This window comes from Aotus nancymaae, unplaced genomic scaffold (genome assembly GCF_030222135.1).
Source record: "Aotus nancymaae isolate 86718 unplaced genomic scaffold, 86718_ANA_hifiasm-v0.15.2.pri h1tg000003l, whole genome shotgun sequence".
In the NCBI taxonomy this organism is placed as follows: Eukaryota; Metazoa; Chordata; class Mammalia; order Primates; family Aotidae; genus Aotus; species Aotus nancymaae.
In genome coordinates this window covers 76,534,992-76,648,227 of record NW_026988414.1, presented here as the reverse complement: position 1 = coordinate 76,648,227, position 113,236 = coordinate 76,534,992, and the positions used below count along the sequence as shown (strand labels likewise).

At 49.1% G+C, this 113,236-nt stretch overlaps 3 protein-coding genes across 5 annotated transcripts; 1 reads left to right on the top strand and 2 right to left on the bottom strand.

Moving 5' to 3' along the window:
• Positions 1-14,498: 14,498 nt before the first annotated feature.
• On the bottom strand, positions 14,499-22,187 carry CRABP1 (cellular retinoic acid binding protein 1). The gene is made up of 4 exons (XM_012457620.2): positions 22,108-22,187; positions 21,207-21,385; positions 18,800-18,913; positions 14,499-14,800 (listed from the first exon to the last, which is right to left on the bottom strand). Exons 1-4 carry the CDS (start codon positions 22,175-22,177, stop codon positions 14,750-14,752), a joined length of 414 nt encoding a protein of 137 aa, XP_012313043.1. The 5' UTR covers positions 22,178-22,187; the 3' UTR covers positions 14,499-14,749.
• A 12,497-nt stretch (positions 22,188-34,684) lies between these two features.
• On the top strand, positions 34,685-90,907 carry SKIC8 (SKI8 subunit of superkiller complex). 3 transcript variants are annotated; one of them, XM_021668240.2, is made up of 11 exons: positions 34,685-34,872; positions 75,508-75,558; positions 76,494-76,521; positions 78,079-78,184; positions 78,538-78,710; positions 81,504-81,652; positions 81,890-81,983; positions 83,174-83,267; positions 85,422-85,514; positions 86,230-86,308; positions 90,625-90,907. In XM_021668240.2, the coding sequence occupies exons 2-11, from the start codon at positions 75,547-75,549 to the stop codon at positions 90,712-90,714; spliced, it is 918 nt and encodes a 305-aa protein (XP_021523915.1). In that variant the 5' UTR covers positions 34,685-34,872; positions 75,508-75,546; the 3' UTR covers positions 90,715-90,907. The 3 variants fall into 3 exon arrangements, with proteins under 3 accessions (XP_021523915.1, XP_021523914.2, XP_064239075.1); XM_021668239.2 differs by lacking the exon at positions 34,685-34,872 and adding an exon at positions 71,187-71,236; XM_064383005.1 differs by lacking the exon at positions 34,685-34,872 and adding an exon at positions 71,826-71,843.
• An 845-nt stretch (positions 90,908-91,752) lies between these two features.
• DNAJA4 (DnaJ heat shock protein family (Hsp40) member A4) lies at positions 91,753-108,891 on the bottom strand. The gene is made up of 8 exons (XM_012457721.3): positions 108,661-108,891; positions 108,290-108,428; positions 102,490-102,670; positions 100,344-100,448; positions 99,208-99,435; positions 97,930-98,160; positions 93,876-93,976; positions 91,753-93,777 (listed from the first exon to the last, which is right to left on the bottom strand). Exons 1-8 carry the CDS (start codon positions 108,738-108,740, stop codon positions 93,562-93,564), a joined length of 1,281 nt encoding a protein of 426 aa, XP_012313144.2. The 5' UTR covers positions 108,741-108,891; the 3' UTR covers positions 91,753-93,561.
• Positions 108,892-113,236: the final 4,345 nt, after the last annotated feature.

The window sequence follows — 113,236 nt, the reverse complement described above, 5'->3', positions numbered from 1 at the left end:
GGAGAAAGTCATTCATTCCTTTGGGAGGGTCTGGGTGGTGACTCACAGAGTCCACTGCAGGCTTCCACTGCAGAATTATTGTAGCTAAATTCCTGAATGCAGTCCAAAGTCTGTCATTTTTAAAGTTCTGTCAATGATTCGGATGGTCTGCCTGGTTTGGAAGCCCTTGATTCCAGGTAGTCAGAGCTCAAGGGGGCTCTGAGATCACGGAGTCTGAGGGACTTGGTTCAAGGCTATTCCACTGGTCAGTGGCAGAGCCAGGAGTGTGCTGACCTGACCTTAGCCATAGCCTCTCTCAACTTTTAACTTTCATTCAACGATATTTATTGAGAATCTGCCACCACCACGTGAGGCACTGAGGATGCACTAGTGAGCAAAAGAGACACAGTCCCTGTCCCCCACAATTCTCTCAGCTGGGCCTGCATCTGCTCAAACATTGCTCACGGGACTGGTGTTGGCAATTTCTATCAACATCATAAATGTGCCTACTCAGCATTTCCACTTCTAGGTATTTATCCTACAGCTAAACATGAAGTGACATACATATAAGGATATTCACATATTCACCAGAAATTCTTCATAATAGCAAAACTGGAAACCACCTAGAAGTTGATCAATGAGGTTCTGGTTGAATAAATCATAGATACAAAGGAATCCTGGGTAAACATTAAAAATAAAAGAAGCACCTTTCTATATACTGACATGAAAAAAAACAAACTCTGAAGGCGTATCGGTGAGCAAAAAAAGGAAGATACAGATAATACCAGTTATAACATGCCACCATTTGGGTGAAAAATAAGGAAAGACAGATGTGAATTTATTAGGGTTTTCAGTGAACCAAGAGCTTTAACAGAGATGGAAACAGTCAGTCCAAATAGAAAAACAGAACCACTCAAGGTTTTTCACACAGAGATCATTTAATTCAGGAACTTGGTTCAGCAAGTGATACAAGAGCTGAGAAATTAAATACACCTATCAGCTGACCCAGGGCCTTGGGAAATAACAGTCCCAGGGCTTAGCCTCCCAGGATACAGAGAACAGAAGAAGAGGGTTAGGCGTGAATTGCAGGCCAGCATAATGGTGTCCAGGATAATACTTTTAATAAATGCATGGAGTATGTCCCAGAGGCCACGTAAGAGATAGCCATGGTGCTTGTCTCCAGGAGTTAGAGGCCGGGAAGGATACCCAGTTTATATGGGATGCCCTTTGGTTTACTTTGAAATTTTGTAGCATGAGTGTATGTTGCCTTTTTGAAACAAGACATACTTGCCTGACATTCATATTTAGCATATTGGTAAGGGCAAAGCCATTATATTTTATCATTGGAAAACATCCTCCTGGAAATGAAATGCCGGCAAAATCTCCCCACTCATCTCCTGTAATTATAACCCTGGAAGACAGTACAGCAATTTTTTCTGTGCATGCTTTTCACAAGTGTCCTCTTCAAACCCTCCTGGGACTGCTTTGTCCTGGAGAGGAGGAAGCGCAGCCCAGAGAGAAGGCAGAAGCCACAGGAGTGGGGAGGATGCTTTCCTCTCGTCAGCAGCTGGCTTGCTGCGTGATTTCACACCACATCTGTGGCCACTTAGGAAGCTGCCGGCCGGAAGGGCTCAGCTGGCAGCCCAGAGCCGTGGTGCCTGCCAGCGCACGCCCGAAGGGGCTGCTTCACCCTCAGGGGAACAGCACACGCTGGCTGCCACTCGCCAAAGCCCTGGGTGCCACAAGGGAGGAAGATGTAGGCTCCCGGGCTCTGCCTTCAACTGGCAAGTTCCAGAACACCATAAAGAAGGTGAACTGTATGAGGCACGGGAAGTATAACCAACTTGCCCAAGGTCACACCGCCTGCAATGACAGAGGTGGGATTCAGCCCAGATCTGGGTGAGATTATGAGTCCAGCCCTCTCACTGTGCAGACAGGGATACTCCGCCACTGAGGGTCACAGGGGCACCAGCCCGAGGGGCTCTGGCCTTCCATGTCGCCTCCCTTGTCCCTTTGGGGGTCTCAACTCAGCCTACCCCAGCTCTTCTCCAACTCTCAGAGTGTGTCTTCTCTGCTATCAAGCAGGACTTTACGACATATCTAAAAGGTTGTTATGAGGTTTAAATCTGTCAGTGACTATCAAGCATTTAGCACTTAGTGGGCTCAAGAAATGCGAGTTCATTTCTTCCTTCTCTTTTAGTATCTTAATTCCTGCTCCTCGTACTGAAGCCTCGCAGCATTACTAGAGGCTCGGACAAGAACACTGACCAAAAGCCTCGGGCTGTCCCAGAGTCCCACAGTCAGGCTGGGGGTGCATCTGCGGATCCTTCTGCCCTGAAATCCAGATACATGCTTGATTGGCATGCCGCCTTCCCTCCTCACTCATGGCACAGAATTCAAGCTGGGTTAACTTTCCGTGCTATTAACATTTCCATGAACGCTTCCCCAGCTATTTTCATCAATTCGGAACAATCTGTTTAAGAAGAAAGGGAAACGCCCTCTCAGCTTCAGCCTCCTGCTCCTCCGGGTTCTCTGGCAAATGAAATTCCATTTGCACATCTGGGACTCTGCTCAGCTCCCTAGTTCCTGTCCTCCCAGAACAACGTGCTCTCAGTAAGTGGCCAGATCCGATACCCAGGGGTGCAGGTTGCACCTCTGTTTCTAAGATGAGTCTCCCAGGCAAGTGTCCCAGGCCTGTCTCCTGGCCTCAGCGCTCTTCTCTCTGCCTGGTGGAGGCCGTTTGGTCCTCGTGTGCGCTCAGTCCCTCTCTATTTCCCCAGGGCTTCGTAGTCTATCTGGGCGATAGGCACGTAGTGAGGTGATCGCAGCCCAGTGTGGCCAGGGCTCTGCGGGAGCAATGCAGGAGGAACTCAGGGGGAAAACAAATAAAGGAAGAAGCACTGAATTTTCCAAGATGAGACGAGTCAAGGACAGCATTTTCGTTATCTCTTGCTGCAAAACATAGTGGCATAAAACGACCAGCTGTGCGTCCAGATTCCACGACTCAGGAATCTGGATAGGACACTGCAGGGTGTGTCTTCCCTGCTCTGTGATGCATGGGCCTCAGCTGCGGTGACTCTAGTGGCTGGAGGTGACTTGAAGATTTGGGCGTCTGGGCTGGGTTGGCTGAAGAGTGGGTTCAGCTGGGACTGTCGACCAAAGTGCTGAACTGTGGCCTCTCCAGCCTGGTGATCTCAGGACCGCTGGACTTTTTACATGGTATCGGGGGTTCGAGCGTGAGTGTTCCCAAAGAACAAGGCAGAAGTTGCTTGGCCTTGTATGACTTAGCATACCTCCAACATACTCTATTGGGCACAGCCGTCGCAAGACCAACCAGATTCAAGGGACAGGGACACAGAATTCATCTCTTGAGGCAAAAATCCTGTAGCCATGTTTTAAAACTGCCACAGAAGTTTCCCCAGAAGAGGTAACCCTTGAGCTGGATTTTGAAGGCAGACCAGAAGTTTGTTAGACAGACAACATGACGAGGGCGTCCAAGCTGAGGGGTCAGGATAGGCAAAGACCAGGGCACAAGAGTGGACTGCATGACATACGGTAAGTCCCACCAGACTTCCCAGGAGCTCAGCACACAGACCCATCCTGCCAACTCAGACAGCTGTTGCCGGCTGGTCCTTCCCTGAGTGCTAAGAGCCTGCCCCAGAGCTCATACCCCTCCCTGTCAGCCGAGGGCTCACCCAGATCAGAGGTTGAGTGTCAAATCCACATCCCAGTGGCCTGGCCTTACCTGGCTCCTGAGGCTGTGGGGAGCACGCAGGGAGATGCCGCCTGGGAACGGCTTTGAACGAGGTTTAGTCAGACTCCAGGCCTGTGTTGTCAACTCCAGCTCTTGATGTAGAAACCCCTGAGGCCCAGCCAGAGCTTTCTTGGTTTGGTTTTTCCAGGCACTCCATGTCCATTGGCTTGAATCCCAGCAGTCCCTTCCATAACGCTTAGTCCTTTTCAGTGGAGGCATAAGAACTCAGACTAGATTAAGGAAAAAAGGTAAACTATTCATTCTCGTAACTGGAATATTCCAGGAGCAAATCCTGGAGTTTAAACAGTATTACATTTCTCTTTCTCTGTTTCTCATCTGTCCATTTTTTTGTGTTGGCTTTATTTTCAGGCAGAGTCTCCCGCAAAGTACCGATGATGACCCCACAGTTCTAGGCTTAACTAATGCCCACAGCCAGCAAACTCGGACGAAAGAGAGCACCTTCTCCTAAATGCTCCAGCTGCAGTCCCAGAGAGGGCTCTGATGGGCTTAGCTTGGATCACGTGTCTGTCCCAGAACTGATCACCATGGCCATGAAGTTATAGTACTGTAATTGGTTATGATTGAGTCAAGGGCTGACCCCGGTAGACTTATGGGTTAGCTCCATAGTAACCATATAGAATCACTTCATTTAAAGAAATAGGAGCTCTGTAACCTGAAGAGGGAGGGAAAATGGAAAAGGCAGATGAAATTTAGTGGTCACAGCCTCAGGGTCACTAGTATAGTTTCACAATGTAAGTATTGCATAAAGCAAGGATAGAGTACCTTCCTTGTCTGCCCAGAAAATGTCTCTTCTTATTCACACAAAGACAGCTCCATGAACACATGCCCTGCTTTGCAGAGTCTACCCCACTGTCCTTTCCCCAGTGCTCCAGCACTGCTTGTAAACACCACCTGCTTCCTTCAAGTCCCAGTTCCAGTGCCCGCTGCTCCATGAACTGGCCGGGATGAATCTCAAGTTCCCCATGCGCCCACAGAGTTACAACATCTGCCTCGGTCATGGTTGTCCAGTTGTGGTTCCTCGTCTGTCTCCCTGTCTGGCCTAAGACAGGTTCCACAAGGACAAGGAGGTGTATCCAAGCCAGGGAGTATATCGAGGCCCTCCCAGGCCAGGTGGAGATGCACACATAGGGGCTGCTTGGTGGGTGGGAAGAGAACAGAATTGTTCTCATTGTTGCTCCAGACTCTTTCCCGACTGTTCCCTGCACATCTGCAATGAGAGGCTACCGGCCTGATCCATGCACCTCCTGTCTCACTTCTGCCAGCCACTGGAGACAAAGCTGAAAGGAAGAGGTCTTGAATGATGCCCCCACAGGGCCACCATCCAAAGCTGGGCTCCAGAGATCAACAGCCCTTCTTCAGGAGGCCTCAGGGGAAGAGGAGGTGGCTGGGCTCCATCTGGCCTCACTGAGGCTACTGCGCAATTACTCTAGGGCTCAGCTCTAGCTCCTGATGAAAACCAGATCTGGGAGCTTGGAGCCTTTGGTGAAACTGGATACCTGTTAACGTAGGCAAAGGAAATAGATTGTGGGAGGGAGGCTGGGCTGGGTAGTAAGGCTGAGCTTTCCTTCTGAAAGGCCCCAGGAGCCCTTGCCATGTGGGGCGATGACAGCCCTAGGAAACGGGAGCCTCATGGAGACTGGAGGAGCACACCCACCTCTCCGTCACCTTCTCCCTCCTCCCTTCTCTGTTTCATGTATTCAGATGGAAGACCTGGATTCAGTCCCAGTACTAACTTTTATTCACTTCGGGTGAATTACTTAACCTTTCTCTCTGAACCTCAGTTTGATCATCTGTAAAGTGGGAGTGAAAACAGCAGCTACCCAGCTGGGTTGCTGTAGGATTAAAGGTGAAAATGCATGACAAATGCTCAGCACAAGGCCTGGAACATAGTAAGCCCTTACTAAATGTCAGTGAGTGTTATGCTTTCTCCCTCCCTCCTTTGATACCATAAACACGACACTTGATGATCATAGTAAGGAAAATATTTTGTGTCCCTAATGGCCGATGGGATGGCAAGAGCACTGGCCCTGGGGTCAGACATCCTGAGGTTGCAATCCCAGCTCTGCCATTTGCAAACTGGGTCATTTACTCAAAGGACTTAACTTCTTTGAACCTCAGTAAAACGGGGACAGTCCTGATACCTGGCCTCCTTATGTCCCCAGGTTTCTGTGTGTCACACATGGGATACATTTGTAAAGGGGCACCAGAAACCAGGCAGAACCATACACCCTGGTAATGATTACTTATGCTTCCAATGTGCGCTCCTTCTTGCTGTCTCCTTTTGTTCGGTTCTTCTTTTCTTTTTCCAGTCATGAGTGAAATAAACTTTGTGGGGTCCTAGAGTGTTCAAACTGGAAAGGACTTCTGTGACCGGCGGTTCAGCGGTCCTATTAGAAATCACCTGGCGAATGCAAAGAAATTAAGGTTCCTGGGCTCCAACCCAAACACGGAAAATCAGAATCTCTTTTTAAATGAAAAGTTGTTTTAAATTACAAAGGTCATACGTGCTCGTTATAAACGAATCCCAACCATACAGAAATATTGAGAGTTAAAACGGCCTCTCAGAGGTAACCACTCAATGGTTTGGTGTGACTCCTGTAGGGTTTCAGGGTATTTTCCTTTCCTCTGAAAAGAGCTAAGCATGTAGCTTTTATTTTTTCCATTAAATTAGATCACCACTCACTTAAAAAAAAAACAAAACCTAATATAGCTTAGACATCTTTCCACATCTGAACACATGTGTCTGCCTCACTCTGGTCTACAGCTGCAGAGAATTCCACGGTGTGGCTTGTGGTGGTTGACTTAACCATTCCCCTGTTGATGGACATTAGGGCTGTCCCCGGTGATTCACATGCCACCCACCCAGTCCCTGCCCACGTTTGACAACTTCTGCTTTGTACAGATGGACAACTGGAGGCCCAGGGAGCGTACAAGAGCAGGAAGGTTCACAGAGCGTTAGTGGCAGAGCCAGGATTTACAACCCTGGTCTCCCGGCACGTCTTTACATGGAACTATACTACCACATTCATCAAAAACAAAAAACAGCAACAGTTTTTTTAAAATGGTAATAAAGGGAACTTAATAACATTTTTCCAAACCTATTCCTAATAGTAGGAAAGAGAAAAAAAAAATCCTCAATTTTATTCCACGTATTCTGAGGCTTGGATGTTTTCACTTTTCGTTATGTTCTTTGTAAGTGTTTGTAACTCAGTAATTTTTTCCTACACATTGTTTCTGAAGCCAATTTTTTTTTTTTTACGTTAGTATCTCCAAATCCCACTTCCCTGGAGTATGGCTATTCTGAAAGGCCTTGGTCAAATTCCACAGTATGAACTCAACCCCCCTCTTCACTCACCATAATTGATGAGTTTTCCTGGCTTGTGAAAACAAATGGATTTATAAAATTGTGACTGTCATCTATTTTTTTATTGTTAATTCCTCCAAGTCCTGAAGATAATTTTCCCAGAAAGATGAATTACCCAGTTGTAGCAAATATAACATGTAATGTTTGCAGAATCCTTGTGAGAATTTGCTCTTTGCCCAGAAATTATGCTTAATCTTCCTCCTACAGAATGGAATGTTAATCCTGCCTCCAGTGAGCTAATGGAGATGTGATTGGAAGGGACCACTGCCTATCGGGTCCCGGTGTCTTTGAAGCAGTCGTCCTCACAGCCTGATGCTGAGTTACAGACAAATGCTTCCAAGTCTACTGCCCCCACCTCCATCTCCTGCCGCAAAGGGATTGGTCAAAAACCACTCAGGTTTCTGAGTAAAAAGGAAGAGACGTCATCCTCAGATAGCTGAACACGTTGCTGGCAACATCTGAATACTGTTTAGCATTGTGTTGGGTAGAAGATAATGGGAGCAAAGGGGTACAGAGTAAGTGTTTTGTTTTGTTTTGTTTTGTTTCTGAGTTGGGGTCTTACAGTGTCGCCTAGGCTGGAGTGCAGTGGTCCAGTCACAGCTCACTGTAGCCTCCACCTCCCAGGCTCAAGTGATCCTCTTGCCTCAGTCTCCCAAGTAGTTGGAACCACAGGTACATGCCACCACACCCAGCTAATTTTTTAAATTATTTCTAGAGATGAGGTCTTGCTACGTTGCCCAGGCTGGTCTCGAACTCATGGGGTTAAGTAATCCATCCGCATCGGCCTCCCAGAGTGTTGGGATTACAGGCGTGAGCCACAGCATCCAGCCCAGAGTAACTTCTTTGTCTGTGACCTGCCTCTTGGGACCTAAAACTCTGGCTTCTATCTTAGAATCAAAAGTACACCCATCTCTTGGCCCCTAGATTGTGGTTTCTAAAGGCCATTGTCTCCTGAAATAACGGGGCTCCTCGGAAAGAAGGCTGATTCCAGGTCTGGAACAGGAAATGAGCCGGAGTATCTTATTAGAACAAATGGCAGAGAAGTTATCAAAGAACTAGGGTCCTAACAAAAGTCTCAAGAGCCAATATAAAGAGGCCCCCAGTGGCCAAAGATGAATCGCTTTTAGCATCAATGAGGATAATAACGACATTGAATTGAAACGTATCGAATATGTTTCAAATTACAAAAGTCATACGTGCTCATTATAAATGAATGTCAACAATACAGAAATAATGACAGTAAAAGAGTCTCAGAAGTAACCACTCTTAATGGTTGGGTCTGTGTCCTCTAGGGTTTGGGGTTTTTTTCTTTTCCCTGGAAAGAGCTAAGCATACAGCTTTAATTTTTCCCATTAAACATATCACATATATTTCAATCCATAAATACGTAATGATATTAAAACAGGAAACAATGGCTGGGCAGTGTCTCATGCCTGTAATCCCAGCACTTTGGGAGGCTGAGGCAGGAGGATTGCTTGAGCTCAGAAGTTTGAGATGAGCCTGCACAACATCGCAAGATCCCATTTCTAAAAAAAATCGCATCCGTTTCTAAAAAAAAAAAAATTATTTTAAATGAGTTAGGCATGGTGGTGTGTGCCTGTAGTCCCAAGCTACTCAGGAGGCTGAGGCGGGAGGATTGCATGAACCCAGGAGGACAAGCCAACAGTGAGCCATGATTATACCACTACAATCCAGCCTGGGCAACAGAGTGAGACCTTGTCTTAAAAAGGAAGAAAATGAAAAACAGAAAAATGCATTGGTCACTTTTGAAAGATGCCAGGAAAACCAATTCATTGCTCTAAAAACCAATTCATTGCTCTGTAAATACAGGGAAAGAATCAAATATTTATTCTGTCTTCCCTATGCATACTGTACCTCAGGATAACCACGTGGTAGATGAGGGCAAGTTTTTTTTTGTGATGGAGTCTCACTCTGTTGCCCAGGCTGGAGTGCAGTGGCTTGATCTTGGCTCACTGCAACCTCCACCTCCCAGGTTCAAGCAATTCTCTGCCTCAGCCTCCGGAGTACCTGGGATTACAGGCGCCCACCCAACACCCAGCTAATTTTTTGTATTTTTAGTTGAGACAGGGTCTCACCATGTTGGCCAGGCTAGTATTGAACTTCTGACCTCATGATCCACCCTCCTTGGGCTCCCAAAGTACTGGGATTGCAGGTGTGAGCCACCACGCCCGCCCAAGTATCTTTTTATGGAAGCATTCCAGCTCATAAATGAAGGAGGTATAATTAGAACATCCCCGTGTTTCAACCTCTAATGAAAACTATAAATGTAGCCAATGATCAGCAATGACTGTTAACGTCATAGAAAGAGAGAAAACCAGAGGTTCTGAGTCTTCCTAACGGGAACACAGCACATCACCTATGAGGTATTCTTGCCAAAACATCAGCCTTGAGTCTGCCTGAGCTTCTAGAGCTACCAATGTACAAAACAAACAAATAAATAAATAAATAATACAGGAAACAGAGAACATGCTACATAATGCCACGGAAATATAATCATTCGAATCCAGATTGTGTGAAGCTCTACGCAGGGCAAACAACCAGTTTATCCACAAAATACAATACAAAAAATGAAATGGGGCGGAGGGAAATTTATAGATTCAAAGAGATTTATAGTTATTTCCATCCTGATTTGAACAAGGAGGTAAAAAAGAATCATAACACAATCAGGAAAATCTGACCACTGATAGGATCTTTGATGATATGAGGACTTATTGTTAATTTTAAGGTGTGATAATGTTATTTTTATTTTTTAAGGGAATTATTAACATTTAGCCATATCATAGGTAATTTTCTTTCTTTTTGAGACAGAGTCTGTCAACCAGGCTGGAGTGCAGTGGTGCCATCTCAGCTCGCTGTAACTTCCACCTCCTGGGCTCAGGCTGTCCTCCCACCTCAGCCTCCTGAGTAGCCGGGACTACAGACCTGCGCCACCACACCTGGCTAGTTTTTTTGTTTTGTTTTGTTTTGTTTTTTTGGTAGAGATGGGTTTCACCCTGTTGCCCAGGCTGGTCTCAAACTCCTGGGCTCAAGTGATCCTCCCACCGCAGCCTCCCAGAGTGCTGAGATTACAGGCACAAGCCACCACGCTGGCCATCCTCTTGATGCACCTAAAATGATGGTCTTGGTCAAGTCACTTCCTGTTTCTGGGTTCCACCTCCTAGCAGCTGGAGTTGCTTAAAAGAGGAGAGGCTCTGATGGGTTGGTTTAAGCACAATGGCCCACCCAATGCAAGGGTTTGTAATTTCAAACCTACTCTGAGATGCATTTATTTGACTCTTTGGGGACTTTGTGAAGATTAATTTTTCACCCAGTGACATCTCACATTTATTTTATAGGACAGTCTGCTGGATGTTCTGGAGGGCAGATATAGATGCAAGTGATGTCTTTGACAAGATGTGGGGCCTTTCCTGACACTAATGGACAGTTACAGAAAAGTGCTGGAAGGAGGGAAGATCCCTGGAGGGTGCTCCCAGAGGAGGGGGTGCCTCTGAAAGGAGTGGATGGGGTCGGGTTGGAGTGTGAAGGCTGCATCTGTAGACTTGCTGCCCCATATTTTCACTGATAACATCCTTGCTGTGTACTATGAAACTCTGGCTGTTATGGCGATAAGAAGAGACTGAAGAGGGGTTTGAGAGAGGTGTTTAGGAACGGGGTCTTACCATCCATAAAATATGTTACCTTCATTGTGTCCTTTGAGCAAAGGGCACATTGCCTAGTTCCATGGCACTGGCAGTCATCATCAAGACAGATGACTGGAACTCTGCCAGCTAGACAAGACTACAAACCTCTGTCCTCCTTTAGGCTACCTTGGTGTATCAGTTAGAAATACTTTTAGATGCAAGTACAGATGCCACTGAATAACCAGCTTGAAGAAACAGCGGCTCCCTGCCCTCCTCCTCTCCCTTCTGCTCCTTTTTTAAAAAAATTATTTTGGGCCGGGCGTGGTGGCTCACATGTAATCTCAGCACTTTGGGAGGCCGTGGCTGGTGGATCACGAGGTCAAGAGATCGAGACCATCCTGGTCAACATAGTGAAACCCCGTCTCTACTAAAAATACAAAAAATTAGCTGGGCACGGTGGCGCGTGCCTGTAATCCCAGCTACTCAGGAGGCTGAGGCAGGAGAATTGCCTGAACCCAGGCGGCGGAGGTTGCGGTGAGCCGAGATTGCGCCATTGCCCTCCAGCCTGGGTAACAAGAGCGAAACTCCGTCTCAAAAAAAAAAAAAATTATTTTATTTCAGTAGTTTTGGGGAAACAGGTAGTTTCTGGTTACACGGATAAGTTTTTTGTTTTGTTTTATTTTTGTTTTTTGAGATGGAGTCTCACTCTGTCACCAGGCTGGAGTGCAGTGGCACAGTCTCCGCTCACTGCAACCTCCGCCTCCTGGGTTCAAGTGATTCTCCTGCCTCGGCCTCCTGAGTAACTGGGACACACACCACCATGCCTAATTTTTGTACTTTTTGTAGAGATGGTGTTTCACCATGTTGGCCAGGCTGTTCTCCAACTCTTGACCTCAAATGATCTGCCCACCTCAGCCTCCCAAAGTGCTGAGATTATAGGCATGAGCCACTGCACATGGCCTGTGGATAAATACTTTAGTGGTAATTTCTGAGATTTTGGTGCCCTCGTCATGTGAGCAGTGTATGTTTGGGCCAGACACAGTGGTTCACACCTGTGATCTCAGTACCTTGGAAAGCTGAGTCACGAGGAGGCCAGGGCTTTGAGACCAGCCTGGGCAACATAGTGAGACCCAGTCTCTACAAAAAATACAAAAATTAGCCAGGCATGGTGGCACACACCTGTGGTCCTTGCTACTTGGGAGGCTGAGGCAGGAGGATTGCTTGAACCCAGGAGTTCAAGGCTGCAGTGAGCCATGATCACACCATGATTACTCCACTGCACTCCAGCCTGGGCAACAGAGCAAGACCCTGTCTCAAAAAATAAAAACAAAAATGCCCTCCCTCTTCTGGGGATAGGGACAGCAGAGAAGGTGCCCTAACGGAGGGTGCTGGCCTTGAACATGTAAAGATCAGAGAGGTCCAGAGAAGTGGGTTCAGGGTTTGGACCCATGGGGCTGGAGTGCCAGGTTTAGGTAGAAACTCCCAGCACTTCACATACCTTAACTCACTTAATCCCCACATCGGCTAGGCCAGGCAAGGCTCAGAGTGGTAACATGAGTTACCCAAGGTCTTCCAGCCAGCCCGGTGGATGGTGGTGACCACAGTTCACACCCACCCAGTTTGTTTCCCGCTATTCCCCTTCATCTGCTTCCCAGGCTCAACATCTGGCTGGGGTTGTGGGGGGTGGGAGGAATCACATGACCCAGGCCTGGCCAATCATTGTACTATATTCTTCCCTAATTGTGATTGGTCCAGGGGTTATCATAAGGAACCCCTCAAACCAGCTACATAAGGAAATCAAGATGGAGTGAGACACAGATGGAGACGGGAATTTCAGCGGCCTCTGGGTTCAGATTTTTGGCTCCAAAGCTCAGTTCTTGCAGTTCTTCCTTCAGTCCTGAGAGCTTCCCCAACATTCCTCACAACCAGGAAAGTCAATAGTTTTTTTTTTTTTTTTTTTTGAGATGGAGTCTAGCTCTGTCACCCAGGGCTGGATGAGGTGCAGCGGTGCGATCCTGTTTCACTGCAACCTCCGCCTCCCAGGTTCAAGTGATTCTCCCGCCTCAGCCTCCGAGTAGCTGAGACGACAGTCACGCGCCACCTCGCCGGGCTAATTTTTTTGTATTTTTAGTAGAGACGGTGTTTCACCATGTTGGCCAGGCTGATCTCCAACTCCTGGACTTCAGTGATCTGCCTGCCTAGGCCCCCCAAAGTGTTGGGATTACAGGGGTGAGCCATTGCTCCCAGCCTAATACATTTCTTTAAAAAAATAAAAAGAATTGGGGTGGGGGGCCAGTCGCAGTGACTCAAGCTTGTAATCCCAGCACTTTGGGAGGCCAAGGTGGGTGGATCACGAGGTCAGGAGTTTGAGACCAGCCTGACCAACATGGTGAAACCCCGTCTCTACTAAAAATACAAAAATTAGCTGGGCATGGTGGTGGGCACCTGTAATCCCAGCTACTCTGGACGCTGAGGCAGGAGAATTACTTGAACCTGGGAGGCAGAAGTTGCAGTGAGCTGAGATCAAGCCACTGCACTCCAGCCTGGGTGAACTCTCAAGAAAAAAAAATTGCTGTATTTCTTTTTATTTTCTTTTTCGTTCTTACAGGGTCTTACTCCATCACCCAGGCTGGAGTGCAGCGGTGTGACCATAGCTCATTACAGTCTCTACCCAGGCTCAAGTGATTCTCCCGCCTCAGCCTCCCAAGTAGCTAGAACAGGTGGTAGCCGCTGGGCCTTGGATGTCTGCCCTGCCAGCGTGTGAGCTCTTCGAGGGTCTCCTGGCCTCACGGCCGTCTCTGACCCAGCTTTGCTGAGAACCCTTGTGCTTAGGATGGCAGGGACAGAAGCCAGACAGGGAATGTAAATGAGGCAGGGGCAAGGATGGGGTCTAAGGGGAAGCAGAGGGCATGAGTTCCATTTGAAAAGGGGAAGCTGTCCGGCCAGTTGTTGCCCTGTGGAAATGTAGGTCTGGAGATACCAGATTTTCCCAATTTTTCATTTAAGGAAATAGTCAGATTATGTGACATCTACTGCTTTTCAAATTTAAAAGTTGGCAGCTGTGTGGGTTGTTGTCTGTGTGCACATTCAGATCCGTTCTCCCCCTGGCCACACCTGGGAGGGTGACACCTGTGAACAGCACCCTCTTCCCTGCCCTCCCCATTCCACTGGATTTGGCCAATGAACAGAATAGGTAGAGATTGAAAGGCGGGAGGTTAGGATACTTATCCCCCTTGTTCCAAGCCGAGCTTCCCCTGACCCCATAAACACTGGGACCATGGCTTTGGCGGTGGCCCCTCTCCTGGGTTATAGCTCTCATGGTCTGGTGACCCCTCTTTCTCTTCTGATTTCAGGCCTGGGGGTGGCTCCCTCCACTGCTAGTCTTTGGATGCCTCCCCATCCTTTGCTGGCTCTATTCATCCTTCCAGTATAAACAGTCCCTTCATTATGAGCTCTCTCCAGTTAAATGTGCCCTTTTCTTCTGGGAACTACTGATACCAAGTAATTCAATTAAACAGCCACGCTGGGAGGTGGATTCACACCTGGATCTGTGGTGTGGCTCTAGCCAGTCTGCGGGAGCCCAGCTTGCAAGTGCTGACGTACGCTCAAAGCCCCACACCGAGGCCAGCAGGCGGAGGCTGACAGCACCTCACAGACTGACAGTGCTGAGGACAGCAGGCACATGGTAACTCCCATGCTGAAACTGAAGAGGCAAACCAAAAAAGGGAGGAGCCTCGACACATGTCCAATGAGTTTAATGACTTCTGAAACCATGCAAATGCCAAACTATGGAGCAGCAGGGATACAAGGGGCAGCAAGGCCTGGGGGCGGGGGGGGGGCGGGGGCGCGCACTACAACATGGTCATAGGGAAAACGGGATCATCTAATATTGATACGGGGGAAGGGCGGACCACCGGCAGCTCAGAACTACGACATATTCCTCAGGGGAACCTGCATCCCTTCCTGAAAGTAGGAGCAAGCCAGCTGCCTTCACTCTCGGACATAAATTCTGGTGCAGACCACGTCATCGGCGCCGAACGTCTGCAGAGAAGAAGAAAAGGAAAACCAATCAGTGAAGATGCCTGTGCAAAAATGTTTAAAGCGTATCACTAATAAGGCCACTTATTGCCCTGTTAAAACTCTTTGTGACGGACATTCAATTTCCTGTGTGTGTGCTCATGCTAAGTGTTAAGGGATTTTTTCCCCCCTTAAGCTCTATTGGCAGAGAGGTAACCAGGGTATAGAATTATGTTATATACCATTTTTCTTTGCTTCTGGAACCTGTAAAATGCTGACATAAGCAATGTCAGAAGTTTTGATTTTAAAATTAAACCCAAAGGGGAAGAATGTCATAATGGACATTTCTGAAGTGGCTCTGTCTCTTTTCAAATGACTTTGAGATAGAAAGAAGCTCGAGCAGCTGGGGCCACGGGGTCCAGCACTCACAGCCAGTTCTATTCTCTGCCTTGGAGATGGAATAGAGCTGCTTTCCAGGAAGCAGCCGTCTGACCTGGGAGACAGGCTGAGATGCTGTGTATGTAATACTCCAGTCACCTGCAAGCCAGAACATTGGTCTCGGCTGGAAAAGCACAGCGCCGGCGTCCAAACCGAGCCCTGCCACTCACGGCTGGCTAACCTTGGGCAAATGTCTTCCTCTCTTGACTTCTTTGGGAAAGGGGCTGGCAGGGGGTGGTATTGAGGAGAGGGGTGGAATTGACAAGATGATCATCCCAAAGGCTCTTCCAGCTAAAATTCTATGGCTCTTTCTTTGCTGTAGGGAGGACACAAATCATTACATAGACGGAGGAGAACGTTTTTCTGCTGGCCCCTGAAATGATATTGCCCATAAGTAAACTGTCTCAACTTTTTCCAAAAACTAGCAATGATTCACAGGCCTGGTCTCCTGGGCCTCTCACAGGCAGTTAGAACAGGGAAAGCAATACATGTGTCAAAAAACAAAACAAAACCAAGAAACAGAAATTCCCCTCTGTAGACCTGACATATGTTTGTTTGCAAATGTACATTTATCTGCCAGAAGGTCCTTATCTTTCAGATTCTCAAAGCGGCCTGAAATTAAAGAGACATTAAAACCACTGAGCGAAGCATTTAGCTCTCCTGGGATCTTTATATTCTTGCCCTGACCTCTTAGTTGGTCATGAGATGCTGTCAGGGAACATATGCTAAACATTATCCCGACACGTGTGCTTCAGTGAAACACTTCTAGTACTTAGAGACGAAGGAAGCAGATGCCCATGACGAGCTTCTTTTCTTTTTGAGACAGAGTCTCACTCTGTTGTCCAGGCTGGAGTACAGTGGCGTGATCTCGGCTCACTGCAACCTCTGCCTCCCAGGTTCAAGCGATTCTCCTGCCTCAGCCTTCCGAGTAGCTTAGATTACAGGAACATGCCACCATGTGCAGCTAATTTCTGGGTACTTTTAGTAGCGATGGAGTTTCAACATATTGGTCAGGCTGGTCTCAAACTCCTGACTTCAAGTGATCCACCTACCTCAGCCTCCCAAAGTGTTGGGATTACAGGCGTGAGCCACCACACTCAGCCACTAGCTTCTTTTCATGCTAGGGATCTCCTGACCAGACTGGCAGTTATATCTACTTCTGGACACCTTTGTCCTAGCCTCTTCTCTATTAGGAAGAAATGCAGGTGATTCTGTATGTTAGGTGGCATGGGGCATGGCGTTCCCACCTTAAGTCTGCCTCTCAGACATCTGGATGCTCAGAACTATGTACGTTTTCCATAATTCTTTGAGTCCTACAGCCATGGACTGTCAAATAGAATGCCAGCGTTTGGGGATTTGATGCTGTACCCTGGAGAAACCGTTCTTGCTAGCTGACAGCTTTCCCAAGCTAACAAATGGCTTCATGATACGAGAAGAAATTGCCACATTTCCAACCACATTTGAAGTGGCCTTCTCAGCCTGCAAACTATGCTTAGAGGTTCCCGACAGAAACTCTCTGTAGAATATTCCAGAGTGGTTTGAGGGAGTATGCTCAGTTTTCAAAGGAATGCAACTTATAGCCTGGGGGCAATTTACTGTTGGCACTGGGAGAGCTTATTTCAACTTAACTAGAATAATCGCCTCTTGTTATACAGAGACTGCATCTCCCTGCATTTTAGATTTATTAATGATAATAACCCTTGAAACAAAAGCCCGCATTTCAGATCCCAAATGCCAAGAGTTAATGCTCCCTTTCCCTTTGAGGCTTGTATATATGTTTGCTGTGCCCGGGAAGGATGCAGGGTTAGAACTGTAGTTGGGGGAAGGGAGGATTTGAGAGTGATGGGGTCCCCGCAGCAGAATTTGGCCTGTAATTCTGGCTGCATGTATACTATACAAGTTAATAAAATCACGCTTCATCAGAGCAAACCGAGCCTCCCGAACCCTCAGCTACACTCAAAAACTCTAAAATCATCTCCCTCTTGGCTGTCTCTGGTACCAGTAAACCATATGTGCCTTTTCTCCTAAATTTCCACGTCTCAGCCTCAAATTGCTCCCCCAAGCCCAGCAAGTATCCCTTCCCTGGAAACAATATTAACCAGGTTGCCAATTAAGCCAGTCCTTTCTCTGTGAATGGAGAAAGCATGTTAAATCATCCCAGGGAAGGACAAGAGGAGAGAGAGAGAAAGACCAAGCAGTCTCAGTTCAAGTAATAGAGAGCTCAATTTAGGGTCTTCTTGCAGAATAAACATGCCATTTCAAGGCTGAGCAGGACCTCAGGGATCAGGCTGGAGCTCAACCCCTCATTGTATAGCAGGGGAAAGAGCTTGGGAAGGGAAGGGCCATGCCCAGGTCACACTGCAAGTCCCTTCCTAGCACCCGTCAGCAGGCAGCATTTCATTCAGGGTGACATTCACTAAGTTGGAGCAGAGGTTAACAAAGTACCTGATGGAGAACAAAGGCTATAATTTCCTGTTTACCCAAAACAGCTGTTCCCTTTTCTACTCTGGAAGAAAAGGGTGGTTGTAAAAATCTTGATTAGTTCTTTTTTTTTTTTTTTTTTTTTTTAATTTTGAGACATGGTCTCAGCTCTGTTGCCCAGGCTGGAGTGCAGTGGCACGATCACAGTTCACTGTAGCCTCAAACTCCCAGGCTCAAGTGATCCTCCCACTTCAGCCTCTACCCAGCTAATTTGTTTTTTGTTTGTTTGTTTGTTTTTGAGATAGAGTTTCGCTCTTGTTACCCAGGCTGGAGTGCAATGGCGTGATCTCGGCTCACTGCAACCTCTGCATCCTGGGTTCAGGCAATTCTCCTGCCCCAGCCTCCTGAGTAGCTGGGACTACAAGTACATGCCACCATGCCTGGCTAATTTCTGTATTTTGGTAAAGATGGCTTTTCACCATGTTGGCCAGACTGGTCTCGAACTCCTGACCTCAAGTGATCTGCCTGTCTCAGCCTCCCAAAGTGCTAGGATTACAGGCAACCGTGCCCTGCCAGTCTGAATACTTTTAAGGACAAGCCTACCTTTTCTAATTCTAAAGGGGCTCATCTCTCCACAGTGTGTTACACTCAGACACTTCCCAAATTAGTATTCATTGCCTGGCTCCCAAAGGCCACTGGAGTCTGCAAATCACAGGTAAAAATGTTCCCTAAGGTTCTGAGGGCTGATGTGATAAAAATTACTGAAACCTTTCCCAGCCAGCGAAAAGAGAATGAAAAAAAAAACCCCTTCTGCCGTGTGAGCACGGGGATTTCACAGAGCCCAGGCACTCCAGCCCGATGAGAGGGGAGCTTGGCTTAAAGCACACCACCACCCCTGGGCTGTGTCAGTGTGGGTAAGGGCAGGCACTCTAGCCCATCTCTGGCCCCTGTTCCACCCTCTGAGCCACTCCTCTTTCCTGCCAATCATTTAACAATGATTTCCTCTGACCTCAACTGTCATCTCGGGTTTTCTGCTCTAATTTTAATCCAGGGCAAATGGTGTCTTTCTCTGAATGGCCGAGTGAGGAGGACATATTTGTGGGGCCCATCTCAGGCACCATCTGGAGGAAATTCACGATTATTTGGGGGTCAAGGGGCCCCTACCAGGATAAGTTCATCGTTGGCCAGCTCACGGGTCCAGTAGGTTTTGGGGCCGTCCCCTTCAAGAAGAGTTTGCGTGCAGTGGATCTTGTTCTCATTCTCCCAAGTGGCTAAACTCTGCGGGCGGGAAAACCATTAGTGACATTAATTACAGTCTCAGCAGCGGGAGCAGGGACAACAATGAGCATTGAAAAATAATTGCTGTGCAGAGAGATCAACACATGGTCCCTGTCAGCAGGCCACGGATTCTGCTCTGCCAAGCCTTATAAAGTCCAAATTCAGAGTGCTGGTCACGGATTTTAAGGGGTATAAATACACCTTGTATCTCTCACACACACACACACACACACACACACACACAGTCTCTCTTACTGAAGTAGCAAGGTCTTAGGTATGCTTTACATCTACAGGAATAAAATTTAGAGCATGAAATGATTCATTTATATAAAAATTAACTACCCCTTCAAACAATTTGGGCTATTTTTATTTTTATTTATTTATTTTTTGAGATGGAGTCTCACTCTGTTGCCCAGGCTGGAGTGCAGTGGCACAATCTCTGCTCACTGCAACCTCCACCTCCCAGGTTCAAGCATTTCTCCTGCCTCAGCCTCCTGAGTAGCTGGGATTACAGGTGCCTGCCACCACGCCCAGCTAATTTTTTTGTATATTTAGTAGAGCTGGGGTTTCAACATGTTGGTCAGGCTGGTATCGAACTGCTGACCTCAGGATTTTAAAAGCAAGAATCTTCACATTAAAACCACAACATTTTACAACAGTTAAGACACGAATTTTGTAACCACATCTGTCATCAGCAGATCAGGAGCCTGATTCTCTGAATGGATTTTGGGACAGGAACGTCCTTTCTGTCCACTCCTTGTCAGATGTAGTGCACCTCTACGCTGATAAACCTGGGTGTCTTTGGCTCTGAGGGTTAAAATGCTTCCACTTTCCAGGTTACATCCTTTTAGAAAACTTTTAAAAAGCAAATCAATCTGAAGGGGCTTCATGCTTTGGAGGTGGGAGGCGAAAGAAGGGATTTCCTGAAGTTTTCCCCAGTGTCTGCACAAAGCCAAGTGTGGTACAGCTGGGCTGGAGGGTGGGCCAGAGCTGAATGTGCACATAATCAGTTTTTAACTAACACATGGGAGACATTCATTAGGCAAGGTGTGGGGGATGGGGCTGCAGAAAGCTCCACTCTCCAGGCTGTTGTGTGAACCTTTAATTTTTTAAAACTCAGAATTACCCTCCCTGACAGCAGCCATCATTGGATGTCCCCAAACTGAGCCCTGCCTATCGCCAAGCCTCCTCCCTTAGACTCCCAGCCCTTCACTCTGTGCTGTCCTGATCTTTGTTTCTGCAGCAGAGTTTGGGCTTCAGATCCCACCCCCTGCAAGCCTGGACATCATTTTCAGGCCGTGACAATTCTGGGAGCCACAGATTGCCTCCTGGATCAGCCGGTTTCTGGGGGGCTTTGTTTCTTTGTCCTTCCAAGCCCAGTGCCCAGAGAGTCCCATTCTGAGATCAGACCAGGCACTGCTCAGGAAAGATAAAAGAAACAATTTCCCACTCTCTGGAATGTTATGACTTTTTTCTTTTCTAAAAAAAAAAAAATTGGAGATAGGGAGGGAGACATTCTGTCACTTTTTAAATAAGTGGTACCACCAGCGATTATTTTTCCATCTGGTTAAGCAAATGCAATTTTTGCCCATGCAAAAAAGGAATGTAGGACCCCTTGCTTCAGTCCAGCGGTTCATCCCCGGGCCGACGTAAGGAGAAATTAAGAAAAACTCTTGCCCTTGAGGACTAAGAAAGGACAACTAGTCCATTTTCCCAGCCAGAACCTGCCTTGCTTTTGGAAAGAGTCCGCCGTTCCTTTAAGGAACCAGGCTGAGGGCGGGTGGGGAGAGGTGCCGGTGTCCTCGGGACTGCTGAAACTGAATCCAGAGCGTTCCCAGGCGGCCTAGGGACCCTGGCGGGCGCGGGGGATACGGTGGGAGGGGAATGCAAGAGCTGCCGCTTCACCTGCGACAGGAAACGTGGCAGCAGCGCGGCCCGAGAACCTGGTGGCCCCTGCAACCGTTCCTTCTCCTGCGCCGCCCGCGCTCGGCGCCGCAAACCGCTGCAAAAGCCACAGCTGCGAACGCGGAGCAAGCCAGAGCCCGCTCCCTAAGCGCGGCTGTCAGCACCTCAGGAGGCGGCTTAGGGATGGGGTTGAGATGCAATGAAGGTAACACTTTCTCTCGAGCCAGGGGCAACTGGGACGCACAAACCCCTCTGCAAACAGCCAGAGCACACACCCTGCAGGGAAGGCGCGCCACAGGCTGCAAAGGGGGACGTGGGCTCCTCCAGCCGCGGTGGGCCGTGCACGGAGCGGAGACCCGGGAACGCGGCGCCGGCTCTGGGGCCTCACCCTGCACTTGCGTCCGTCCACGGTCTCCTCCTCAAAGCCTTCTCCGACCTTGAAGTTGATCTCAGTGGTGCGCACCGTGGTGGACGTCTTGATGTAGAACTGATCCCCGTCCTGGCGGATCTCCACATGAGGCTTGGACGCAGCCGCTACGGCCACCTTCCTCAGCATGGCGTTCACACCTGTGCAGGGTGCGCCACAGGCTCGGGTCACAGAGCCTCGCGGCCGGTCTCGGGACCGGTCTGGCCCTGCTCGTACCCTCTTAACTTTAGAAAGGGGCCTTAAAATTGATCCACTCGTTTCCCTGCCCTCGCCCTTGTTTTCGAGATGAGAAACTGAAGCACAGAGAGGGTAAGTGACTTGCCTCGAGTTGCACAGTGAATTCGTGGCAGAGCCTGGTCTCAAATCTGAGTCTCCAAATTTAAGTCCCTGACCCTCCTTGCTCTCTAGTAATCTCTCCTCGCTATGATGGAGCACGGGATAAAGTCCGCACCGTCGAGGAGGGCGCCAAACATCCCCCAAACGTTCGCTGAACGCGTGGGTTCCGGGCTCTCTACTAGCTGCTCCGAGACCCGGTGCGCCCGGGAGACAAGGCGTCGTATCGCCCCGTGGACTCCCTCCTGCCTGGGCTCCCCAACGCCCACGCGCTCCGGGACCGGGCACCCCCTCCGGGACCAGGGCACCCCCTCCGGGACTGGGCACCCCCTCCGGGACCAAGGCACCCCCTCCGTGACCAGGGCACCCCCTCCGGGACCTGGCATCCCTCCGGGACCAGGGCACCCCCTCCGGGACCCGGCACCCCTCCGGGACCAGGGCACCCCCTCCGGGACCGGGCACCCCCTCCAGGACCAGGGCACCTCCCGGCCTCCTCTCCCCGTCGGGGCGCGCCCTCTGCGGCGCTTACCCAGTGCCTTGAGCAGCTCGTCGAAATTCTCGCTGCTGCGCATCTTCCAGGTGCCGGCGAAGTTGGGCATGGCGGCGGTGGCGGCGGCGGGTACGGACAGCGGCGGCGCAGCAGGCACGCTCCGAGCTTGCAAGGCGGAGACTGGAGCTGTGCGCCCAGCGCGGCGCGCCTTGAGTCGCTAGGAGAGCGCCCCCCGCCCCGCCGCGCTCCTGGCCCCGCCCCGCCGGCCCCTACCCGGTGTGAGCTCAACTCCCTGCCCAGCTGTGCCCCAGGGGTGCAGGCACCCGCCCTCCAACTGGGGGCGTCTCCACCTCCCTCAGGACGCTCACATCTCGCTTGAAAACGAGTGGTGGGAGAGGGTTAGCTGAAAACGAGGTTGGCTTGGAGGGGATAACTGCTGAAGCTGGGCGGTGCGGGCTTGCGTTATCATTGTACTCTTCTCTCTACTTTGAATATGTTTGGAAATATCCATAATATAAACCTAAAGTGGGTGGTGGGGCCATCAGGGGATGGGAGCCACTCTTTTCACCTCCGGTCGTACCTACCGGGTGTGCCCAGACGGTCCCCCTTCCCTCCCAGTCCGGGATCCTATTCTGCAACCCTCCCCCCTAGCATCCCCACCCCCCAACAGGACGCCTGGGGAGTGAGTGGCGGGAAACCCCAAGCCCCATCAACACCAGCCTGGGCACAGCGGCGCGAATCCACGGACTGCGGATCCTTCGCGTTCCCGGTGCACGAGGGGGCCAGACCTTTGTCAGGGCTCAGGACAAACCGTGGGTCGAGAGGCGTGGACTGAATGAGCTCCAGAATCCGGACTGGTGCGGCCTGTTTTGCAAAATCGTGAGGCTTTGCACTCTTCGGGCAGGCTGTGAGGGCTGGGAGGAAGGCTTCTCCCTTCTCCCTTTGCTCCCAAATAACCTAAACACTTCACGGTTGCCCTCGTAGTTCTCTGTAGACCCCACATTTTCCTTCCAGCCTTTTCCCACTATTTCACCATCTGCACAGCTCAGGATTCTACAGCGTGCTGTGCATTTTCTTATCTCTAAGCTTTTGCCCATGCGGTGACATCTTCCTTCAATGTCCCTTTCCTCATCGGGTTAATCAAATCTTGCCCTTTCACCAAAGCCCATCTTTATGCTGTCTTTTTTGTGAAAGTCAGTTTCCTAATAAACTGTGATTCTTTTTCTCTGAATTGACAGAATCCTTGCCTGGTCCTGCTCTTGTTCAAGTCTTAGTTCTGCTACACATTGAATGCCCGGAGGGCAGTGATTGTTTATCCACTTGTCCTCCATCCTAAGGCTCAGCCAGGTGGGGCTCAATAACTGTGCATTGATTTGAGAAGGATGTGAGTGGTGGCCCGGGGTGAAGACTGACCTGGGGGGAATCTGTGCTGAGTGCCTGCTGAACAGGGCCCAGGACTTCTCGAAGTGGCTGGGGCTGTGCTCCTGCCAGGAGGCCCCGAGAAGCTGTCTAAGAAAGCAGCTGAGGACAGGAGAGGGGAGAGGGGCTATCACCAGCTGGAAAGGGGCATGGGCAGGGCCAGCATTCTGGATGTGCAGTCACACAGGGCCATGCACTTAGAAGGTCCTGGTGGTAAGATTGGAAAATGGAAAAGCAGGAATGCTCTGCTATTGCCAGCTTGAACATCATAATACTTTTTGAAAGAGGAGTCCTGCATTTTTATTTTGCCCTGGAGTCTGCAAATTAAGTAGCAGGTCCTGGATGTGGGAGGCAAAGGATGGAGGTGCCGTAAAATCAAACCCACTTCACAGAAGGTCGAGTGTCTCTCCAGTGAAGGGGCAAAACAGGAATGCCACCCAGCTAATGCAGGCCTCTGCCCCCCACTGACACTCCTCCCTAACAAGGCTTCGGCCATCTTAGGGGCAGGAGGCTGGAGAAGGGCAGCGAGGCTGGAGTAGCATCCCAGTTTACTGCCCAAAGAGAGCTTTGAGGATCGTCAGAGGGCCGCGGATGAGGCACAGAGGCGACAGGGAGGTCTTGCAGCAAAGGCACTGGGTGGACAAAGAGGAAAGAGGGAAAGAAGAAGGTGGGGGAGGGAGTAAGAGAGAGAATGGAGCAAGAGGGGCCAGGTGAAGATTGGCGATGCCGGGACAGGATAGTGGCACAAAACGAGGGCGGGGCAGGGTCCGGGAGCGAGGAGGGCACAGCCAGTTCAGCAGTAGAGGGGGAGGTGGTCCTGGAGTCCTTGCAAGCCCACTCTCCTTGTTTTTGTTCGTTTTGGTTTTTAAGACGGGGCCTGGCTCTGTCGCCCATGCTGGAGTGCCCTGGTGCCATCTTGGGTTACTGTAACCTCACCTCCTGGACTCAAGTGATCCTCCTGCCTCAGCCTCCCAAGCAGCTGGGATTACAGGCATGCACCACCGTGCCTGGCTAATTTTTGTGTTTTTAATAGAGACAGGGTTTTGCCATGTTGCCCAGGATGGTCTTGAAATCCTGAGCTCAACCAATCTGCCCACCTCGGCCTCCCAAAGTGCTAGGATTACAGGCATGAGCCAGCACCCTGCCTGCTGTCCTTGTTAATGAAAGTTTAGAGGTGGCCAGAGCAGACAGGAGGGGCCCCAAATCTTAATCAGGTGGCACACGGAAGGGGAGGGCAGGCTTCTATCACTTTCCTGGCTGTCGGAGGAATTCAGATTCCTTGGCTGTAACCCAGGAGATTTGGATCCTGTAAGTCATGTACAGGGCCCAGGAAACTGTGTTTGGTAGGCTTTCCAGGTGATTCTCCTTGCACAGCCATACTGACTTTACAATATGTCATGACTGGTAGGGGTGAGGGAATTGGTAACGAGAAGCCAGAATGACCCCTAGACACCACCATTGCACCCAGGAACAGTGGCTCACACCTGTAATCCCAGCACTTTGGGAGGCTGAGGCGGGTGGATCACCTGAGGTCAGAAGTTCAAGACCAGCCTGGCCAACATGGTGAAACCCCATCTCTACTAAAAATACAAAGTTAGTCAGACGTGGTGGTGCGCGCCTGTAGTCCCAGCTACTCAGGAGGCTGAGTGAGGATGATCACTTGAACCCAGGAGTCAGAGGTTGCACTGAGCTGAGATCACACCTCTGCACTCCAGCCTGAGCAACAGAGTGAGACTCTGTCTCAAAAAACAAAGAAAAAAAAAACAACACCATCATTGTGATATTTCTGTGGGTCCAGAGCAGGACCCTGCTGGACAGACCTAGCTCCTGGCCTGGGCCTCAAAACAGATGAGCAGAAGCATCTGAGATGCCCTGACTCCTCTGTGATCTCTTCTTTTACCCTTCCATTCACTAACCTTTGCTGACCACCTCTGTGAGCTAGGAACTGGGTGCACCTCTGAGGATTGTGAGCACTCAAGGTCCTGTCTTGAAGGTTCACCGTTTACACTGGAGGAAAGAAAACGAGAAACTCTGTGATCACCATGTGGGCTGATAGTGCCTGAGTGGCAGGCGTTGATCCTAGCCTGGGTGGAAGCTTCGGAGTGGATCCAGAGGGGCTGTGAGAGTGAGGGAGCACGGTCAGAAGAACAACACTCACAGGAACAGGAAGTGTAGACACGAGCAGGGGCAGGGGTGTGTGTTTAGGAACCACATGTCTTTTGGCCTGACTGGAGCACACCTTGAAGGGAGCAAGGTAGGAGGTAAGACAAGAGAGGTGCTGAAGGCACTCCCCTAAAGACGAAGGGCCACAAATGCGGTGTTCCCAGGGGGTCACACAGAAGGGACTTAAGTAGAGGTGAGCCATGGTCCTATTGCATGTTTGGAAAGTTGCCACCACCACAGTGTGGAGAAGGAATCAGAGGAGACAAGCATGTTATCAGGAGCGCAGGGAGGAGGCTTTTGCCCTGAACTAGGAAACCAGCAGTGATGTGGCAGTGGATTAGACCGCAGTGGTTCCCTAAGGCCAGCCTGTGATTTGAGCCAGGCATTACAGCAGCCTGGGGAGCTTTCTAGAAATTCAGATTCCTCGGCCCCAGCCCAGGAGATTTGGATTCTGCAAGTTGCGGGTAGGGCCCAGGAAACTGTGTTTGGTAAGTTTTCCAGATGATTCTCCTTGTACAGCCAGATTGGCTTTCTAATATGTCAATTGGTAGGGTTGAGGGAAGTGGGAGCAAGAGGCCAGAATGACTCCTAGATTTCTGGGTGGTCACTTGGTGGTCTCATGTGCTGCTGTATGTAACACACAGATGGCAGATGAGTTTTATTTGGGAAGTGTTGGGTTTGAGTTGTCTGGGTATCCAGGATCCAGTGGGAAGTGTGGTCTTGGAGTTCAAGAAAGAAGTCTTAGCTGAAGACAGGGATGGGGGCTCACCTGTTTACAGCAAGTACTTGAAGATGTGAGTATGGATGAGATGTGCAGAGACAGGACACAGAAAGAGAAGAGCAAAAGCCCAAGGAGAATCTCAGCATTTAGGTGTCAGATAGATCAGGTGAACGCCGAAGGAAGCAGGAGGGGAGAAGGAAGAAAACCAGAGGGTGATGTCCTCCTAGCCAAGGGGCACAGCATTTTTTAAAACGAGGGATTGGCTGGGTGGGAGGCCAAGGTGGGCGGATCACCTGAGGTCAGGAGTTTAAGACCAGCCTGGCCAACATGGTGAAATCCTGTGTCTACTAAAAGTAGAAAAATTAGCCAGGCATGGTGGCATGCACCTGTAATCCCAGCTACTTGGGAGACTAGGGAGGAGAATCCCTTAAGCCCAGGAGGTGGAAGTTGCAGTGAGCCAAGATTGTGCCATAGGGCCGGGCGTGGTGACTCACGCCTGTAATCCAAGCACTTTGGAGGCCAAGGCGGGCGGATCACCTGAGGTCAGGAGTTCAAGACCAGCCTGACCAAGATGGTGAAACCCTGTCTTTAAAAAAGAAAAACAAAAAAATTAAATAAGATTGTGCCATTGCACTCCAGCCTAGGTGACAGAGTAAGACTCTGTCTAAAAAAAAAAAAAAAGCTCACTCCTGTAATCCCAGCACTTTGGGAGGCTGAGGCGGGTGGATCACAAGGTCAAGAGATCGAGACCATCCTGGTCAACATGGTGAAAACCCATCTCTACTAAAAATACAAAAAATTAGCTGGGCATGGTGGTGCGTGCCTGTAATCCCAGCCACTCAGGAGGCTGAGGCAGGAGAATTGCCTGAATCCAGGAGGCGGAGGTTGCGGTGAGCCAAGATCACGCCATTGCACTCCAGCCCGGGTAACAGGAGCGAAACTCCGTCTCAAAAAAAAAAAAAAAAAAAAAGGGATGGACCAACAGTAACAACTGCTACACAGAGGTTTATGGAGGCAAGGGCCACCAAGTGTCCCCTGGATGAGCAGCAGGGCGGTCTTGGTGACTGTGGCCAGAGCAGTTTTAGGAGGTGGTGGGATCTGAAGGCAGGCTGCAACAGGTCAAGTTTGGAAAGGAAAGCATGAAATTGGAATCAGAAAATGTAGACAACGCTTTTGAAAAGCATGACTCTGGGGGAGGGGAGAGATGAATTGGAAGTTGTGAGACGAGGTAGGAACAAAGGACTGTTCAGAGTTTTGTTGTTTGCATTTCACATGGAAGGGATTTGAACATTCGTGTAAGGTGAAGGCAGGGACTAAAGAAAGGACAGAAGGTGCAGGAGAAATAGGAGAGGGACACAAGTTGTAGAGGTGAGAGAGGAGACCCAGAGGGCGAGTGGAGGCGTCCGCCTTGCAGGTAAAGGAACCAGAAGTTAGGGTGTTCCTGTCTGTGTCCTTTCCTTTCTCTGTGAAGTAAGAGAGGAGTCTTCCGCAAAGAACAAAGGGAAGGTTGCAAGATGGGGCTCCTGGCGAAAGCTTGGAAGAGCCCCTTCTGAAAATAGGGGAGGTGACTCAGGATGCACAGAAATGATGCTCCCACCTCCCTCACTAGGCAGGGCTCCAGGAAGGCTGGCAAGTAGGACAGAGGCCGGCTCCAGATCTCACAGTGGAATGTGCTTTTCTCCAGGAGATCTGGGACTCCAGCATATCGGAGGTGGAATAGTGGGCCTGTGAACTGACAGAGAGATAGAAGAGCAGAGCAAGTGAGAGTGATGGCAAGAAGGGTTGAGGTGTAGGAGCAGGTGGTCTGGGCAGAAGAGGGATGGAAGCCGAGCCAGGACAGGGCTTAGTAGGCAGGGAGAAAATGGAGAAACTCAAAGGCGTGGAAGTCTTGTGAGGCTGAAGGACTGGCGTGCTGGGGCAGGAAGGTGGGCGTGCTCAGAGATCAACACAGTGCAGTTTAGGATAATGATGATGCCGTCTTCGTCTTTAAGATGCGAATGTACCTTATTAATCTTGAAGAGAGGCATTTGGTGTGCAGCATTTCCTAAACATATTGAGTCTTACATCTGGAGAATCTTGCAGGACTGGTGTTTCATAGAACCCACTTCAGTCAATTCCTTTGAAAGGTAATGGGAGCTGCCAGGCACAGTGGCTCACACCTGTAATCCCAGCACTGGGAGGCCAAGGTGGGTGGATCGCTTGAGGCCAGGGGTTTGAGACCAGCCTGGCCAACATGGCAAAACCCTGTTTCTACTAAAAATATAAAAATTACCCGGTGTGGAGGTGCATGCCTGTAGTCCCAGCTACTCGGGAGGCTGAGGCGCGACAATTGCTTGAACTCGGGAGGCAGAGTATGCGGTGAGCCGAGATCGCACCACTGCACTCCAGCTTGGGAAATAGAGTGCGATTCTGTCCCCCTCCCCCTAAAAAAAAGAAAGAAAGAAAGATAATGAGAGCCACAGAAGGTTTTTAAGGAGGAAATGACTTGGTCAGATTGCATCTTAGACAGATCTCTCTGGTGGCCTGTATGGAGGATAAATTGGAGGAGAGTGAAAGCTGATACACGGAAATGCATGTAAAGTCTACTGCAGCGGTCCAGGCAAGAAGTAAAGAAGGTTAAAGCTTGGCTGGGCATGGTGGCTTACTCCTGTAATCCTAGCACTTTGGAAGGCCGAGCGGGTGGATCGCCTGAGCTCAGGAGTTCAAGACCAGCCTGGGCAACATGATGAAACCCCGTCTCTACTAAAATACAAAAAATTAGCCAGGCATAGCCATGTGTGCCTGTAGTCCCAGCTACTGGGGAGGCTGAGGCAGGAGAATTCCAAGAACCCGGGAGGTGGAGGTTGTAGTGAGCCGAGATTGCACCACTGCACTGCAGCCTGGGCATCAGAACAAGACTCCATCTCAAAAAAAAAAAAAAAAGAAGATTAAAGCTTGAGGAGAGATTAGATCTGATCTGAGAAATATTTAGAAAGTAAAATATTTCTTTCTAGAAATATTTTTTTTAACTTTTTTTTTTTTATAAAGATGGGGTTTCACCATCATGGCCAGGCTGGTCTTGAACTCCTGACCTCAAGCGATCCACCCACCTTGGCCTCCCAAAGTGCTAGGATTACAGGCGTGAGCCACGGCGCCCAGCCTCTTTCTAGAAATATTTAAAGTAGGACAGATTAGACATGAGGAGAAATAGGCACTGAGTTTCTAGCTGGGATTTGACATGGAAGGTGAGACCAACCCCAATAGTGGCAGACGATTTTATAAGGAGGAAGCTGAGTGCCAGTTTGGATATAACAGCTTTGAGGTTCCTGGGGACAAACAGATGGAACCGTTCAGAGCATAAACTTCAGTGAAGCAACAGGAGGGAGTGTTCTGGAAGGCCTCGAGGATGAGGGAGTCAGTTTGCCACAGGATAGGAACCCTAGAGAGAAGACTCATGGGAGGAAATTGTGGGGAATTATGAATCACCACAACATTTGAATTTGGGAATACCGTGGCTTCAGAGTAGAGCACTGATAGCAGAGTGGAAGCCTGGTGACCAGAGCGTGGAGTGTCAAATGGAATTCTGGTGGTACTTGGTCTGGGAGCTGGCGGTGCCTGCCTGCACAGCTAAGGACAGGCCTCAGACCTTGGGACCTTACTGCTCAGCCCAAGGAGGCTTGACTGGCACTGGCCAGTAGGCAAAGGTGACTTCTTGACTGAACACAGCTATGCAACTGTCAGGTAATTCCATGACTGCGGGATTCTAGCACACTGCAGGGCGTCCTGTGTATATGGCGCATGCTCAGGCACACATGTGCTTACATTCGGGATCCCCTTATTGTTTTGGCTGGAAAAGCTGGTCTTTGAATCTCTGGAACTTGAGGCCAGGGGTTTGAGACCAGCCTGGAAAACATGATGAAACCCCATCTCTACTAAAAATACAAAAATTAGTCAGGTGTGGTGGCACACGCCTGTAGTCCCAGCTACTTGGGAGACTGAGGCACGAGAATTGCTTGAAATCAGGAGGCAGAAAAAACTTATTATTTTTAGGACGGAGTTTCACTCTTGTTGCCCAGGCTGGAGTGCAGTGGTGTGATCTCAGCTCGCTGTAACCTCCACGTCCCGGGTTCAAGTGATTCTCTTGCCTCAGCCTCCCAAGTAGCTGGGACTACAGGCACACGCCACCACACCCAGCTAATTCTGTATTTATAGTAGAGACGGGGTTTCACCATTTGGCCAGGCTGGTCTCAAACTCCTGACCTCAGGTGATCCACCTGCCTTGGCCTCCCAAAGTGCTGGGATTACAGGCATGAGCCACCACGCCCAGCAAGACTTTTTTGAATGAAGGTCTGTGAGTAGATGCATGTACCCACCCAGTCACCATGTTGGAGGGAATACTATGTGTCAGTCATGGGGTTTAGAGGCGAAAGGACATGACCCAAGAATGGGAACTCACAGGCCGGTAGGGAAGACAGATGGGACAATGTGGTAGTTGCCACAAAGGGGGAAGGGGAGGCAATTTGGGAACTCAGGAGAGGGCATCTAACCCTGGCAAGTTTGGACTTCCCAGAGAATATGACATTAAGCCTAAGCGGGGCTTTGAAGGATGAACAAGAGTTTAACAGGCAGACAAAGGGGAAGGGCATTCTGAGCAGAGGAACCAGCAGGGGCTCAGAAGGGAAGCCGAGCTGGGCCCGAGGCCTCCTGCAGCTCCAGTGGGAGACAGTCTGCAAAGAGCCTTCTGGAGAAGGGACTCCCCTGGCAATCAGGTAACCGCACCCAGGATCAAGGGAGCTCAGTCCGGACCACTCCGTCTCCCCCACCACTGGCCCAAAAGGGTCTTCTCAGCTGGCTGCAGCTGCCTGTGGTGCGTGGCCAGTTGCTGGTATTTCCTCTCCCCATATGGATTTCTCAAGGGCAGGAGCTCAGACCTGGGTCCTCTCTCCAAGACCCCTTTGTTCTGTGGCTGGCAGCCTGGAGTCTGGCTCTTGCATTTGCAGACCCCATGTTGCCAGCCCCTCCCAGGCCAATGTCTTGCGTCCCTGCCTGGGACATTTCTGCTGAGCGTAGCTACTTTTGCCTGGAGGCACGCCAGAGCCTCAGCTCCCCCAGGGGCCCACTGGCCCGGGACCCCATGCCCTTAGGCAGGCTGAATTCATGCTGGAAGAATGGGGGTCAGAGTTCAGTCCCTGAAAGCTGGGGGCTCTGAAGAAGGTCCCAGTGGGGGTCTTCAGGGCAGCTCTTTATAGTGGGGGCTGGGGCCACTATGCCCAGGACAATCTGGGAGTCGGCAAAACAGGACAAAGAAGAGCAGGATTCCTGGGGAAGAACGGCATTGGGCTGCACTGGCGCTGCTAGGTGGGTTTCCTTTAGGTTAATGGGGTGGAAGGAGCACTGGACTGGGAGTCAGAGGACCGGCAGCACCAGGATTGCAGGAGTCCGGTGGATCATGAAGTGCCCTAGCAGAATAAAAACAAATAGCCAACATGTAATGAGCTTTCCGTTTGTGCCAGGCACTGTGGCAAGTGCTTCATGAATATTCATCTATTTGTTCTTTACCACTGTCCTATGAGGTGGCTATTCATTTCTAGATGAGGGGACTGATGCATAAGAGACGAGGTGTCATGCCAAGGTCACTCAGCTGGTGGGGGCCAGAGCTGGGAGGCAGGCCCAGGTGGGCTGGCCCCAGATTTACGCTCTGTTAGTGTATTGTACAGAAGGGGACCTGGAGGCCCAGAGAAGGGGGTGCCTAGGCTCAGGTCACACAGTGGAGCAGGGGGTGTCCCTCATCCCCTGCCCACCAGCCCCAGGCATCTTGTGCTCACGGGCAGTCTCCAGGGCCTGGGGCATCTTCGAAAGGTAAAATGAATTAATAAATGTGAGAACAAAGGACCAAAGAGTTGCTTATAAGATTCTAGGCTCAGCTCACTCCTGGCCTGCCCATTTACCCTTAAATGGGAGCTCTGGCTTCTCCTTGAAGTGACTGTTAATGCTCATTCATCAAACATTTATTGAGCACCTACCATGTTCCAGGCCCTGTAATCAAATAACTCGATGGCTTTTGTTATTATATCCATTTGATAGACTTGGAAAATGAGGGCCAGAGACTAACTGACCTACCCAGGGTCACAGAGGAGTAATAGAGCCAGGATCCGATGGAGGGAGCCTGGAGCCTAGGGTGCAGTGGGGCAAGCGGGGTGCTGGGAGCTGACCTGGAGGGCAGCAAGGAGGAACCCAGGGAGGCTGCCTCACCTGCCCAAGGGTACTGCAGCCTGGCACAGGGCATTACTGCTGCAGGGCAGGAAAGGCGGGCAGCCCAGGTGCAGACTTTGAGTACGAAAAAATGTTGTGAGGCCCACACAGTGTTTCTCTAACATGGTACACCCCACCAAGGTTGAAAATCAGATTTCGTGTCAATCCGGAGTTCTGGCTCCTCTTGAAAACCAAATGATCTGTTAACTTGGGCTGACCTCCTCCATCACAACCTGTTATGAACTGAATGGTGTCCCCCGGCACATTCACATGTCGGAGTCCTTAATCCCCGGGACCTCAGAATGGGACCTTGTTTGGAGATAGAGTCTCTAGAGAGGACATCAAGTCAAAATGAGGTCATCGGGGTAGACCCTCGTCCAATATGACTGCCATCCCTATAAGGGGAAATCTGGACGCAGCGACTCTTGGAAAAAAGATGATATGAAAAGATGCAGGGAGAAGACGGCCATCTGCAAGCCAAGGAGAGAGGCCTGGAACAGAGCCTTCCGACACAGCCCTCAGAAGGCATCAATCCTGCTGACACCTTGACTCTGAAGATCTGGCCTCCAGAACTGTGAGACAAGAATTTTCTGTTGTTTGAGCTGCCCAGGTTGTGGTGATTTGATACACAGCCCTAGCAAACCAATACACAACCCCTGGCAAGCCAGGAGGGAATGCCAGTGGAGGGTGCCCTCCCTTAGGCTTCCTCCCCACTCCTCCTCCAAGTTCCCCTTGCCCCTGCCCCATGTACCACCCTTGCCTGTGGTCTGCTTCCCCCTTGGGCCATGGAGGTAGAGCCTCTGCTGTTTCACTCTGCCTGTCTGTCTTACTGTGAGGGGCTCTGGGGTTACCCCAGCATAACCTGGTTCACTCCAACTGCAGAAAGAATGGAAGAACCCATGTGAGTCTGTTTGGTGGGCTGGCAGCTGGCCATTCATCTTGCTGGGGAGGTTTGAACCCAGGAGAAGCAGTCAGTCCTTGGGAGGAACTGGAGGGTCTGAGCTGGAAGGGACTTCCTGACTTACTGGGCCCTGTGGTCTGTGGACCAGCAGCATCAGAATCACCTGCGAGCTTGTTAAAAATGCAGAACCCCAGGCCCCAGGCTGACTTGCTAAATCAGAATCTAGATGTTAACAAGGCCCCCAGGTGATTCATACTATATTCAAGTTTGAAATGTAAGGGTTCTTAAACTGGAGTCACCTGGGGATTCCAAGCGACCGCTAATGCCTGGGTACCTTCCCCAGAGACAATGATGTAATTATTCTAGGGTGGGGCTTGGACATCACATTTTCAAAAGCTTCCCAGGTGATTGTAATGCACAGCCACATCCGGGGACTGCTGGTCTACTGTGGGTATTTACACCAGTTCCCCTCCCCATCAGAAAACTTTCTTTTTGAGACGGAGTTTCGCTCTTGTTACCCAGGCTGGAGTGCAATGGCGCTATCTCGGCTCACTGCAACCTCCGCCTCCTGGGTTCAGGCAATTCTCCTGCCTCAGCCTCCTGAGTAGCTGGGATTACAGGCACACGCCACCATGCCCAGCTAATTTTTTGTATTAGTAGAGACAGGGTTTCACCATGTTGACCAGGATGGTTTCGATCTCTTGACCTCGTGATCCACCCGCCTTGGCCTCCCAAAGTGCTTGGATTACAGGCTTGAGCCACCGCGCCTGGCCCAGAAAACTTTTATAACAGCAAAACTAGAGCTAGCAGGCGCAGAAAGAACCGCCCACATCCACTGTGCCCCACCCCAGATGACTCAGGCTGTCTGGGGAAGGGCCTGTGCAGATGACCCTGACCAGTGAAAGGCATGGTCAGAGCCCTGTTTGGGTGATTAAGAAAGCTTACAGTCCTTAGTGGTATTTAAGTATTTAAGTTCTTAAGTGTTCTTTCAGTTCTGGGAGGGACTTGGAATCGTACCCAGTGCTCAAAGATGTTAAGGGGCTTACTCAAGGTCCCATGGTTCTTGGCAGAGCTGGGACTTGCGAGTGGGCGTTTGAGTCCCACTTTGGAGCACTTTGTTGATCAAAGCCAGGGGCATCATCTGTCCCTTGCGGTACGTGTCCTCATGTGTCATGAAAGGAGTCATGGCCTGAAAGCACTGGGCTGACTTTGAGTCCCTATTGTGAAATTCAAGATGTACCCAATTCTGGTGAACTTTAGAAGCGGAGACAGGCTGCCGCTGACTCTGAGGCCCAGGTGGTTCTAATGAAGGCGAAAGGGTAACTATTCCTTCTTGGAAACCAGGAATGGACTAGCAGAGGAAACAGAGGTAGGACCCTGCTTCCAGATGGAAGAACCCTCCCCCTGCACTGGGGTCGCTAGTCACTGATGACTAGCTGGTGCTTTCCGGAGTTCAACCTCAGCTTGACGTTGCCTTCTGGGTACTTCCATCTTTTTTGAGAGAGTATGGAGTAAGGGAGTGCAGAGGAGGGAACGCCCTGAAGTCCCGTAGACCAAGGTTTGGGACGCAGCTCCGTGTTAACTAGTTGTGTGACCTTGGATTCGACATTCAGCTTCTCCGAGCCTCAGTTCCACATCTGTGAACTCAGGGGAATTTTTTTCTTTTTTTGAGACAGAGTCTCGCTCTGTCGCCAGGCTAGAGTGTAGTGGTGCGGCTCACTGCAACCTCTGCCTCCCGGGTTCAAGCAATTCTCCTGCCTCAGCCTCCCAAGTAGCTGGGATTATAGGCGTGAGCCACCACACCCAGATAATTTTTGTATTTTTAGTAGAGACAGGGTTTCGCCATGTTGGCAGGATGGTCTCCATCTCTTGACTTTGTGATCCACCTGCCTCAGTCTCCCAAAGCGCTGGGATTACAGGTGTGAGCCCTTTTGAGACAGGGTCTTACTCTGTCGCCCAGGCCGGAGTGCAGCAGCACAATCTCAGCTCACTTAAAACCTCCACCTCCCTGGGTTCAAGCAATTCTCCCACCTCAGCCTTCCAAGTAGCTGGGACTACAGACACACACCACCACGCCCGGCTAATTTTGGTATTTTTAGTAGAAATGGGGTTTCACCATGTTGGCCAGGCTGGTCTCGAACTCCTGACCTCAACTGATCCTATCATCTTGGCCTCCCAAAATGCTGAAATTACAGGTGTTACCCACCGCGCCCTGCCTATGTTGGAGGAAATATTAACACCCATTGGCCTACTATGAATCTGGAAGGATAGCATGAGATAATGTATGTTGAAGTATACTGGGTTTTTTGTTTGTTTGTTTGTTTGAGATGGAGTTTCACTCTTGTTGCCCAGGCTGGAGTGCAATGGTGCGATCTTGGCTCATTGCAGCCTCCGCCCTCTGCCTCCTGGGTTCAAGCCATTCTCCTGTCTCAGCCTCCCGGGTAGCTGGCATGCGCCACCATGCCTGGCTAATCTTTTGTATTTTAATTAGAAACGGGGTTTCGCCATGTTAGCCAGGCCTGGTCTCGACCTCCTGACCTCAGGTGATCCACTCGCCACGGCCTCCCAAAGTGTTGGGATTGCAGGCATGAGCCACAGTGCCCAGTCTGAAGTATACTGTGAAGGGCCATGCCTAGGTGCACAGATGTTCCTGCTTTGTGGACTGTGGAGGGCGCTGCCTGTGTTATACTGTGCATGCGTGCACAAGCAACTACGTATTATCTACCCGAATGCAAATGTGTCCACGTACTCACAGGTCCACAGTTCCTTATTCAAATCCTTTGGGGCCAGATGTGTTTCAGAATTCTGAGGTTTGCAGATTTTCTTTTTTGGAGACCAGGTGTAGCTCTGTCACCCAGGCTGAAGTGCAGTGGTGCCATCTAAGCTCACTGCAACCTCCGCCTCTTGGGTTCAAGTGATCCTCCCACCTCGGCCTCCTAAGTAGCTAGGACTATAGGTGTGTGCCACCATGCCTGGCTAATTTTTGCATTTTGAGCAGAAACAGGGTTTTGCCATGTTCACTAGGCTGATCTTGAACTCCTGACCTCAAGTGATCTGACCGTCTTGGCCTCCCAGGCTGGGATTACAGGTGTGAGCCACTGAGCCCAGCCTGGTTTGATTTTCAAAACTAATGTGATACTCCATAATCAAACACCTTACTATTCTCTCAGAGAAACATACGAATTGTCATATGAAATTGGATTAAAAAGAAATGGCCTCATGTCAGTTCTCCTCTGGTTTTGCCCCCTAATAAGAAGAAACGTTTTGTTTTCAGAATGTTCAAGATTTCAGAATTTCAGAAAAGGGTTGTAGGCCTGTGTCTTATTGGCTCTAGTGCCTTGAGCGTGATGTCCTGTGTGCCTGGCGTCATGCCTGGTGCTTCCCACATTTAACTCAGTCTCCTCCATGGCTCTGTGAAATGGAAGGTGTTGTCAGCTTCACGGGAGTGAGCTGTTCAGGACATTCCCCTGCGGACATGACTGTGAATAGTGACATTAACCAGCAGAGCTGAGCTGGAGAATGTACCCTTGCTAGAGGACATCTGGGTTGTGGGGGCCCTGCCAGGGTGCCCCGTGCCCTTGCCACGGTCTGCTGGCTCCCATTCCTCCACTTCCCCGAGTGTCTTTAACATCTAAACAAGGACCACATCCCATGAGCCCACGGATTCAAAGCCTGCTTTGATCCTTTCTAAAACTGACTTGCCCTTTCTTCCTTTTAGTGGTTTGCATTTTGGCGTTTCTTTTGCTCTGTAGATGTGTGTGTGACGGGCTTTGTGTGTCTGTGTCTGGGGATGTGCGTGTGAGCTTGGGCTCTGGAGTGGAATGCAGTGGGTGTGTCCGCCTGCCTTGTGTCAGTGCCTCTGCTCTGTGTGTTCCTCGGTGTGTCTGCCCAGGTGTCTAAGGCCTCAGACGCATGGACAGCGTGCCCTAGCCAGGGCTGAGTGACGAAGAGGGTTATCCTGGCCTATGATGGTGACTGCATTTGTGCTGCTAACATTGTGTGCACAGAGGCCTGGGTGTTGGTGCTGTTTGCGTGGCTGTGTGTCTCTGGGTTAGGGTGGCCAACTGTCCTAGTTTGCCTGGGACTGAGAAGTGTTCCCAGGACATGGGACTTTTTGGTGGTGAAATGAGAGACGGGGACTACTTGGTCCCGCTCTTCCCAGGATAGTCACGCTCTGTGGCTCTCTTTGTGTGCGCCTCCTCTGTGTTTTCTTGTGTGTGTCTGCAAACCGCAGGCATGTGCTCTGCGTGCATTTCCTCGGTGTGTGTCTACGCGCATCAGCTTTGCACTTCGCTCGTGGCCGCCCCGCGTGTCTCTCTGTAGCCTCCTCCGTGTTGTGTCTCTGTATGCCTACGTGTGTCCGTCTTCACGTGTTTGTCTCTGCATGCTCTGGAAGGATTCAAGTGTCTCTGTGTCTGTCCATGAATCCCTCTGCCTGTGAGCTTATATCTAAGGCGCACGTGCTCTCTGGAACAGACACTGGGCCTCTCTGCGTGGCCGTGTCTGGTTCAGTGTCTGCTCTGCTGTGGTCAAGCTGGCCTTTCTGTGGCTCAGCCGCCGTCTCCTCTCCATCCTAGTGCCCATGGATGCTTCTTTCTGAATCCAGCCCCTCTCTACCCTCAGGCCCAGCCCCAGCCGGAATCATTGCAGTAGAGGAGTCCATCCTCCCTGTAGTTACTGCAATGTGGTTGGAAACTCCCGCCTGCACCAGCTGCTGTATCTCAGGGCTCTGCGTGGCAGGCACGCCATGGCTCCTCCCTACTTCCCAGCTCTTCCCTCTCAGCACTCTCCATCCTCCATGCATTCTTTCTCAGTCTCTCTGCCTTTCCCAGTATCCCTGTCTCTCCCCAGCACCCCTCACTTTTTGCTAATTCTTGAAGACTCCCATCAGCATCACCTGCTCTGGGAAGTTGTCCCCCTTCTACCCCAGGCAGAGTGAGCATTTCTGCCTCTCCCCTCCTACAGCCCTAGTGGCTTATCTCCACAGTGGGGTTGTGAGGGGGGCATCCCTAGGCCAGGACTCTCTATTTATTGAGCCCCTTCCAGAAGGTGCCAAGCACTGGGCTGCATTGACGTTTAATCTTTCCAGCCATCCAGTGAGAGAGGTGTCTTCATGGTTGCTTTTTGGACGCGGGAACTAAAGCTCAGAGAGGTTGAGGCACTGGCCCAAGGTCACACAGCTAGGAGGTAGTGCAGCTGGTTCCAAAGTCCAGACTCCTGGTACAAGGCTACCTCACTACATGCTTTTGTGGGGGTCTGGCCGGTGTGTGCCTCTGGCTGTCCCCACTGTCCTTCGAGCGTTTTCATTCTGAAAGTAGGATTGATTTGTCTCCGTGTGCCCAGCACTCGGCACAGGCCCGGTACCTAGCAGGCACTCCATAAAGGTTTACTGAGTTAGTGCCTGCTCTCGAAAATGACAACATCAGCTTTCATTAGTCTGATTTATACATGTGCCAGGATCTTCTGGGCTGCAAGGCTGGGGAATGGGCGGCTATGATTTATCAGAAAACGTGGCAGTTGTTCCAGCTTCTCCTTCAGTGCAAAAGGAGAAAGTAAATTGATGGCCAACAGCCCTGTACCGGGAAGGGTCCGCGATGGTGGATACCCCGATTCTTGCTGACAGCTCAGGACACATGACTGGGAGGCCCTCCAACTGTCCCCCACGTGGGCTCTCCTATCCACCTGCTGCCTGGAGGTGGCCACAGGGGGGTCAGCTGCCTCTCATCGATCGTCCTGCTCAGGATGCCAAATGGTGCCTTTGAACGTCCATAAAGAAAGAGACACTCGTTCCTCCCTGATCAGTCACCTCTTGCTGCCCCCTGTGCAGCACGTGCAGGGCACAGCACAATGCGGCTCGTCACGGGTGCTCAATCACCATTTCGGGATTAATGGTTTTTCAGAAATCACGCCCACCTCCTTCCCCCGCATCCCCAGGCCAGCATCTCCAGGACAATGCTGCAGTGGCCAGAGAAGCCCCCCAGCTCCCCGAGGTCTTCCTTAATCGAGATTGACGGATGTGGGGCGTGTGGTCCATAGAAGCCCCGGGCTCCTCCTGGGGATGGATGGGCAGGACAGCTGCCTCAGCCTTCCCAGATGTCCAGGGGAACCCATTCAATGTGGCAGCTGGGTGAGCCCCAAGAGCCCCACCTGAGGGGCCCCGAGCCTCAGGCCTCCACCAGGCTGGGTTGTCAGGACAAATGGCCTCAGCTCAGGAACGCCTTTGAGCTTGAGAGCTGGGGACATGAGCTTGCTTCTCCCTCTGCCCCCCAGTGACAAGCTCCGTGCCCCTCTTTTCCTCCTGAGGCTGCTTCAGCCTGGGCTGTGAGTGATGAACAGGGTTATCCCGGTCTATGACGGTGATTGCATTTGTGCGGATAACTTGAAAATTAATCATCATAATAAGGCCTGCCAGGCTGCTGAATGAGACGGATGGTCGCCCCGCATTCCAGCAGCACCAGGCTTCCTGCTGAGCTGCGATCATGTCCTCATCTTCATGGCTCCCCGAGGCCTGCAGGATGTGAATATTTAATTAGCGGCCCTCTCCTGCTCTCTGGGGTGTTTGTAAATATGATTCATGGGCTGTATTGTTACCTCAGCTGAGCACTCCCTGCCCCCCTCTGCCTGCCAGCATCTCGGGCAGAGTCAGCTGCCTGGCAGCTTAACCCCTGAGTCCCACCCAGCGTGCACATCCAGGACTGGCATTAGGCCTGGACGCAGCTCACTTCCCTCCTACAGCACCCGGGGTGGAAATCGAGCCACGCTCTCACCTTGCATTTGGACTGCAGGCTGGCAGTTACTTAACAGGCCTTTGAGGAAGGGCCCCCAAGACAAGAGGCCTGATTCAGGTCAGTTGTTCACAGGGAGTAGGAAACCCTCACTCAGGTCAATACACACGAGCAAACCAGACAGTCACTGAGCACCTTCCCACAGCGCGAACCACTGGCCTGCCTTGGCTCTGAGGGAGATGCCTGGGGCCAGGCAGCCAGAGCCTGGGATCTTGGTCTGGTCGCTGCTGCCAGCATGCTTCCTGACCTTGGGTAGCCATCAGGCCTCAGTTTTAACACCTACACATTGGCCTGATCGCACCTGTTCTCTTAGGCTCACAGGGTGATGGGGGTGCTGGGGAAGCCACAGAGTTCTATGTACATTTAAGAAACGGAGCTACTCAGGAGGCTGAGGCGGGAGGATCGCCTGAGCCTGGAGATGTCGGCGCTGCAGTGAGCTGTGATTGTGCCACTGCACTCCAGCCTGGCGACAGGATGCCATCTCATGAAAAAATAAAGAAAAGAAAAAAGAAATGGGACTCAGGGCTGGGAGGACTTAAGTCTCTCATGCACAGATGGGGAAACCAAGGCCCCAAGAGGGAAAGGGATTGTCTAGGAGTGCAGTCAGAGCAGGGCGGACTGCAGGCCTGCTGATGGCCAGCCAGGGGATCTTTCTGCAACAGAATTTGGAAACACAATTATTTTATTCTTCCAGCTATGTTCCTGCATTTGCTTGGTGGTTATTACTACGGGGAATGAAGGGAGGGCACTTCTCCCTAAGACACAGTGCAGGCCGGGAATGTTGTGGGTTTCCCTCGTGGTACCGCAGCTGTGGTTGGAGTTCTCGTGGCGGGGGACAAAGGCAATGGGGCTGTCTGGGCACGCCCTCGGTCTCGGAGATCTACCGTGGAGGGCTGTCTCAAGCTGTCTCTGCACCTCCCTCCGCACCCCGGGAGGGCTGATCGTGTGGGGCACCCACGCAGCGCACTTAGACAGCCCTGAGGCCACTGCAGGGGTTGGGCCTTCGCTGTCCTCACGGGACTCACACCTCCCCTTCGTCCCCTCAGCCGCTGCGGCTCTCCAGGCCATCTCCGCAGACCTCCTCACCCCTGCTTCCTGCACCAGTCTACAGCCTTTTCAGCCGCAAACCCTTCTGCTGTGGCCCCAGCTGCAGACTTGAGTCTTCCTCCTGGCCTCAAAGACCTTCGGGTCCCTCCATCCCACTGCCTCGTTCCCTCCCTCCCACCCCTATTTGCCCCCCGGAAACCACATGCCCTTGTACACTTCTTTGGCTTTGCACTGCCCTCCCCTCTGTCTGCCTGGCAAAGATTCCCTCTCACAATTCAAAAGCCAGCTCACTTCCTCAGCTCTGGGAACATGGCTGATGCCCCAGGCCTCGCCTCTCCCCGGCCCCCACCCCGTCATACTCTCCTCCGAGTGCTAAACCTGTCTCCCTCCAGCGTGACAGCGGCACTGAGGCAGAGACCCAGTCCTGCTCCTCTCTGTGCCCAGGGCCTAGCCCACGGCATGGCACCGAGTGGGCATCAGTGATGTCAGTGAGCAAAAGGGTTTTCCAGGCAGGTTCTCTGTACACGTGGTCTCAGGCTCACAAGCGCGTTGTCCACACGGCAGCTGGTCTGGGGGCCGTGCTCTTCCCTCCATCCCCGGGCCTTTGTCTACTCATCCAGGCCGGGAGCCAGGGGCCCTAGCAGATGGAGTAGAAGGACTGGGGAGGAGAAGGGCGTGGTGATGGCTGGAGGTGCTATGCCTGTGAGCCTGGTCCCCCTCTGTGCAGCTTCTCAGCGTCCGGGTGGGAAGCCCTGGGATCTGAGTAGCTTAGCAGGTTCCTTATCCATGCTCTTCCACTGTGGGTGATGCAGTGCCTTTGTCTCAGGCCTTTGATCAGACTCTGTGTCCTACCTTCCTGCTGGTGGAGAAAAGCGCAAATAAGATCCCAGGAAGCAGCTGTCTCTGCAAGGTGTTGAGGGTAGAGTCCCTGCCTTCCCCCAAACAGGGGACTCTTCTGGTCCCAGGTGACCTCGTACCCAGCCCGAGGCCTTTGCCTGCCTCCTGCCCCTTCTCCAGCTTGAAATGCCGCGATGATTGATGCTGCCTTTCACCTATTCCTGATGCAGCCTTTGCTCCTACCTGACCTGGGTGCCTCAGGGATGGGGAGAGTGGGTCTTCTAAGGGCAGTGGGGGTGTCCCTGCCACCGTCATTTTGGGGGGCACAAATGAAGAATAGCAGTGTTTGGGGTGCCTGTCTTCGGGGATGCCTGGCCCAGCGGTCATTAGAGCCGTCCGCCCCCAGCCCACGAAGGCGGTCAGACTCCCTAACTCATTAGCGACAGGCGCATCCATCTTGTGTGTCTGCGCTGACACAGCCGTCGCCCCGACAGCTGACACGGCTGTCCTGGGGGCATTGCCCTCCATGTGGGGTGAGGGGTGGGCTTGGCTGATGGAGAAGGAAAAGTCTGTTTGGGAAATGTCCTTATCGTTTCAACCACTTTGAAGCCACACTGTGTGCCCGTGTGGAGGGAAGTCTATGGGGGATCTGTGTGGACACGCCTGGGTCTGGTGTGGGCTGCATCATTCCCCTGCCATGTAGCTTTGGGCAAGTCCCTTCCCCTCTCTCGAATCCTCAGTACCCCGCTCTGTACAGTGGAGAGACCAATCCGTCCCTTGATCCATTAAGAGACAATGGATGGGGACGGTCGGCACTGTCCGCCTTCAAGACACCAAGATTCTTAACCTGAACACGGCCGCCTCCCTGCTATGCACACACTGGGCTCACTTTTAAAAGCAGGCCAGGCTAGCCTGATCTGACAGGTTCACTAGGCCACGAGTCCCCATGTATGATTTGTGAAGGGCCCTTGGAAGCCAAATCTAGGCATTGCCAACTTTCTGGACAGGGACAGAAGAGGTCAGTCCCTGGGGGGTGTGTCCTATTGCCCAGTTGCCTGCGGTCTGCCGAGATGGGACTTTGCTTGCTCTTGGGTAGATGTGGCTGTGGGTTGTCGAGCTGTTTTCTGAGTTGATCTGTCCTGGACCTCTTCTCCTCTACCCCACAGCAGTGCTCATGAGAGACCCTCTAATGGTCAAGCCCACTCCCAAGTAGCAAGTCAGGTGGGGGCAGAGGAGTTTCTCAGCTCAGTGTCTGGAGAGAGTCACAGGTTCCCAAGCTGGACTGGACCTGGGCACCTAGGGGAGCCCCTCCCATCATGCACCCATTCTGCCCGCACCCCCAGGGATGCCCCAGGCAACCCAAGCCACTGCAGGCTGGGGTCTCAGTCTGTGAGGAAGCCCCTCCTCAACTGCCTTCTCTGCTCGACTCTGCCTTTGGAGTCTTCTGACCTGGACCCAGGGTTCCAACACAGAAATCATCAGAGCGAAACTATCAGTGTTCCATGCCGCCCCCTCCCCAAGCTTCCTGCCTCTGGGGCCTCTAGCCTCTCCTTATGGGACACATTTGAGCTCCTTCCTCACGCTGGTCTCCCTTTGGGGAATGTTCAGATTAACCAATGGCCCTCTCTTTAAAGATGGATATGTTTTAAAAATTAAACTATCGTGTAGAAAACGGAGCGAATAAACAAATCCACTGTTTGCGTATTTCCTTTCAATTTCCTCCACATCTGTTAAGGGGGGATCACGCAGCATACAATTATGAACTGCATTATTTTGTCTTGCTTGGTTTTATAGCCCAAGCCATTTCCATTCTGCTATTTGATATTCATTTTTTTAATGTTTGAAACTATGCAATGGAATGAGTCAATATCATAAAGTTTTACATTCACCCCCAAAATACTCTATAAAATTCAAGGCCAAGCGAAATACTAACACGATTTTTCATATTTGACAGGTTGGCTCTAAAATTTATGTGGATGAATAAATACATAAGGATAACCAAGACAGTTATGAAAAGGAAGAGTAAAGAGGAGGAAGTTTTTCCACCAGATATAAAAATTATCCTAAATCTTTAGTGTTTAAAACCGTGGAAATCGGCATAGGAGTAAACACACAGACTGATAGAACAGAATTAAGAGTCCAGGAACACATTATCTGTGCATATGTAGAAATGCAGCCTGTAAAAAGGGGGCACTTCAAATGTGATGCTGTGTATAATATTCAGATATTCCAGAATTCCTCCTCCCCTTTCCAGGCAGCTTCAGGTCTTCAGCGTGGACCGTCGCATCATATGGATATACACCAATTTACTCAACACAGTTCTTTTCTAGTGGACATTTAGGATTAGCCCATTTTTTGTTTAAACAATCTGAGGGGCACTGCAATGAGCATCTGTGTCTCTGAAGGTGTTTTTCTTTGTTTTTAGATTCTTTGCCTAAGGAACTGCTCTAGGAGTGGAATTGCTGAAGCAGAGGGTAGGGTATGCCCACATTGCTTTCCCAAAGAGCTGCTGTGGGTCAGGGAGAAGAAGTCTAGGGTGCATAGTTATCTCCCTCCCTCCCTCCCTCCCTCCCTTCCCTGAGCTCCTATGCTGAGCTGGAGTCAAGACTGGGGGACCCAGGTCAGGCACGGAATGTATGATTTACAGAAGGAGAGACATGGAAACAGGGATCTTCAAAATCAGGAGAGTGAAGTCACCAAGCATGGCAGTACTCGGAGCAGCATGCTGTGAGCGTCCAGAGGAGGGCTCCCCAGGGCGCTGACATTTAGCCTGGGCTGCCTTCTGGAGATGGGTGTGAGAAGGGGCAGAGGCAGATCACAGAGGGCCTCAGATGGCAGGTTGAGGAGTTGGGACTGTGCCCTGTGGCCATGGGGAGCCACAGAAGGTTGTAAGCTGCGGAGTGACGTGCTCACCTGCATCGTAGGAGGCTCGCTGGGGCAACTCGGCGCAGCTTCTCCCAGTGCGGCCTCTGCTTCACACTCTGCTGTGCTGCCGGCCCTGCCCGACCCTCTGAAGTAACAAAGTCCCCTACATCCAGAGGCCTCCCGGCCTCGGGTTCTACCCCGAAACGTCCAGGAATGGGCAAGAGTCCCATTTGGCCCTTTCTTGCCCTCAGGAAACTGTACGTTGTCTCAGAGTCACTGAGGGTGTGTTTAGTGGGATCTGCACCAAATAGGGCGGTGGTGACTATGGGATTTCATCACATCGGTTCTCGTCCTGTCCCCGCTGCCGATTCCTGAAGTGACCTTGGGCGAGTCCTTGCTGAGGTTCCCCACAGTAGAGTGAGGAGTTGGAATCAGCTCATCTGGGAGCGCTGCCAGCCTGTTATTTACACAATGCAAATGGAGCCCTGGCCCCTGAGACCGAGCATCAGCTTTTATAGGGGAAACACTGGCCTCTGTCAAGCGGAAACCACAGCTGCCTCCCGTGGCTTTCTGGACTCCCTCCTGACCGCCTGCCTCGTCTCAGCTGTCTCTGGTTAAGCCTGTTTGCTCTGGTTCTGTCTGAAGAGATAGGCGCAGGCTGTTTTCCACCCAACACCAGCCCAAGGTCCGTTCCAGACCCCCGATGTCCCCCAGGCAGCAGAGGCCTAGCGACAGGCCTCATCCATCTTCCCATGGAGTCCAGAGACAAAGGGCCTAATGTGTGTGCAGATGGGCCTGCCCTCCGTCATCCCTCACAAGCAGGGGCCGGTAATGTGCCTCCAATGAGTCCCCCGTGGCCACCCTCTGACCACGGGTGGCTGGGCAATGACACAGGCAAACACAGGGACTGGACGACAAAGCAAGCCTTGAGGGGGCAGGGCGGGGGCGGGGCGCATGGTCACAGCCCCACGGAGAATCCCATAACTCATTCCTGACGTGGATACATTACACCTTTCAAAGACCACTTGGCCCTGAACACTGAGCTGCGAAATTAATTGACAGGGGACCTTTAGAGACAGCTCCTAGAGAGCAGGAACCCCTGTCCCCAGAGGCCTGGCCCAAGAAGCTGTCATTTTCTGAATGAAAGAACTGTACCCTGTCTGGCCAGAGCTCAGTGCTCTCCTAGGCTGATTGAGACCCTGGCCACTGCAGAGGGCCCCATGTATGTGTGATCAAGGAAACGGGGTCCCAGAGAGAGCTGTGACGCGCTCTCAGAGCACAGCACGTGGGTGGGAGAGCTAAGGCTGGACCCCAGGCTACTCTGAAGGTCTTTCCTGAATACTCTGCCAAGCCCTTTCCCTCCCTCTTGTGGCCAAGCCCCTGAGTGCTGCAGGGGTGCTGACTGCCTCCTCGTGGGTCCTCCCCACCCTTGTTGTGGGGGTTGTAGGGGTGGAGGGAGAATCCTCAGCCCCTGTTCTCTCACAGCGCCTGAGCCTGGCCCTGATGCAAACACTGATAACCCCTTCTTCCTTTTTTTTTTTTTTTTTTTTTAGAAACAGGGTCTCGCTTTGTCATCCAGGCTGGAGTGCATTGGTGAAATCATGGCTCACTGCAGCCTCAAACTCCGGCTGTAGCCTCCCAAGTAGCTGGGACCACAGGTGCATACCACCACACCCGGCTAATTTTCTTATTTTTTGTAGAGACGGGATCTTGCTATGTTGCCCAGGCTGGTGTTGAACTCTTGACCTCAAGCAATCCTTCTACCTCAGTCTCCCAAAGTGCTGGGATTACAGGGGCGAGCCACCAAGCCAGCCTAAAGCCCCCTTTAAAATGCAGACACAGAGGAGGAAGAGTGGCAGAAAGGATGGAGGGAGTGCCAGCAGCCAGGAAGCCAGAGCTGGCCGCTCAAGGAAAGGCTGAGCACAGACATAGAGACGCAGAAGGCTGAGGATGGGGAAGGGCGTCTGGGAACGCGGCTCACATCTCCACTCTGCCCTGGACCTCTGAGGGATCTTAGGTCGGCCATGTCTTTCCCTTAGACCTTCCCTTTCAGCAGAATGAAAGACTCAAAACCAGAAGCAATGATCCTATCACTCTTTGCTCCCGTTTATGAAGCACTCTCTGTGAGCCAAGCACTGTGCTAAGTGTTGCTGAGTCCTCATCTTATTAATCCTCGTAACAGCCCAAAGAAGAAATTGTCTTTGTTTTACAGGTGAGGCTGGGTGCCTGGCTCACACCTATAACCCCAGCACTTTGGGAGGCTGAGGTAGGGGGATCACTTGAGGCCAGGAGTCAGATCAGCCTGGGCAACACACTGCGATCCCATCTCTACAAAATAAATTTTAAAAAAAATATATATATATATATATATATTTTTTTTTTAATCACAAACTTTATTTCTCAACACAAATTTTATCAAGTTCCAAACACACTGAGAACACACAAATGATACTGGCCATTTAGTTCATCCCTAAAGAACTGAGAGTCCCAGGAATTTAGCCATGTTGGTGCAGTCTTTTTCACATTACGAACTGAAGAAAAATGGGGGCCCTTTACATATTTTTTAAACATTAGGAAACAAAAAGAAGGCAGAAGGAGCCAAATTAGGATTGCAGGGTAGCTGCCTAATGATTTCCCATCAAAACCTTTGCAAAATTTCCCTTATTTGATGGGATTAATGAGCAAGAGCATTGCCAAGGTGGAGAAGGAATCTTTGGTGAGATTTTCACGATGTTCTTCTGCTGAAGCTTCAGCTAACTTTCTCAAAACACTCTCCTAATAAGCACATGTCACCATTCTTTAGCCCTCGAGCAAAATACCTTGAGCATCCCCAAAAAACTGTTGCCATGACCTCTACTCCTGAGCAGTCTGCTTTTGGTTTGACTGGCCCACTTCTATTTCTTGGTAGCTGTTGTTTTTCGTTGTTGTTGTTGTTTTTAAGACGGGGTTTCACCATGTTGGTCTGGCTGGTCTTGAACTCCCAACCTCAGGTGATCCGCCCACCTTGGCCTCCAAAGTGCTTGGATTACAAGCGAGAGCCACCACGCCCGGCCAGTAAATATATATATTTTTAAAATACAGATGAGAAAACTGAGGTTCAAATAGCTGAAGTTACTTTTGTTACCAGTGGTTGAGCCCGGGTTAGAACCTGAACTCTGAGCACGCTCCTGGCTTAGGGACAAGGATAAGAGAGGACCAGAGAACAGAGAGAGAATTCCAGAGGCCTAGTTCAGCCAGAGAGGGCAGGTCAAAGTGGGACCCGAGTGGGGAGGCCCATTAGCCACCAGGTCCCTTGGCCCCTGGAGAGAGGCACAGTGCAGGGGGGAAAAAAACCCCAGCAGGCCTTGCTGAAGACCCTCCATTCCCCTTCCAACCTCTACCTCCAGCCCCTCCCACAGCTGGGTCCCTTTGGCCCCTGCTATGGAGTGGCCTTACCCAGGTGGCCTTAACCTGGTGGTCATGGAAATCTCAACAGCCCTGGGTCTGGAGCCCAGCCTGCTCTGCCCTGCTCCCCAGAGTCCCTTTCTAGTTACATGTCCTGCAGCTGGGTCATGGGGCTGAGTCACCTCCCTTCAGCACCAAGAGACCCCGCTAGTCCGTCATCCTGAGTGCGGCTGATCCTGAGGCTCCCCCTCCTTCCTCTCGGAGGGGCCTCGTCCATCTCCATTCCAGGCCCTGGCAGGAGGAGCACCGAAGGAGCTCACGAAGAAGCCCGGACTGAGATGGCTGAGGCTGGGGTCTCGGAGAAGGACTCCCGGGGCATTGGATGGAGATTCACAAAGGAGGGGTCACTGTTTGACGGGAGAAGAGCCAGATCATAAGGAGCGTGAGCATCAAGGCCAGAGAGGAGGGCCTCACTCCAGCCCACAGCCCTCGAAAGCCCATGGGATGCTGCCTGGATCTTACAGCTGTGCACAGCAGAAGCCCCCAGGATCTGGTTGCTGAGAGGGGAGAGGTACAGGGCGGAGATCCTGCTGTGGGTTGGATAGATCTCGGAGGGTGAAGGAATCCAGCCTGGGAGCTGTGCCGGTTCGAAGGCTCCTTTAGTCTTTTGCAGTCCTCCCGACCACAGCTAACAGGAGCAGGCCGGTGGTGACGGGTGGCTGGGGCAGCGCCCTGTGCTGCTGGGGCCCACTCTGCCAGCCCTGCATTTGGCTGTCCATCTGTGGCTTGTACATCCCCTGGGACTGGAGTCTCATACCTCCAAGGCAGCCCCTATCCCTGCGAGATGGTTCTGCCTGTGAGAAAGACCCTTCTCCCTATGGGTCCAGATGCTTCTCTGTGGTCTTTCCCTAGGGCCTTGGCCCCGCTTGAGGTCAGAGGCCATATGCACTCCCCCCAACCAGCATAGCCCTGCTGAGGTCCACCCAGCAGGCCCAGCACCCACCTCTGCCTCTGCCTCCCAGGTCTCTGCAGGCCAAGGATGCTGTTATTTTTCAGCCATTCCGTGGAATATGACCTCTCATCCCCCTAAACACTGCCTCTCCTCTAGAACCTCAGTTTGGCAGGATCCCTTCCCTCCCAACTGAGTGCCCAGGGCAAATATTCTATAGTCTAGAGGCCTCTATTACTTGGTTCCCTGTTCTCCACTGATTTAGCAGGAGCCTGGAATTGAGGTCCGTGGAGAATCTGGGTCAGTTTCTTTACATCTAGAGCTTTGTTCAGAGAATAACTCAGTTCTGCAGACACAAGACACCCCCAAGAGCAGATACCCCCTACACCAATGTGATGAGTTCTCACAGACACCCAGCCCACCCAGCACAGGCCCCTGGTTCCTGGCCTTCTCCCCAGGACTGAAAAAGGCTGTTTGGAGTGTCCCCATTTCACACGCCTTCTCACCCCTCAAGAAATCATCTCTGAAGGCAAGGAAGTGAGAGCTTTATTTGTACACACACACACAAAAAAAAAAAATTGGCCCAATTTATCAAAAAAGTAGATTATTTGCAATCATGGGCGCTTAGAAACTGTCTCAGCCTGGATTCCCCCTAAAGCAGAGCCTGAGACAAAGACCCCAGCAGGGAGCTTGTTAGGAATTCGATCCCAGGGAGCAGGAATGAGGGGCCGGGGCGAAGCAAAGGGAGAAGAAAAAGCCAGATCAAGGATGCATTCCTGAGGTGCCACTAGCGCTGAAGGGCCTGTGTCAAGCATCTCAGAACTGTCCCTCAGGGGACAAAGCAGGGAATATTTTATTTACTCATCAGTTTCAATCTCTCGTTGGTCAAACCTGTCCCACAGGCAGGAATTCTGGGTGAATGTGCAGTGGTTCCCATGGCAATAAGATAGAGGTGGAGACTGGGGGAGGGAGGAGCTGTCAGCTTACACTTGGGCAGAGCGGGTTGAAACTTGCAAACAGACCCCAGGGTGGTGACTGCACTAAGAGAGGAGAGGCTGAGAAGATGTGAGGCGATGCGCGTAAAGAGTCCTACACAGCAGCCAGCTCCATCACGTGTGGCACGGGCAGCTCACAGCTAATGTGACAAGCCAGTGGGAAGGACGCTGAAGTGGATCAGAAGGTCAAAACTGGAAGGAGACTGGGCATGGTGTCTCACGCCTGTAATCCCAGCACTTTGGGAGGCTGAGGTGGGAGGATCACTTGAAGTCAGGTGTTCGAGACAAGCCTGGGCAATGTAGGAAGATCCTATCGCTACAAAAATAAAAATAAAATAAATTAGCCAGGCATGGTGGTACATGCCTGTAGTCGCAGCTACTCAGGAGGCTGAGGTGGGAGGGTCGCTTGAGCCCTGGAGTTTGAGCTGCAGTGATGGTGATCACACCACTGCAGTCCAGCCTGGGCGACAGAGTAAGACCCTGTCTCAAAACAAAAACTGAAAGGAGCCCCAGAGGCAATGGACTCGCTGGACAGACCGCAAGGGGAAACTGAGGTCCAGAGAGGGTTCAGGCAGAGGCTGGTTAGAGACTCTCCCTTTCAGAGGCAGGGATGGTTCCTGAGGCCATTTGGGTGACTTGCCATCGTCATGCCTGGCACACACTTAGTGACCAAAAGTGAGAATGATAACAGTGACAATAGGCCGGCATTGGGGCTCACGCCTGTGGTCCCATCACCTAGGGAGGCCAAGGCAGTCGGATCACCTGAGGTCGGGAGCTCGAGACCAGCCTGACCACCATGGAGAAACCCGGCCTCTACTAAAAATACAAAAATGAGCCGGGCGTGGTGGCACATGCCTGTCATCCCAGCTATTCAGGAGTCTGAGGCAGGAAAATCTCTTGAACCTGGGAAGCAGAGGTGGCGGTGAGCCTAGATCTCACCACTGCACTCCAGCCTGGGCAACAAGAGCAAAACTCCGTCTCAAAAAAAAAAGTGACAATAATAATAATGGCTCTTGATGTGAGGTTCCATGTTCTGGCCGCTAGGCCCCTTGGCCTCCAGGGCACTTCGGGTGTAACTGAACAGCAAGGTCTCCGCATGCTTTCATCCTTCTGCTATTAATTTTAACGCAGTGGCAGTCAAGGAGTGAATACAGTGCCTTCAGCTGGAGATACCAGCTCTGGATGCTCTGGAGACTCACATCGAATGGGGGGCCTGGGCTTTGGCTCTGTCTCTGAGTTAAGGGCTGTGTGGGGAAGGAGCTTTGCAGTGAGGCTGTTCCAAAGCTACCTTTGGCTTCTTAAATTCCCTTTGTCCTTCAGAAGTGCATTCAATACAGTAGTCCAGGGACTTTCCCACGCTTTCCAGCTTAGTGTTAGCACCTGTCCATCCTGGCAAGAGACCCTGGGCTTAAGCTGCAGCAGGAAGGGATTTCCAAGTTCTGTTGGAAACCTCAAGGCGGTGGGTTCTCTTCCCGGAGCTTTTTGCCACCTTGCCTCCCACGTGCCGGCCCCTCTGGTCAGGAAGACTTCCCTGCAGCCCTGCCTTTCCCACCGGCTCTCAATCCTTTGACCCCCGACTAACTTTGTAAATAAAAATCCCTATATTTTCAGCTCTGTCATGGTCCCTTATTCCAACCTGCCGTCACCACAGCGAGCTCGCTGTAAAGGACAGCGCTTCCTGGCAGCCTCTGGAGTGGACACTGCAGGGTGTGCCCACCTTGACTCTGGTTCGAGAGTGACACCCCCAGTGACATAACAGAATGGCTCAAGGGGATGCTGGAGCTGGTGCATACCAGCTTACCAGAGCAGATTGTACATATCGGTCAGCAACTTCCTGTCCATGGCTTGAAATAGCCCATGGGGCATGGTGGCGTGTGCCTGTGATCCCAGCTACTTAGGAGGCTGAGGCAGGAGAACCACTTGAACCCAGGAGGAGGAGGTTGCAGTGAGCCAAGATAGCACCACCGCACTCCAACCTGGGCCTGGGCAATAGAGTGAGACTCCGTTTCAAAAAAAGAATAAGAAAAGAAAAGAAATAGCCCACTGGAGCTGTATTTACACTATGGAAATTGGCAAATGCTATAAGCCAGGTTTAGGGTTTTTCTCTGGTTAAACACTGGCACACCATGAACCCCTGATTCTGCTCCTTTGAGACTCTCACCACCCAGGTAGACCCCCGGCTACAGTTTGAATGTGTCCCCCGAAGTTCATGTGTTGGAAACTTAATCCCCAACGTGGCAGTGTTAAGAGGTGAAACATTTTTTTTTTTGAGACGGAGTCTCGCACCGTCACCGAGGCTATAGTGCCGTGATGCTATCTCAGTTCACTGCAATCTCCACCTCCTGGGTTCAAGCAATTCTCCTCCTCACTCTCCCAAGTAGCTGGGACTACAGGCATGCGCCACCACACCCAGCTAATTTTTTTTGTATTTTTAGTAGAGGCAGAGTTTCACCATGTTGGCCAGGATGGTCTTGATCTCCTGACCTCATGATCTGCCCGCCTCAGCCTCCCAAAGTGCTGGGATTGCAGGCATGAGCCACTGAGCCTGGCCAAGAGGTGAAACTTTTTGTTGTGTTGTATTTTATTTGGGCCCTGGTGTACATGTGCACATCCTTATCCTGCAGGATTGTTGCATAGGTACATACATGCCATGGTGGTATGCTGTCTCTATCCCCCACCCCCGACCACTGCCTACATCAGGCATTTCTCCCGGTGTTATCCCTCCCCATCCTCCCCGCCCCCCAACTTTCCCTCCCCTGCCCTCCCCTCCACTCCCCAACCTAGGCCAGTGAGTGTTGTTCTCTTCCCTGTGTCCATGTGTTCTCATTGTTCATCACCCGCCTATGAGTGAGAACATGCAGTGTTTGGTTTTCTGTTCTTGTGTCAGTTTTCTGAAAATGATGATTTCCAGATTCATCCATGTCCCTACAAAGGACAGGAGCTCATTGTTTTTTATGGCTGCATAGTATTCCATGGTGTATATGTGCCACATTTTCCTTGTCCAGTCTGTCATGGATGGGCATTTGGGTTGGTTCCAGGTCTTTGTTATCGTGAACAGCACCACATCAAACATATGTGTGCATGTGTCTTTATAATAGAGTGATTTATAATCTTTTGGATATATACCCAGTAATGGGATCGCTGGGTCAAATGGAATTTCTATTTCTAGGTCCTTGAGGAATCACTACACTGACTTCCACAATGGTTGAACTAATTTACACTCCCACCAACAGTGTAAAAATGTTCCTTTTCCTCCACGTCCTCTCCAGCATCTGTTGTCTCCAGATTTTTTTAATGATCGCCATTCTAACTGGTGTGAGATGGTATCTCAATGTGGTTTTGATTTGCATTTCTCTAATGACCAGTGATGATGAGCATTTTTTCATATGTTTGTTGGCCTCATGTATGTCTTCTTTTGAAAAGTGTTCATATCTTACATCCACTTTTCAATGGGTTTGTTTGTTTGTTTCTTGTAAATTTGCTTCTGTTCTTTGTAGATTCTGGATATTAGCCCTTCATCAGATGAGTAGATTGCAAATTTTTTTTCCCATTCTGTTGTTTGCCGGTTCACTCTAATGATTGTTTCTTTTGCTGTGCAGAAGCTCTTATGTTTAATTAGATCCCATTTGTCTATTTTGGCTTTTGTTGCCATTGCTTTTGGTGTTTTAGTCATGAAGTCCTTGCCTGTGCCTATGTCCTGGATTTTTATGGCGTTAATTCTTATGTTTAAATCTTTAATCCATCTGGAGTTAATTTTTATATAAGGTGTAAGGACGGGGTCCAGTTTCAGCTTCCTGCATATGGCTAGCCAGTTTCCCCAACACCATTTATTAAACAGGGAATCCTTTCCCCATTGCTTGTTTTTGTCCAGTTTCTCAAAGGTCAGATGGTTGTAGATGTGTGGCGTTGTTTCTGAGGCCTCTGTTCTGTTCCATTGGTCTATATCTCTGTTTTGGTACCAGTACCATGCTGTTTTGATTACTGTTGCCTTGTAGCATAGTTTGAAGTCAGGTAGCATGACGCCTCCAGCCTTGTTCTTTTTGCTTAGGATTGTCTTGGCTATGTGGGCTCTCTTTTGGTTCCATATGAAGTTTAAAGTGTTTTTTTTCCAGTTCTGTGAAGAAGGTCAATGGTAGCTTGATGGGGATGGCATTGAATCTATAAATTACTTTGGGCAGTGTGGACATTTTCACAATATTGTTCTTCCTATCCATGAGCATGGAATGTTTCTCCATCTGTTTGTGTCCTCTCCTATTTCCTTGAGGAGTAGTTTGTAGTTCTCCTTGAAGAGATCTTTTACCTCCTTTGTTAGTTGTATTCCTAGATATTTTATTCTCTTTGTAGCAATTGCGAATGGGAGTTCACTCATGATTTGGCTCTCTGTTTGTCTGTTGTTGGTGTATAGGAATGCTTGTGATTTCTGCACATTGATTGTGTATCCTGAGACTTTGCCAATGTTGCTTATCAGCTTAAGGAGTTTTTGGGCTGAGACAATGGGGTCTTCTAAATATACAATCATGTTGTCTGCAAATAGAGACAATTTGACTTCCTCCTTTCCTAATTGAATGCCCTTTATTTCTTTTTCTTGCCTGATTGCTCTGGCTAGAACTTCCAATATTATATTGAATAAGAGTGGTGAGAGAGGGCATCCTTGTCTAGTGACAGTTTTTAAAGGGAATGCTTCTAGTTTTTGCCTGTTTAGTATGATATTGGCTGTGGGTTTGTTGTAAATAGCTTTTGTTGTTTTGAGATACATTCTATTGATACATAGTTTATTGAGAGTTTTTAGCATAAAGAGCTGTTGAATTTTGTTGAAGGCCTTCTCTGCATCTATTGAGATAATCATGTGGTTTTTGTCTTTGGTTCTTTTTATGTGGTGAATTACATTTGTACATTTGCGTATGTTGAACCAGCCTTGCATCCCCGGGATGAAGCCTACTTGATCATGGTGGATACGCTTTTTGATGTGCTATTAGATTCAGTTTGCCAGTATTTTATTGAAGATTTTTCCATCAATGTTCATCATGGATATTGGCCTGTAGTTTTCTTTTTTCGTTGTGTCTCTGCCAGGTTTTGGTATCAGGATGATGTTGGTCTCATAAAATGATTTGGGAAGGAGTCCCTCTTTTTGGATTGTTTGGAATAGTTTCAGAAGGAATTGTACCAGCTCCTCTTTGCATGTCTGGTAGAATTTGGCTGTGAGCCCATCTGGACCTGGACTTTTTGTTGGTAGGCTATTAATTGCTGCCTTGACTTCAGACCTTGTTATTGGTCTATTCAGAGTTTCAACTTCTTCTTGGCTTAGTCTCGGGAGTGTGCAAGTGTCCAGGAATTTATCCATTTCTTCAAGATTTACTGGTTTATGTGCATAGAGAGAGCTGTTTGTAGTAATCTCTGATGGTTGTTGGTATTTCCAAGGAATCAGTGGTGATATCCCCTTTATCATTTTTTATTGCATCTATTCGATTCTTCTCTCTTTTCTTTTTTATTAGTCTGGCTAGCATCTGTCTATTTTGTTGATCTTTTCAAAAAACAAACCCCTGGATTTATTGATTTTTTGAAGGATTTTTTGTATCTCTGTCTCCTTCAGTTCTGCTCTGATCTTAGTTATTTCCCGTCTTCTGCTAGGTTTTGAGTTTTTTTGATCTTGCTCCTCTAGCTCTTTCAATTTTGACAATAGGGTGTCAATTTTAGATCTTTCTTTATTTCTCATGTGGGCATTTATTGCTATAAATTTCCCTCTAGACACTGCTTTAAATGTGTCTCAGAGATTCTGGTATTTTGTGTCTTCATTCTCATTGGTTTTGAAGAACATTTTTATTTCTGCCATCATTTCGTTGTTTATCCAGTCAACATTCAGGAGCAAGTTGTTCAGTTTCCATGTGATTGTGTAGTTTTGAGTGCTTTTCTTAATCCTAGTTCTAATTTAATTGTGCTGTGGTCTGAGAGACTGTTATGATTTCCTTTCTTTTATATTTGCTGAGAAGTGATTTGCTTCCAAGTATGTGGTCAGTTTTGGAGTAAGTATGATGTGGTGCTGAGAAGAATGTGTATTCTGTGGATTTGGGTTGGAGTGTTCTGTAAATGTCTATTAGGTCTGCTTGGTCCAAATCTGCGTTCAAGTCCTGGATATCCTTGTTGACTTTCTGTCTCGTTGATCTGTCCAATATTGTCAGTGGAGTGTTGAAGTCTCTCACTATTATTGTGCGGGAGTCTAAGTCTCTTTGTAGGTCTTTAAGAACTTGCCTTATGTATCTGGGTGCTCCTGTATTAGGTGCATATATATTTAGGATCATTAGCTCTTCTTGTTGCATTGATCCTTTTACCATTATGTAATGTCCTTCTTTGTGTCTTTTGATCTTTGTTGGTTTAAAGTCTGTTTTATCCCAGACTAGGATTGCTACCCCTGCTTTTTTTTTGCTCTCCATTTGCTTGATAGATCTTCTTCCATCACTTTATTTTGAGTCTATGTGAGTTGTAAGGCTGGCTGCGTCGCGGAGATTTTGGACACGCCCCCTCCCCTCACGGGGCGTTCAGACACGCCCCCTTCCCTCGGGGAGAGTTCAGACACACCCCCCTCCCTTGCCGGGAGCTCGGACACGCCTCCTTCCCTTGCCAGGAGCTCAGACACGCCTCCCCCCCCACCGCCCTGGGAGCCCGGGAAAAAAGCCCCATCAGGACCTACCTGATACTATTTTGTCCTATCTGGGCCCCACTCCCTGCCTACTATTTTGTCCTATCTGGGCCCCACTCCCCTCCATTTTGTTTCATCCGGGTCCCACTCCCCTCCATTTTGTCCCACTCACCTTGGACACAGCCAATCAGACGCCTCCACTCCCTATAAAACCCCGTGCCTGAGAGGAGTCCACGCGACTTCTCTGGCCCTTCCTGTCCGAACAGCAGAGCCTCATCCGGGAGCCTGAATAAAACCCCTTGCATTGGATTATTTTCGTGCTGGCCTCAGTTTCTTCATTTCGTCCTCGGCGAGAACAGACCTTACATGAGTCTTTGCACATGAGATGGGTCTCCTGAATACAGCACACTGATGGTTCTTGACTTTTTATCCAGTTTGCCACTCTGTGTCTTTTGATTGGAGCATTTAGACCATTTACATTCAACGTTAATATTGTTATGTTTGAATTTGGTCCTGCATTTTTGTTACTGGCTGGTTGTTTTGCCCGTTAGTTGATGTGGTTTCTTCATTGAGTATTGTTCTTTACCATTTGGTACGTTTTTGCAGTGGCTGGTACTGGTTGTTCCTTTCCATGTTTAGTAATTCCTTCAGGAGCTCTTGTAAGGCAGGTCTTGTAGTGATGAAATTTCTCAGCAATTGCTTGTCCGTAAAGGATTTTATTTCTCCTCCACTTATGAAGCTTAGTTTGGCTGGATATGAAATTCTGGGTTGAAAGTTCTTTTCTTTAAGAATGTTGAATATTGGCCCCCACTCCCTTCTATCTTGAAGGGTTTCTGCTGAGAGATCTGCTGTGAGTCTGATGATCTTTCCTCTGTGGGTGAAACCTTTCTCTCTGGCTGCCCTTAGCATTTTTTCCTTCATTTCAACCCTGGTGAATCTGACGATTATGTGTCTTAGGGTTGCTCTTCTTGAGGAATATCTTTGTGATGTTCTCTGTATCTCCTGGATTTGAATGTTGGCCTGCCTTGTTAGGTTGGGGAAGTTCTCTTGGATAATATCCTGAAGAGTGTTTTCCAACTTGGATTCATTCTCCCCGTCACATTCAGGTACGCTGATCAAGCGGAGATTAGGTCTTTTCACATAATCCCATAGTTCTTGGAGGCTTTGTTCATTTATTTTCACTCTTTTCTTCTCTAATCTTGCCTTCTTGTTTTATTTCATTGAGTTGATCTTCAATCTCTGATATCCTTTCTTCTGCTTGGTTGATTCGGCTGTTGAAACTTGTATATGCTTCATGAAGTTCTCGTATTGTGTTTTTCAGCTCCATCAAGTCATTTATGTTCTTCTCTAAGCTGGTTATTCTAGTTAGCATTTCGTCTAACCTTTTCTCAAGGTTCTTAGTTTCTTTGCATTGGTTTAGAACATGGTCTTTTAACTCAGAGAAGTTTGTTATTACCCACCTTCTGAAGCCTGCTTCTGTCAATTTGTCAAACTCATTTTCTGTTTTGTTTTGTTCTCTTGATGGTTAGGAGTTGTGATCCCTGGGAGGGGAAGAGGTGTTCTGGTCTTTGATGGTTCCATCCTTTTTACACTGGTTTCTTCCCATCTTTGTGGATTTATGTCCCTTTGATCTTTGAAGTTGGTAATTTCTGGAGAAATCTCTTGAGTGGACGTCCTTTCTGTTGCGGTTGGAGCTATGTCTTTTTTGGCCTGTAGAGGTGCTGCTGGGCTGCCTCGGATTCAATCAGGTTGCTGGGTGGGTGGTCTTCCCCTGGGCTTTGTTTGCAGGTGAGATTAGCCCCACCTTCCCAATGGTGTCTTCCTTCCCTGAGTTCAATCTTCCTGGTTGGGGCCAAACTGGTGTATTCGCTGCCAAGCTCTCTGGTGCATGGGCTTCAGTTTGAGTTTTGTGGGGTGGGGCCTGCCAGGCCTTATGACCTATTTCCCTGCTTTCAACTCTGCCTCTTTCTGTGGGAGGAGTTGTTCCACCCTGCTGGTCGAGTCCAAACTTCCGCCCAGGTCCGCAGACAACTTGCGGCACCAGCAGCACCAGGTGGGAGCCATTGCTCAGATTTGCATCAACAACCCACAGCACCCCTCAGTCTGGCGGGACTCTCATGGACCGCGGGTTGCGGGGCGGATGAGGTAAGCACAGGACTGAATCGGAGCTCCGAGGGGGTGAAGTCCCCCGACCCTCCGAGCCAGCTGCACGTTCTAGCCCTTTGAGTGCCCTGCTCTGTCTTGGTTCCTTCTCCCTGGTGGCTCTCACCCTGCTTTGGCTCCTTCTCTGGGCTATTTTCAGAGTCCTTCCAGTCCCCCCGAAACGAACCCAGCACCTCACTTGGAATCGTGAAGTCCTCGAGCCCTCTGCAGCTCATTTGCTGGGAGCTGCATTCCTGTGTTACCTCCTCTCGGCCATCTTGGCGACGCCTCTCAAGGTGAAACTTCTAAGAGCTGATTAGGCCCTGAGGACTCCACCCTTATGAATGGATTCATGCTGTTAAAATGGGAGTGGGTTCCTTATAAAAGGACAAATTCAGCCCCTCCTGCACTCTCCCTCTGTCTCTCCTCGCTGCCCTGCCCTGTCTCTCCCTCTCCCTCCCTTGCCCTTCTGCCTTCTGCCATGGGATAGCACAGTAAGAAGACCCGTACAAGACACCAGTACCTTGATCTTGGACTTCCCAGCCTTCAGAACCGTGAGAAAAGAAATTTCTGTTCTTTCTAAATTACCCAGTCTTGGCCAGGCATGGTGGCTCACGCCTGTAATCCTAGCACTTTTCAGAGGCCGAGGTGGGAGGATCATCTGAGGTCAGGAATTGAGACATGGTGAAACTCCATCTCTACTAAAAATACAAAAATTAGCTGGGCGTGGTGGTGTACACCTATAATCCCAGCTACTCAGCAAGCTGAAGCAGGAGAATTGCTTGAACTGGGAGGAGGAGGTTGCAGTGAGCTGAGATCACTTCACTGCACTCCAGCCTGGGAGACAAAATAATAATAAAAATAAATCACCCAGTCTCTGGTATTCTGTTACAGCAGCACAAAACAGATTAAGAAATACCTCCTCTTCCTTCCTCAGCATGCTCACCTACCAATCTCTTCTATCTCATTCATTGCAGGTGGTGGCACTAGCTCACAGCTTCCATATCCAATTCCTGCCACCCTTCCAGGGCTTACAGCCTCCTCCTGGCAGGCCCACCACCCTGGCCTCCTTGGCTCACCCTCCTATGCTCTCAAGTACCTTGGAAGCCATCTTTTTCAGCCTGACTTTGGCCTGCCTCCTAAGTTAGTAGGCAAATGTCAACGATGTCCAGAAGGTCAGGCCATGAGCCCCAACTACGGCAAAGTTTCATGCACTGCTGGGCTTCGAGGTCCCTGTCCCCTCCCCCTAAAGAACCTGATTCCCTTCGCCTGCATTTTGGATCCCCTAGGGGTATGACTCAGTCCCCTAGTGTGAAGTGGGTCTATTCCTGGTGCCTGCCCAGTTTTGAAGGATGTGGGTGCAGCGGAGGGGCTCAGGTCCTGGACTGGCCCATCCTGCCTCTGCTCAGGGCAGACAGCCTACATGAGGCCTCAAGGGGTCTGAGTTCTGTTCCCTACTCTGCCACAGCTTTCCTAGGTACTCTGGATTAACCACGTGCTCTCTGTACGCCAACTTTTCTATAAAATGGGGCTATCTAATTCCTAGGCCTCTTATGTAGAAAGAATCAGAGGAGCTGGGGCTTTTCCACTGGAAGGTCGATCTTGGTTGAAGATGGCTTAGAGTCCTGGTTAGAAAGAGTCGCTGGGAGCTTTTGTGGGCAGGGATTTCATCCACCTCCTTTGAGTATCCCCCAGCTTGGCCCCATAAAGGCCCACTGGTGGAGGCTGGCAGAAGAGCCAAGGACAGAAGGTGACCACCAACCGCCAGTCAGCAGCTGGTGAATGGAACTGAAACCCCACCCTGAGCTGGGTGCAAACAACTTAGTCCCTAGGCCATGCTCGCAGGCTGCGGCCCATCAGTCAGGTGTGTGCAGAGGATGGGAGGCTGCCCCTGGGCAGGACACTCTCTCCCTGGCTTCTTCCTTCTGCTGTCACTCCCTTGGGAATCTCACTTCCAGAACAGGTGGGAATCCACAGCTCCATCTCCAGGGCTCCAAAGGCTATGGGATGTGCATCCTGCTCGCTTCAGACTTTGTAGGAACAGCTGCACCATCCCAGAGGCTTAGCAGCAGCCCCTGGTAGCGCCTGGCTTTCCTCCTTCTCATGAGCAGATGGCCTGCATCATAATCACCCTGAAGGGCTTGTGAAGACACAGATTGCTGGACCTACCCCCAGCGTGTTTTGTTCAGTAGGTCTGGGACGCAGCCTGAGAACTTGGCATTCTTAAAAAGTTTCCAGGGGATGCTGGTGCTGCTGGTCTGCGAACCATACTTTTGAAAGCCACTAGGGACTGAGGCCGTGGTACCATGAATTTTGTTTCAAGGTGAGGAAGTTGAGGCCTCAGATGCCTTTCTTAGAGGCTCATAATGATTCAGGAGCAGGAATTTACTGCTTCCAGAATCTGGAGGAGCCGGGGAGGGCAGTTGGCGCCAGCCACATGGCCATGAGTAAGCAGTGACTGCCACCTTGTGGCCGGCCATGGTAAAGCCCCTGGCTAGTGGCTCCACTGCGGTGCTCTGTGTTCCCGACTGGGGCTGTCAAGTGGCCCCGATTGCAGGGAAGGAAGCCAGTTCCTGGAGGTTCCCTGATTCAGTATCCGCGGGCCAGCTGAAGAAAGGAGTGATGAGTTCCTGTGGGTTTGGATTTGAACCCAGACTCCTGCCTCTGGGCCCGTAATGATCTTGCCCTCACCCTCTCTGTACCCCTTTCCTTCCTGTGAATTCCTGTTCCCCCCTTCCCCTCCCTGATACTGTGGAATTAGGAACAAAAAAAAATCAGTCATCTCCCAATTCAGCTTGGGTTTCCATCCTTACTCTGCCTTGCTGGCTGAGAGACCCCGGAGAAGTCACTTTGCCTTTCTTAGGGTCAGTTTCCTTCTCTGCGTGAAACAGGGTGAATCGCTCCTCTGTAGCACCAGTGACAGCTGTTTCTTAGGGCAGGGCCCAGTCTGCACATCCACCATTGCGGCTCTCCCAGTGTTTGAAAAGGAAACTAAAATATGGGGACATTAGTGTCTCCAAAGTGGAATGTGTACACCCCAGGCAGTCAGCAAGACCGTCAGGAGTATGGGAAGAAAGCGTTAGATCTTCTGACGATATTTATTTATATCTCATCCCTCTTCTCTTTTTATATTTGTTTTACAATGTACAGAAATATTTTAGTAGTATACATGCATAAATATTTATAAATAATGTACACATCGGAGAACGCATGGTGATAATTTTTGTGTGTGTGAGACAGGGTCTCGCTCTATCGCCTCGGCTGGAGTGCAGTGGCACGATCTCAGCTCACTGCAGCTTCTGCCTCTGGGTTTAATAGATCCTCCCACCTTAGCCTCCTGAGTGGCTGGGACCACAGGCATGTGCCACCACACGTAGCTAATTGTTTTGTAATTTTTCGTAGAGAGGGGTTTCATCATGTTGCCCAGGCTGGCCTCAAACTGATGAGCTCAAGTGGTTCACCTGCTTCGGCCTCCCAAAGTGCTGGCATTACAAGCATGAGCCACTGTGCTCAGCCAGTCATAAATTTTTAATAATAGGCAGGGGGTCACTGCTTTAGAGAAGGGAAGGCATACCTTTCTAGAAAGTTCCTTGTGAGGAAATGCTTCTCAGAGCGGCTGGGTGAAGTCTGGAAGTTGCCCTGGCTGTAAGCTTCAGAGACGTAAATACCCTTAGCCATGCGGCAAGTGAGTGAGAGAAAGAGACCTCGGAGATTTCAGGGCCTTCTCTACCAATGGGCTGTATGTTTGAGACGTCCCAGAATGGCACTTGTAAGAGCCACCCTAACTGGCATTTACTGAGTGTCTTCCCTGTGCCAGGCACCGTCGTAAGCATTTTTACACATTTTAACTCTTTTAATCCTCCTATCAGCCCTAAAAGGAAAATCGTGGTATGATCCCCATTTTAGAGCTATCCCAGTAGGGTCACATAACTTACCAGGGCTTTGGGTGGGGCAGGCAAGGTCAAACCCAGGCATTCTGGCTCTTGAGGCCAAGTTGGTTAACCCCTTTGTGCCTGGAAACAAGAAGGGCCTGGGGACCTGTGTGGCAGGGCATGGAGGAGAGAAGGAGGTGCCCTTGATGAAAACAGGAAGCTTGTGGGGCAGTGTGAGAGCAGAATCCTTAGGGGAGGGCACCACATGAGACACTGTGGCCCGCAGGAGGAGAGGGAAGAGAGAGACCAGGAAGAAGGAGAGTCGGGTATCAGCTGTGGGGGCCAGAAAGGAAACCTGGGATACACATCAGAAAGGGCAGGTGGGGTCCCTGGCATCGGACTTTGCCAGCTGGGGTTCTGAGGAGAACCTTAAGAGCTCTACCCAGGGTAGATGTGGCCCATGGACCTCGCTCTCCTTCTGCCTGTGCTGAGCAGACAGCAGGACTGCTGCCTGCGCCCCACTCCACACCTGCTGATGCGTGTCCTTCCCGGGAGGTCAACTAAGGCTTCCCAGAACTGGGGCAGAGGCAGCTCTTCCTCCTAAGGAGGTAGTGAGCTCCCTGTCCCTGGAGGTATTCAAGCAGAGGCTGGATGATCCCATGGTGGGCTTGCACAGAGGAAGAGAGGTATGAGAGAGATCTGTGAGGTTCTTCTCCCTTCTGAAATGCTTGGACCTGTGACTCTGAGCGGAGAGGGGAAGTAGAGGGCTGAGTCCTGGGACACTGTGGTCTAGTATCATTCTATCTGCTTCAGCCTCTCTCTGGGCCTGCTTTCTCCGGGGCTAGTTGGAAACACAATGAGTGACTCTCAGGGAACAGCTACGTCCCTCTGGGGCTGCAGCCTTACAGCGGGCCTCCCAGCCTGGGCCTCCTTATGAATTGCAGAGCTTTTCAGGGCAGGCTGTACATCTAGGAGCCACTTCACCGTCAGCCTGGATGTTTGCCTATCTTATTCTAAAATCTCTTCATCCCCTCCTGACCTGCAAGAGCACAACTCTTACTGCAGATATTTAAACGGCATCTACCTGGCAAGTGTCTCCAGACGTGCTGTACAGCAGGCATTCTGCCCATTTGTGCACCTTGATAGGAAAATAATTATATCTTCATTTTCCTTAACCTCCAACTGGAATTTAACATCTTCTTTCATTATACATGAATGCAATAAATCCGAAGTATTAGCAGCATCTGTGACTTTGTCACCAATACAAATCACAAATATTTCCCTATCGTATGGCAGCTGTTGCAAATAATTTTAAATCTGAATATTGTTTTTGCTCACTACTACTTTAAAATTACAGAATGGTCTACGAAGAAAATTCTAAACGGGTAAAAAAAAGAAAAGAAAAGAAAAAAATAAATAAAATTACAGAAGAAGCTGGGGACCATAGCTCATGCCTGTAATTCCAGTGCTTTGGGAGACCGAAGTGGGCAGATCACTTGAGCCCAGGAGTTTGAGACTAGCCTGGGCAATATGGCAAAACCCCTTCTCTACAAAAAAAAAAAAAAAATTAGCCAGGCATGGGGCACATGCCTGTAGTCCCAGCTACTTGGGAGGCTGAAGTGGAAGGATCGCTTGAGCCTGGGAGATTGAGGCTGCAGTGAGCAATGATTGTGCCACCGCACTCCAGCCTGGGTGACAGAGTGAGACCCTGTCTCAAAAAATAAAATAACAGAAGATATTAGACATGCTCCATTAATAAAGAAGCACATATACCACCATTCCCCAAATATTTTGATAACCACTTTGATATAATTGATTTCCTTTGTAATCCTCTGTGGTTTGTTCTTATGCATTTAAAATCATTATTCTGCCCCACCTGGCTGCTCCTTGATCTCATGGCCTTTGAGTGGGAACTCAGATGCAGGAGGGCTTTTACCAGCACTGGCCCAGATGCCATCTGTGGGTTTTACAGCACACTGGAGAGAATCTGGGAGGATTCCCTAGCAGGAATTTGGGGATTCTCTGAGTGATGCATCAATGACTACAATTTTGTTTTTATTAGTTTTGCTAAGCAGCAGCAATATTGGAGGTGGTTAAGAAAAATGAAGGAAGGCTGGGCGCGGTGGCTCATGCCTGTAATCCCAGCACTTTGGGAGGCCAAGGTGGGCAGATCACGAGGTCAAGAGATCGAGACCATCCTGGCCAACATGGTGAAACCCCGTCTCTACTAAAAATACAAAAATTAGCTGGCTGTGGTGGCACGTGCCTGTGGTCCCAGCTACTCAGCAGGCTGAGGTGGAAGAATCGCTTGAACCCAGGAGGCAGAGGTTGCAGTGAGCTGAGATTACTCCAGCCTGGCGACAGAGCAAGACTCCGTCTCAAAAAAAAAAAAAAAGAAAGAAAGAAAGAAAGAAAAATGAAGGGAACAAATGTAAAAAGAGAATAGGCATAGACGGTGGCAGCTGCTTTCTTGATGCTGATACCGAGGGCCAAGCTTTCCCCCACCCGTTTGTAGTCGCAGAAAGCCTTAGATGTAATGGTAGTGTTACGGGATCTTTGAAGGGGTATGGGGGTTATTGATTTTCTTCCCAGTGTGCCTTTGCCTGAGTTCTTGTCCTGTGTCCAGGAATAATGAGGTACTCAAAAAACTTACTGAGTATTAAACAGCTCAGAGAAGACCCACAGTGGGCAGCTCCTCTGAGCAAGTCATCCCATGGAATGCTCCACTTTCACCAAACAGGAGGCCTGGAGAGGGTAGCTCCCCTCTGCCCAGTGGTCCTCCTGCCTCCTGATGCTCTCAGCAGAGAGAAGTCCTGACCCTGGAGACGGGGGCTGCTCCGGGGAACCCTGGGGGGTGCCCCTGGAGAGGGAGGCTGCTCTGGGGGATCCTCTACTCAGTGGTTCCTAAGTCTTTACAGGAGGAGGGGAACCTCCTCTCCGCAGGTCTCTGCAGCTCTGGCAGAGGGTATCTCCTCTCTACAGCTAGCCTTCCCGCTGTCTCTCCATCCTATGCCCTGCTGTCTGGCTGAGCCCAGGGCTTTTATGGCCCTCAGAGGGGAGGAAGTATGTGCTGATTGGCCCATGGGCAGCCACGGGCGGGCCTGGAGGAGGCACCTCGTGGATCTGGCAGCCCAGCCCCAGCTTTCAGTCCCTCCGTGGCCTGAAGGTGGGGCCTTACTGGGGACCCACCCCCTTCTGCCCAGGAATCAATCTGCCTCCCTCTGTCATTCATGCCCCTGGAGCTCCGCCCCAAGATCAGAGCAGGGGCAGCAGCAGAGAGAGGCCAGCAGTAGGAGCAGACACCCCCGAGCGAAGGGGTGCGGCGGGGTCCTTCCTGGAGGAGCCCCTCCAGGTCCTGCACCTAGGAGGGCAGATCTCGCCTGCTCCCGGCCCCCTCCAAGAGCGCGGGAGGCTCGGATCCGCTTGGGCTGTAGCCACGCCCAGGAGGGTGGGGCTCCTGCCTGCCCCGTGGCGCAGGGGGCCTGGGTCTGCCCCCGCAGTTGGGCGGCTGCAGCGGCACCCGGGGAGCTCTCGCCCCAGCTCAGAAGGGGCAAGGCATCTACCCGCTCCGTGGAGCGTGCGGGCCCAGCTGTGCCTCCTGCCGCATCCCCGTGATGGCGGTAGCTACTGCCATCAATAGTGTAAGCATTTCGCACTGTTATCAAGGAGTAGCGTGTCTGGCCTGAAAGCTCTCTTCTGTGTTTATGTATTCGAATCCCTCTTACATCCAGTTACCTCCACTTCCTAGAAGGTATTCTCTAACGATGCTGTCGAAACCAATTTCTACTCCATATGGATGCTTTTCTCAACAGCGATTAAACTTTTTTTCTTCCAAGAAACTCCCATTGTTCTGAGACAGGATTCATAGGTTTCATGAGATGCCTGAGATGTCCACAGTGTAAAAAAGGCCAATTATTCTAGCTTTACAGTCCCAATGCTAAGGTCATGCCAACAGTCCCATGTGCCTGGCACTCTGGGGGGATGGGGTGAAAGTAGGTACTTAATACATCCTTTTTGAATGAATGGTTTGCAGTTCTGGTCGTAATTATAGAATTATAAATCTGGAAAGTCTTTATTACAATGATTTTCAAAAGTTTTTGGCCATGACTCATAGCAAGAAATGGATTTTCATTTGTGAACCAGTAACCGTTTTGGTGAAACAGTTTTTATAAAACATGATGTAACTTTACTACGTATGAGGCACTGTTATATCTTCTATTCTACTTTTTTCTTAATGTATTCCGTTTCTCTTTTTTGAGATGATTAACTGAATTTTTATCCAAAACAACTTGTTTCAATTGGAAATTAATAGTAGATTTGGGAGCAAGTAAACAGAAGGGGAAAGCCTCAGTATTTGGCCTAATTATTCTAAATTGAATTAACATTTAAAATTTAAAAAGCATAAATGTGATCGGTGTTAAATGATTAATTTAATTTTAAAATTGAATTAACATTTAAAATTTAAAAAGCATAAAAGGAAGTGATCGGTGTGCTTTTAGAATAATTTGAAGGTAGGATATTTATGGTTAATGTGTAGAAAAGAAAAAAATTCTCACATAAGTCCAGAGCACACAAATTAAAATTCACTTAGTCATACAGTTGTGAGCACTTTCCACAGCCAAAATTTCACCATTCTTAAAGTGGGAGAGTTTCAAAAATACTTCTTCATATTCAAAAGCTAAAAGGTAGAGTGAAGATGGCCCAATTATCTTGGTGTGGGAGACGTTACATAATAATCAATCAATTTCCCAAACCCATAAAAACCCGTAAATGTCACCAACAAAAGCAAAGCAACAGATTGGTCCAAACCAAGACAACTGGTTATTAAGGAAGGCAGCAGGTCACCTTACCGCTAAAAGCCATTGCTTTGTCGTACCAGTGTTAAATCCTTTCCGCACTTCGAGAACCGGCGTCCAGCCAATGCAGGGTCAGTTTCTGTGTATGTAGCTATGTGGAATGTACCTGAACACCAGTCAGCACTTAAGTCAATGTAAAGGGAATTCCCTCCAGTTTGAAAAGCAGCTCGCTGGCTTCGTGATGTAATTTGTACCTTCTTCCTTAGCTTCAGGGGCACATGCCCCCTGGTCCAATAGATCCAGAATGGTTACAAGGATATCTTGACTTACAGGATATGCCACATAAGAATTTTGACAATTCAGTCTTGAAGTCTGCTAACTTTGACCCAAACTTTTTTTTTTTTTTTGGAGACGGAGTTTCGCTCTTGTTACCCAGGCTGGAATGCAATGGCGCTATCTCGGCTCACCGCACCCTCCGCCTCCTGGGTTCAGGCAATTCTCCTGCCTCAGCCTCCTGAGTAGCTGGGATTACAGGCACGCACCACCATGCCCAGCTAATTTTTTTTTTTTTTTTTTTTTTTTTAGTAGAGACGGGGTTTCACCATGTTGACCAGGATGGTCTCGATCTCTTGACCTCGTGATCCACCCACCTCGGCCTCCCAAAGTGCTGGGATTACAGGCGTGAGCCACCGCGCCCGGCCCAAACTTTTTTTTTGAGACAGAGTCTTGCTTTGTCACCCAGGCTGGAGTGCAGTGGCACGATCTTGGCTCACTGCAACCTCCACCTCCCAGGTTCAAGTGATTCTCCTGCCTCAGCCTCCTGAGTAGCTGGGACTACAGGTGCACACCACCACACGCAGCTGATTTTTGTATTTTTAGTAGAGACGAGGTTTCACCATGTTGGCCAGTAACATGCAGAGGGTCCACCTGGGCCAGATGAAATTTCTGTGGACAGAGATGTCACAGAGCTGGGAAGGAGGGAAATAGCTCTCCAGTCAATGTGAGTGAGAAAAATTAGTCATATCACTCTGAGACATGCCGACTGAGGGTTAAGGATGCTGGCATGCAGGGAAGTTGTGTGCACAGCAGAAGAGCTGCAGGGTGTCTTCTCCTTTGTGTTAATGTGAGATCACTGAGGACCAGAGAATGGGTCTTAGGGCATGTGGGTGTGTTTGCCAATTTCTGGCCACACACAGCCTCCTCAAAAAGCCCCCCAAAGATGGCCAGGTGCAGTGGCTCACGCCTATAAATCCAGAACCTTGGGAGGCCGAGGCGGGTGGATCACCTGAGGTCCAGAGTTTGAGACCAGCCTGGCCAATATGGTGAAACCCCGTCTCTACCACAGATTAGTAGGGTGTGGTGGTGTGTGCCTGTAATACCAGTTACTGGGGAGGCCAAGGCAGGAGAATCGCTTGAATCCAGGAGGTGGAGGTTGCAGTGAGCCAAGATTGTGCCACTGCACTCCAGCCTGGGTGACACAGTGAGATTCCATCTCAAAAAAAAAAAATCCCCCAACAATGAACTTCATCTAGTTGTAAGTGGTCTAACAGTCTTCTAAAATTACCATAGACCTCAAGATGATCCTAATAAACTATATCTTGTAAAGCATTATCTGCCAGAAGGAGATAGGCAGGACACAGATACTTCAACCTTAATACTACTGTCACCTTCTACTACAATATCTTTGTCTGGGTGTGGTGGCTCACGCCTGTAATCCCAGCACTTTGGGAGGCCAAGGTGGGTGGACATTTGAGATCAGGAGTTTGAGACCAGCCTGGCCAACATGATGAAACCTCATCTCTACTAAAAATACAAAAATTAGCCAGGCATGGTGGTGTGTGCCTGTTATCCCAGCTACTCAGGAGGATGAGGCAGGAGAATTGCTTGAACCTGGGAGGTGGTGGAGGTTGCTGTGAGCTGAGATTGAGCCACTGCACTCCAGCTTGGGCAACAGAGTGAGACTGTCTCAGAAATATATATATATATTTTAAACTTAAAAACTAGTTTTTTCAAAAAGTATTTTTAGGGCCAGGGTCTCACTCTGTCACCCAGGCTAGAGTGCAGTGGCCCAATCATAGATCACTGCAGCCTCAAACTCCTGGGCTCAACTCAAGTGATCCTCACCTTTGCATCCTGAGTAGCTGGGTCTACACATGCACACTACCGCGTCTATAACTTTAAATTTTTTGTAGAGATTGGGTCTCACTATGTTGCCCAGACTGGTCTTGAAATCCTGGCCTGAAGCAATCCTCCCACCTTAGCCTCCCACAGTGCTGGGATTACAGGAGTGAGCCACCTCACCTGAGCTTCAAGGGCAGCCTCTTCATAATGGGGCATGGGCCTCTTCCCATCTCTTTTTTGTTGTTGTTCGAGGCGGAGTCTCGCTCTGTTGCCCAGGTTGGAGTGCAGTGACATGATCTAGGCTCACTGCAACTTCTGCCTCCTGGGTTCAAGCAATACTCCTGCCTCAGCCTTCTGAGTCACTAGGATTACAAGCACGTACCACCATGCCCGGCTAATTTTGTTTTTGTTTTACTAGAGACGAAGTTTCACCATGTTGGCCAGACTAGTTGGAAACTCCTGACCTCAAGTGTTCCACCCACCTTCCACTCCCAAAGTGCTAGGATTACAGGCGTGAGCCACCCTGGAGTGCTGTGGTGTGATCACGGCTCAATGTAGCCTCAACCTCCAGGGCTCAAGCAAGCCTCCTGCCTCAGCCTCCCAAGTAACGGGAACTGCAGGCACATGCTAATTGTTTTAATTTTTGTAGACACGAGGTCTTGCTGTGATGCCTAAGCTGGTCTGGAAGTCTTGAGCTCAAGCGATCCTCTCACCTGGGCTCCCAAAGTGCTGGGATTACAGGCTCGAGCCACCCCGCCCGGCCCTCAAAAAAAAAAAAAAAAATGCCAATGACAACCTATTAAACTGATATCTGTCACGCTAATGGGTCATGACTAACAGTTTGAAAGGCAAAGCTCGATTTCACTGAATTTATTTTAGCAACAGAAGTCATTACCTTTAGTCCAATGTCAAAAGTACAAAATGAAACTGCGGGGTGGCTCAAGCCTGTAATTCCAGCACTTTGGGAGCCCAGGTGAGAGGATCGCTTGAGCTCAAGATTTCCAGACCAGCTTAGGCATCATAGCAAGCTCCTAACTCTGCAGTTGTCAGAAGCTAAACGTCTGCGCTTCCGGGAGCGTTAGGCGACCACGCCTCTGGAAGCAGGGCGTGGCTTCCTCCCTCCTCTCTCCACCCACCCTCCTCCGTGTCTGCCCCGCGCCCTGCCTAGGGACGGCAGGGGGCGCTGCGACATGCTCCACGCCTTGAGGGCGGGGCCGGCGCGATGCCCCGCCCCTCTGTGAGCTCATCTTTGCGCGTCGCAGTCGCGCGGAGCCCGGCTTCCGACGTGCATCCTGGCAGTGCAGTGGTGAGTTAGAGCCCGCGGCGGTTGGGGATGGTGGCCTTTAGGGCCGCTGACGGCCCGGGCCAGAGGGCGGGTGAGCAAGGTTGGGTCCGAGGCTGCCTGTAAGCGGGCCTGTTCAGGGACGCTTCAGGCCCTGGGACCCTAGGGTGGCTTCCATGATCCCATTTGCCCTGGCTGCCCATCTGTACGGGGCCTGAGCGGAGAGGGGGAGGCCCGTAGGTGGCCTCCTTTTGCGTCCTGAGAATGTTCTGGACGGCACCGAGCTTAGGGCTGGTGTCTCTGCGGAGGAGATCATTTATCCGTGGGTGGGAGGACTGTATGAGCCGAAGTTTCCCAGTAGTGGGCCACGCTGTCTTCTTAGGTAGCGTGCTGGACAGGTGCAGACAGAGGCTGGGTTCGCTTTACCCCAAGTACCGTGCAATACTGTGGGCTGTTGACTTGCCCGAGTAGTTTCATAGAGGAGTCTGCAGTGTTCCTTGGAAACACTGAGCCAGGGATTAATTCTGTCTGGGAAAACTAGGGGAAAGTGTCCCAGAGACAGAAGATGGCAAGAGAGGGCTGAGGTCTGAAGTCTCTTAGTTCTGACCTTCATAAGACCGTGAAGTAAGAGGTAGTGTATCTTGGTAGCCTATTCTATAGCTTGTATCCATTCTTATTAGAAAAGTGGAACTGATCATAAGAAAATAGTAGTTCCCCTATCTGAGGGGTGTACATTCCAAGACCCGCAGTGGGTGTTTAAAGTCTTGGATAGTACAGAACCCTATATGTACAGAAGGACGCTGACTGACTACCGTGGTTTGACTTAGAATTTTTCAGCTTTACATAGGTTTATTGGGAAGTTCCCCCATTGTAAGTTGAGGAGCATCTATACTGTGTTTTTTCTTTCTTTCTTTTTTATTATACTTTAAGTTCTGGGGTACACATGCAGATTGTGCAGGATTGTTACATAGGTAGACACACGCCATGGTTATTTGCTGCATCCATCCCCCTGTCACCTACATTAGGCATTTCTCCTAACGTTATCCCTCCCCAATCCCCCCACCCCCTGCTATCCCTCCCCTAGACCCCTCACCCCTCAACAGGCCACAGTGTGTGATGTTCTCTTTCCTGTGTCCATGTGTTCTCATTGTTAACACCCACTTATGAGTGAGAACATGCAGTGTTTGGTTTTCTGTTCTTGTGTCAGTTTGCTGAGAATGATGATTTCCAGCTTCATCCATGTCCCTGCAAAGGACAGAACTTCATCCTTTTTTATGGCTGCATAGTATTCCATGGTGTAGATGTGCCATATTTTCTTTATCCAGTCTATCATTGATAAGCATTTGGGTTGGTTCCAGGTCTTTGCTACTGTGTTTTTTCTTATACAGGTTTCACATACATACCTGTGATATTTAGTTTAATTCATAAATTAGGCACAGTAAGAGATTAACAACAACAATAATAAAATAAAATTATGACAATGTAATGTAATACAATTTATGTGAATGTAGTCTCTCTCAAAATATCTTAACTATGCTCACCTATTTTTGGACTACGGTTGACATCTGGAACTGTGGAAATCAAAACCTCAGCTAAAGTAGAACTACTGTACCTAGTAAGTGGGGTTATGAGGGTTCAGTGAGCTAGTCTCAGTGTATTACTTCAAATAGGACTGGATTCATTGTACATCCTCAAGTGTGCACTCCTTGATAGAATGACACACTTGTCTTGTGGAGCCTGGCTTTTTGGAAGTTGGCTTGGCTTACCGCAAGCCTTCCTCCTTTTTTTGGTTTCTGTCCATTGCTAAATATGAGGCCCAGAATGGTGGGGAAGAGGGCAGGCATGTGCTTCAGCAGGCATAAGGCTGTGCGCATGCAGAGGTTGAACACCGTTCACATTAGCCCAACTGGCTTGAGCTCTTCCTGTCTTTCCTACCCTGGACAGAAAGAACCCTGTTCATGGGTCACAGATGAGTAAAGCTCAACCAACCTGTCTGTAATCCCAGCACTTTGGAAGGCCAAGGCAAGAGGATCACTTGAGGCCGGGAGTTCGATGGCGGCCTGGGCAACATAATGAGACCCCGTCTTTACAAAACTAAACCCAAAACAAAACATTACCAATCTGAGGTCTTCATAGGCATGGATTAGTTATAAATGGTTCGTTAGTTGGATTTTCTGTTATTGGAAAACCTTCGGCAGCTTTTTGGGCTGGCAAATTTAAAGAAAGTAACCAGAACCTGGATGCCTTAACTGTATGGTCCCTTAAACTGCCAGTGGGTAGAAGTGAGGGGCATGAACTTGGATGAAATGAAAATTGCATCTTTATGTTTCCTAACCTCCAACTGAAATTTAGCATTTTCTTCCCCTATGAATGTAGGCCATAAATCACAGTATAAGCAGTGTGACTTTGTTATGAATATAAGTTACAGATAGTTTCACATCTCATGATACTGTGTAAGCTCATCACAACTTTGAAATTACGGTAGTTACTAGATTTGCTTCTAGGTCTCAATGTGTCAATAAAGAAGCAGATATCTTAGTTTTTGTCCTTTGATAAAGTTTTAGCATACAGTCTATCCTTATTATTTGTGGATTCTGTATTTATGAATTTACCTACTCACTGAAATTTATCTGTAGTCCCCAGATTAATATTTACAGCGCTTTTGTGGTCTTTGGAAGACATGACACTTTTTCACATGGGGTGAAAAATTTCAGTCGCCTGATGCCCGTGTTCTCAGCTGAAGTCAAACGAGGTGGCACTGCCTTCTTGTCAGCTCTCATGTTGTAAGCACATGTCATTTTCGCTGTCTTTGGTGCCACGTTTTTCTCATTTTTGTGCTTTTTGTTGGCGATGCCACCATTTGAGATCGCACCAAGCATGGTGCCGAAGTGCTTCTAAGCTCAAGAAGGCTGTGATGTGTCTTATGGAGAAAACGTGTGTTAGATAAGCTTTGTTTAGCCATGAGATCAGTATTAGTGAATTACTAATGTATATTCAGTAAGTGCCTTTAAACAGAAACACACATAAAACATGATTATGTATTGACTGGTTGACAAAAATGTGCCCAGAGGCTTTCAGAAACCTGTTTCCCCAAGGAACAGTGGTTCTCTGTCGGATAATTTAGTGTTTGTAGCGACGTCATAGAACATAATTGTTGTGAATAATGAGAATCTCCTGTACTTGGTTTCATTTCTAATCCTGTGTATTCTCTGTGTTTAAAGCCATTCTGAGCCTAAGTGTGGTGGCTTGCACCTGTAATCCCAACACTTTGGGAGGCCAAGACAGGAGGATCTCTTGAACCCAGTAGTTCAAGACCAGCCTAGGCAACATAGGGAGACCCCATCTCTACAAAAAATGAAAATAACCGGACGTCGTGGCACACACCTGTCATCCCAGCCACTCAGGGTCTGAGGTGGGGGGAACACTTGGCATGGGAGGTTGAAGCTGCAATGAGCCGTGATTGCACCACTGCACTCCAGTCTGGGTGATGAAGCAAAACCCTCTCAAAAACAAAAAAGGCCACTAAAGGGAGTCTGTGGCACACACAAAACATAAGCACCCTTAGCCCTTAATGTAGCCTGAGAAATTAGATCTATTCTTTTTTTCTTTCTTTCTTTCTTTTTTGAGACAGAGTCTTGCTCTTTCGCCTGGGCTGGAGTGCAGTGGCATGATCTCGGCTCACTGCAACCTCTGGCTCCCGGGTTGAAGCAATTCCCCTGCCTCAGCCTCTTGAGTAGCTGGGACTGCAGGTGTGTGCCAGCACGCCCAGCTAGTTTTTGTATTTTTAGTAGAGATGGGGCTTCTCCATTTTGGCCAGGATGGTCACTATCTCTTGACACGTGTCTCCCTCCAGCCTTTGCCCTTATTTACCTGCCTTTTGGCTCTTAAAGGCATTTTCGGTTGAGAACTTTGCATGTAAAGTAAGAACTTTGCCATCTTTGGATTCCCCCATGTTTGTTTTGAATAAATAATATTTGTTATTAAAAGGAACTGTTTTTTTTCTCTCTAAAGAGCAGGAAGGGACAGAGACTGGTCACTTTCTGCAGTGACATTTGAGGTGAAGAAACCATGGGATAGGAGTAGGTGCTAATTGAGTCCCTAGGTTCAGAGGAAGGAAAGAAGGTCATACCACCTGGTAGGGATCGTGAAGGGGGTTCCTGGTACTGACCCACAGGAGACTGTCAGAACAACTTCATAATAAGGAGTTGCCTTATCTTCTTGGTCAAGGGGAACTTCTATAGGCCCTTGTATCCTGATGCCACCCCCTTACTGAAATCCTGGTGTTGTTTCCACAGAGCTGTCTGGCCTTTTGCCCTCGATCCTTGGTTAAGGAAATGACCAACCAGGTAAGGCCTGTGTTGAAGGGAAGAACATCAGCTGGTCTCTTTGCCAAGTTCAAGTCCAGTAGGTTTTCTGGGTGTGTAGTCAAGAAACTAGCATCTCATTCTTGCCCTGCTCCTGAAGAGCTGGATGACCCTGGGTAACTAGTCACCACAGTGTTAGGTGGGACTAGGAAAATGCAAACACTAAGATGAGGATTGGTTCATCTAAGTCTTTACTACAGTTTAGTGAGTAATAGAAGAAGCTTAAAAGAGGTACAGGCTGGGTGTCGTGGCTCACACCTGTAATCCCAGCACTTTGGGAGGCCGAGGTGGGTGGATCACGAGGTCAAGAGTTCAAGACCAGCCTGGCCAAGATGGTGAAACCCCATCTCTACTAAAAATACAAAAATTATCTGGGTGTGGTGCCAGGCACCTGTAATCCTAGCTACTTGGGAGGCTGAGGCCGAGAGTTGCTTGACCCTGGGAGGCAGAGGTTGCAGTGAGCCGAAATCACGCCACTGCACTCCAGCCTGGGCGACAGAGCAAGACTCTGTCTCAAAAAAAAAAAAAAAAAAAAAAAGATAGGAGATAGAACAAGAGAAACATATCTTTGTAATAAGATTAGGGACAAAGTAAATAGGCTATTCTGCAAAACTTAAGCTGCAAACTGGACTATGAGCTTCCTTGGTGATCAGAACAGAAAAAGAAAACATAATTTATTGGTCTCTGTTGGGTGAGTGTGGGCAGTAGGAAGGGGGAGAGTAACCGTTTGTTTAAGAATTTGTTTCTGATATGATTGCAAATCTTGCCTGAGTGGGAATCGAGGAGCTTGTAGGATGGCCGGGGTGACAGCAGAGGAAGTAGCTGACACTGTAGTGCCTCTGTCTGCTTGGGGAGGAGGCAATGTGAGACGTCTGAAATCTGACCATGGGTTTAATGTGGCTTCTGTTCTTTTTCAGTATGGTATTCTCTTCAAACAAGAGCAAGGTGAGTAGCCTGCCTGTTTAAGCAGGTCATCTGTGGAAAAAAACTGTGTCGTCCCTGGTTTCTTTAAGATTTTCATCAAGATGACCAGACATGTAGTTTCCAAGTATACTCACTTTGCAGAAGAATTGGCAGCTGAAAAGAAGTACTCTTAAAAACAAGCAAACGACAGCGAAAACCTGAACCACCAACTAAAAAAAAAAAAAAGCAGTCATCGTGGTAAGTTGGAGAATTCTAGGCGGAGGAAAATTTTCCCACCTGAGGAAGACCTGACCCAGCTTCCCAGCTGCCGAGGTGGAAGAAGGAAATGCTTTGAGCCCCAAAACTCTGTTAGTGCCGTCCCATCCGGGGAAGCGAACCTGAGCCTTTTCCTAAACTCAGAACTTGCTTTGACCCTGAACGAAAGTGAAGCCTATCATAGTGAGATGAATTTCTCCTGAGGCCACTGAGTGCACCGGGAGGGCTGAGAGCTGTGCAGCAGTGGCAGTGGTGGGGACGGCAGAGCAGGCGGCAGGTCAGAGTCCAGGCCGGGATTGTAGCTGACCATGGTACAGAGCTTGGTACCCGAAAAAGAGTCACGGTTGTGTATGGGCTACTCACACGTCTCATTTCTTCACTGTAGCCTCGATAACGACCTACAGCTATATATGATAAACAGCTTTATATGATATTATCACAGAATAATATATGCAGCTGTTGCCATCCAGGTGGCAAGTTAGCAGGCTTGAGGTAGGCGGGGTTTAAGTGGAAGCCACAGCTCTGTGTGTAATGCACAGCTGTTTAAGTTTAATGCCTTTCTATTCATTGGGAAGGTATGGCTGGAGGAGTGTTGCCAGGCAGGGTAAAGCCTCCATGTGTACTTGTCACATTTTTACACCCACGCTGGGTCTGCACATACAACAGCGTGGCCTACCAAACATGCAGCTTACAGACTTAGATTTAAGGCAGACTTTAATTAATAGAGATTGGATTCGAACCCTAGCACCTCTCATTCCTTGTCTGTAAAATAAGGATATTAATAGTACCTATTTCATAGGATAGCTGTAATAATTGGCCCCTTAACCATAACAAAGATACTTGTGGGGAAAGGCAGCTTCATAGGTGGAGGCTATAGTAGGCGTATACTGTTTAGAGTTGAACTGCATGCTTGTTTCCGAAGATCTTTAGGTGTGTCTGTTACTGAGTTTAGGTCTTTGCTTGGTCGGAGGGGTCTTCCCCACTGGTTTTACTTGTTTTAGCCAAGTGATAGCCATTCTGGACTCCTGTATGCCAGATAGCATGCTAAAAGAAAGAACACTGGGTTTGGAGTCCAAAATACTGCCTTCCTGCCTGGCAAACATGAGATTTAGGGCAAGTAGCTTCTTCAGAACCGCTATTTTTCACATGTGGCCCCAGCATTTCAATACAAGCTGTATAGGAAAGCGCTTTGTAAAACAGTAAAGCACATACGAATAAATGTTACCTCACAATTGTTGAACAGTATTTCAGCTTCATTTTATCACGTTAAATTTAGAAGTCGTATGCATGAAGACTTTATCAATGAAGCACTTTGCATTCTAGCTCATGATGATGCCATTTGGTCAGTTGCTTGGGGGACAAACAAGAAGGAAAACTCTGAGACAGTGGTCACAGGCTCCCTGGATGACCTGGTAAAGGTCTGGAAATGGTGAGTGCCTCTCCCCTAACACACACAGCCTCGGAAAGTTGGGGGCTGCAGTTCTGCTTCTGAACTCTCCAGCTGCAGTTCGGGAAATACTTTTTTCTAGGCAAGAAAGCTATAGCGATATGGTATTTTCCTGTTACTCCATATTAAAGCCTTAAAGTTAAAAAAAAAAAAAAAAAATCTTAGCCCTGCATTGAAAACCTGGCAGCATTTGGTGTTCTGTAGCTCATTGATTCTTCTCTGATTCTGTATTTCATAGACCATTGGTATTACATAGTCACAGGGACGCAGAATTTCAGATGCCAGGTAAAGTGTGTTCTGTGTGAAGAAATCCATTTCTCTGTCCCCTGTTGAAGGCGTGAGGAGAGGCTGGACCTGCAGTGGAGTCTGGAGGGACATCAGCTGGGCGTGGTGTCTGTGGACATCAGCCGCACCCTGCCCATTGCTGCATCCAGTTCTCTCGATGCTCATATTCGTCTTTGGGACTTGGAAAATGGCAAACAGATAAAGTCCATAGATGCAGGACCTGGTAAGAGTTTTACTTTTAGGGGAGATAATAAAGGTTCATGATTTCTTTTCCAGACTCTTTAGGGATAGATGTGTTTTACAGCTCAGAATTTTTTGGAGTTGAGAGGGGTGATAATGGGTGTGTGAACTGTATATCACCTACAGTTCTGGGGGCTAGAAACAGCACGCTAATGAAACACTAACACTTCTGCAGCTAAACAGAGTGTTCACACTGTGTGAGATAAATAAAGGCTGTAAATAGCCTTATGTCACTTCAGCTTAAGTTTTGCTGCCAAATGACTTTTGATAGTAAACCTATGGAAAAGCCTGTGGTTTCTAGAGCTTTTTGGATTTTAAAAGTGCTGGTTTGGGGTTGTTGACCTGTATTTTGTATTTTCCAGAGATTCTCTGTTTGCCATATTCTGAACTGCTCCATTCACTGCCTTATGGAAGTCTAGAATGTAAAGCACGGGGTCCTTATAGATCTGTGTCATGCTCGTCCCTACTAAATTTGGTTAAAGGGTGTGATTCGTGGTATGTGATGTGTATGAAACTTCTAAGAAACATCGATTTTGTTTTAAGTACTGCAGAACAGCATAATCTTTTCCAGCAGCCTTGATAAACATCATGTCATAGGCTGATTAATGTGGAGCAGCAAGACATTTCAGGGTTCTTTTGAGCTTCACATTTACTTATAAATGGCTGCACAGCATTCACCAGCAGAACCTGTTCTGCCAGAATGGGTGGTAACCGCTAGAGGTTGCAGATAGCCTGGCATCTCTCTCTGGCACAGCCCTTTGTGGGTTGATGATAGAAGAACTGCTTAGGTGTTCCATGAAGACAGTTCCCTTGATTGGTGCCCTGGATGGATTCACCCCCCACCAGTTATACTCAGTAGCCACTCAAGGCCATTCCTGTATTGGAAAAAGTGATGGTCCCAGAATTTTCAGAGAGGCTGGGTTGTCTCGAAACTGAGTGCATTTTCCCTCAGAAGCAATATTTCTTGTCTGTAATTCTTACCACTGGGCCTTTTTTTATTATTATTATTATTTGAGACGGAGTTTCGCTCTTGTTACCCAGGCTGGAGTGCAATGGCACAATCTCGGCTCACCGCAACCTCCGCCTCCTGGGTTCAGGCAATTCTCCTGCCTCAGCCTCCTGAGTAGCTGGGATCACAGGCATGCGCCACCATGCCCAGCTAATTTTTTGTATTTTTAGTAGAAACGGGGTTTCACCATGTTGACCAGGATGGTCTCGATCTCTTGACCTCGTGATCCACCCGCCTCGGCCTCCCAAAGTGCTGGGATTACAGGCGTGAGCCACCGCACCTGACCAACCACTGGGCCTTTTTTAAGAATATGCACGCCCAGTCCATATTTTGGATCCACTGAATCATAGTGTTCAGAATACATGGTGTGGGATTTGTATTTGGAAGAAGCTACCCAGATGCACTCTGACTCCCCAGATGCTTGTCTTTACATGTGCCCTTACCCTGCTTACATGACTTTCAGAGGACTTGGGTCCCCAAACTATCCTCAAAGTCTATTAAGACTCTAATATGTAAGCATGGTCTTAAGAGGAAGAGGTAGGACTGTTTGTACCTTTTCATCTTGGGCACTAAGCTTTCCCAGGACTCAGAATGCTGGTGTCATTGCATGCTGGTTGCAGTCCTGGGCCAAAGGCAGCTGAAGGGCTGGAATGGTACCAAGTAAAAGGATGGTCTATATAGCCTGCTCACTTTCCCTGATAAACAGTACTTTTTACTGGATATTCTCCAAGTGTGGCAATGTTTTGAAAGTTACTCTTATGAAAGAAAAAGACAGAAGAGGCCGGGTGTGGTGGCTCACACCTGTAATCCCAGCACTTTGGGAGGCTGAGGCAGTTGGATCACTTGAGGTCAGGAGTTCAAGATCAGCCTGGCCAACATGGTGAAGCCCCATCTCTACTAAAAACTACAAAAACGTAGCTGGGCGTAGTGGTGTGCGCCTGTAGTCACAGCTACTTGGGAGGCTGAGGCAGGAGAATCGCTTCAGCTCGAGATCATGCCACCGCACTCCGGCCTGGGCTTAAGAGTAAGACTCCATCTCAAAAAAATAAAGATAGAAGAATGCAGTCTGAAAGTGTGATTTATTTTCTTTTTGGATAGGACTCTACATAAAACTAGACCAGGCCATTAAACAGCCAACAGTTATTTGGTCCAGTAACAAAAGCAAGCATTGCTATGGACAGCTGAAGAGCAGCTAGATTCATCTGAAGGTGAAACTCCTTGGATGAGTTTGGGTCTAATGAATGTAGGGAAAATGGACACTTAGTTTCTACCTATCTTGAAAATATGCACGGGGAATCTGAGCCACAACACAGGAAGAGAAAAGGAGAAGAGAGAAGTGAGGAAGCAGGAGGAAGCAAAGGCCAGGAGGGTACCAGTCTGTGTGTGGACATAAGTTTGCATTTCTCTGGGGTGGTTACCTAGGAGTAGAATTGCTGGGTGTTATGGTGAGTGTTTGTTTTCACTTAAGAAACTGTCAAACTGGTTTTCAGAGTGGCTGTGCCATTTCACGTTCCCAGTGGTGTATGAAGGTTCTGGTTTCTCCACATCCTTGCTAATGCTTGGTATTGTCCTATTTTTATTAAAAATTTCAGAAACCCTTAAACTAAATTTAAACTTGATAAAAGAATTAGCATCTTTACAACATAATTTTCTGAATCAGGACACTGCTACTCCAATTTAAAAAGATGTGTCTTTTGGTGAAACTTCAGTTTTTAAAATTAAGGCCAAATCTTTTCTCACTGTATTTTTGTCCTTTTTTCTGTTCAGTGGATGCCTGGACTCTAGCCTTTTCTCCTGATTCCCAGTATCTGGCCACAGGAACTCATGTTGGGAAAGTGAACATTTTCGGTGTGGAAAGTGGGAAAAAGGAATATTCTTTGGACACGAGAGGAAAATTCATCCTTAGTATTGCATATGTAAGGAAACATTGCTCTCTTTTCTCCTTCTGATTCTTTTAGTTTACCCTTCCAGCCTCTTGCAGTCCTTGGCACAGATTCTGCCTTGGTCTGGTCAGGCAGCTGCTGTCTCTCTGGTGTGGTTTGCCAGGTAACCAGTTAGACGTGTAGCCAGCAGGAGGTTGGATGTGTTTGGTAGGGATAGCTTAACAACATGGAGTCTGAAAGTGCTGATTTTTCCCTTTGTTCTCTGAACAGAGTCCTGATGGGAAATACCTAGCCAGTGGAGCCATCGATGGGATCATCAATATTTTTGATATTGCAACTGGAAAACTTCTGCATACGCTGGAAGGTGTGTCTCATCATCTTATTTTTACAAACTGGGTTATCAAATCACAAAGGAATCATTCTTCTTTCATTAAAATGCCATTAAATGGCAAATGGGCATTGGATTTACAAAATATCACTCTCAATTGGAAAACTGAAATGCCTCCAGGTTTTAGTCTTGTCACTGTAGTTTTTTTTTTTTTTTTTTTCTTTTAGAGACAGGGTCTCGCTCCCAGGCTGGAGTGCAGTGGCATGATCGTAGCTCACTGTAGGCTTCAATTCTTGGGCTCAAGGGATTGTCCCACCTCAGCCTTCTAGGTAGCTGGGACTGCAGGTGCACACCAGCATGCCTGGCTAGTTTTTAAATTTTTTGTAGAGATGGGGTCTTGCTGTGTTTCCCAAACTGGTCTCTAACTCCTGGCTTCAAGAGATCCTCCCTCTTTGGCCTCCCAAAGTGCTGGGATTACAGACATGAGCCACCATACCTGGCCTGTCACTGTAGATTTGACATAGACTTACCAGTTCTTGTAACAGTGTTAAATGCTTGTTTGGGTGAACAGACTTACTTTTTATTTATTATATCGTAATATATCACATTATACATATGTGTGTATCAATATATATTTGCTGTATGAATGTCTCATTTCTGTCATTTTGGATTCTGATGAACTTGTGATTGGAAACAACTTTTTGTTGATAATTTGAAGCTGGTTGAAAGTACTGTGCCCACTGTCCACACTGGTGGCCTCCGGAAAGGAAGACTGGGTAGCTAAAGAACAGGGGTAGGGTCGGAGGGAGACCTTATTACATGGACTTTTGCACTGTTTTGAATTCTGATCAGGTGAATGTATTATCTCCTCACGTTGCTAGAGGATTTGGTAGGGAAAAAACTTAATTTGTTCAACCTTACAAATCAGGAGCGATGTATCTTTCCTTCTATGGCCGTATTATAGTAGAGAAGCTCTTTAAAGCAGTGCATGCTGAGGGCAGTGGAGGGAACTAAGGAGAAGTGGCTCCAGGAGGAGAGACTGGGGTTATGTGGATGTTCTGAGAACATTAAGAGGAAGAGCCCAGTCAGAACTCTCGCTTTTCTGCCTAAAGCATCTGGGCAGTTCAACTCAGTGGCTCGTGATTGTTAAAAGGGGCATTGTCCGTGGGAAGTTGAGTGAGGAGACAGTGGTTCACCAGATTAACAAGGGCCTTTATGAATTTCAGGCCATGCTATGCCCATTCGCTCCCTGACCTTTTCCCCGGACTCCCAGCTCCTTGTCACTGCTTCAGATGACGGCTATATCAAGATCTATGATGTGTAAGTTACCTGTCAAGATTAAAGGGGCCTCCCTTACTGCTGATGCCCATCTTGTCTCCTCATTGTTGCAAGGAGCCCTAGGGAGGAGCCCTTGTCAAGACCTGTGCTCAAGTCACGTCGGACACCTTGACTCCCCAGACGGTCCTGCCCCATTCAGCGCCCATTTTCAGTGTGTGTCCTCAAGGGCTGCTTGGAGGAGGGTGTGCATGGGTAGGATCAGGTCCTTGCTACTTTTTCTCAGGCAGCCTGATTTTTGTGAGCTTACTGATTTCTTTGGGATAGGTAAGTAATACACAGATGAGGAAATGGAGCCATGGGCTGTAGCTGGCCCCTGGTGACAAGAAAAAATTAGAGCATCCATTTTCAAGGATAGGGCTGTTCTGGCATTCACACCTCTGCCCTAGTTAGGGAGCAGTTTATAAGCCACCCCACTACATGTCTAGATGGGAGCGTTTTTGGTTTTGGCCCTTGACTGCAAGTATAGAGGCAAGTTAATCATCCTCTTTGATTCACAGCCATCATTGTAAACCTCTGTAGCCCCTTTCTCTTATTTTCCCCCATCATTTTTAGCCCTGGCTCCTATTCCCCCGCCCCCGCCGCCCCGAGGTATCTCCTGTAATGTGTTCAGTCTGTGTTCTTGATGCTACGTCTCGGTGCCGTGGTCGGCTCTCCCTGCAGGGGTGCCTCTGGCTCATTGCTCCTCAGCAGGGCATTCTAATCCACCTCACGCACATATCCTGCTCCAGCCCCAGACATGGGTGCCCAGTCCTCCTCCTCCTGCACGAACTGCAACCCCGACCATCCGTGTGCGTCCTTTCAGGGGCCTGTGAGAGTTGCTTGGGGCTTTAAACCTCAAGAGTAGGAACACAGCTCCTTCTAGCCCACTTCTAGTTAAAATGCAGCTTTTTATGGCAAAAGTTTATCAGCTAGACATAGAATTCCAACTGCAGCTTTTGGAATTAGAGCTGAAGGAAGATGCTACAGCCCAGAGGGGAAGATACCTCTAGAGAGTCGCACTTGCCTGGGAGTAGCAGAGGCAGTATAAATGCAGCAGTTCCTTAGTTTGACTTTATTACTTCCATTGCCACTGTTTCATTGATCCTCCCCGCAACTAGTGAGGTGGCAGCACAGATTCGTGTCCCAATTTTGCACATGAGAAACCCAAGCTGAGGTGGTGATTTGCCCAAGGAGGTGGTACTGAATGAAGACCCAAGACTGGCTTTTTCACCCAATATTGATGTGTTATTAGTCATTAAAGTCCATGGTTTATATTAGGGTTTCCTCTTTGTGGTACATTCTATGAGTTTTGACAAATGTATAATGACGTAGCCACCACTAATTCCAGTGTCACGTGGAATAATTCAGTGCCCTAAAAACCCCGTGCTCTACCATATCCCTTCCTCCTGCTTTGAGCCCCTAGTAACTACTGATCTTTTTACTGAGGCCCCGGCCTTTCTACCCTCCCATGGCCCCACTGTATCCCATTGAGACTGCCTCCTGGCCCCTAACTGAGGCCTGCTCCACTCTGCCGAGATCTGTGTTCGGGGGTGAAATTGCTGACCTCAGTTAGGCCCTAGGGTGGTTCTCCTGCCGGAGGTGACTGGGTTTCATTTTTATTAAAAAAATGAAAATGGCTGTAGTAATTAGACCTGTCTTGTTCTTGATTAGGTTAAAATGGTCTCTCGGAGCCACGTCTGTCATGATGGATACATCTTGACGCTTTCCTTGGACTGGTAGCGCCGGCCCCACGTGGAAGGGCTGCTGGTGCAGGCAGGAGGCCGAGCCTGCCCCTCTCCTGAGATGGCTTCCTTGCCCGTTGGGTCACAGTTTCCTCATCTTAGGGGTTGGCTTGCCAAGTCTCTATAGTGTGGTTCTTTGTTCATTTTGAGCTTCAGCTCAAAGGATTTTATTAAAGTTTTATCCTTGGCTCTTGGTGGCATCAACACAGTATGGGTTAATGCTGCTGTGAAAATTTGCCTCTAATGCATGATGGTACTTCATTGAAAGGGGAATTTTTGATAGAGTATTCGTGGTCATTATAAGGATAGCACATTTGGTCCAGTTTATGGGGAGAGTTAATAACATACTTTCCACTTCAGTGATTATACTCTAGAAATTAACGTCTCAACTTTGTTTGAACCTTTCCCATTTCAGACAACATGCCAATTTGGCTGGCACACTGAGTGGCCATGCTTCCTGGGTGCTGAACGTTGCGTTTTGTCCTGATGACACTCATTTTGTTTCCAGGTACTTAATGATTCTTAGCAGTTTCTAAAATGCTGGGAAGATGAGGGCAGTCTTCCTGTATAGATTGCCTTAACATTTAAAGATGTTTCACCCTTTATTCAGGTAGCCTTTGTTTTCAGCAGTTTTTAAAATTTGTATTTAGTGAAGTTAGTTGACCTTAGCTGGAGCAAACATCAACAAGGAATTCTTTTAAACAGTTAAACTCTTAGTTTTTTCATTATAAATTGAGGCTTCCACCAAAGTCACTCTAAGGTAGACTTGTATTCCAATGGTAACTTAAAACATGTAAATCTGTTTGTCAAATGTTGTTTATAGATCCCAGTGTCGGTCAGGCCTGGGATGGCCAAGACAGCTGGAAAGCAGGAGGTGGACAACTTGAAGGCATTGCACAGTGCCCTAGAGGCCTCCTGAGAGCTTCGGTTTTCATAACAGGCCTCCCTTCCATCTGGAAATAGGTAGCTGTGTCTGAGACTCCTGGAGAACAATTAATATGAGGGCCAGGCAGATCAGAATTTCAGGAAAATGGCTGCCCTGTGAGGAAGGAAAGCCACCCGGTGATGCCGATACCTGGCCATTTCCCATACTGAGGCGCAGGGGTTGCGGGGTCTGAAGTTAGAAGAATGTGAGTCATCAAAGGATTTTTGGTTGAAGTCCCTCCAACTTCAAACCCGTCTGGAAACTGTTTTCTGATACTGTTGTTCATTTTTTAAAATAGTTCGTCTGACAAAAGTGTGAAAGTTTGGGATGTTGGAACGAGGACTTGTGTTCACACCTTCTTTGATCACCAGGATCAGGTATGGCATTATTACTTCATCTTTAGATTGCTGGTGCTGTCTGACTATCGTACCAAAGAGCTTTTCTTTTCCTAACCTTGTTGCTCCAGCTGTGGAAACCAGTAGATGCCTGGGCCTGCGCTGCTCTGTCTGCTCGGACATCCCTGTAGCCAGAGTTCCCGTGCAGTCTGGGGTGCAGAGGCTGCCATGTGCTGTCAGCCTAGCAACTCACGAGGCATATCCCCACGTAGGCCAGAAAACATGGTGTTAGCCCCACAGTCCTTCAATGCCTCCTTTGGAAATTGCCGCAGCTGGTGTCTGGGGCACGTCTGGGGCCCTCTCTGGGGGCTGCTGGGCCGTGGCAGGCTCAGCAAGGACCTTCCTCTTGGGAGATTCCATTGCTTAAACACAGTCACCACTTGCCATTTGGGGAACTGTCCAAAGAAGTGATGTGATTTTTTTTTTTCAATATAGTAGAAGCTGGAAATTCTTACAAGTTTTTTTTGGCTTTAGTGATATTGATAACTTGTTTCAGTCTTTAAACGGGAAGTGTACTCACCAGAGCCTTTATCTTTGCCGAGGAGAATATGTGAAATAGTAAAGGTATTCATGTGTGTGTGTGTCCCCTGGGTACCTGGTTCAAATGCAGATGCTACTTCCGTACGTCTGACATAGGGCCTGGGGCATTTCTGCTTTTCTTTTTTTTTTTTTTTTTTTTTTTTTTTTTTTCTTGCTAAAATATATCCACTTTATTTTTATTTATTTATTTTTTTATTAAAGAGAAAGAGAGAGAGAGAATGGGGAGGAGGAAAAAGGAAGAGAAAGAGAGAGAGAGAATGGGGAGGAGGAAAAAGGAAAAGAAAGAGGGAGAGAGAATGGGAGTATTGATTTCTTGCCCAGGCTAGAATGCAATTTAGTAATGGGTATTGAAAACCTCTTGTATACTGATAATTATACTTAATGATGTAGTCAGGAAGGAATAAGGGAAGAAGATAACAAACAAACAGCCAACCAATATTTCATTTAAACCTATGAAATGCTATGCGATTACTGAGGAGTGATTTACTTCCAATTATATAGTCACTTTTGGAATAGGTGTGAGGTGGTAATGTATGTTTTGTGTATTTGAAGTGGAGAGTTCTATAAATGTTTATTAAGTTTACTTGTTCCGGGTCTGAGTTCAAGTCCTGGATGTCCTTGTTAATTTTCTATCTCGTTGATCTATAGAATCGTTAGCTATTCTTGTTACATTGATCCTTTTGCCATTATGTAATGTCCTTCTTTGCCTCTTTTGATCTTTGTTGCTTTAAAGTCTACTTTATCAGAGGCGAGAATTGCATCTCCTGCTTTTTGTTTATTTGTTTATTTTTACTCTCTGGTTGGTAAATCTTCCTCCTTCTCTTTGAGTCTTTATGTATTGTTGCATGTAAGATGGGTCTGGATGCAGCATACCGATGGGTTTTGGCTTTTTATCCAATTGAAATATATATAAGTTTAATACTGGCGTTTGATGCTAGCTGGCTGTTTTACCCATTAGTTGATGTAAATTTTTCATTGTATTAATGTTCTTTGCTTTTTAATATATTTTTGGAAAGGCTGATATTGGTTGTTCCTTTATATGTATAGTGCTTCTTTCAGAAGCTCTTGTAAAGCAGGCCTGGTGGTGGTGAACTCTCTAAGTACTTGTTTGTTCGCAAAAGATTTAATTTTTCCTTCGCTCATAAAGCTTAGTTTGGCTGGATAGGAAATTCTGGGTTGAAAGTTCTTTTCTTTAAGGATGTTAAATATTGGTCCCCACTCTTTTCTGGCTTGTAGGGTTTCTGCTGAGAGATCTGCTGTGAGTCTGATAGATTTCCCTTTGTGGGTAACCTGACCTTTCTCTCTGGCTGCCCTTAGTATTTTCTCCTTCATTTCAACCCTAATAAATCTGGCAATTATGTGCCTTGGGGTTGGTCTTCTTGAAGAATATCTTTGTGGTGTTCTCTGTATTACCTGGAGTTGAATATTACCTTGCCTTGCTAAGTTGGGAAAGTTTTCCTGAATGATATCCTGAAGAGTATTTTCCAACTTGGATTCATTCTCTTCATCACATTCAGGTACACCTATCAAACGTAGATTAGGTCTTTTCACATAGTCCCATATTTCCTGGAGACTTTGCTCATGCCTTTTTATCCTTTTTTCTCCAATCTTGTCTTCTCGTTTCATTTCACTGAGCTGGTCCTCGACTTCTGATATCCTTTCTTCTGCTTGATCAATTCGACTGTTTAAGCTTGTGCATGCTTCGCGAAGTTCTCGTGTTGTGCTTTTCAGCTCCATCAATTCACTTATATTCCTCTCTAAATTGTCCATTCTCGTTAGCATTTCGTCAAACCTTTTTTTAAGGTTCTTAGTTTCTTTGCATTGGGTTAGAACAAGTTCTTTTAATTCACAGAAGTTTCTCATCACCCACATTTTGAAACCTGCTTCTGTTATTGGAACACACTCGTTCTCCATTAAGCCTTGTTCCGTTACTGATGAGGAATTGCGATCCCCTGTAGAGGGAGAGGCATTCTGATTTTGAGTATTCTCTGCCTTTTTAGGCTGGTTTCTTCCCTTCATTATATATGTATCCGTCTGTTGTCTTTGTAATTACCGACTTTCTAACTAGGTCTCTGAGCGGACGTCCAACTTTTTGATTCCCAGCGCCGAAAACTGAGCAATCCACTGCGCCGGCCAAGACAGCGGTGTTAAGATTGATGGTGCCTTTCTGCCCAGGAATCTCTGGACTCTGCACCAAGAACTGCCGCTTTAAGGCGCCAGCAAAACCGCTGCGCCGGCCACAAGAGTCACTCTGGCGACCCGTGGAGCTCCTCCGCTGGGAATCTCCTGGTCCGCGAGCTACAAATATTCGTCTGAAAGTGTGGCGTCCTCTCGTTCTCTGCGCTTTCACTGGGAGCTACGTGCCCGAGCTGCTAGTGGTCAGCCATCTTGGATCTCTCTCTTTTTTTCTTTTTTTGAGACGGAGTCTCACTCTGTTGCCCAGGCTGGAGTGCAGTGGCATGATCTCGGCTCACTGCAACTTCTGCCTCTCAGGTTCAAGTGATTACAGGCGTGCACCACCATGTCCCACTAATTTTTGTATTTTTAGTAGAGACGGGTTTTGCCATGTTGGCCAGGCTGGTCTCGAACTCCTGACCTCAGGTGATCCACCTGCCTCCGCCTCCCAAAGTGCTGGGATTACCGGCATGAGCCACCGTGCCCAGCCTCAAATTCTGCATTTCTAACAAGCTCCCAGGTGAGGCCAAGGCTGCTGGTCCTAACCACTGGAAAGTCTTGGGGAAGTAAGCTTAAAAAATAAAATGTCCACGGCAGTGTAAAATTGACTTCTAATATGTTTTAAATATTTTTAGATGGTCCTATAGATTTCTCCTCTTTGAAATGGGACTTAAAGTTAACTAACATTGTTTATGCTTTTTTACTTTTCATCTTAAATTGTTTCTAACAAAACTGAGGGGGTTGAATCTTGATATTTCACTCCTGGATGTAACATCTTCCTCAGGGATTAAGTCCTGGCTAGCTGTTGCTTTGTATGCGTGGGTCATTGTGGTGATATTTCAGAGTTTCCAGTGCAAGACATCATGCAGCCCAGTCACAACACTAAAGTCAGAGCTAGACACCTGCCTCAGGGCTAAGGTGACAGGCTAACCACCCAGAATCACCTCCTAATAATCAGGAAGTTATTTCTGGTTAGAGAAAGTCCAGCCACATCAATTCTGTCTGGGAAGGAGGTGTGAATCTGTTAATTCAACACATAGCAAATAAAAATCTATGGCCCACAATATCATGTTGTCTAGCTCCTGGGGACAGGCAGGCTCCATAGGCCACTAATAACAGAGTGAGAATTGCTGACTGTCGGGGGCGGACACGGGTCAGCTGAGGAGCAGAGTTTGCGATTTTCCCTGTAGGCAGTGACCTCGGGGGTAGTTTCTTCCTGGAAGTATAAATGGGGCCCGTTTCTTCCTGGAAGTATAAATGTTGGTCTCTTATGGCTTCCGTCTTCCTGGCGTTAGGTCACCTCAGGATTCTGACTCTTTGAAAGGGTTGTAGATAATCTTGGTTAGGACTGTATTTAAAAATGATTTTTTTTGGGGGGGTGTGTGTGGGAAGGGAAAAGAATGGTAATTAAATAGCAACAAGGGAAGGTGCTTGGTTAAGCCTCCATTCCCACTGATTTAAAAAGTATAAGGACATCCTCATCTCAGTTTCTTTAGATTCAGAACAACAATAAGGATGTCCGTTTCGTAAACATTATAAAGAATGACGGCATTTTGAAAACTATTTTTTTATTTAATTTACAGGTCTGGGGAGTAAAATACAATGGAAATGGCTCAAAAATTGTGTCTGTGGGAGATGACCAGGAAATTCACATCTATGACTGTCCAATTTAAGCATCAGAGTCTCCAGGATTATGCTGCAAAGAGAATGTACAGATTGATGATGACATTCCTTACCTTTTTAGGCTTAAGAGAAATATAGCATTTATTGTAGCAAAGACTTAAATTTTATAGATACAATGTAAATCTTTTCATGTTTTATTGGAAATGCTGTTCATACTTTAACATAGAGCTTTCTTAATGCAAACACTGGTGTCCTTGAGCATGCTTCTTTTTTGTTACCCGATTACCAGCAGAACAGTGAGAGGGATTGCCATTAAGAGAAAACCTTTGCCTCAGCAATCAAGAGATCCAGGCACTTCTTTAACTTTCCAGCTTAGAAATACAGGCTCACTCTTCCAAGGAATTGACTCCTGCCGTGAGATACGGCAGCAAGCTCCTCGGAGCTGTGATAAAGCAGCTGATGTATTTTAGAATGGAGTCCTGAAGGAAAGAGTGTATTTGACTGCATGGGAACGTTATGTACTCCTGTCTGGGCATCCTTCTACTTGATGTGTTAAAGATGTCCCCTGCCACGCCCTCCTTACCCTTATTAACTTTGGAGAGGCTCTAACTCGCCAGGTAGACATTGGAAGGCAGGCTCCTGTTCTGTTCTTGCTGCCTTAACGATGCCGAGGCTCAAGCCTGTGCTCATGCCACAGAACTCTAGCCCCACCTTAGTTATCTCAGAGTGTCCTCGTCCACAGCCCCCTTGAGACTCATGTAAATGAGAAAGATGTAAGTAGCTAAACATTTGGAAGCTTACTGCTTTTTATTGATCATAACATATGAGTCAGGTCCTGTGTTTTCCCCCACTCACTGCCCTCAGAATGAAGCCCACTCTCTTTAGCATAGCCCCCACTTCTCCCTCCTGCGTGCCTTGCCCACCCTCCTGGAACCACATTGTCCTCTCCATTTCCTCTGCCCAGAACATTTTTTTCCCCCAAGACCTTCGGAGGTCTGGTCCCCCACTGCATCCCGGTAGCCACCCAGATGCCAGCTCCTCGTAAGGCCTTCTTCCCCATTCCTCTTGTTCTTCACAGCAGTTACCACGTTTTGTTTGCATTCACCCCCACCCCCAAAATAAAGCTCCATGAGGGTGGAAACTTCATTCCATTATGTTAACCAATGAGCAGCAAGCTGGCGCGTAACACTTCACTGGAGCTCTCAGAAAAATGAAACAGCAAAGCCACTTGTCTCTCGTACCAGCTCAATTTTAATTTTAAAGTGACAATGTATAGGTGGAATAAAATTTTAAGCAACATCCTCCAAATTCCTCTTGCTCCATCACTAACTAAACAGCAGTTCTTTAGCAAGAATTTATTGGGAAGTCGCAGCACAGAAACAACACCCTGGAGTGTGGTCCACTTACTTATAAATTGACTTCACACAGGCTTAGCTGGAAGAAGTGGTTTTGTATCTATCTTGACCAATGGTCAAAGTGGGCACAGGTGGGCTGTTTCTATACTTTGAGCAAATTATGCCCCACTAGCTGGCAATGTTCTGCAGGAACCCAGTCCATCCAGCTGGTTCACCCTACCTGCATGGTCTGATCTGCCCTTTGACCCTCCTGAGGAAGGTCCCTGGTCTGAGTCAAACTCTCAGGTGCCATGTAACCAAATAAGCGTAGATCTGACAGGTGACCTCTGCTTTAACCCAGTAGCTGAGAAGTTTCTGTGACTCGGGGGCAAGAAATTAGCAGTAATGGCTAAAGACTGAGGTAACCATAAGTTCAAATTGTAGTCTACCTGTCAGGAATCAAATAATGACTAATATCCCTCCTCACAAGCTATAATTTACAGTAGTCCATACAAACTGTAATCCACAGTGGAACTCAGTGCAATTCTCACCAAAACATCCCTTGAGCAGGAAGCCCTTTGTAATATGGCTGTGCAATGAGAGGAACGATCCTTTGGAAGGGAGCTGAGTCTGGGAGAATGAGGTGGAAAATACTGGGGGGGTTCTATGTCTCTGCAGACCCTCAAGTCACCCAGGATTACTGGTCAGAGAAGCTGGCTGTGCCACGGGCCACAGCAGCAGCATTTTCCCTCGGCTTCTGGGGCTGCCAGGGACACAGAAGGATTTAGTTTTCTTTACAAGAAGCACTTTGGTGGGAGAGCATTGCAAAAGTTGTCAACAGAAAATCATTAAAACCACGAAGAACAAGGTGTGAGGGTCACAGAAAAACAGTTGTTTCAGCATGATTCCAAACACTGGTTTGTCCTCACCACAGAGCTTGGAAGGTTTAGAAAACTTCCAAGAGAGACGACCAGACACACATTCCATCCACAGAAGGGCACAGAACAGTGGAACTAAGTTGGCCCTGTTCACCAGGCACATGCGGCCATGTTGGGTCCACGGGTGTGCTTTTATTCTTAAGAGGATCATCTAGAATCCTCAGAAATGTTATCTTAGCAGCCCTGAGATCATGCCCATGTCATGAGGGAGGAGAAACCACAGACCTAGAGATGGGCCAGGACGCCCACTTTGTGCCTCGGGGTTTGCTAGGGGGCTGAGCTGCTACCTGGGCTGTGCTTTATCGGTGACACTGAATTATGGCAAAGCCAGTAGAAGCACAAAGTGTCGGTGCAATCACTGACATCTCAAAAGTACATCCTGAAAATAGAAATGAACAGATTCCATATGCAGACTAGAGGTGATTTACACTTAAAACATTTAAATATAAATTAAGCTGTAACTTAAGTTACAGTGAAAAGAAAAACCGAAAAGACACTCAGCAATTGAGAATGCTGAACACATACACAGGACACCCCAAACACGAGGCCATTAAAGCGATGCCATTTTCATTGTGCCAGCTTTACATCCTGTGCGAGTCCGGCGGGGCCGCGCTGCCCCGCCACGTCACGCTGTCTGGCACTGCACTCCAGCCCGGGGCCCGTCCTCGTCCTCCTCGTAGGCCTCCCTGTGCTGGCGCCAGTTCTGCTCACTGGGACTAAACTCCTTCAGCTCCACCTGATCCATGTCATCTGTAATCCTTACTTTCTGTCGAGGCGGGAGTAAAGCTTCCAGCTGAGGAAGCTTTTCCAGGGAAAGCCAGTGTTTTTCAGGAAAGATTACCTGTGAAGGGTGAGGTGGAAAAGAAAGGTGGCTATTTTTCCCCTTCCAATTAAGGCATTTAATCGTATGTCCATGACAATGAAACACAGTGAACTTACTAGAAACTGTATGATGAGAATCCCTCTCTCCAGGGGTGCTTTGTAGATGGGCATCCCTTCATCGCGCACACATTTCAGGTCCCCATGCTTTACCACGTCACCTGCCAAAGGAAGGGTGTTATCAAGCAGGAGGGCAGAGGGGCCTGCAGAGGCCACTCTCCCTCACGGGGAGCCCGAGGCAGGCCCTAGTGCCCCGTGGCAGTGGGCATCTGACTGGAAAGCTGGCCCCAATCCCAGGTGTCCTTGTCAGGTACTGCCTGTGGGAGGGGCTCGGGTTGGAACTCTCTGGCCCATGCTCTGGGCTCCAGCAGTGTGTCAAGAGGTCAGCATGCTGCAGCCCCCATCTCAGGTAGGTTTAAAACAAGTGACCTAGAAGTTATGACACCCAAGTCTGTGTAAAATGGGACCAACACCCATCAGCCTGCCCCTTCGTGGGGTGACAGGTGTGGGACAGGAGTGCTCCTCACAGACAGGCAGAAGTCTCCATAGAATCCAACCAGTCCCCTGCCTGGCATAAAAACTGGCTCCCGGCCACCTGCAGATGACACCCAGGTTCCTTAGCAGGGAGCTGACTAGGAGGCTTGGCCACCGGCAGGCTCCTTCCTGGTCACATCGCACTTCCACACACGCTGCTGAGCCGGAGTCGCCCTCCCGGCTGGCACCCACTGGGTCTTACGGCTACGTGACTTTGGAAGGCACAGGGGAATTCAGACTCCAAGAGCTCTGAGGCACTCTCCCATGTCCAAAGCTGACTTCCCTCCAAGCATGGACAAGGAAAGGGTTTCTGATAAAGTATGCCCTTCAGCTTAGCGATGGAAACGGACAGAGACAGAAAGAAATGCTCAGAAAAAATGGGGGAGATGGTGGAGAGGAATCTAAACACGAATGTATTCAGCAGTCCACTCCCACCCTGGACTATCTAGAAAGTGAACTCGCTCTCCAAGAGGAAATCTTTAAAGAGGAGGTTTTAAAAATAAAGTATGCCAATGACGATCCCTGATAGTCACTCACGGGCAGGGCTGCGGCTCACATGGCCTTCAGAGCCTACTGACTGTGCAGGACGGCAGCCCCTTAGTTAAACTGCTCCGGGTTACTGGCTTTTAGTGTTCTTGTTTATTCTATTTTTTTGAAATATAGTCATGCACAGCGTAGTGACCTTTCAGTCAACAACAGACTGCATTTATGAAGATGCTTGCATAAGATTACACCAAATTTTTACTGCACCCTTTCTGTGTTCAGATATCCACATACAGCATCGTATTACAGCTGCCCACAGTATTCAGCACAGCAACCTGCTTTGCAGGTTTCAGCCCAGGAGCAACAAGCTATGCCACACAGCCTCGGGTGCAGCCAGCTGTGCCATCTGGGTCTGTGAGTACATTCTATGATGCTGACGCCACATCGCCAACAATGCATTTCTCAGAACGTACCCCCCTCGTTAAGCGACACACAGCGGGCTTTTCTGTCTCCCTGTTCCTATCAGGTGTCGCTTCTTGCTGCTCTCAAGCCCTGCTCTCCATGCTTGTGCTTCCAGCTTGCCAGGAGCTGGGAAACTGACCAGGCGTGGAAAACTCCGGGTGAGAGAAGGCTAGGCTCCCCTAGCAGGTAAACACCTGCCGCAGGCTGGGACATCACACCCTTGTGTGGCTCCAAAATCACTTTTTAATTAATCCAATCCTCAGCAATGCTCAAAATAGGCTAAAGGGCTCTGGGGAAGAAGGCATTTCAACAGCAGAAGAGAGGAGGAAGAGGGAGAAGAGAAATGGAGAAAGAAGAAATAAGCCAGCACAAAAGAGGGGTGAGGAAAAAAGGAGAGGTGCAAAAAAGAACAAAAGAGAACAAAGGAAAAGCAAAAATAAAACAGGGACAGAAGAGTCCCCAGAGAACTCTCCAATGGCAGGTTTTCTGGACGCTTCGCTCTTCCTTACAACAAAGAAGGAAACAGGTTTCTTGGGATTTGCCACTTCCCTCCCTCTGGGCTTTTTCCCCACTATCCTCACTCCGTTTGGCTCCTGGTTCCCTGGGCTGGGGCCACTGAGGCAGCAAGGAATGCCCTCAGCGGGGCCCAACACCTAGAACGGTCCGCCCCTGGGCAGGATGGGCTTTTCCAAAGAGTTACACACAGAGGCTGCCAGCCGCAGCTCAGGAGGGCTAGGATCTGGGTTGTGGCCATGTAAGGGCGTCCTGGACACAGTGCCAGGGTGTCAGGGTGTCAGGCACCTATTCGCTCACAACCTGTGGTCTGGGGCTGTCCTTCAACTGTGACCCTCAAACTCCTCCTCCTCAAGAGAGGCGAGGAAGTAGGTGCCCTGGGAGGTCTATGGAAGCCTAAGGGAAGGTGTTTTATTTTAAATTTTCATACAAATTTCGCATTCTACTGCAGTGCTTCCCCCAATCCTTGATTAAGTATGTGTATAAAAACACACACAAGTCTGGGCAACATGGCGAAACGCTGTCTCTACAAAAAAATACAAAAATTAACTGGGCATGGTGGCACATGGCTGTAGTCCCAGCTACCTGGGAGGAGGAGGTGGAGGCTGCAGTGAGCTGAGATCCCACCACTGCACTCCAGGCTGGGCGGCAGAGCGAGACCCCGTCTCAAAAACTAAATAAATACATTTTAAAAATAAATAAAAACAGACATAGAGCAAATGATAAATCAAATGGGGTAAAATGTTAACACCAGACAAATCCTATACGGGTGGGCCCCGGACTATTTTTATATTTACAACCTTTTGTAAGCTTGAAATTCTTTCCAAATAAGTTGTTCTTTAAACCCCACAAACTGATCAAGGCTTGGATATACAAGTCCGCTTGCTATTAACCCCAGGAAAAGAGGGCCCTCAACGAATCTGAAAGAGAGAGAGAGAGAGAGAGAGAGAGAGACAGCGCGCACAAGGCTGGGAAGAAGAAAGCAGGCAAGGAGGGGGAGGGGGAGGGGACACGGAGGGAGCAGAAGCCCAGGCCTCGGTCACCCCACTGCCCTGGGCACAGGCTTCTCAGCCGGTTACCTCCCTGCCCGCCCTGAAACTACTGCCCCTTTTGCCCCAAACTGCAAATGGCCACAGGAAAAGGTAATCCCAGCCCCAGGGCCAGTGAGGGGGCTACAGCAACACTGCAAAGGGCTGGTGCCGGGGCCCAGGCTGCTCCAGTGGGCAGCTGCCACCACCCCCATCCAGACGTTCTCTGCTACACACAGCCGACCTCAGTGCTACTAGAAGCAGCTTCGAGTCAACGTCCCTGGCCTGGCCTCTCTCCCTTCTCAGCCCCTTCTAGGCAGGTGCTCTGGTGCCCACACAGACCCTCGACTGCAGTGAACACCAACCCTCCTGGGAGATGAGTGTCCTGGCGTCTACAGGGGGGTTGAAGGCTAACTCGGTCCCTCAGGAACCCTTCCGGCCCAGAGGCATCTCCCTCTGGCTCCCATGGGTGTGTGCAGACCAGCAATTCCTGTGGAAACCTCCAAGGATAAGCTGGTAGGCAAAGTCTTTTTTACAGAAAAATTCTATTTTAAAATGTAACTTGTGTAACGAACAACAGAGGCTACGGGAACATGTGGATGAATCAGCACAAATCACCACATGACAGAAAAACGCCACCTAGTAAACTCTTTTCTTATACAAAAGTAAAATTTTAAAAACAGGTTTAATTGGCAGATTTCAGCTAAAATTTCAGAGCCCCAAGATACTTATTTGAGGCTTTTCCCTCCAACGGATTTTTCTAGGAGAATATAAAAGTTATAAATTATCCAGAGTCATCAGGGATAACTTTAAATTTAGAGACAATCATGTCATACTAACTCATGTAACAGAATTTGACCTTAAATGTGAAATCAGGCGAACTATTCCTAACACAAAGAAATAACAAATACTCCAGGCGGTGGATGCCCCAAACACCTGGCTTTGTTATTAGCTATTCTACGCATGGGACAAACTGTCCTGGACCCCATCAATATGTAAAATATTATAAAGCAATAAAAAAGTCACACTAACTTGCCAGAATTATTAGGCCAAACATACGGAACTTCAGTGGAAACACACATCTGAAATGTTACCTGATTTGGATGTGATAACAAGAATCCGATCGTCCAATGTTTTTAACATCTTCTTGAAGCCACAAAGAGCTTCAGAAAGCTGAATTTTCATTTTCATGATCAAGTCATGGCCTCGCCTCTGAAAGACACTATGATCCTTCTGATCAAGCACAATTATGACATCACCAGGTTCCAGCTCAGGCTCCTCATCTCCTTCTCCATGAAACAGTATCTTTTGCCCATCTTTCATACCTGTGAGACATCATCCCCTTCTGATTAGCCACTTCTCATACAAACCACGCTTCCTTAAAGCTTCTGAAGAAGGACCAGAGTCCTTCAGGGGTCTTTACTCACCAAGCCTCCCAAGGCAGGGAGGGGTGGCTAGGATGGCCAATGAGAAAACAGGTCCCGCTTCCCTCAGCAAATGTGGGGCCAAGCCCAGCGTGCACAGGGAGAGGGCGACTGTGGCTCCACATGCCAGGTTTACACAGCACTCCCTGCCCCGCGCCTGTGATGCCACACTGCCAGCATGGGGTCACCGCCCACTTCCTGGTGTACATGGCGCATGATGGGGACAGGTCAGCCAGCTCTGTCCTTTTCTAATAAGTCAGCGTGCACACTCAAGACACAGGGCTCAGGCATGTTCAAACAGCAAGTCCTTTAATAACACCTGTGTCAGTCTCGGTGCCGATTCTTTTACTTTTGGTCTCATCTCTGATCTAGGATATATTCACTGGAATGGAAAGCCACAGAATCATCAGGGAATACTTGCGGGACAGCTGAAATGGAAAAAGGCCTTAAAATGACGGCATCGGGCAAAATGAGTGGCAGGCGCAGGTGCTGTGTTGGGGGAATCTGGTGAAGCAGATGGGGAAATGTGGAGAAAGGGAACATGCAGCCACACTTACACAAGCCCTTACGCGCAATGAGCGCAGAAGCGATCAGGAAGACACTCTGAAAGATTCTAGAGGAGTGGCCTGAGAACGTCAGGAGCCGGCAGCTAACCAATGCCAGGGCCAAGTAAGACTTTCAGAGCATCAGAAAACCTCCTAAAGAGGCGGTCTGTGAGCAAGCGCAGGGAAGTAAACCTCGGCAAGAAAACTTTGGCCGGTGACATGGAAGAGAAACAAGGCCAGGAGGGATCAAGAGAAGATGACCGGGAAACAGGAGGAATTCAGGGCACACCCGGTACATGCTGTGAAACAGCTCACTTCCCTGACACCTAGCCTGTGTGTCCCACGATTAGCACCCGGATAGCATTTCCAGCCAGGGTGGAGCACTAGCTCAGCGCAGTCTCACCTTTTTCAACATGTACCTCGATAATCTTCTTCTCACGGATCACCTTGGCACCGTGGCAGCTCTCGCAGCGGTCCTTGGGGTTGATGCGCTCGCCCTGGCCCTTGCACTCGACGCACACGGTCTGGATCTGCTGCACCATGCCCGGCCCGATCTGCTGGATGTGGACCTGCATCCCCCGCCCCTTGCACAGCGGGCACTTCTCCACTGAGCCCTTCTTCCCGCCAACACCTGCAGGGTTGGGGGAGGCAGGAATGAGGCCCGTGCTCTTCCCTTACCAGAGTCCCTGCTGGGTGAAGGGGAAGGGAAGGGAAGGGAACGGCAGAAGGGGAGGGAACCCTCACATTGGGCGCTGGGCTTAGAATTCTATTTACAGTCATAAAAAACAACGCAGAAGAGTCTGGAGGAATTCGGCCACACAGATAACATCCAGATGTTAACAGCCGACCTCAAACGTTTGTGATTTTGGCTGTACCAATCCAAATTTATGACGTTAGCTTCATCCTGTGTTTTCTTCCACCCCTGGTGGAATCCCCATAAGCCCGCAGATGAACAAGGAGGCTGGGGCTGTGGAGATCTAGAGAACACAAGCTCTGTCAGTGGCAGCTACCCAGCTCAGCCAGTTCCCTCTGTGCGACATGCGAGGCTGGGGTCACCAGGTATGGCTTTTCTTGAAAACCTAGATTTTTTTAAGTTACAATAATTACATATACATTTAGGTCAGGGGTCAGTAAGCCACGGCCAGACTGCTTGGTTTTGTAAATAAAGTCTTAGGGGAACACGGGCATGTCCATTCATCCATAGACTATGATGGCAGAGTGAGCGTCACGAAAGACTCCACGGACCAGAAAGCCTAAAATCTGGCGCTTTACAGAAAAAGTCTGCCAACCCCCAGCTCAGGTCAACTGTCTGCTTTTTAATTTTTAAAAATAATTGTCAACATGTCAAATAGAGGTACAGCCCAAAGAAAACATTCCTTCAGGCAAAGCTCTGTGGCCTTCAGGCCACCTGGTTGCCATCTCTGCTTGACCCTTGCATTGGAAAAAAGATAAGTTATTTTTTTCTAAACTATAAATCAAGCATTGTTTCTGAATCTAAGGGATCAGGACTGAGAGGTTTAGTCAAAAATTAATTTTTACCTTCACATTTCTCACAAATTACATTTTTCTGGAGGGCCAATTTCTTCGTGACTCCATTATATAAATCTTCAAGAGTTACAGATAACTGGTGTACAACATTCTTGCCTTACCAAAGGAGAAAAAAAATTAGTGATGATGAATTAAATAGAGCACTGTATGAAATACCAGCCATGTGACCCTTAGTTGTATGAAGTCTCCAGAGACTCAAGGCTGTGGCTGGGTCCTGCGTTCCCTCCCCTGCGGGAAGCAATGCTTCTATTACCCCAGCCCATCCTTCTGGCCCTCGGCCAATAACAAGAATACCCTCTCTAGCTATGAGCTAATTACTCAGTCATTTATAGAGGCCAACAAAAAGACTTTCCACCTTTACTTTCCGAGAACAAGTGACTGGACGGGGGAGCACGGAAGGCAGTGTTAGCCCATGAAGCTGGTTAAGTTTCCCCATGAAAGGAGTCCTTTCTATACATGAATATGTGACAGCCAAAGTCTCTGGAGCTTTCACTGAAACTCCTCCTTGGGCATAAAGCACTTTATTTTCTGAGTCCTCCTGTAACCGGCGGCCAAATGGGAATTGTCTCCTCTGCCAACATCTTGCTTCTGCACTCAGGACAGTGGGTGTCTAGTCCTCAGGGCGGGGTGTGCACCAGTGCCTGCCAGCCTATCAGGACTGACAGCATCAAGACCCTCCCTGCTGCTGTGGAGCTCCTGCAGTCACTGAGACAAGCTGTCCTGGTTTACTGGCTGCCAACTTGGAGAGATGACTTAATTAAAGGCGTGAAGTTTTTCATCTCAAGACAGGGAGCTGGACAAGAGAATATCCAAGGCTTTAGTCACACCTACACCATCAATTATATGAGCAAGAAATATGCTCAAAGGACAGGGGAAGGATTTTTCCCTAATAAACACTTTGTGATTTTCAGCAGTCTGCGTTCACAGAATTGACACCCAAGCTTTTCAAAGCTCAAAGTCAATTATGATGTGATAACAAGTACTTCTTCATTTATCCAGGGGCCTCTCAGTAACCAAAACCACACTTCTTAAACCCCCAGGCAGAGCTCATTTCTTCTGACTTTATCCAGAATTGTAATAAGCTTGGCTATCTTTCTGGGTTCAAGGTCCAAAGCAGCCGGACAACAGTAAACCAGACCCGGAGAACGGGAGCTAGTCTATTAGCAGCCCGTAGCCTGGCAGAAGGTGAGATGCAGAAAAATTAGGAAGAGCAAACCCCGGAAGTCAAAGCAGGGGCCTGGGGCCATCCAGCTAAGGGCTGAGTTCCTCATTCACCTCCTGGGATAAAGTTGCTACTACTCATCATGCATTCTGAAAAGAAATGCAGGTCTTTACAAAGATTTCAAAACTTAAAGAGGTAAATCCCCTGAGCATGCTGGGAAACGAGGCCACACTGCACATGGCAAGAGCACCCACCTAGAATTAGAGAGCCTGCAGCCCTGGCCCAGGTCAGGGGAAGTGGAGGGGAGGCAGGAGGGGAGAGGAGCACTCTCGGCAAAGGACCCCTGACAACCGCAGGAGGCGCCACTTACATCCCTCGGGACGCTCTGGGGCCTGACCCCAACAACAGAGGAAAAGAATGCACGATGAACTCGACCTTTCTCTTTTCCATCCAGCACTCCATTCGCTCCTTCATACGGTATTTGGAGGGTGTCAGATAATTACTAAAATACCAAGAGTTTCCAGGTTGCCTGGGCACTAGACAAGTGATCAACTCTTTAACGACTCTTTAAAACATGGCAATAGTACCTTTTTTTTTTTTTTTTTGAGACAGGGTCTCACCTGTCATGCAGGCTGGAGAGCTCACTGCAGCCTCGACTTCCTGGGCTCAGGTCATCCTCCCACCTCAGCCTCTCAAGAAGTAGCTGAGACTACAGGAATGAGTCACCACGTCTGGCTAATTTTTTAATTTTTATTTTTTTGAAACAGGGTTCTCACTATGTGGCCCCGGTTGGTCTTGAAATCCTGGTCTAAAGTGATCCTCCCACCTTGGCCTCCCAAAGTGCTGAGATTACAGGCATGAACCACTGAGCCTGGTCCAATCGTATCCTTTTAAAGCATGATCTATCCTGATTCCAACGACACATACACTTGTGGAAACCATACCACTTATTTCTGTTTCTTTAGAAGCATTTACCTCTTCTCTCCCTAGCCATCCGTCCTCCACCACCAAAGAACATGTCGAAGATGTCCATGGGTGAAGAGAAGCCGGGGCTGCCTGAGCCTCCTTCTTTAATTGCCTGTTCTCCGCCTTGGTCATAAATATCCCTTTTCTTTGGATCGGAAAGCACTTCATATGCCTGGGATATGAGTTTAAACTTTAAAAGAAAAAGAGAGAGACAGAGATTTTTAAAAAGAGAGACGTTTCAGTTGTTTTGTTAAGTAAACCCAAAGAAACAGAGGTATTCTTCCCCCACCCCTCGGACCAGTCTATACATCCTCTTCCGGAACCTGACTTGCCCACCCATTCACTCCTCTGGTAAAGTGGGAAGCACAGGGCAAACATATTAAGGGACTGGTGGTAGGGACATGACAAGAATAAGGGAGAGAAGGCAGGAGAGAGGAAAAGTTCCTCCCTAATCCGACTGCACCAGACAGGAAATCGAGTCCAGCTAGGACACCATGAGACAGTGCCAGGACTAAATCTATTACCAGATAAAGCCAGGGCTCCGGGTGCTACCACTGCCTCACCGCCTCCTGGGAATCATTTCACTAGTTTACTAGCATGAAATTCAACTACGGGCATCTGTGAGCACCTAAGCAGGTGCCAGACATTGTGTACAAACCTACACTCCTGACCCTCCCCGAAAGCCTCCGCCCACAGGCTGCCCCATATCACAGTTACCGGCAACGCTCATCTCACCTGTCAACAAATCTGCTGACACTACCTCCACATTTGCATTTCCAGTACCCTAGACAGACACAATACCCATGTGTAATCTTCCTGCCAAAAAGTTACCACTGGAACCCAACTGTAAGAAAAGAATCAGAAAACCCAAATTGGGAGACACTCCAAAACTAGAAGATAGGAAAACCGAATACAATGTGTGATCCTGGATCAGATCCTACGTCAGGGGGCGGGAGGAAGAAGGCTACAAAGGAGATTATTGGAAGGACGGGAGAAATGTGAATCTTTGTTCTCAATGTTAAACTTCTCGAATCTGATAACTGCACTATGGTTATATAAAACCATGTCCTTGCGCCTAAGAGAAACATGTAGCGTTTAGGGCTGAAAGGTCATGATACAGGTAGCTTCCTCCCCAGATCTTTAGCAAATAGTAATAATACATAATAATACATAAAACAAACGTGGCAACTTACTTACAAGTGGTAAAGCTAGGTGAAGAACACACAGGTGTTCACTGTACCACTCATGTTTTCTGCAGGTATGGAAATTTTGATAATAAAATCAAAATGCTAAAACAGGCAAGATCCACTCCTCACCAGGAGGAGGAGGCCCTCAGGTCTGGGCCTCAGGTCTGGGCCACTGCAGTGGTGTCCTGCCTGGCCTCCCAGGTTCCCTCCTCACCCCTGCTTTCAGTGTTCTCCATCTGAGCCCACCAAGTGTGTCTATCCGCCACTCAAATCTCTACAAGGTGGCCCACGTCACTGGGAGTAAAAGCCAGTCCTGACTTTCATCTAGAAGCCCAAGCTGGCACCTCTCTACTTTCCTCTCCTTTGTGCCAGCTTCACCAGGCTCCCTGCTGTTCCTCAACTCTGCAGCCTGGGCCTCAGAGGTACCTTGGCCTGGTGCAGCCTCCCCACTCACCTCTTTCCAGCCTTAGCTCACAGACCACCTTCTCAGGGACGCCTCCCGGTGATCCAGCTTTAACACTGCAAACCCATCGCAGACCCTCCCACCCCCACCCTGCTGCATTTTTCTCCACACTATTAACCACCTTCTAACATGCTGCATCATCTACTGCTTACGCTGTAGCCCACACTGCAACTTAAGCTCCATGAAGACGGGAGGCTGTGTCCACTGCCGTCTACCTGAGACTGGACCATGCCTGGCACGTAGAATGCACTTGGTAAGTACGTGTCAGACAAATAGCTTGATTCTGGGAACTCAGAAATAAATAAATGAGATAGGTCTTGGCTCTCCAGAGGCTACAGTTTAGCCTGAGAGACATATATGGATCCATAGATATACAGAGCCTATATATAATACAGCAGGCTCCACAAAACATACACGGGAAAAAAAGTTCCATGAAGTAAGGAATTTGAGAGAGAAAACAAGGGAATTGAGGTATGAATTCCCTTGTTCTACAGATCTGATTGAAATCTAATAATTAACTACTAATAATAATAGCTAATAAATAATAGCTAAAAACCGTACAATTTAGAACATTAAGTCTTTTTTTTTTTTGTATTTAAAAATTTTAAAAAAGACAGGGTTTCACCATGTTGGTCAGGCTGGTCTTGAACTCCCAACCTCAGGTGATCCGCCCGCCTTGGCCTCCAAAGTGCTTGGATTACAGGCGTGAGCCACCATGCCCGGCTGAGAAAATTAAGTCTTAAAAAGACATCAGCATCATAGATCGGGCACCTAGATCTTTCGATACATTAGTTCTCATACCATTTCTGCCAAGAAGTAAGTACCATTCACTTCTACCCCTTTCCTCAGCAGAAAACCTGAGGTGCAATGTAAGCATCGGGTGCCCGGTACGGATCAGAAAGCAACTAGGCCAGGCTGCCCTAGAGAGTTTCTGTGCCTATCTGCAGCCCAGGACTAAGTAAATAAGCTTCACAGGAATGTCCACTGGAAACACTCACCAAATACCCTGGATACACACATAACATTTAGACTTCATAGAATTACCTAAGAATGGAAAAGGAGTGCCCAGTTGCTTGAGATATTCAGTCAGAGGCCAGATCTCACATGGGACGGGGGTTCCCACTACTGGTAGGAAGGCCACCCTCTAGGGTCCCAGCACTCCAAAGTCTAATTCAGCTCCCAGCCTGGACCCCCTTCTCCCAGTTGGAGATGAATGCTATGACCAGCTTGCCTTTCAGACCGTGATCATTTGCCACAGAACCTTAATAGGATTATGATACAGTTGAGGGGAAAATGGCTTTGAAGACTATGTAACAACTTGGAAAAGTGCTTATAATAAAATATCGTAAGTACTTTTAATATTTAAAAGAAAACTAAAAGTCTACGTATCAGGATGGCCACGTATGATCATCCTGGGGAAACCTTGCAAAGGAGCACAGAGTGGTCAGGATAATGTGTACTTGGTAGGTTTCCCTCTGTGTTCTAAAATTTCCTGCACAGTTTGCTATCTTTTGATTTTTGAACTTGAAAATCTATTATTCAAACTAAAAGTTACAATGAAATTGACCCAAAGACCAAACTCATCTCAACAGGATACTAGCCAACAATATAGCCCACGTCGCTGCCCCCGAAAGGGACTATGTTGCTGACCCACTACCTACCACCCATGCCTCTTGCAAAAAAAACCAGCCGCAGATTAAGTACAGATTCCACAAGGAGTGCCCGACAAACTCAGGCTGCCCCAGTGCTTAGCAACACGGGACAACAGGGCAAAAAACAAAGCCCGGCACCTCAACAGCCTTCTCAGTCGTGCCAGGGCAAGGGGGAAGGACCTGGTATAGTCTATTTTTGAAGAGACATTAATAATACAGTGACAAACTTAGGAGGAAAAAAATTTAAAGGTTCCACCTGTGATGAAGAACTACACACAGACTTGCATACACACTCACAAAAGGCCTGCACTGTGCACCCAGCACACAGTAGGGACCAGAAGAGGAGGTATTTGTTGAATGAACGAATGAATGAATGAATGAGCTCTCTCTCTGGGGAACTTTACAGCAGAGTTTCCATAAATTGTGTCTCTAGCCTCCTCACTTTGATTTCCAATCGAAATTGCCACTCTCTTTCCAATACCAACTTCACTGCAATTTCCCTTCCAATTTATGCCTTTATGGTGCCCTCTCCTCCTTCTACATACAATTTTTTAAATGCATTTACTCAGCCAGTTAACAAACATTTTAGCACCTACCCTGCACAGCTAGACACTCAGCCTGTAAGTGGCCATGGGGGCCATGGGGGCACAGGGAAATGTAAGCTTTCCCTGCTTGCATTACGGCAGGGAAAACAAGTATCAAACAAGTCATCACCGTTGAAGTAGGATGCGTGTTGGGCCTGTGGTTCAGTCTGTGAGGCAGAGGCAGCCTCCTGGAAGATGTTTTAGCTGAGAACTAAAGAGTTTTATCCCTATCCGTGAAGGTAGGGGGAGGAAAGTATTCCTGGCAGTGGGCACATCACAGAACCCCTCCCTCCGAGCTGAGAGGGACCTGCCAGACCTCACTGTCATGAGCCTTATTTATGTGACACTAAGTGCCTGACTACCAATAAATATTAGTTTAAAACAAACCAGACAACCTGCCCAGACAGGTATAGGCAGGGTGAAACCTACACCTATGTAGTATAGGTCAAGTCTAATTTCCAAAAAATAAAAGCTTCAGAACAAAAGCACATTCATCTCAAACGGTGTGCACAGAGGCAGGAGCTTCCTCTTCTGAGTGCTGAGGTTTGACCTGAAACCAGGGTCAGAAGGCCTTCCCACATGTCTCTGGCCAGCCTGCTGAAATGTGAAATGAGAAGGCAGACGCTCTCCTTAAAGGAGACTGCCAGAAGCAGACTACAATGAATTTAGAGAGCAGGTGGATGCTTCACCAGCACCATGTAAAACGCCAGTGCCTTTAAAAGCTACAGTAAGCCATCTAAATATAGATGAGAAGGAACACAAGTAAGTAACAGACAAACGGTCTTATAGGAAAGCATTTTAAACTTGTGACAGCCACATTCAGCACATGTGCCTAAATATAAATATTCCATCACGGTTGCCATTCAGCCAACCGTCCTGAAGTAGCTTTCTCCCGCTTGGAAGAACTAATGCAGACAGGTATTTTGATTCCAGCATCGTTTCCACAGGTCTTAAATGCTACAAGGGTGATCAGCGCGGCTTCAAAAGTGGCCCAGGTGTCATTGCTATCAGAACTCTAACGGCCCCACATCTCAAGACCCACGTGGATCAACCAAAGTTTTATAAGAAAAGGGCAAGAAGTGAAAAAAGGAATGGGAGGGCTAGCAGGCTTTCCTTACGATGTCTCGTCCTTCAATTCACCTATTCAGGTGGGTCACGAGCCTCTTTAGGGATAAAAGGCAAACTTTCTGTAAACGGATAGAAAAGCTTTTAACTTCAGTCCCTAATATGCAGAGCATTTTCAGTCTATAATTGGTACTTATAATCAACTGTGTGTCACCCGTTACAGAAAACCCAGAATATGAGTACAAGCTGATGTCAGGATGCAGATGTCCATGTCCCCGTTTAATAAATAAAATGGGATTATTCACTATCTGGCGCTTCTATCAGGTAGGAGGTAGTGCACAGAACAAATCCAGCTCGTCATTCTCAAGAGGAATGTCCAAGGCACCGGCTCAGAGTGAAGAACTCATCCCTAGGGTTTATGCATCCACAGAGAACATGAGCCAGTCGTCCCCAGCAAGTGCACACCTCCTGTTCGAGTGTGCCTCAGTTTCCCGATCTGCAGGCCACCTCTCCCACAGGGAAGCCCACACACCCTGCGAGAACTGCGTTCAGCCCCCGCTCCTGCCCGACGCCTGCGTCCGGCGCGCACGGCAGGAGCTCCCCAAGCACGTGTGGAGCGAATGGAGGAACGAAGGGGCTCGGCAGGGACCCCCCGGGCGCCCCGCGCCGCACGCCTCCTCCGCGGACGAAGCGCCCTCCACCGACCGCGCCGCGCCCGGGACCTCGCGCCGCCCCCGCCCCGGCCTGGCCCCGCGGCGCCCGGCGACGGCCTCCCCGGCAACCGCGGCCCCGGTTCCCCGCCGCCCTCCGGGGCGGAGGGACCCCCGGCCCCAGGGACCCCGGCCGCGCCCCGCGCACCTTCTCGCCCTCATCCGGGTTCTTGTCCGGGTGGTACTTGAGCGCCAGCTTCCGATAGGCCTTCCTGATGTCCTCCGGGGCCGCGCTGGGCTTCACGCCCAGGATGTCGTAGAACTGGGTCTCCTTCACCATCCTGTCCCTGCGGGCGCGCGGGCGAGGCCGGTCAGAGCGCCCCGGACGCCCCCGCCGGGACCCCGCGCCCCCCGCGCCCGGCACCGCCGCACTCCAGCCACCGGCTCCTCCGCGGCGGCTTTTATTCGGCGCCGGCGGAAGCTTCCGCAAGGAGACGGTGACGCCACAAAGGCCTAGAACCTTCGCGGAGGTTCCGGTGGCGCCGTGGCGGGTTCGCGGCCCAGACCCCCGTCGCTCACCCGCGCTTCTCGGGCGTCTGCTCTTCCGGCTGCCCGTCCGGCTCCGCGGAGCTCCAGCTCTGACTGCCGCCCCGGGCCATGGCGGGAGCCGGAGAAGGTGGCTTCGGCCCGGAGGGCGCCCTCCGACGACCGTCCCGCCGCCCCGACGCCGCCCCCTTGCCCTTCCGCGGGTCAGTGGAGCCGGCTGGCTGGAGGGTGGGCGGCCCGGAGCCCGCGCCGAAGGGTGGGACTGGGCGAGCTGTGCCCTGCGGTCCCCACCCGGCCTCTCCCGGGGGTGTGGCCGTTCTCTGTTGGGTCACAGCCAGGCTGCGCCCTAAGGTGCGCCTCGGATTGTTGCATTTTTGAGGGCGTTGGAGTGGGTAGGGGCCCTCTACCCCCTCATGGCCACAAGGCCGAGGTGAACCTCAGACCTTCCAGATGAAGTCAGTGCTGGCCCCAGAAGTGGACACTGTCGACTGCCCATCACCGGGAACCCTTAAGTCCCCCAAGAGTGAGCAGTGACGTCCCCCAAGTCTCCCCAGGGCAGACAGCGCCCCCTCTTCGCCCAGGGGTGGGAAACCGGCTTCCCCCCTCTGCACATCATCAGTGAGCAAACACCAGGGCGGGACCAGGCTGGTGGACCCAGTGTTATGCGCTGGGGATCCCGTGGCCTGGACCCTGACAGGGTTAGGTGGCCCAGGACGCTTGCCTGGAAGGGTATAGGAATGCGTCTCGACTTCCTAGGCTGCTCCCAGCTCCCGGTGGGTGCACAGGAGTCCAGATCACAAACCGTTGCAGAAAACTGGGCGTGGAAAGCAGGCCCCAATGCTATCACAGAATTGCAGGCCCCTGTCCCCCGGCCCTGCCTTGGCTTCTGCCAGGGGAACACCTCGTGTGCAAGGAGGTCACCGCTCACCTCGCCGGGATCCCCTGGCCTCGTTTTGGGTTTTACCTCTCCTCCATGTGTTCAGTGGGGCTCGAGAAGTGACTTTTACTATACAAGAGAAATTCAACGGCTCGTTCTTGGGGACGTGACTTTTTTTCTTAATTATGCCTTGTAGAGCAGAACCTCTTGGCAGAGAACTCAGAGCTGGAGGTCAGGAATTTTGCTTTTGTCCAGATCTTGCCATCTGAGCCTTAGCCTCTCAACGCTTTTCTTAATCAGCCAGATGTGGGCGTTGCCCTTGCCTTTCTTTCCTTTTTTTTTTTTTTTAATTTGTGACAGAGTCTCGCTCTATCGCCAGGCTGGAGTGCAGTGGCGCGATCCGGCTCACTGCAATTTCCGTTTTCCGGTTTCAAGCAATTCTCCTGGTTCAGCCTCCTAAGTAGCTGGGACTACAGGGGCGCGCCACCACGCCCTGCTAATTTTTTGTACTTTTTAGTAGAAACGAGGTTTCACCATGTTGGCCAGGATGGTCTCCATCTCTTGACCTCTTGATCCACCCGCCTCGGCCTCCCAAAGTGCTGGAATTACAGGCGTGAGCCACCGCACCCGGCCTTGCCCGCCTTTCTCAGAGGGCTCCTGTAAGGATCAAATGGGCCAACTGTGAAGGCTCCTAGCACAGTGGGTCTCAAACCTGGCCCCGGAAAGAGCACCTGGAATCTTCTAAAAATCCCTGTGGGCTACACTCCAGACCTGTTACTTCAGAGCTTCTGGGGGTGGAGCCCAGGCATCAGTATTTTTTAAGCTCCCCGGGTGGTTCCAGTGTGCAGCCAGAGCTGAGATCCACTGCCCAGTGCCACATACTTGTCTAGATTCAGTGCTCTGGACCAGGGCGTTCATCAAATGTGCATGTGCAGGAGAGGGGTGGCTCAAAGATAGAGCCTAGAAACAGAATGGAGCTGTGCGCTTTGGATGATGGTGATTCTGGAGCCAGTGAGACCCAGACCTAGGTTCACGTCTCAGCACTGCTACTTCTGGCTGTGGCACTTGGCCACACCTCTCTGAGCCTCAGTTTTCTCAGCCTTGTAATGAGGATGATATTCATTGTAACTGCTTCATAACTTTGTGAAACACCTGCTACATAGTCACAATGTTGATGCTTTTTTGGGGGCTGGGGTGGGGGCTAAGGTAAAGAAGCTGATAATGATTCTCTTCTTGATAGAACCTAGCGAGGCTCCTCTGAGCCCTCTTCTTAACTAGGCTTCAATCTTGGCCTATAAGAACTGAACAGACAGCAGCACAGTTTCTTTTAACTCAAGGTCATATCGCTAAGATCACCAGTTCCCTGGCTTTTTGGCACCAGAGACCAGTTTCATGGAAGACCGTTTTGTCACGGACAGGGTGGTAAGAGTGGGCAATAATTCTGTGATGAAGACCTGGTGTGGGAGTTCATATCTGTAATCCCAGCACTTTGAGAGACCAAGGTAGGCAGATCACTTGAGGCCAGGAGTTCAAGACCAGCCCGGCCAACATGGTGAAACTCCATCTCTACTAAAAATACAAAAATTAGCCAGGTGTGGTGGCATGTGCCTGTAATCCCAGCTACTCAGGAGGGTGAGACAAGAGAACCATTTAAATCCAGGAGGCGGAGGTTGCAGTGAGCTGAGAGTGTGCCACTGCACACCAGCCTGGGCAACAGAGCAAGACTCCATCTCAAAAAAAAGATGGGGGCTGAAAGTGTTCCACCTGAGATCATCAGGCATTGGATGCTCATAAGGAGCGTGGAACCTAGATCCCTTGCACGTGCAGTTCGCGGCAGGGTTCGAACTCCTGTGAGAATCTAATCCCACCGCTTCGTTTCTAACAGGCCACAGACCAGTACCGGTCTGCAGCCAGGGCTTGGGGCCCTACCTAAGGCAACCCTGGCCCCAGCACCTGCTCTTAAAGTGCCTGTCTGAGAAAACTCAAGGCTGACAAATTATTTACTGTTTTTTTGGTTTCATCCAACACCTGAGGTTAGAGTCTCTATCTCCCAGTCTCTGTGGGAGGATGGCATCCTGACTTTGATCATTGGCAGCTAGCAGACACAGCTGGTCTAATGTCACTTACACCGACCAACCCTTTGTCGTTGCTCACTTCCCCGATTCTGTTAAACTTGCTGCTTGTCTTTCTCCCTATTCCCTCATCCCCTTTTCAAAATGCGTTGTTACTTTTGTACGAATCAATGTTGAGTTCAGTTCATATGAGATTGTTTTCCCTACTGCGATAGCTGTGACTGATTAAATTCTGTCCTTACCATCTTAGCTGCTGTCCAGCTTTATTTATCTTAGACAAAGCCTCCAGCAATCTAGTAGAGTCTTTCCCAGAATTCTGCACGGGAGGATTGGAGGCATCACGAAGACATTTCTTATTTTGTCAGTTACGTTTATTTTCATGATGACCTTTTCATTATTGCAGCTTTTATTAAACGTCGCATTGGCTTTCCACTCATAGTAAGCAATGTGAGGTTTCCTTTTTATTTATACTCTTTTAAAAAAGAGTAGATAGAGAGTAAGTGCATGACAGTACCTGGAGTACAAGAAGAAAGCGACAGTGGTGGCACTTGAATGACAGAAATTGGGGAAATGCTGATCCAGTTCCACCACTTCATTCTGCAGTTAGGGAGACTCTTAGACAAAGAAGTGAAATGCTATAGAACGGCCATTGTCCCCTGATGCCACGTGGGGTTTCCTTTCTCATCCGGTGTAGACGGAGAGTTGAAGCAAGCACAGAAGTAGGTTTTGCCCAGGGAATGCTGGAGTGGGCTCTCCAAGGAGTCTCCTGAAGAGGGAGGACCACACCTACCTGGGGAACGGGGTCAGAAAGGACTTCATGGACAAGGAGCATGTGCCATGGACCAGGAAGTTAGAGTTCCCGTGAGCAGCAGGGGAAGAGAGGGCAGCTATGAGGAAGAGACAGCAGGATAAAGGCTCTGAGCACAGATGGATGAAGGCTCTGAATTGGGAGTGAAGCGGGGACAGGTGCGCTAGAGTCTTGAATGCCTTGAGGAGGAGTTTGCTGCTCCTCTGATGGGCCCTGGGGAGCCATTGAAGGTTTCAGAGCCGGACCTGCATCCTGGGAGGAGTAACTAGCAGCAGTCCTCAGGGGCAGGGTGGATCTGGACATTCTGGGAGAGGCCTGAGCTGGGCATGCAGAGTTGAGAGGCAAGCCCAGAAAGAGGGCATCAATGGAGAGAGAGAGCGCCAAGAAGTGTTGGACAGCACCTGCCTTTAGGAAACGGGAGAACAGCCATCAGAGAGGCAAGAGGAGAACCCAGAAAGTGGAGAGGCCCGAACTCATGCAAGGCCAGAGCAGCAAGGGGTGGAGGAGACAACCTGGGCCGCAGGGAGGCTGGGAATGGGGGAACCAGTACTTCAAGGGAGGGACATTAATCTATTGGCCCCCAAAACAGCAGTTGTCATTTCAGGCCATTGTTTTAATATTGGGAGGGATTTCCGCTTGGAGAGGCCTTGACTTTCACTGGCTGCGTGACCCTGGGCAAATTACCTTTCTCCGAACCTCCATTTCCTCCTCTGCAAAATGGGGATAGATCATCTGCTTCACAGAATTGTGGTACAGATGAATAGAGATGGTGTATAAAGGGCTTACCATGTGCGGCGAGCACGTGTTCTCTAGATGGAATTTGCTGATTTCATCACAGCAGGGTTAGTGCAC

What these genes read in the sequence shown, in the direction of transcription:
- CRABP1 (XM_012457620.2), bottom strand. Translation starts at nt 22,177, where the DNA reads ATGCCCAACTTCGCCGGCACCTGGAAGATGCGCAGCAGCGAGAATTTC. An exon ending in CGAGCTGCTCAAGGCACTGG is followed by an intron (nt 21,386 to 22,107) that starts GTAAGCGCCGCA and finishes CACCCTGCACAG; the next exon opens with GTGTGAACGCCATGCTGAGG. An exon ending in CCAACGATGAACTTATCCTG is followed by an intron (nt 14,801 to 18,799) that starts GTAGGGGCCCCT and finishes TCTTCTCTGCAG; the next exon opens with ACGTTCGGCGCCGATGACGT.
- SKIC8 (XM_021668240.2), top strand. An exon ending in TCTCTTCAAACAAGAGCAAG is followed by an intron (nt 76,522 to 78,078) that starts GTGAGTAGCCTG and finishes TTTGCATTCTAG; the next exon opens with CTCATGATGATGCCATTTGG. An exon ending in GACACTCATTTTGTTTCCAG is followed by an intron (nt 85,515 to 86,229) that starts GTACTTAATGAT and finishes TTTTTAAAATAG; the next exon opens with TTCGTCTGACAAAAGTGTGA.
- DNAJA4 (XM_012457721.3), bottom strand. Translation starts at nt 108,740, where the DNA reads ATGGCCCGGGGCGGCAGTCAGAGCTGGAGCTCCGCGGAGCCGGACGGG. An exon ending in CAGACGCCCGAGAAGCGCGG is followed by an intron (nt 108,429 to 108,660) that starts GTGAGCGACGGG and finishes GCGCGCCCGCAG; the next exon opens with GGACAGGATGGTGAAGGAGA. An exon ending in ACCCGGATGAGGGCGAGAAG is followed by an intron (nt 102,671 to 108,289) that starts GTGCGCGGGGCG and finishes TTTCTTTTAAAG; the next exon opens with TTTAAACTCATATCCCAGGC.